The following is a 144,179-nucleotide window of genomic DNA, read 5'->3' on the forward strand; positions in this document are numbered from 1 at the left end:
AGAGAAAGCACACATGTGAAATGATAGCGAAGGAGCTATAGAAAAATAAAGGAGGGAAACGGAGAATGGCCATGTGTCCGGGTTGATGCGTGAAGGCAAGGCCTTTGCTGTAAAATGAGGGTCCTCAGTTCTTCTGTTGCTCAATAGCAATGTAGCCTGAAATTGTATTTATTGGGCTTACAGGAGACCCTTCACATATATACGAAATATGTGGGCAGGATATGAGAAAAATGATGTGCAAATGTGTTTGCGAAACAAGCACAAACTCAGTTGGGTTCTTAAGAAAAACCGTTACTAAAATGTGTTTGTGAGGGATACATGCCTGTAAAAGACCTTTCCTGGAGTCTGGGCTACTGAAATGGGTTGCCAGGGGTCCTTGGGGGGATAGAAAAGGACATAGAAGAGAAAGAGAGAGGTTAGAAATCTCTAAAAGGAGAACCAATGCTGCGTTAGTCAAACTTTAATGGACTAATTTTCTTCACAGCTTCATTTACATAGAATTTTCTTACCTTAAAGTTAACACACTCAAAGTGTACAGCTCCATGGTGTTTAGTATATTTGGGGAGTTTTACAGCCGTTACCATAGCCTTTTTTTTTTTTTTTTTTAAAGAGGTTTCTACAACCAAATACATTTAATTACACTTCAGTTAAATTTTAAGTAGTTTGGTTGAAGTGTTTTCCTTTAGGATCTGGTATAAAAATGAGCCTGTGACTCCATCCTTGGTCCTATGAGATGTTTGAAGTTAGGCAAGGCAATTCAGATGATAGTTGGTTTTATTAGGAAGTTTCCATGATGACAAATGATAGCAAACCAATATGTACAGCTCTTCAAGAAATATGACAGTGGATTTTAATGGGAAGTATATGTAATAACCACAAACAACCATATCAGTGAGAGACCTGCAAGAAACCTGATGATCTACAATGTAGACCCATGAGGCAAGGAAACATTTATTATCCTCTGGAATCTGCTCATTTAATCAGGCCATCTAGAGTCATAGCACTTGACCTTAAAAGTGCTCAAGTAGCAAGCTCCATATTTTCTTTGTTCCTTTATTTTTCTGTACAAACTCACCCCATATGTGTCTGCAATCTCTGTACTCCCGAGGGGGATGTTACATCATTACAGGTCAACGGTAGCACTTGTATTTCAAACAAGCCCGCAGATGGAGGAGTCCTGGTCTAATTCTCCAGCACTGCCAATGCTGCCAGTGAAGACCAAATATGGTTTTCCACTTACATTCTTTCTGATTTCATATTTGAGTCTCTGGGCACGGTGCTAACAACTTCCCGTGGTCTCTTTAAGGAAACCAGCGTGGTAGATTATACTTGTTTTGCATGTAGCTAGGCATACAGCCGGCAGCCATGAGAAGGCAAAGCCTAGTGAATATTCCTTCTTTATTTAATTCCTTCTGCAGGTGTCATTTCTGTGTTTTAGCCATCTGGTGTTCTGCAGAATAGAATCGCACTGGCAAAGACTTAGATACAAAAGCTCGATAAAAATCTCATTAAAAATGTATTTAAAATGGTCAACCTAACAAATAAAATGTTGTGCTTATTTTGCTTGTTGATAGAGAGATCTGGAGTAAAAGTCGTATTACTTGTGAGCAGGCGTGGCTATAAAGGGCATGTATGAAATAATGTTTACAAAAAATTGCCTTCTATATTATGCAAACTCTATAAAAAATTGTCCTTTCCAAAAATTGATAATCAAAGATACTGTTATCCCTTTTGCATTCCTCTGAAAAGGGATTGGTGGGTGGGAGTAGAGAGTTTTAAAAAGTCATTTTCAGCCTTTTGATAGGTAAGGCATTAAGGTATAAGTTGAAGTAAGTGACCAGCTTTTTCTGTCTTTTTTGAACTAAAAAATTAAGCATGAATTAGGTCTATATGGGATCATGGTAAATGAAGCAAGAAATATTTTTTCCAGTTTTATTTTATATTTAAAAATGTAATCTACTTTACATGGGAGCACCTGGGTTGCATACAGGATTCAGCACATTGTCCTTTCTTCTACTTCACTGAGCTAGAGATTAGGTTAGAAAAAGATAATTTACAGAGAATGAAAACTTTGTTATCAGTAGGGGTTCAGTGGCAGAAGATAAGCAGTTATAGGTACCTTAAACTTTCTTGCCTCTATTTCCTTATCTGTAAAATGGCTTACTTCCTAATATAGAATTGAAAGAAATTGTACATGTGGTATCTTTATCTCAATCCCTGGAAAGCAGTAAATGTCCAATAAATGCTCATTATGCTTATTACTCAATGTCAGAATTGTGCATGGAATTTTGAGAGAAAGCTAGTCTTTAAAGATTTTTTTTTTTTTTTTTTTTGGCCTCTAGTGAAAAATGGCAATTTTGCTCTGTGATGCAGTTCTATGCTTTGTTTGTTAAAATTCCTATCCATATCGCTTATCAAACCTGGGATGTGTTAGTCATGTGTTTCCCATAAATGTAAAGGTAAACTGTGGCTCAGCCCAATTTTATAATCCTTCTGTTTGGGAAATTGAGATACAAAGAAGTGCCTTGTATAGTTGCTTCATCAAATCATAAAAATGCACGTAACACCAGAGGTTATAGTCTTCTTACCAAAAGGACCCAAACTGTAGTAATCAACCAAGGACTCTCCTTCCAATGCCATTTCTTCTCTAGCATTCTTTCCTATTAAAAAAAAAGACTAAGATATAATCATGTGTGATGGATACCACTACAAGTTATATTTTCTTGTGGAAGATGAGTGGATTTGAGGGGCCATAAGGCATACATAAGAGAAATAGCTATAGAATCTAAATCCTCTCTATTCAGTTATACAGTATGTGAGATTATTTGAAAGTGAAAATTCAATAAGCTTTCTTTTTAAAAATATATTTTATTGAAGTGTAGCTGATCTACAATGCTGTTAATTTAAGCTGTACAGAAAAGTGAGTCAGTTACACATACATATATATATATATTCTTTTTCACATTTATTTTTAATAAGTTCTTTGGGAGACTATACTGTGAATTGAGTGGAGAAAAGTAGCTTTAAGGGGTACAGGAGTCTTGATCAAATCCCTAACTTAACATTCATTAGTTGCTTAGCCACTCTCATTGATTTGCCAAAAAGAAAAAAAACATCCATAGAGCTCCTGGAATAATTCTCCTCCTTGTATAATACCACTGGGCAGTCTCTTTTCACCTTGATTCTGGATTTGGCTCTATGACTTGCTTTGGCCAATGGGCAATTGCTAAATAAAAGACCAGCAGAGTCTTGAAAAGCACCCACATAGGGATTTTTCTTTTGGGCTCCTGGGACTTTGTGAATAATAAGCCCAGGCTACTTTGCTGAATAGAGACTATTGGCCAAGTCATCCTGTTAGCTCCAGATAACGCAGAGAGCTGCCAGACATATAAGTGAGGTTACAGACTACACTGTCCAACCCCAACCAAGCTAGTCCTAAAAGAACTACTCAGATGATTACAAGGTATGAATAATAATCTGTGTTTTCTTTTCAAGTCACTGAGTTTTGAGGGAGTTTGTTATGCAGCAAAAACTGATACTAGAGAACTTATCTGAGCCTCAGTTTTCTCCACTGTAATGAGTTTGTACACCTTATTGTGAATTGAATAGCCTTGCACTCCACCCTACTGCCCAAATTCTTACCTACTCAGATCCTCAGAATGCAGCCTTATTTAAAAATAGTCTTTGCAGAATTGAGATGAAGAATTGAGATGAGATTATACTAGATTAGGGCATTTAGTTTAGCCCTAAATCCAATGAGTTTCTCCTACTAGACAAAAAAAAAAACAACAAAAAACAAAAAAAACACATAAAGAGACAGGGATAAGACGGAGGCACAGATAGAACTGATGCGCCTACAAATCCAGGAATGCCAAGGATTGCAGGTCAACCACCAGAAACAAGGAAAGAAGCATGGAGCTGATCGTTTCTCAGAGCCTCCTCAGGCAATCAAACCTGTCAGCCCCTGGATTTCAGACTTTCTGGGCCCCGGAAGCTGTGAGACAGCACACTGCTCTTGTAAGCCACCACCTTTGTGGCAGTTTGTTATGGCAGCCCTAGGAAAGTAATATGCACTCCACCGAACTTATATGAGTGTAAAAGAAAGTATCACTAGCAGACAGAGTTCCGGGCATGGAAAACTCCCCAACAAACATCATTACGATTACTGTGGCTAGCATTCTATTGTGAACACCTTTAAAAACTTCTAACCCTTGTCCTCATGCCAGTACCCAGCATGGTGCCTGAAACATAGATTTTTAATACACATGTTTTAAAAATACGTAAATGGCTCTGGAAACTCCAACAAGGGATCTGTATCAACCTAGAGGAATGGGATGGGGAGGGAGGTTCAAAAGGGAGGGGATATATGTATACCTATGGCTGATGCATGTTGAAGTTTGACAGAAAACAGCAAAATTCTTTAAAGCAATTATCCCTCACTAAAAATAAATTAATTAACAAATAAATAAATGACTTATAATAAATTGACTTTTGGGGTGCAGGGGCAAGCTTCAGAGGATCCTGAAATCAAAAGGCGGGGTAGTCTCCTAAAAATGCCATGGTGCCATGGGAGCTCTACCTGGAGACAGCTCGTTTTCCTGGGAGTCTCCCAGAAGTGGTTGCTGCCGAAGTTTGGTCTCTGGCACCTGTTTATCTCCACATCCCTCATCTCTACCATGGAAAGTCAGGGAGTGGGCAGCAAGGAAGAGAAAAGGAGAGAAGTGGAGGATGGGGAAGAATGTGCCAAGAACAATGTGTAGGCAAGTCACCTTTCAAAGCAGTGCATTGGGCTTTGGCCTTGAGGACAGAGTTATTCAGGGCTGTGTGCATAGATACTTCCCAGATAGACTCACTCCCTGCCTTCCCAGGAGCGCTCCAATGTCTACCTCTCAAGCATCCATTCTTTTTAAGTTTCTAGGTTTATTTTTCGGCTGTGGTGGGTCTCTGCTGCACACAGGCTTTCTCTAGTCTCTGTGAGCTGAGCTACTCTCTGTTGTGGTGTGTGGGCTTCTCACTGCAGTGGCTTCTCCTGTTGCAGAGCAGTCTCTAGGCACACGGGCTTCAGCAGAGGCGACTCAAGGGCTCTCGAGTCCAGGCTCTGGAGTTGGAGCACATCGGCTTAGCTGCTCCACAGCATGTGGGATATTCCCAGACCAGGGACCGAACCTGTGTCTCCTGCGTTGGCAGTCAGATGCTTAACCGCTGAGCCCCCCCAGGAAGCCCTCTAAGCAATCCATTTTTAAAGCAAAACTTACCCTGGCATCTCAGCTCAGTGAACAGCTTAGGTAAATTATTGAAAATGCTGAATAATGAGTCTGCTTCCCATGCACACCAGAAACCAGAGTGGCATAGACAGGATGTAGTTTTCTGTGGGTTTGGGGCTGATGACTCCACAATTCAATCATGGTAGCTCATAGAAATTCATAAGAATTTTTAGCCACTGGTCAGAATTGCCAGTAAATAGATGCTGTATTAGAGGCTGTTGTGTGTGCATTTTATCCCATTTTTTCTTCTGCTTTGCAACCAATTGTGGAGTAGTACTTTGTGCCTGTCACCCCTTCCCTTTCTAAGTTATTAACAGCAGAGTGATAAAATGGGAAATATATTTGGATTAGCATTTATATAAGAATTTTCTATTTACTAAACACTTTAGTAAAGTTTATATTAGTTTTCTTTCCCTTAGCTTGGTGTATTAGCTTGTATTACAGTATTTGAATTTCACAACTGGGAACATTAACACATAGAAAGGTTAAATAAGTGGCCTAAGGTGACACTGAAAATTAATGACAGAATTCAGGTTAACTCTAATTGTATTTTAGGATTGGTTTACTCGGCACAATATCTTCAAATCAGCTAGCCCAAACTTGTCATTACTGGGAGGAAGGTGAGCTTATCAAATTTCTGGAAAATTTAGAAGCTAATTTTAAACAAACAGCCAGAAAGCCTAAGATGAAAAAAATTATAACCACATTTCAGAAACATCAGGTCAGTGTATTCTGGGCAAGGATTTGGTGTTAAACCTTTCTTCTGAGCTTCAGATTCATATTCCCACCAGCCTGCTAGATATCGCCAGTTGTGTATAAAAATAGGTCTCTTGAAATCAACATGTCAAAGTTGTAACTTGGCGTTTAAATCTGACCTTTCTCCTGTGTGCCCCATACAAATTAATTACTGCTGAAATTATTGTTGTTCAGTTGCTAAGTCATGTCAGACTCTTTGTGACCCCATGGACTACAGCATGCCAAGCTCCCCCGTCCTTCACAATCTCCTGGAGTTTGCTCAAACTCATGTCCATTGAGTTAGTCGTACTGTCTAACCATCTCATCCTCTGCCACCCTCTTCTCTTTCCCAGCATCAGGGTCTTTTCCAGTGAGTTGGTTCTTTGCATCAGGTGGCCAAATTATTGGAGATTCAGCTTCAGCATCAGTCCTTCCAATGAACACCCAGGACTGATTTCCTTTCGGATGGACTGTTGTCCCTTGACTTGTTGTCCAAGGGACTGCCAAGAGCCTTCTCCAGTACTACAGTTCCGAAGTATCAATTCTTTGGCTCTCAGCCTTCTTTATGGTCCAACTCTCACATCCATACAGGAATCCTGGAAAAACTGTAACTTTAACTATATGGATCTTTGTCGGCAAAGTGATGTCTCTGCTTTTTGATAGGCTGTCTACGTTTGTTGTAGCTTTCCTTCCAAGGAGCAAGCAAGCGTCTTTTAATTTCATGGCTGAAGTCACCATCTGCAGTGATTATGGAGCCCAAGAATATAATATCTGTCACTGTTTCCAAAATTTCCCCTTCTATTTGCCATGAAATGTTGGGATCAGATGTCATGATTTTCATTTTTTAAATGTTGAGTTTTAAGCCAGTTTATTCACTCCCCTCTTTCACCCTCATCAAGACGTTCTATAGTTCTGCTTTGTCTTCTGCCATAAGGGTGGTGTCATCTGCATAGCTGAGGTTTTTGATTTTTCTTCTGGTTATCTTGATTCCAGCTTGTGCTTCATCCAGTCTGGCATTTTAAAGGAGGTACTCTGCGTATAAGTCATATAAGCAAAGTGACAATATACAGTCTTATTGTACTCCTTTCCCACTTCTGAACCAATCCACTTTCCCATGTCTGGTTCTAACTGTTGCTTCTTGATCCACATACAGGCTTTTAAGGAGACAGGTAAGGTGGTTTGGTAGTCTCATGTCTTTAAGAATTTTCCACATTTTGTTATGATCCACATGGTCAAAGACTTTAGTGTAGTCAATGGAGCAGATGTTTTTCTGGAATTCCCTTGCTTTCTCTATGATCCAGTGAAGGCTGGCAATTTGATCTCTAGTTCCTGCTGAAATAGTCCAATCTTAACTAGAAGCTGGAATCATCCTCAGTCTGCCTTTTCTGTCAATCCAAAAAAACGCTTGGTGGTCGGGAGCTGGCAGTGCTGCCTCATTAACTTCTTGTATCTGACCTCTCCTCATTTGCTCTACTGATCCTGCCTTATTTCTGACCCTTCATTTGTTCCTGGATGATTGAAATACTCTTCAAACTGGTCTCTCTGCATTGAGGAATCCACATAACCTTCTCCACTTTGTCACACAATGATCCTTCTAAACATGTCACATTGTATTGTTCCTTTCTATGAAACACTTCAAAGACTGCAGAGGCCCAATTTATTGACTGTGGTATACACAACCTCCATGACCTGGTCCCCATTCACCTTTTATTTTATTTTATTTTTTTCCATTTATTTTTATTAGTTGGAGGCTAATTACTTTACAGTATTGTAGTGGTTTTTGTCATACATTGACATGAATCAGCCATGGATTTACATGTGTTCCCCATCCTGATCCCCCCTCCCACCTCCCTCTCCACCCGATTCCTTTGGGTCTTCCTGGTGCACCAGGCCCGAGCACTTGTCTCATGCATCCAACCTGGGCTGGTGATCTGTTTCACCATAGATAATATACATGTTTGGATGCTGTTCTCTCGAAACATCCCACCCTCACCTTCTCCCACAGAGTTCAAAAGTCTGTTCTGTACTTCTGTGTCTCTTTTTCTGTTTTGCATATAGGGTTATCGTTACCATCTTTCTAAATCCCATATATATGTGTTAGTATGCTGTAATGTTCTTTATCTTTCTGGCTTACTTCACTCTGTATAATGGGCTCCAGTTTCATCCATCTCATTAGAACTGATTCAAATGAATTCTTTTTAATGGCTGAGTAATATTCCATGGTGTATATGTACCACAGCTTCCTTATCCATTCATCCGCTGATGGGCATCTAGGTTGCTTCCATGTCCTGGCTATTATAAACAGTGCTGCGATGAACATTGGGGTACATGTGTCTCTTTCAATTCTGGTTTCCTCAGTGTGTATGCCCAGAAGTGGGATTGCTGGGTCATATGGTAGTTCTATTTCCAGTTTTTTAAGAAATCTCCACACTGTTCTCCATAGCGGCTGTACTAGTTTGCATTCCCACCAACAGTGTAAGAGGGTTCCCTTTTCTCCACACCCTCTCCAGCATTTATTACTTGTAGACTTTTGGATAGCAGCCATCCTGACTGGCGTGTAATGGTACCTCATTGTGGTTTTGATTTGCATTTCTCTGATAATGAGTGATGTTGAGCATCTTTTCATGTGTTTGTTAGCCATCTGTATGTCTTCTTTGGAGAAATGTCTGTTTAGTTCTTTGGCCCATTTTTTGATTGGGTCATTTATTTTTCTGGAATTGAGCTTCAAGAGTTGCTTGTATATTTTTGAGATTAATCCTTTGTCTGTTTCCTCATTTGCTATTATTTTCTCCCAATCTGAGGGCTGTCTTTTCACCGTACTTATAGTTTCCTTTGTTGTGCAAAAGCTTTTCAGTTTCATTAGGTCCCATTTGTTTATTTTTGCTTTTATTTCCAATATTCTGGGAGGTGGGTCATAGAGGATCCTGCTGTGATTCATGTCAGAGAGTGTTTTGCCTATGTTCTTCTCTAGGAGTTTTATAGTTTCTGGTCTTACATTTAGATCTTTAATCCACTTAACACACAGAAATCCCTTGCATTCCTATACACTAACAATGAGAAAACAGAAAGAAATTAAGGAAATAATACCATTCACAATTGCAACAAAAAGAATAAAATACTTAGGAGTAGATCTACCTAAAGAAACAAAAGACCTATACATAGAAAACTATAAAACACTGATGAAAGAAATCAAAGAGGACACAAACAGATGGAGAAATACACCATGTTCATGGATTGGAAGAGTAAATATTGTCAAAATGACTGTACTACCCAAAGCAATCTATAGATTCAATGCAATCCCTATCAAGCTACCAATGATATTTTTCACAGAACTAGAACAAAAAATTTCACAATTTGTATGGAAATACAAAAAGCCTTGAATAGCCAAAGTAATCTTGAGAAAGAAGAATGGAACTGGAGGAATCAACCTGCCTGACTTCAGACTCTACTACAAAGCCACAGTCATCAAGACAGTATGGTACTGGCACAAAGACAGAAATGTAGATCAGTGGAACAGAATAGAAAGCTCAGAGATAAATCCATGAACCTATGGATACCTTATCTTCGACAAAGGAGACAAGGATATACAATGGAAAAAAGACAACCTCTTTAACAAGTGGTGCTAGGAATAGTGGTCAACCACTTGTAAAAGAATGAAACTAGAACACTTTCTAACACCATACACAAAAATAAACTCAAAATGGATTAAAGATCTAAATGTAAGACCCATTCACCTTTTAAACCACCCCTGGTCCTTTTACCAAATGTGCCAAATGATTGCAATTCTCTAATGCACTGAGTTCTAAGATACTCTCATGTCTGTGCACTTGCCTCTCTTTTCATTTTATCTACTAAGTCATTACTGTAGACTCAACACAATACTTCCTCTCTGGAGTCTCCCCTCATAGTAATAATTGATGTTTCTCTCTTCTGTGATCAGGCTGTTTGTCTCTGAGTTATTCTGTGTTAGCGCTGAAACTTTTATGCTCAAACCCACAAACATGCATGCACACCATCCTCTCTTTGTATTAGACTCCAAGCTTTGCAAGGACAGTTCAGTTCAGTCGCTCAGTCATGTCTAACTCTTTGCGACCCCATGACAGCAGCATGCCAGGCCTCCCTGCCCTTTACCAACTCCTGGAGTTTACCCAAACTCATGTCCATTGAGTTGGTGATGCCACCCAACCATCTCATCCTCTGCCATCCCCTTCTCCTCCTGCCTCCAATCTTTCCTGCATCAGGGTCTTTTCAAGTGAGTCAGTTCTTCACATCAGGTGGCCAAAGTATTGGAGCTTCAGCTTCAGCATCAGTCTTTCCAGTGAACACTCAGGACTGATCTCCTTTAGGATGGACTGGTTGGATCTCCTTGCAGTCCAAGGACTCTCAAGAGTTCTTCTCCAACACCACAGTTCAAAAGCATCAATTTTTTGGCACTCAGCTGTCTTTATAGTCCAACTCTCACATTCATACATGATCCATACTGGAAAAACCATAGCCTTGACTAGACGGACCTACTAGTGGACAACTAGTGGACAATGTAATGTCTCTGCTTTTTAATATACTATATAGGTTGGTCATAATTTTCCTTCCAAGGGGTGAGCATCTTTTAATTTCATGGCTGCAGTCACCATCTGCAGTGATTTTGGAACCCCCCAAAATAAAGACTGCCACTGTTTCCCCATCTATTTGCAAGAAGTGATGGGACTGGATGCCATGATCTTAGTTTTCTGAATGTTGAGTTTTAAGCCAACTTTTTCACTCTCCTCTTTCACTTTCATCAAGAGGCTCCTTAGTACTTCTTCACTTTCTGCCATAAGGGTGGTGTCAGCTGCATATCTGCTGTTATTGATATTTCTCCCAGCAATCTTGATTCCAAGGGTTAGTTACTGAAAGGGCAGTAAATATGCATTAATAATTTCTGTTCTTTCTAAATCCCAGTACAGAAATTTATTTTAGGTTTATTCAATAAAGTGCTATCTGAAAAAGTATAGGAATAAATATTCAACAAAGGAAAATGCCACAAATCTACAATGAAAATTCTTCTAGAAAATAATGGAGGTGAATCTAAAGCTGTACCTAAGTCTATAAAAAAAAATATGTATGGAACATGGGAACTTGACTGTACTACTTCATAGCTAAATAACCAAGACTAATGCAAACTGTGTGAGCTTTAGTTTGCTCATGTATCAATTAGGAATAGTAATGAGTACCTTGTAGGATTATTGTAAAGTAGGATTTCAAAAATGCATATAAAATAGTAGCACAAAATAGGTACTCAGGAATTATTTCCAGTTTTCTTTTGAAAAGTAAGGCATAACTTAAGAAACATACTAGCTCTTCCTGACATCACCATTCTCAAGGAGCTGGAAGATGCTCATCACTGCCTCCACTACTGGGATAAACACTATTACCCTAGAATGTGTAATAATGTAATGAGCTCTGCTGTGTTCACTGTTGTCTTCAGCAACCGCAACACCAAAAGGCATGGAGGTACACGGATCCGTCACCCATTCAGGGATGACAGAGGGTTTATGCTGTTAAATGTTTATTCAGACTATTTTACTAATTAGGTCACATGTGGTTTGCAGTATTAATTTATTTTGCAAATATATATCGTACACACTGGGTAGTCCTTGTCTAATGTTATCACAAATCCAAAATTAGCACCATCCCAGTGAAACTACTTTGCCTTCAATTTAAAGAAAAATATTTTACAAGGTGAATTTGCGTATAAAAACTCCTGGCAATGCTCACAAATATTTCCTGGATATTAGTCCCTATAAATAAGAAACATTAAAAAATTTAAAAAACATAAGACTTTAATAAAGGGCATACTATTTTATGTAATAATATTTTATGTAATAATATATAGTATTTCAATGTAACAAATAAGTTGTGACACTTTAGCTGTTCCTTAAGACTGTTCTCATTATAAAAGAGAGTTCCATAACAAAATAGAAATTGTTGGCTTAATTTCTGTATACAAATAATATTGGAATTCCAGGGCCAGAGACAGGATTGTTTTTCACTTTTAGTCTCATATTGTGACTTGACTAGAATAAAAAATAGTTGGCAGAATATTATTACAAATAGTCTTATATACAGAAGTGAATATCAGTTCTAGTTTAGAGAATTAGCTAAGCACATTATCCAATTGATATATAACTTAAAAATGTATTTTTATAAGTGATTATTGATATTGTAAAGTCACTTATAGTGCAGCAAATTTTTCAGAAAATAAAACCAAGCTATAAAGAAAACCCAAGCTGTTGATTGCTTATTCCCCATAATTTGCTTTCTATTTATACCTCATACATCCAACAAGTCATTTCTTTTTTTTTTTAATTTTTTTTATTTTTTACTTTTCAGTGGGTTTTGTCATACATTGATATGAATCAGCCATAGTGTTACACGTAGTCCCCATCCTGGTCCCCCATCCCACCTCCCTCTCCACGTGATTCCTCTGGGTCTTCCCAGCCCACCAGGCCCGAGCACTTGACTCATGCATTCCACCTGGGCTGGCGATCTGTTTCACCACAGATAATATACATGCTGTTCTTTTGAAACATCCCACCCTCACCTTCTCCCACAGAGTTCAAAAGTCTGTTCTGTACTTTTGTCTCTTCTTCTGCCCTGCATATAGGGCCATCGTTACCATCTTTCTAAATTTCATATATATGTGTTAGTATACTGTAATGTTCTTTATCTTTATGGCTTACTTCACTCTGTATAATGGGCTCCAGTTTCATCCATCTCATTAGAACTGATTCAAATGAATTCTTTTTAATGGCTGAGTAATATTCCATGGTGTATATGTACCACAGCTTCCTTATCCATTCATCTGCAGATGGGCATCTAGGTTGCTTCCATGTCCTGGCTATTATAAACAGTGCTGCGATGAACATTGGGGTGCACGTGTCTCTTTCAGATCTGGTTTCCTCAGTGTGTATGCCCAGAAGTGGGATTGCTGGGTCATATGGCAGTTCTATTTCCAGTTTTTAAAGAAATCTCCACACTGTTTTCCATAGTGGCTGTACTAGTTTGCATTCCCACCAACAGTGTAAGAGGGTTCCCTTTTCTCCACACCCTCTCCAGCATTTATTGCTTGTAGACTTTTGGATAGCAGCCATCCTGATGGGCGTGTAATGGTACCTCATTGTGGTTTTGATTTGCATTTCTCTGATAATGAGTGATGTTGAGCATCTTTTCATGTGTTTGTTAGCCATCTGTATGTCTTCTTTGGAGAAATGTCTGTTTAGATCTTTGGCCCATTTTTTGATTGGGTCATTTATTTTTCTGGAATTGAGCTTCAAGAGTTGCTTGTATATTTTTGAGATTAATCCTTTGTCTGTTTCCTCATTTGCTATTATTTTCTCCCAATCTGAGGGCTGTCTTTTTGCCTTATTTGTAGTTTCCTTTGTTGTGCAAAAGCTTTTCAGTTTCATTAGGTCCCATTTGTTTATTTTTGCTTTTATTTCCAATATTCTGGGAGGTGGGTCATAGAAGATCTTGCTGTGATTTATGTCGGAGAGTGTTTTGCCTATGTTCTCCTCTTGGAGTTTTATAGTTTCTGGTCTTACATTTAGATCTTTAATCCATTTTGAGTTTATTTTTGTGTATGGTGTTAGAAAGTGTTCTAGTTTCATTCTTTTACAAGTGGTTGATCAGTTTTCCCAGCACCACTTGTTAAAGAGATTGTCTTTTTTCCATTGTATATCCTTGTCTCCTTTGTCGAAGATAAGGTGTCCATAGGTTCATGGATTTATCTCTGGGCTTTCTATTCTGTTCCATTGATCTATATTTCTGTCTTTGTGCCAGTACCATACTGTTTTGATGACTGTGGCTTTGTAGTAGAGTCTGAAGTCAGGCAGGTTGATTCCTCCAGTTCCATTCTTCTTTCTCAAGATTACTTTGACTATTCGAGGTTTTTTGTATTTCCATACAAATTGTGAAATTATTTGTTCTAGTTCTGTGAAAAATACCGTTGGTAACTTGATAGGGATTGCATTGAATCTATAGATTGCTTTGGGTAGAATAGCCATTTTGACAATATTTATTCTTCCAATCCATGAACACGGTATGTTTCTCCATCTGTTTGTGTCCTCTTTGATTTCTTTCATCAGTGTTTTATAGTTTTCTATGTATAGGTCTTTTGTTTCTTTAGGTAGATATACTCCTAAGTATTTTATTCTTTTTGTTGCAATGGTGAATGGTATTGTTTCCTTAATTTCTCTTTCTGTTTTTTCATTGTTAGTATATAGGAATGCAAGGGATTTCTGTGTGTTAATTTTATATCCTGCAACTTTGCTATATTCATTGATTAGCTCTAGTAATTTTCTGGAAGAGTCTTTAAGGTTTTCTATGTAGAGGATCATGTCATCTGCAAACAGCGAGAGTTTCAATTCTTCTTTTCCTATCCGGATTACTCTTACATCTTTTTCTGCTCTGATTGCTGTGGCCAAAACTTCCAACACTATGTTGAATAGTAGTGGTGAGAGTGGGCATCCTTATCTTGTTCCTGATTTCAGAGGAAATGCTTTCAATTTTTCACTATTGAGGGTGATGCTTGCTGTGGGTTTGTCATTTATAGCTTTTATTATGTTGAGGTATGTTCCTTCTATTCCTGCTTTCTGGAGAGTTTTAATCATAAATGAATGTTGAATTTTGTCAAAGGCTTTCTCTGCATCTATTGAGATAATCATATGTTTTTTATCTTCCAATTTGTTAATGTGGTGTATTACGTTGATTGATTTGCAGATATTAAAGAATCCTTGCATTCCTGGGATAAAGCCCACTTGGTCATGGTGTATGATTTTTTAAATATGTTGTTGAATTCTGTTTGCTAGAATTTTGTTAAGGATTTTTACATCTATGTTCATCAGTGATATTCGCCTGTAGTTTTGTTTTTTTGTGACGTCTTTGTCTGGTTTTGGAATTAGGGTGATGGTGGCCTCATAGAATGAGTTTGGAAGTTTACCTTCATCTGGAATTTTCTGGAAGAGTTTGAGTAAGATAGGTGTTCGCTCTTCTCTAAATTTTTGGTAGAATTCAGCTGTGAAGCCATCTGGTCCTGGGCTTTTGTTTGCTGGAAGATTTTTGATTACAGTTTTGATTTCCTTGCTCAACACGTCATTTCTATACTTACTTAACTTCTGTTGTGTTTAACTTATATCCATGTTAAATAAAGTAAATAATAATAAAAAACTTGAGTTTTATAAGTTTATGTAACTGAGGCATAGATGGACATTATTAATAATACTAAGTGTTAAAGAAATTTCAGCCTCAGTTAGTATACTCCATCTAAATACAAAACAAAAGCAAACAAATATTTTAAAGTGTGAAATTCTGAATATTCACAGTAAAATGGTGGCAAAATGGTGGATGATAATTTTATAATTATTTTATATAGAAACTATATCTAACTTTTCTGGATGTAGAAAGGTTCATACTATTAGAAAATCTATTGATTGGAAATTACATATTAGATTATTGCATGTTTTGAATTACACAGAATGGATTGTTAGGAGAGAGCCCCTTATTTACATAAGAGGCTTGGTGGTTATTTAATCATTGCTGCTGCTTCTGGGGGAGACCTTTAAATAAACTGACACAAGTAAACATGAAGACAATACAGAATATTAAATATCTACATAATTAGCACATATTGTTTCTATTATATAAAAACTAAGAGTCAAAATCCACATTTTGGGGAGTCCTGGCTTTTGTGATCTAAGATATCATCTACTATCAGCTTATTGATTTTCTTAGTCTAAGAAAGAAAAATGAAACAAGTGAAACAACTTTCCACATGTGTAGACAAGATATGTATGAGTATATAAAAAATGTACATTTTATACTGGGAAAGTGTTTTAGGGTTCATTCAGTAAGGTAAGTAAAAGATAAAACAGCACTAAGTATTAGCATCTTTAAAATCAACTCTAAGTCCATAGATCACACCTAGATGAATATTTAATTTTTGGTAGGACTGTTTTAGAGCCTTAGGGCATTCATTTACATACTGTTGTATGATAGCAAACAAATTTCTGCCTTCTCTTGAAAGACCAGAAGATCTGTATTGGGCATGAATTCCTTCAGGGTAAGAGCTGAGTGAAATGATAACAAGTCCTTAAGGTGGGGCATGTTCTCTACATTATCACCTGGGTCTTCCCCCTCATCCTTTTGCCTCTGAATTGGGGTGGAAATTTTTTTTTACTTCTGTTCAGTCACTCAGTCATGTCCAACTCTTTGCAACCCCATGGACTGCAGCACTCCAGGCTTCCCTGTCCATCACCAACTCCTGGAGTTTACTCAAACTCATGTCCATCGAGTTGGTGATGCCATCCAACCATCTCATCTTCTGTCATCCTTCTCCTCCCACCTTCAATCTTTCCCAGCATCAGGGTCTTTTCCAAGGAATCAGTTCTTCACATCAGGTGGCCAAAGTATTGGAGTTTCAGCTTCAGCATCAGTCCTTCAATGATTATTCAGGACTGATTTCCCTTAGGATGGACTGGTTGGATCTCCTTGCAGTCCAAGGGACTCTCAAGAGTCTTCTCCAACACCACAGTTCAAAAGCATCCTTATACTAGAGTAAATGTTTTCTTGTGATAGAGCACACTTTTCTTCAGACTTACATCTCTGTCAAAGTTATAGAACTAAACTGGGGAGACTAAGTGTCCCATGAAAAATAAGGAGTAACATCTTTACTTACTTACATATGCCTCAGTTTGATTACTTACATTACCTACCAGACCACTGTTAGATTTGGTTGTCACCCAGGCTTGATTCCAAAGCTGCTTTTAGTCCTTTCATCTTTAATCCTCAAGACCAATTAGTTTCCATATTCTGCCGGGACTCATGCAAGTTATTTGCATTTGCCTCTCTTTTCTAATCTCTTTGTCAACTCTCTTTTTAAAATACCTGAACTGGATGACTCCTCTCTGTCGCATGTTTTCTCTTGTCATTTATCCTGCATAGTTTAGTCAGATTAACCTTAAACATTGCCACTCTGATCCAGTGACTTTCTTGTACCATACTCGAAACCCTTCCTATTATAGGTCTACTCTGCCTTTCTGGCCTGATCACACCCACCCACCAGATGATTGTGATCACTTTATTTCCCCATGGAATCTTTTTTTTTTTTAATTTTGCATCTCAGTGCTCACCATATGCCCTTCTCCTTATTTGAAATCTCTTTCCTCTCTGTTCTTACTCAATTGTGAACTATTTTGTTAGTCACAAATAAAACATTGCTTCTGTGAAAACACCCCTAAGTAGTTCAGTTACTTATGATCTCTTCAACCCTTGGATGTCTTTTCTCTAACCGCGATTTGCTGTGGATCATTTAATTCATGGTTTTGTTGGTTAACTTCTGTGTTCTGTCTCACAGAAGTTACCATTATCATGCTCAAGTCAGAGATCAGGTCTTTAATTTCTGATTTTCTTCAGTGCTACTATAAGTGCTACCACGACTGAGCGACTTCACTTTCACTTTTCACTTTCATGCATTGGAGAAGGCAATGGCAGCCCACTCCAGTGTGCTCGCCTGGAGAATCCCAGGGACGGGGGAGCCTGGTGGGCTGCCGTCTATGGGGTCGTACAGAGTCGGACACGACTGAAGTGACTTAGCAGCAGCAGCAGCAATTAAGAGAGGCAGAAGTCACTCTGCTCCTCGTATGCTGCTGCTGCTGCTGCTAAGTCGCTTCACTCGTGTCCGACTCTGTGCGACCCCATAGACGGCAGCCCACCAGGCTCCTCCGCCCCTGGGATTTTCTAGGCAAGAACACTGGAGTGGGTTGCCATTGCCTTCTCCGACTCCTTGTATGATGGCTATTTGCACTGAGAGAATATTAATTACTTATGTGAATTCCATGCTCTTTTATGAAGATCCTGCTGGCTTTTGAAATGTATCCCTTGTCTGTTATGGAGCCATCTGTACTTCAAAACTCTGGAACCCAGTTAGAGTCTACGATCTTGCATGACGATTTAATTTGTTGTCTAAACTGGGACCCTTTTAGAATGTGAGGAGGCAGTGAAGAGATGAAATACTGGTTTAAGAGGTGTAAACCAGGCATTTCCTGCTTAAACATAACTACATGGTAGCGCTTGACAACACAAAGAGAACTTCATGGGTAGCTATAAGCTGACTCCTGATTCCAGGAAAAATCAATAAGTTCAAAGGACTGCCTCATCCTCTATACAGCTATAGTTGGCTGCTTCTAAAGTGACCCTCAGTGGTTTCCACCTCCTACTGTTTGTACCCCTGTGCAACCTCCTTCCTCTTGAGCAGGGATGGACCTAGGACTTGCTTCTAAGAAAGAAATTATGACAAAAGTGATCACCAGTGACTTCCAAGATTAGGTTATAAAAGATCGTGGCACAATTAGAAACAAATGACCCTGAGTGTTGTTTCTAAAGATCATTTTATTATGTTAATGAATAGTAGTTTTAGGAATGACGAATAAGTGTTGATTTTTATTTTCAAAAAGAAAGGCCTGGATATTTGTCGTGTCGTTGCTTGCACTCTGACTTTCTAACACTGTTGTTCTGGTTAATCCCAATGTGGCAAGAAACTTAGGGAGACTGCTAGCAAAGGCTAGGACCTAGGTTTTGAATCCCTTATGAGTTCTAGTAATTTGTCTGTAAATTATCTTGCTCTCTGCCTAGGCTTAATACTATTAATCATATCTACATGGCACTTTTTTGTTTTAAATTTGATAAAACACCTATAATGTTGAAAGAAACAATTATGCTTAACACTCTTACTTGAGCCATGACTTATCAGAAGATGCTGCCAATATTTTAAGGGTCAGTTCCTACAAGTTATTTTAGACTTACATTTTTAATAGGTCAAGGAAGTAGACTTTTGCTTCCTGTGGTCTATGAATTATCATCATACTGAAGTTTGATCACATGCCTCTCCTGAATCTAAGATGACCGTTCCCTTTAACAATGGGTTTTCTTTTATCTGTTGTTTTAAAGTGTAAAATATTTGTATATTCTTAAGCTCTAATGTAATAATTCAGGATATATTAAACTTTATGCACAGATTTTTCAATGGGTATCCTCAGGGAGAAATATATATCTTTTTTATTCCTGTGCATCAGTGGATTATACAGAAGCTCATCCAACAAGTTGATGTTTGAGTCATTAGAGATTTGCTTCATTACCAATATATTAGGCTTTTAAAAAGTTTCAAAACCAAGAGAGTAAGCCTTATACTCACTAGGAATTTCATAAGAAAGTATTCACTTCTCATTCCTGCAAAGTGATGAGATAGGTAAACATATTTTAATATTTTTTGAAAGTTCTCCTTCAGATTAAAGTTGACCCCAGCCTGAATCTTGTTTTCATTTGTTAAAACACACACTTTTTTTTAAACATGGGAGATTAATGCTGCTAAAAGTATTAATGTAGTTAATCCACTTATTAAAAGACAGTTCTTCAAGTTTATAAAGTAGCTTAGTTTCAACTTCTTAATTTCATTAGCAGAAAGCAAAGTCGTTTCCTCCTACGATCAACTTTTATTATTCACCCAGTGTTGCTCTAAGTAGATGCTTAGGACCTTCCTGGCAGACAGCACTCTGTCACTAACAATGCTGGGCTAGGCAATATGTAGTTGCTCCTTAGACCTGGTATCTTCCTAATCATTTTGCATAATCTTGATTTTCTCTGGTAAGAGACTGGTTATACATAGGTGGATATGCAATAACCATAAAGGTTCATAATCTCTGCTCATTATGCAACCCCAAAAATTGCCCACAGAATTTAGCAAAGAAATCTAAAAATAGAAAAGCAATTACAGAGTAAAGTCATTTGTACACTTCCTTAGTTTTACATGCTCTTTACAGTGCTAAGAAGATTGCAGCACATTTATGGATATTTGACAACTGATTTTAACAGTAGCATCATTTAAATAAAGTTCTAGGAAGGCCAGAAGTATTTGTTCTTATTATGATCCCAAACTTTCAGAAAGAAGTGAAAAGTGAATATGACTTTTTATTGAAAAATGAGTCACCCTTCTTCCTTATGAGAATACAGTTAACTATCAATATCTTTCATTTTCAGAGAGATTCATAGGGGCACTAAAATTCATGCACATGTATTGTATTTGAATAACATTTTCTTTAATTTTGTGGATAGTCATGTGGTAGTAATTTTGATACCAACCAGAGAATCCTTTGGACATGTAAGTGCTAAAGTCTCAGATAAAGCATCCACTGGATAACTAATCATAGAGAAAAAAGGCATTTTACTTACTAGATTTAGTGTCTATTTTCTACTCTCTTTCTTAGTGAGACTTTGTAAGAAAAATGTAGATGATAATATGGGGTCCTCTACCATCGTTTTAAATTCAACAAATGATTTTTAAGCACCTACCAAACGCTAAGCATCGGACTGTTCCTTTCTATTTTATGTTCAAAAAAGTTTTATAAATAGGTCACTATGGTTCTTCATGGTTCAGTAAGCATGAACTTATGGATGAAGCAAAAGGTATCCTAGAAACACACAAGTGTGAACTGCATATTTTTATTATCAGTAATTTTCTTGAAGTATGACTGGCAAAAATTGTATGTATTTAGATTGTATAATATGATTTTCCTACTTCAAGGTGTGTAATAAACTGTGGAAAATTATGAAAGAGATAGGCATACCAGACTACCTGCCCTGGCTCTTGAGAAACCTGTATGCAGGTAAGGAAGCAACAGTTAGAACTGGACATGGAACAACAGATTGGTTCCAAATAGGAAAAGGAGTACGTCAAGGCTGTATATTGTCACCCTACTTATTTAACTTATATGCAGAGTACATCATTAGAAATGCTGGGCTGGAGGAAGCACAAGCTGGAATCAAGATTGCTGGGAGAAATATCAATAACCTCAGATACGCATATGATACCACCCTTACGGCAGAGAGTGAGGAAAAACTGAAGAGCCTCTTGATGAAAGTAAAAGAGGAGAATGAAAAAGTTGGCTTAAAGCTCAACATTCAGAACACTAAGATCATGGCATCTGGTCCCATCACTTCATGGCAAATAGATGGGGACACAGTGGAAATGGTGGCTGACTTTATTTTTTGAGTTCCAAAAATCACTGCAGATGGTGATTGCAGCCATGAAATTAAAAAACACTCCTTGGAAGGAAAGTTATGACCAACCTAGACAGCATATTAAAAAGCAGGGACATTACTTTGCCAACAAAGGCCCGTCTCATCAAGGCTGTGGTTTTTCCAGTGTCATGTATGGATGTGAGAGTTGGACTATAAAGAAAGCTGAGCGCCAAAGAATTGATAGTTTTTGAACTGTGGTGTTGGAGAAGACTCTTGAGAGTCCCTTGGACTGCAAGGAGATCCAACTAGTCCATCCTAAAGGAGATCAGTCCTGGGTGTTCATTGGAGGGACTGATGTTGAATCTGAAACTCCAGTACTTTGGCCACCTGATGCGAAGAGCTGACTCATTGGAAAAGAACCTTATGCTGAGAAAGATTGAAGGTGGCAGGAGATGGGGATGACAGAGGATGAGATGGTTGGATGGTATCATTGAGTCAATGAACATGGGTTTGGGTGGACTCTGGGAGTTTGTGATGGACAGGGAGGCCTGGCGTGTTGCAGTTCATGGGATCCCAAAGAGTCAGACATGACTGAGCGACTGAACTGAAGGTGTACAATGTAGTGATTGTGTAACAGAAGGAGAAGATACTAAGAAGAGGTGGGAAGAATACACAGAAGAACTATACAAAAAAGATCTTCATGACACAGATAAAAACGATGGTGTGATCACTCACGTAGAGCCAGACATCCCGGGATGTGAAGTCAAATGGGCCTTATGAAGCATCACTACAAACAAAGCTAATGGAGGTGATGGAATTTCAGTTGAACTAATTCAAATCCTAAAAGATGATGCTGTGAAAGTGCTGCACTCAATATGTGAACAAATTTGGAAAACTTAGCAGTGGCCACAGGACTAGGAAAGGTCAGTTTTCATTCCAATCCCAAAGAAAGGCAATGCCAAAGAATGTTCACACTACCACACAGTTGCACTCATGTCACACGCTAGCAAAGTAATGCTCAAAATTCTCGAAGCCAGGCTTCAACAGTACATGAACTGTGAACTTCCAGATTTTCAAGCTGGTTTTAGAAAAGGCAGAGGAACCAGAGATCCAATTGCAACATCCATTGGATCATTGAAAAAGCAAGAGGATACCAGAAAAACATCTGCTTTATTGACTATGCCAAAGCCTTTGACTATGTGGATCACAACAAACTGTGCAAAATTCTTCGAGAGATGAGAATACCAGACCACCTGACTTGCCTCCTGAGAAATCTGTATGCAGGTCAAGAAGCAGCGGTTAGAACTGGACATGGAACAACAGACTGGTTCCAAATCAGGAAAGCAGCAGTTCCAAATCAAGGCTGTATGTTGTCACCATGCTTATTTAACTTATATGCAGAGTACATCATGAGAAACGCTGGGCTGGAGGAAGCACAAGCTGGAATCAAGATTGCTGGGAGAAATATCAATAACCTCAGATATGTAGATGATACCATCCTTATGGCAGAAAGTGAGGAAGAACTAAAGAGCCTCTTGATGAAAGTGAAAGAGGAGAGGGAAAAAGTTCGCTTAAAGCTCAACATTCAGAAAACTAAGATCATGGCATCTGGTCCCATCACTTCATGGCAAATAGATGGGGAAACAATGGAAACAATCAGAGATTTTATTTTTTTGGGGGGCTCCAAAATCACTGCAGATGGTGATTGCAGCCATGAAATTAAAAGATGCTTGTTCCTTGGAAGAATAGCTATGACCAACCTATACAGCATATTAAAAAGCAGAGACAAAGTCCATCTGGTCAGAGTTATGGTTTTTCCTGTAGTCACATATGGATGTGAGAGTTGGACTATAAAGAAAGCTGAGCACCAAAGAAATGGTGCTTTTGAACTGTGGTGTTGGAGAAGACTCTTGAGAGTCCCTTGGACTGCAAGGAGACCCAACTAGTCCATCCAAATAAAATCAGTCCTGAATATTCATTGGAAGGACTGATGCTGAGGCTGAAACTCCAATACTTTGGCCACCTGTGCGAAGAGCTGACTCATTTGAAAAGACCCTGATGCCTGGAAAGATTGAAGGCAGGAGGAGAAGGAGATGACAGAGGATGAGATGGATGGATGGTATCACCGGCTCTATGGATAGGAGTTTGATTACTCTCCGGGAGTAGTAGTGATGGACAGGGAGACCTGGCGTGCTGTCCATGGGGTTTCAAAGAGTCGGACATGACTGAACGAGTGAACTGAACTGAACTGGATGTGTTGATTTACTATATGTATACATTTTTCAGGATCTAATGCATAGCATGGTCATTTTAGTTGACAGTACTCTATTGTATCCTTGAAATTTGCTAAGAGAATACATTTGCTAAGAGTTCTAATTGCTGATAAAGGCAACGATAGCCTGGCAGGCTATTGTCCTTGGGGTCTCAAAGAGTTGGATACGACTGAGTGGCTAATACTCAATAGCTTAGCCTGTCTAAGCCTTTATCTTTACCTGAAAGATGTAAATGATAATAGCACCTATGTCATAGAATTATAAGTAATATATTAAAGTATTTGGTACACAAAGGGATTGTTCATGGTTGGCATAGCACTGGGTCTACCACATGAACCAATTATGATTTAATGGGACCCATATGATATAATTTTTCTATTCTTTTTAATTTTTTTCCTATTTTCTTGCACTACTGAGACTGGTATTAAAAACTTATTTCTCATCTTCATTGCTAATACACTATAGAAATCCACTTTATGAGATGCTGTGTTTTAAGTGGTGGGTCAGTTGCAAGGTTGGCAACACAGTTTTCAACTTAGACTCTGTGCGGTTAGTCAGTCATGTCTGACTTTGTGACCTCGTGGACTGTAGCCTTAGGCTCCTCTGTCCAGGGGATTCTCCAGGCAAGAGTACTGGAGGGGGTTGCCGTGCCCTCCTTCAGATGATCTTCCCAACCCAGGGATCGAACCCAGGTCTCCCACATTACAGGCATATTCTTTACCATCTGAACCACCAGGGAAGCCAGGAATACTGGAGTGGGTAGCCTATCCCTTCTCCAGGGAACTTCCTGACCCAGGAATCAAACCGGAGTCTCCTGCATTGCAGGCGGATTCTTTACCACCTGAGTTACTTAGACCCTAGTGCGTTATAATAGCTTTGTCTGATAGTGAATTCAGTGCCACAATTCAGTCCTGACTAAAACCACATAGTGGTTTTGCATTAATCAAATTTTTGATGTGCCAGGGTGAGAAAAACTTCAAATCTTTGAAACCTTGGAAAGAGATAAACAAGTACAAGTCAAAAGTACCCCCCCATCCACTTAATTTTTCAGGTGCTGTACCAAGAAGCATGTGGCTAGATCGAAAGCAACTCAAAGATGTCAACAGTGAAAAGCTTTCCAAACCTCCACAGTCACATTAAAGATGAAACTCTTTAAGACTTGAAAGTTAAAGCAATCAATGTTTCTTTCATGCCCAGAGTTGGGGAAAATAGCTTTTTCTTTAGCAGATTAAATGAAGGTTACATTAGCGGCTATAGCAGACAAATCCCCAAATGGGGAATGGGTCAAATGTGAGTGTTTACTCTTCATGTAGGTAAAGTGCAGAAGAGATGCTTTGATGAGAGGGTGGCTCTAGTCAAAGCTCTGATTCAGGCACTCAGACTCCTCCATCTCAAACTCCACATCTTCAGCCCGTGGGTCTCCAGGGCTGCTGTGTCTCCTCTGGTTCCTCGGGGACACTGTCATCGTCACTTAAGCTGCTTGTGTCCCTGCAGAAGTAAGGCTGACTGCTACAATTGCAAAGAAGGGCTTAAAACGTTTTATGCAACAATTTAATGTATTCTGGCAGTATGTACGTATGTTTTATCTGGAGATCTTTTAACTAATTCTCCTCTTTTTCTCCTTGGGAAAATTCTTGGGTATTTTGTGCCTTGAACAAAATTTAGTCAAGACCCCAAACATAGGGCTATATTCCCTCAACTCAACGTGATGTTGGGCTTGGAGCTATGTTTGTATCCAACGACCCAGTGGAATAAATCATTTTTGAATTGCTCATTTTGTTAAAATTATTTGCTTGGAGCTTCTAAAATGACTAGGTAATTGAAAGCTTTCCATTATTCTTTAAATTGTCTAAAGATTCTACCTAGATAAACATTTTCTCATCTATTGAGACTAGATCTTGAAGAAATGTAAGATTACATTTAAAATTTATCAGACTTAGACATCTTTAACTGGAAGGAAAACAGTCAGAAGCTGAGAAGTGTTTTCTGTAACAAAATGAAACAGATTTGTTTAGCATGCAGTGGCTAAATAATTTGTCTCTGCCATGAAGATGGTTGAAATAAATCTTATCGAAAGGTAATGTGTTGATAGTAGTAGAGGAGTCTGAGTAATACGGATGAAATGAACAAATGTATAATGCAAATACTTTTAAGCCACAGAACAGAAATTTATATACTTTTATTTTAGAGTGGTGAGATATTTGAGTTCAAAGTGTTAACTATGTAAGATAATCATGTCATATATTTATTTGAGCTACATTTCTCACTGAAGCCAATCTCAGGTTTTATGTCATATTGGCCTAATTACCTTGGAGCCATAGCAATGTATATAGACATTTTTTGTTGAATTTTAGTAATTTTGGTAGGAGTTTTTGTTATTTTCTTACTTTGCTTTGTTCTCAAAATGAGAATTTTTTAAATTAGTAGCTTTATTTATACCCCAAGGAGAAAGTGCTTACTATGATAGAGTTTGACTTACACAATTTTATTGCCTTTGAGATATTCAGTTTCCATCCTGATGAATTAGGTAAGAGATTTTCTCATGAATAGATATTGAACACCCTGAAGTATCTGATACAAGGGAAAAATGAACCCTAGTATATGCATTTGGGAACTGCTTCTGTCACCTTTAAATAAGACAATCATCCTAGTGCTGTGCTACACCTAATTTCCCAATTTTATTTTGGTTTGTAATTGTTTTCAGAAAATGTCTAATATTTGTAAAACAAGGTAAAGGCTTTCATTGCTATGTGGTGACATCTCTAAATCTTACTCTTTTCCCTTGAAATGAACATATATTATGATGGACATCTAGTGCTATAGGCCATGCTATTAAGCTGAACAAGAATTAGCAAGTGAATCAACAGTTATTTCCCAGATATTTTTTTAAGTGGGAATACAGCAGTGGAAAACCTCCTTGGAGATAAAGCAGAGAGAGCTCTCTACCAGCCTGAGCATCAGGGAAGAAACTTACCTTGTTTATGATGAATCCAATAAGGCTAGACCTCCAATTGCAAATCTTAAACCCCAAATAACTTACCTTGTATTGTTTAAATTCTTCCAGTCCATCAAGTCTCACATCCAACATTGAGTATAATCTCCACCCCACTTTCTCCCAATTATAATAGTAGCAACATATCCTCAAACAGTATTTGTCCTATAGAGCAGACTGAATTGATTTCTGAGCCTAAAATTCTATGCTTTCACAAGACTGTTTTCTCTAATAATCGCCCCTAATCTTCTTGGATATAAGATTCTTTCTTATTTTCTTTGTTTGTTTTGGGGAAAGCTTTTCCCTAAAGTAAGGTAACATGTTGAAAATTGTCAGGGAATAATTTTGTTTCTTAGGGGTAGAGGGAAACTCTTTCGGGGTACAGTGAAATTCTCCAACAGAAAGCAAAGCTGTAGATGGGGAGAAGCTAGGTGACCAGTGAGACTAGTATTTCTATGTCATATGGACAGTAATGAGCTTCACAGGCTGGCTGGGGAAGGCCGGGAGGCCAGTGTCGTTGTGACAAGTTTTAGAACATGGGAAACAAGGGGCACAGAAAATCTAAGTGAGTTGCTCCCAAACTGTAGGTGTGTCTGGGGTCACAGTTGCCATTAGGAATAATTTCTTAAGCCAACCTCTGAATACCGTCTCTTAGGAAAATACAGAAGGAGAATTGAATAAGAAGCAACTAAGGAAATCAAGGAAATGACAATAGATATGTTAAGACAGAGGTAAGGAATTAGGAGTTAGCGACGAGGGAGAACTGAGAAATATGTGATTAGCAGCGGAGTATTTTTGGATCTGAAAGGGAGGATAAGCGTCATGTAGCACTAAAAGTCTTACTGATACCATATTGTACTTTTGTTTAATTACAACACACAAAACGGGTAATATCTATATGCTACCACAAATGTTGCAGAACTCCGTAGTTAGCATTTTCATATATATGCATTAGTATACGATATTTGTTTTCCTCTTTGTGACTGACTTCACTCTGCATAACAGCTCTTTCAAAAAACCCCTCCACATGTTCACAAGCACTGAGCCTCTTCTGTGTGTCTGTCTCTGTGTAAGTATTGAGAGTGGAGGGGGGTTGGCGAGAGTGGGCGCCGTGGTCTTCTTTCTGATCTCAGAGGAAAGGTTTTCAGTTTTTTCACCACTGAGAATAATGTTTGCTGTGGGTTTGTCATATATGGCCTTTGTTAGGTTGAGGTAGGTCCCTTCTATGTCCATTTCTAGAGTGTTTTTTCACCAAATATTCTTACTAGGAGAATTACACCAATTGACCCTCTCATAGTTGTATAATTAAGTCATTGAGAACATTTATAATTTTTCCACTTGGTCAAATATTGAATATATTACCCAAACCTGGTACTGAAAAGCAAATAAATAAATAAATAAAAATGACTCTTCTAATTATAAATATTCTCAATGAATTAATCTTTAATTTCTCTTCTTAGCCTCATTATGAAAAATTCATCTTCAGAAGTTTTCCCTCCTTTGAATGTATGTGTATTAGGGAAACCTACTCCTGATGATTTTTATAACACTGTGATCACTATTCTCAACATCTCAACAGGGCTAAAGAAGTAGGAGTCCTCATTCTCATTAGCTCATCAACCTGGAAGGATGGATTTAAGTCTAATTGTCCAAGCTAAAGGCTCTGATACTATTTTTTGTTTGTTTACGTCTCCCTTCCCTATGACTTGTTTATCTATCATAAGACCATCATTGGTCTTATGTCCTATCTTCAAAAACTGTTGAAAATCATACCTTTAATTGGCTTTTATTTCCCAAGTTTCAGTTGAAAGAAGATATTTTACTATGGACATGGGTATTAGCTAGTGTTGAGATAGGGAATTTATATTGGCTCAAAATTCACTTTACATACAAAAAGAATTTCATATAAGTTATCAGCATTCAGCCTGGAAAATGTTCTTATGTATTAACCTTCTCTTTTTATATAAGGTAAAATAATTAATAATAGACCTTTATTTTTTAGGAAGAATGCACTAAAATTATGTTAGATTTAATTGGTTGGTTTATTCATGACATAGATCAGGACAAAGAATAAAGCTTTCCTTTTATTTCCTTTGCTAATAAGGTTGGTAACTACAGAAGATGTGGAATTATGGAACTTGTTTTACCCTGTAAGTTTTTAACATTTTTTCTTTTCTTTGCTGTCTTCCATTGGTAGCTAGTCAATGAGCTTGGTGAGATGCAGACAAAGACGGTTTAGGTTGTTGTTACATTATTACATTTTATTATTATCACATATTTAAGAATAAAATTTTTAATCAGAATATTTATGGAGCACTTCTGCATACAACATTACTTATTTCATCTGAAAAGGATTAAATGAAAAATCCTGTTTTCAGGGAAAAACAGTGGATACCTTTATATTTTTACTTAATATAATCTGTTTTATAATTATTGAATCAGTTGTATAAATATTTTCCTTTTCAAATTGTTGAAGATCTTCTATTTCATTTCTCAAAAACTGGATTCAAACTACTTTGCCCTTCTGAGGCATGAAATCTGTTTCAATCACAACAAGTTGTCATATTTTTAGAATATTAATTCAGTATAAAAGATAAGTCTGGCATTTTATAAATCTTAAGATGTGAATAATCTCTAGTATCAGTATAAAAGATAGTAAGGAAGCCAAAGTTAATGCAGCATAAACTATAAACAATATAAACAGAAGATTTTGTTGGGAAGTACTTGTATGCTGTGAGAATGTATGAGTTAGAAAGTTATCAAAATCAAAAGTTAAAATAATGTTACTATGGAAACCGATTGGCATTATCATTGGACAGCCAGTTCCAATTTTGTTTCCTGCTTATCATACTGTACTTGATAATATCTTTGCAGTAGAATCAACCTTATGAATCTATCTATCTTCTTGGTAGTAATATTTTCACTAGATCTTGAGGATGATTCCTAACATTTTCAAAGAGTCAGGTACAGTGACTTGTACTATAAATGTAAATAAATGTTTTTGTAAATAAATGTTTATATTGTAAATAAATGTTTTTATTTACAATAAATGTAAATAAATGTTTTTGAGGAGAAAATCTGTAATTTATTTTGGACCCTGTGATAGGGTCCTTATGGTGATTTACAAAGAAGGCAGTTAAGTAGTTCATTCCCACTTGTCTCAAAATGATCATTTTATCAATAACACATCTTTGGTGGTTTAGTTGCTAAGTCGTGTCCAACTCTTCCGACCCCGTGGACTGTAGCCTGGCAGACTCCTCTGTCCATGGGATTCTCCAGGCAAGAATAATGGAGTGGGTTGCCATTTTCTCCTCCAGGGGATCATCGCGTTCCAAGGATCGAGCCCACATCTCCTGTATCTCCTGCTTTGTAGATGGATTCATTACCCACTGAGCCGCCTGAGGGGAAAGCCCTGCTCCTGACCTTGGATGGTACTGCTTAGTTCATTTACTGTGCCCTGCTCAGGACCCCAGGGTACACATCCTGCAGTGGCTGTGGTCCCTGAAAGAGTCAAAATGCCACCTTAACTTGCTTCTGGAGTCCCAGGAATTAGTGTGATTCCAGGCTGAGATCATAACAAAGGCTGAAATGAATTCTGATTTGTTAGGTAATTTTTCTTTGACTCTCAACTAGTTATTATGCTATTGTTTTTTTTTTTTTTTAGATTGTCTTTACACACCTATCTTTAAAAAATAGAATTATTTGAGCTTTAAGTAGGTGATGAAAGCTGAAGTACCTAAAATAAAAGGTTGTTTTATTTACCTTCACAGCAGTCCTGTATGGTAGGTAGGTTATCATCCTCACTTTACAGATGATAGTACAGAGGCTCAGATCAAAGGAGTGTGCCTCAGGTTTTCTGATGAGTACATGTTACAACTATCAGTTCAGTTCAGTTGCTCAGTCATGTCTGACTCTTTGAGACCTCAGGGCCTTCAGCATGCCAGGCCTCCCTGTCCATCACCAATTCCTGGAGTTTACTCAAACTCATGTCCATTGAGTCGGTGATGCCATCCAACCATCTCATCCTCTGTCGTCCCCTTCTCCTCCTGCCTCCAATCTTTCCTGCATCAGGGTCTTTTCCAGTGAGTCAGTTCTTCACATCAGGTGGCCATATTGGAGCTTCAGCTTCAGCATCAGTCCTTCCAATGAATACTCAGGACTGATTTCCTTTAGGATTGACTGGTTGGATCTCCTTGCAGTCCAAGGGACTCTCAACAGTCTTCTCCAACACCACAGTTCAAAAGCATCAATTCTTCAGTGCTCAGCTTTCTTTATAGTCCAACTCTAACATCCACAGATGACTCCTGGAAAAACCATAGCCTTGACTAGATGGACCTTTGTTGACAAAGTAATGTCTCTGTTTTTTAACATGCTGTCTAGGTTGGTCATAACTTTTCTTCCAAGGAGTAAGCGTCTTTTAATTTCATGGTTACAGCCACCATCTGCAGTGATTTTGGAGCCCAAGAAAATAAAGTCTGCCACTGTTTCCACTGTTTCTACATCTATTTGCCATGAAGTGATGGGACCAGATGCCATGATCTTAGTTTTCTGAATGTTGAGCTTAAAGCCAACTTTTTCATTCTCCTCCTTCACTTTCATCAAGAGGTTCTTTAGTTCTTCACTTTCAGCCATAAGGGTGGTGTCATCTGCATATCTGAGGTTATTGACATTTCTCCCAGCAATCTTGATTCCAGTTTGTGCTTCATCCAGCCCAGCGTTTCTCATGATGTACTCTGCATATAATTTAAATAAGCTGGGTGACAATATACAGCCTTGACCTACTCATTCCTATTTGGAACCAGTCTGTTGTTCCATGTTCAGTTCTAACTGTTGCTATCTGACCTGTATATAGAGGCAGGTCTGGTGGTCCAGTATTTCCATCTCTTTCAGAATTTTCCACAGTTTATTGTGATCCACACAGTGAAAGGCTTTGGCATAGTCAATAAAGAAGAAATAGATGTTTTTCTGGAACTCTCTTGCTTTTTTGATGATCCAGAAGATGTTGGCAATTTGATCTCTTGTTCCTCTCCCTTTTGTAAAACCAGCTTGAACATCTGGAAGTTCATGGTTCACGTATTGTTGAAGCCTGGCTTAGAGAATTTTGAGCATTACTTTGCTAGTTTGTGAGATGCATGCAATTATGTGGTAGTTTGAGCATTCTTTGGCATTGCCTTTCTTAGCAATTGGCATGAAAACTGACCTTTTCCAGTCTTGTGGCCACTGCTGAGTTTTCCAAATGTGCTAGAATGTTGAGTGCAGCATTTTCACAGCATCATCTTTTAGGATTTGAAATAGCTCAACTGGAATTCCATCACATCCACTAACTTTGTTCATAGTGATGCGTCCCTAAGGCCCACTTGACTTCACATTCCAGGATGTCTGGCTCTAGGTGAGTGCTCACATCATTGTGATTATCTGTGTCGTGAAGATCTTTTTTATATAGTTCTTCTGTGTGTTCTTGCCACCTCTTCTTAATATCTTCTGCTTCTGTTTGGTTGATACCATTTCTGTCCTTTATTGTGCCTATCTTTGCATGAAATGTTCTCTTGGTATCTCTAATTTTCTTGAAGAGATCTCTAGTCTTTCCCACTCTATTGCTTTCCTCTATTTCTTTGCAGTGATCACTGAGAAAGACTTTCTTACCTCTCCTTGCTATTCTTTGGAACTCTGCATTCATATGAGTCTATCTTTCCTTTTTTCCTTTGCTTTTGGCTTCTCTTCTTTTCACAGCTATTTGTAAGGCCTCCTTGACAATCATTTTCTTTTTTGCATTTCTTTTTTTTGGGGGGATGATCTTGCTCCCTGTCTTCTGTACAATGTCACAAACCTCTATTCTGTAATTAAATTCAGAGTCTGCTTACAGTGAAACCTCTGGTCTTAACCACTGTAATTTTCAGTCTCCTTATTATTCTGCCTAGGATATGAAGTGAGTTTTGTACAAAAGGCAATTTATTCATAAGCATAACACTATTCTTTTTGTTGATGAAGCATTTTGACTCTTAAAGGTGAATTGTATGTTGTGATGGGAAACTTACCTGGTCAGCAATTGTTCCTGGGATAGAGGGGTGGAAGTTAGTGTGATTTCTAGTGCAAAAGGCCTTGCCAGCTGGCTCCTGGGATGAGGACTATGGCATTGGTCATACTTTTAGAGAAACTGGGACAAAGGGCTTCAACAAGTAAATATTTTCCTCAGTCTGTCTGTTTTAATCCACTGTCTTCCTTTGCAAGGCTTTCCTTTAAGACATCTTTCAATATGCTAAAATATCTAAAAATATTTTAGTTTTGTCAAGGCAATAATACTGTATACGATGTTTGGGTTGTGAAATATATTGACAAATTTTAATTGCAAAATATTGCTTAGAGAGGAATATATGTTATATAATGAGAAGAAAACTCATCAAAGAACTTGCTTATAAAAATGAAGGAAAACTATGCAACTCAAGCTCTGCAGGTCAGCCAGGATGTAAGGAGCTGCTGCTGCTGCGGCTAATTCACTTTAGTCGTGTCCGACTCCTAGCGACCCCATGGACTGCAGCCCACCAGGCTCCTCCACCCATGGGATTTTCCAGGCATGAGTAATGGAGTGGGGTGCCATTGCCTTTTCCGATGTAAGGAGCTAGAGTGAGAATTTGTGGAGATAAACATGGAGTGTGAAAAGATAAGAAGAAAACTAGGCAAAGCAAATCAGAAAAGTAGTGATATTTCCATTCTGTTGAGTGAGGAGTGAAGGCAGTGGAGAATCCTGAAATAAGATAATGAAAAAAAGTTAGTCTTAAAGCTTGACTCACTACAATTGTCTTGTAGAAAGAAACCCTACCTATGGTAATGATAGGATAAGTAATAGAACCATCTTCAAAAGAAGGAAATGCAGTAAAAGATAGGCCTTCAATCATCTGATTGGTAATTTGCTTCCATGAGGCTGTGGGGAGATCTGGGATGGAATTTGAGAAGTTTTGAGTAGAGGAATATGCATAAAAGGGAGGAACTTGAACTTACATGCTTGAGAGTCTAAGGTTTACTTGGCTGCTTGTTTCTCCTGCTGATTTGAATGCAGCCAGTATCATCAATATATTGAGTAAATGTGTGTGTGAGATAACTTAGATAATTACATCTCTGTTATATTGTTTAGGCTCCCCTGGTGGCTCAGAAGGTAAAGTGTCAGCCTGCAATGCGGGAGACCTGGATTTGATCCCTGGGTTGGGAAGATCCCCTGGAGAAGGACATGGCAACCCACTCCAGTACTCTTGCCTGGAGAATCCCATGTATTGAGGAGCCTGGTTACAGTCCACGGGGTCGCAAAGAGACATGACTGAGTGACTTCACTTTTTTTCTTTCTTTCTTTCTTTATCTTGTTGGGCCAACGGGTCACCATCATGGCTTGGAAAGAAATGAAAAATTTCCTGGAGTGGAAAAGAGTCATTTTTCTTATACCTGTATAAAGATTGCAAACAATCTAAGTAGCAGCTGTTACCCAACCATGAGAGGTTCGCATTTTCTTATTAATAGTAAGATGCCTTCTGTTTGTGACTTGTGCCCTTCTACTCAATCAGAGCAAACCCTTTGTATTCTTTTAATAGCTTATATTATGAAACTGATGCTGCTGGATATTATTTAAGAGGAATAAACTGTGACAAAATTGTGCCCTCGGTCGCTCAGTCGTGTCTGACTCTGTGCAACCCCATGAACTGTAGCCCACCAGGCTCCTCTGTCCATGGGGTTTTCCAGGCAAGAATCCTGGAGCAGGTTACCATTTCCTTCTCCAGGTGACAAAACTAGAAAGTACATTAAATTCTCATGTAGAGACGTGGATTGTACACATGTGCAGCCCTGCTCAGGGACCCTGCGAGCCCATTTGACATGCTTGTCTTTAACAGGGAAGCCCTCCTTCCCTGTAAGACTGGAGACGCATCTCCATTTCCACTTTGTGACTGTGGCTCCTGGCTTCTCCCCTGTTCTTATGACTATAGTGCACACCAGCTCTCAGGGCAGATTAATTCTCTTCCTCAGTGTAGAACAGGACAGTTTAAAGCAAGGTCATTTTATTTACAAAATAAATTGCAATATTGGTTGAAGCTTGGGAGGGGAAAAAAAAAGCAACTCTCAACAAGATTGTTCAGTATTGCGGCTGATGAGAGCTTGTAAGCTTGACCTTGGTATTCTCAGAGACAGCCATATATCCACCAAAAGCTGAACAAATAATGGTGCTTCATTTGATCTTCTGTAAGGCAAGAAACTGTGGTGTGTGTTGATAGGAAGTTGGCCTCCTGTTGGTCCTTTTACCTGGGAAGGAAAACAGAAGGCTCTTTACTCATCTTGACTTTGGCAGTAGACTTGTCCCCTCTGCTATCAGCAAGGTGATTTTTATGTACATAAGGGCTGTTAATCAAAGTGTAAAAAACTCTGCTGGCAAAAAAGAAGAGGGAGAAAGAAATAGGGGGAGGTGGGGAAACTTGGGGGAGAGAGTGAGAAGAGGGAGGGAGGGAATAGAGGGAAACAATGTAAGAAAGAGTGTCGGCCGAATGAAAAAAGAAATGCCTAGTCAGGCAGAAAGTTGAAATGGAAGTAAATAAATATAGGGGAAAGAAGCGAAACACCAGTTTTCTAGGGCCCCGTGCGCTTGTGGTAATTACCGCAGTTCACAGTAGACTGAAAAGATAAAAGGAAGAGTCTGTCAAAAAGTTGAGGTCCTCTGGATTGCAGATGAAAAATGGCCTTCAGGGAGTACATAAAGTTCTTCAAAGGCTGCTCTGTTCTGAATACCAAGCAGGCTCGCAGGACACATCCCCTTCAGAAGTGCTCGGAAAAGGTGATGTGGGCAGCGGCCCACGCAGACGTCCGGGAAGAGGGCGCCTCGTGATGAATGATTCATCTCCACTGATGCTGCCCGTCATATTTCTCGGCCCTGAGTTGGGCTTGAGAGGGGAGGAGATACCAAAATTCAAATACATACAGGGCAAAAAATGAGCCTTTGCCTTGCTGTTCTGTAGGCTTGTGTTCAAAACCAAGGACTATTCGTGATTCCTTGTGACCTGTGCTTTGGCATTGCTATCTTCTGTTTTTTAAAATTCTTTGCTCACATAAAACTCGTAGAGCTTTATTTTATTTTATTTTTTTACCATAAATGGATTGAATTCTCTAGGCCATAAACTGCTTTAAATGGAGTCACTTGGGGTTGGAGAATAAATTACTTGTTATTAGAATGCATTTTCCTATAGTGTTTTATTTTCAAAGGTCGTCACATTTTACTTTATACTTATTTCACAAGTAGCTGTTGCACAGCGTGCCTTTTGCCTGAGGAGACACTTCCATTTAAACACATTTCTAGGTCAATTAATATTAATTAAAATTCCTAAACCACAGAATAAACAGCCTAACTACTCAAGTTGTTGAAGGGCTTCATGGGAAATGGAGATAGTAAAGTTTTTGCTCTTATCTGCCTCTTTAGTTGTTACAGTTATTACTTTAATTGTTTGAGATATTTAGCAATAGCTCCTACTATCACTTTACTAATGCTGCAGAAATTGGTAATTCTTTCTTCTGCTTCTGTCTCTGTTTGTGAGTGAGAATAATATTTTGATAAAATTGTCCTGAAAGTAAGCATCAATTAGACGAGAAGACATTGTGTCCTTATTTCTTAGTAAACTGTGAATCACGAATATGTGGTTTAAGGCTAGAAATAAATCAATCTTTGTAGGTGGGTGCTGGGTCATTTGGATTTAATAGATAAAAATCTTCAGTTGATAAGGAACCAAATTCCCCTCAGGTCTTATGTATTTATGTTTAATCCAATTTGAGTTGATTTTTGTGTCTGATATAAGAAAAGGTTTTAATTCATACTTCTGAGTATTATACAGTGTTCCCAGCATCAGTTGTTGAAATAACTGTCCTTCCCTCATTGTGTATTCTTGGCATCATTATCAAAGAGGAGTTTACCAAATATGGGTGGATTGTTTTCCAGGCACCCTTTTCTGTTCCGCTGGTCTTTATGCTGTTGTTTTTGTCTGTTTCATACTGTTTTAATTACTGTAGCTTCATTGTTTTCTTGTACTATTGTACAAACACCATAGCTGTGACTTCGCACAAAAGTGTCAAAATAGTTCAGAAGGAATGATTGAAGCACAAAAGTACTGATGACAAAAATATTGTAAATACTACAACTCAGGAAAAAAATACTACAACTCAGAATAACAGTTACACTGAAAATAATGAACAGAGTCCTTTGCATGTGAAGATGTGAGTCTTTCTTCTTGGGGATTCAAATGCAGTGTGAATTTGTTGGTGTTATTTCTATACAAACAGCCAAAAAGGAAAGATATCAAGTAGTTAATCAAATAATACATTTTTTGGATATTAGATTTTGTTAGCTTGCTCCTCTTGTCCTAAGTCTGGAGAACACTGTACAAAATATTGTTTTTTAAACAGTCTTATGGCTCATTAAAATTTTGCATAATAAAAAGCACAGTAAGTTTTATGATCAGTTTAGTTCAGTTCAGTAGCTCAGTCATGTCTGACTCTTTGCGACCCAATGAACTGCAACACGCCAGGCCTCCCTGTCCATCACCAACTCCTGGAGTCCACCCAAACCCATGTTCATCGAGTTGGTGATGCCATCCAGCCATCTCATCCTCTGCCGTCCCCTTCTCCTCCTGCCCTCAATCTTTCCCAGCATCAGGGTCTTTTCAAATGAGTCAGTTCTTCACATGAGGTGGCCAAGGTATTGGAGTTTCAGCTTCAATATCAGTCCTTCCAATGAACACCCAGGACTGATCTTTAGGATGGACTGGTTGTATCTCCTTGCAGTCCAAGGGACTCTCAACAGTATTCACAAACACCACAGTTCAAAAGCATCAATTTTTTGGTGCTCAGCTTTCTTCACAGTCCAACTCTCACATCCATACATGACCACTGGAAAAACCATAGCCTCGACTAGATGGACCTTTGTTAGCCAAGTAATGTCTCTGCTTTTTAATATGCTGTCTAGGTTGGTCATAACTTTCCTTCCAAGGAGCAAGCGTCTTTTAATTTCATGGCTGCAGTCACCATCTGCAGTGATTTTGGAGCCCCCAAACATAAAGTCTGCCACTGTTTCCCTATCTATCTGCCATGAAGTGATGAGACCAGATGCCATGATCTTAGTTTTCTGAATGTTGAGCTTTAAGCCAACTTTTTCACTCTTCTCTTTCACTTTCAACAAGAGGCTTTTTAGTTCTTCTTCACTTTCTGCCATAAGGGTGGTGTCATCTGCATATCTGAGGTTGTTGATATTTCTCCCAGCAATCCTGATTTCAGCTTGTGCTTCATCCAGCCGAGCGTTTCTCATGATGTACTCTGCATATAAGTTAAATAAGCAGGGTGACAATACACAGCCTTGACGTACTCCTTTTCCTATTTGGAACCAGTCTGTTGTTCCATGACCAGTTCTAACTGTTGCTTCCTGACCTGCATACAGGTTTCTCAAGAGGCAGGTCAGGGGGTCTGGTATTCTCATCTCTTTCAGAATTTTCCAGTTTTATGATAAACACATTAATATTTCATCTAAAATAAGTACAAAATATTGCTTTCCTGCTTTAGAACTAAGGTGTCCATATAAGTTTCGCTCTGTGTAAATACAGTCACAGGTTATAGTATTTTCAAGGAGATTGTAAACATAGCTGCCAGTAATGACAAACATTTTGTTCAGAGACCAAGCAGAATGTTCTGGTTAATAAGACAGCATATATTTATGTAACTATCACCTGTCTCCTAGTTAGATATTTCACATTTAAGTTGAACACAATTGGCAGTGTACAGTATGTGATTTTGTTCTTAGTATCTAACGCTAAAGAGCTTGTGACCCTACTAAGTGCTCTTTGCATATTAAAGGAAAAGAGTACAATGAATTTTGAATAAGCTTGAAGAAATACTATTGAGATTAGTCTTAATGCAGTCCAGCTACATAGTAGGAAAGTGCAGTGCCACAAAAATCAGGTTGTCAAATAATACTTTTAGTTTATTGAATGTAGTCACGAGGTACGAGGGCTATAGACAGTTTTGGAGACTGTATTTCTAGCCCACCAACCTGACAAACAGACACGGTCAACTTTGGTAATCCAAACGTCTGGAGGTCTTTTCTCACGTGTGTGCAAGTATGCTCGGTCGGTTTGGTCTTGTCTGACTCTCCCCGCCAGGCTCTGTCCGTGGGATTCTCCAGGCCAGAATCCTGGAGGCCCTCCTCCAGCAGATACTCCTGACCCAGGGATCAAACCCGCACGTCCTGCGTCTCCTGCGTTGTAGGCGGATTCTTTAACCACTGAGCCACCTGGGAAGCCCACCTTTTCTCACAAACTTCCATTCTTTCTCCACTATTATAAAATACAGAAAAATGATGTGATCAAAATGATGTACTTCATGAACACTGTTTGTAGGCCAGTTTGTATTCACCCAGGGATAAAAGGATACCATGAGTCTTTTCTTTCACCTTACTTGTATTTTAGAGTTTGCATCAAAGTTCGGGGTCAGGCAGTGGGTCAGAAGGCGGTTGTTAAGGTGGATAGTTCTGGCTTCAAAATGGGGCTACATGGCTTCTAAAAGCCATACATGGTAGAATAGCTGTCATTGACAACATGTCTCTTGCTGATGATTGATTTTGGAAACAGATCGTGAAATTTGGGTGTATGATTTGAGTACATATGCATTCAATATTTGTGGATGAGTGAGAAACATTTTCCCATTTGAAAGAGTACAGACAACGGACAGGTGTTTATAGGAGTTAATGAATTGGCAGATGATGTCTGATTTGCCAAACCTGAAAGCCATATTTGCCAACCACTGTGCATTGGTGTAATAGCAATAAAACAAACACAAAAGGAGCAAGAGAATAACTGTCATCTTGCCAAAGATGTCAGAATTTAATTTTGGAAAAAACAGAGGTAATAATTTTTTAAAAAATTTGTAAAGTTGTAAGATGAAGTCTGCATCCAGCCTGGAATTGTTACGATGGATACAATAGATAGATAAGATAGATAAGACAAAGAAGAGCATTCCTTCAAGTCCTGCTATAGGAAGAAAAGTGGTTATACCACTTTCCTTCCAATCCATCACTTATATTCCCTTCAATACATTTTTAAACAAAAGATATTGACATTTTCTGAGTTGCTTATGAGTTTTATCAATTGAATATGAATATAATTAACATGCAGCATTATGTTGAACTATTAAATCAGTAACATTTAAATTACAATGTTCTTTCAAGCAATGATAAATATCACTTTGATTTTTTTCTTTTTTCATTAAATAAACTTTTTGGCAATACTTAAGACAGTGAATTCTGTTCATCGGTATTAAATCAGGAAGTTGTTGATTTAATCAGAACTTTAATCGATACTGCACATCTCAACCTTGCCATTCCCACCCTGGGAATCCCGATTTGGTAGGTTTCGGGTAGGGTGCAAGCTGTTGTACATAGAAAAAAATTCACTTGGATCTGCTTGCAGTTGTGAATGAGTAGACAAGATGATTCCAAAATTTCATTATTGCTATAGTACTGTAATTCTCTCATTTTCAGACCATTTCAGAGGATACAGTTGTACAACTGCTCATCTTTTTCTGTTGGTAACATATGTTCAAATGTATTCTTGCTTCCTTATGCGTCCTCCAGTGTTTTCATCTATTTACCTAATACTTCTGTTTCTAATTGAATCATTTATTTATAGCCATGCCCACATATTTGAGGTTTTATAACAAGTATGTGTATATATCAACATATATATATATATATCAGTATGAGTATAATACACATGTATATACACACGTACACACACACATATCTGTAAAAGAAATCTTGCTTCGATCATCCACATTATTATATCACTTATGTTTTGTACTTTCAGACAAAAAAGCAAGGGGAAATGCTTGTATGTTATGCTAAAACTGCTGTGGAATATGCCAAAGTATTCCAGGTTACCATTTGGGTAAACATAACAATTTAAGCACAGTATTCCAAACTGAAAGTTATCAATGTCGAGGCTAAATAGTGTGTACCTGAATTGAAATATACCATCTTTATTAGCATCATTATTAAATATTTTTTCAACTGCCACACATAATAATATAGCAATTTCCTATTTTAAGGATGCATTGTAAAAATTCCTCCTACATCACCACTTTTTAATATTTGCTCTATTATTGATGTACTCTTTGAGTTAGGCATTGTATCAATATTCTAATGTTATTAGAATAATCTAGAATTCTAATAATATTCCAAAAGCATACTCCTTTAATTCTATAATTTACTGTTGGTAGCTTAGTTCTTTACCCATCAAATTTAAATGCAAATCTATTGTTTTAGTGCTGTAGTAAAGCAAATTTATAATGGCATAACTGGATGTTTCTCATACAAAGCACTTGGGATCCTTAAGGTAAGTCTACATTTTCCACCTTCTTCCTTGTGTATGTTCATATACCTCCAGCAGTGCTAAATGGCTTCAAACAATTCTCTTATACAATTTTCCTCCAACCTCTTAAATAAAGATCTTATAGAAGAGTAAGGTATAAGGCAATTTTATCAGACATCTTAATGACACCACCATCACTAATAACCTTTTTTATTAATTAACTTATTTTAATTGGAGGCTAATTACTTTACAGTATTGTGGTGGTTTTTGCCATATATCAACATGAATCGGCCATGGGTGTACATGTGTCCCACTGTCCTGAGCCCTCCTCACACCATCCCTCTGGGTTGTCCCAGAGCACCAGCTTCGGGTGACCTGCTTCAGGAGTCGAATTTACACTGATTATCTGTTTTAAATATGGTAATATACATGTTTCAGTGCTATTCTCTCATATTGTCCCACCCTTGCCTTCTCCCACAGAGTCCAAAAGTCTGTTCTTTACATCTGTATCTCTTTGCTGAATAACCTTTGCCTCTTATATTCCTCTTGGAATCCCAAAAGAACTTTGAATAATCAAAACCACCCTATTTTCATAGCATTAAACAACGTGGAGTCTCCATGAAATCTTGGATGATAATGCTAGAATGGGAGGAAGACAATTACATGGTATTTACAGACTATAAAATGAACTTGAATTTATATTATGTCTTTCAGATGAGTTCAAAGACATATCTAGCAGTGTTTAAAGATGAATAAAATGCTGCATTTTAAAGTAGTATTAAAAAGCTTAAATCATTTTGCTGAAATAATACAATGTGAACAATATTTTTGGGTGATACTCTTTTTATTTGATAATGAGTGCAGAAAGCTTTTATTTGATCTCCACTCCTCTCTCTCAGATTTCTGTTCAAGGATAGTCAAACATCATTAGGCATCTCCAACTCACTTCTGTTCCCTATCTAGTTTAAATGATCACTTCTAGAAATACTGTCAGAGGTTGCTTCCAATTTGCTGACTCACTCTCAGTGATGGATGATGCTGGAGTTGTTGCTGTTTTTATTCACTCTTTCACCTCTGTGCATCACTATGTAAAACCTTATCACTGGTAGCTGAAACCCTGAAATCAATGATGTGTTTCTACCATCTCTTTTCCATTCTCTTACTATTAGTAACAGCTTTGTTGTCCAATGGGCTCAAAATGGTGTGTGTCGGATCATGTCCAAGAAGTCTTTTTCACTCTCTTGTGTTTTTACCTTAATATGTGGCCGTGTAAAATGAGTACAATCTGCCTGGATTTGATCCTGGTTCTCCCAGTTGGTTTCTGTGAGATGGACAGGCATTTCTACCTCATTATTTATTTACTTAGGAAATGTTCATTGAAATATAGTTGATTTGCAATATTGTGTTAGTGTCTAGTATACACAAAGACATTCACATATATATTTTATATATGTGTATATATATATATATATAAAATATCCTTTTTTACATTGTTTTTCCTTCTAGGTTCCTACAGGGTATTGAGTATAGTTCCCTGTGTTACACAGAAGGTCCTTGTTAGTTATCTGTTTTATGTAGAGTAGTACATATATTTTAATCCCAAACTCCTAATTTATCTTCCCTCTTCCTGTTACTCCCTTTGGTAATCACAAATTTGTTTTCTATGTCTGTGGGCCTACTTCTGTTTTGTGTATAAGTTCATTTGTATCATTTCTTTTTTAGACTCCACATAGAAGCAAGGTTGTATGATATTTGTCTTCTCTGGCTTGCTTAGTATGATAATCACTGGGTCCATCTATTTTACTGCAAATGACATTATTTCATTCTTATGGCTGAGTATAGTCCATTGTGTATATCTGCCATATCTTCTTTATCCATTCAACTACTGATGGACATTTAGGTTGCTTCTATGTCTTGGGTATTGTAAATAAAGCTGCTATGAACACTGGGGTACATGTATCTTTTCAAATTATGTCATGTAGATTAATGGGAACATTAGTGATACTAATCTCAAGGTGGGATTGTGAGAATTATTATATTCAAAGTTCTTAGAATAGTGCCTGACATAGCTCTTATGGCATATGACTTTAAAATGATTTACAAAGACCAACTTTCTTTTTCCTTATTCAACAACATTTATGAAGCACCAAACGTGAGTGTTTCACAAGCAGTGGCTAGAGCTGAGAGTGCAACTGGGATGCATCACACATGACCTTTGCAATATTATTATTTAGAGTCTATTGAGAGGGTACAAACAGTATACAACCACCCAGCAGTGTGGTAGGTCTTCTAAGAGGGGAGACTGAAGTGCTAACTGCAGGAAATGGGACAGTTGAAGACTCCTCAATATTTTTTGTTACAAATGATCCAGTGATAATATTTTTGAAAAACTGTTAATATATTCAGTAACATTTTTCCTCACATTTTTTGGGTGACAAATATCATCCGGATTCCTGGAAAATGCAGTTTTTATTCTTAGGTCATCAGATTAAATTACCTCCAACCCATTATTTATATAGTTATCTGCCAACGCCTGGGGCACGCTCCAGTTTCTCAAAGATTGTGACTCATAATTCACTCTTTGTATTAATATATCTAATTCTATTTCTGTTATGTCTAATTGATCTTAATATCCCCCTATTCTATCCTGGGCTTCCCTTGTGGCTCAGCTGGTAAAGAATCCACCTGCAACATGGGAGACCTGGGTTCGATCCCTGGGTCGGGAAGATCCCCTGGAGAAGGGAAAGAATACCCACTCCAGGATTCTGGCCTGGAGAATTCCACGGGCTGTATAGTCCATGGGGTCGGACACGACTGAGCGACTTTCACACTCATCCCGGTGTCTCAGTCCCTGGGTGTGCACCCCTTTAATGATCTTGCCTTTCACCATATTCCAGCAACTACCTGTCATGGTCAAAAAAAATGTCTTGTCATTACCCGTGCAAGCCCTAAGCAATCTCATCCTGTTGTTCAGCCACCCAGCCGTGTCCAAGTCTTTGTGACCCCGTGGCCTGTAGCACGCCAGGCCTCATACTGTGAAACGCAAGGAACATCAAGGATGCTGTTGACTGTGATGGTCAGACGCCTGCGATCCCGATAGACTGGAGGCGTCTGGCTAGAAGGCCCTCACAACGGTGCAGACGGGGCCTCGGCCAGGGCTGCAGTCTCCTGAGCTTTCCACGGGGAGGGTCTATTTCTCAGCCCACTGTGACTGTCCCAGGCCCCAGTCTCCGCTGGCTGCTGATGAGGCATGGTGGGGTCCCTTGCCGTGTGGACCCTTCAGAGGCAGCGGAAAGCGTGGCAGCTGGTTTCTCCCAGAGTGCGGGCTGAGAGAGATTAAAATCACAGTCTGCTTAGAACCTCGTTTCAGAAGTGCCACCTTTCACTTTGGCCTCGCGTGCCGCCTCAGCCGTGTCTAGCTCTCTGCGGCCCCCTGGACTGCCGTCCACCAGCTCCTCTGTCTGCAGAGCTCTCCAGGCAAGAATATGGGAGTGAGTTGCTATTTCCTTCTCCAGGGGATCTTTATGACCCGGGATCGAACCCTCGTCTCCTGCATTGGCAGGTGGGTTAGTTATCACTAGTGCCACCGGGGAAGCATGCATTCTTCATTAGCGTTAACTCGGTCCAGCACACCTAGTTAATGTAAAATGGGATTAAACAAACACAGGAATAATAGGAAGCAGAGGTCTTGGGCAGTTACCTTAGAGGCTGTCTCCCACATGATTCTTCTCCCCTCAAATTTTGAAACTTTCCTTTTTCCACTCTCTATTTAATCCGACGAGCTTCAAGACTTCCATAGGTTGCCGCCACTTTATCCACCTACCTTTACGTCCTATTTTCTTTCTTCCTGTCACTGTGAACAAGGTGTCCTTCCACACCTAACCTAAGGACAGCCTCCCTGCTTGTGTTCCAGAGCCTAGAGTGTTTTGCATAGTCAAGTATATTGCTCCAAAAATTCCCCCTCTTTTTTCTGCATCATCAAATTTTCCTTCTCAGTTGGATTTCACGTCATTATGTAATTTCTTCTGTCTTCAAAACTCTCTTGATTTCACATCCCTTTATAGCTCTTGCCCCATTTCTGTGCTTCCCTACTTGAGCAGTACTTTGAAAAATGTGTTTCTATTCTTTATCCCAATCCATCTTCCTGTACCTTCTACAATACTTGTATTACACTAGGAATTTTCTCCTCGTGGTATCCTTAATAGCAGAAATTGTTATAATTCTTTATACAGTATAGAGAAAGCAGATGGATATGGGCAGGGTAAATAATTTTGAAGTACATAATCAAGGGATCAGAGATATATAATCTTCTCCTTGATTGTTATGGCTTCTATAGAACAGTTTAGTCCCTGAATTGGAACATTTTTGATTTACCAGTGACAGAATATTCTTTGGGTAGCAAATCAACCCTGCCTACTGGTAAATGCAGTGATTGTGTCCCATGATGTAACAACAATTTCCTTTTTGAAAATTTCCTTATTGTCTTATTTCCAGAAAATATTTTAAAATTCCAGCTGAAATTAGTTGTGAAAAAGACCCCTTTCTACCCTGAGGTGATGAATATGTTCATTCTTAAATAAAACTCTCTTACCTGTGATGCTGCAGAATAACTCATACATAAAGCATCTACAGCCTGTTCTTTTTCATGTTGTATTTACCAGGGATTGCCTGGAGGTTAGTTGACACTGGGAATTGGTCTGCTATGTTTTGAAGATCTTCAGGTGGTTTCAGTCCTCACAAGACCAAAGCATTCTCTCTATGGGTCAGACTGATGCTATTTAGTCAATACATATAACCTGGAATTTAAATGCCCCAAATGGCCTTATAAATTGTCATTTAAATATGGTTCCAAGGCAACAAAGACAACTGCCATTACTGCCATAGCTTCTAAATCAGGATATTAACAACATAACTTTTGATTTATTACCCACTATAAAATTATAGAGTTCTTATTATTAAACTTGCCAAAACATTCGTTACTTCAAAACACACCTGGGTGAAATGGACAACTGAAAAGGCGTGTTACTAACTCATCATTCACAATGATCCCCACTAGATAGCATTCCCCCATGCCAAATAATATCTCTCCAGACTTCTGATTCCTCACTGCAGCACTTTCAGTCTTGACCCATATGCTATGGGTTGTGCTGCAGAACTTCTCTAGACTGCTGAGCTTTCAGTATTAAGAGTTAAATCATTTTTAAAGGCTCTGGAGAATCTGTTCTCCACAGAGAGAAATACACACTTGAAGGAAAATCAAAATGCACGAAACATGGCAAGTAGATATTAAAAAAAAAAAAAGGCAGTAAAAAATGTAGAATTTACTGCCCTTTACAATGCCTCTGCAACTAATCACTCTGGATCAGTAATACTATCCACACCTTGAAAGAATATTCTTTGTTTTCAGTGGAATTCCTCAAACATGAGGATTTGTTTACTGTGCAATGACTCCAGATGCGTGTGCTTGTCCTGGTGCTTTTTGAGAATATTGATCTGCTCAGCTATGGCTTTTAACTCAACTGCCCTATTATATCCATTACTTGATTACTTAATGGCCAGTCACTTTTAGTATTTGCCAGTGGAAACATTAATGGTAGAAAAACAAAAAATGGCTGAGACAGGGCTGAATTAAAATCTTGTGTAGTTAATGCTTTGGTTAAGATTCCAATTAAGCATTCAGCAGGATTAATTTGAATCTTTTTAAGAAAAGGGAGTTAATGCGTTTTTCCATTTGGTATTTGTGTTCCATACTATTAAAGCAATAGGGCATTCCATAATTATGATGGTCAGAAGTGAATTGTCTGTGTTATCTGTATCAGACTGGTTTAACATGACTAGTTTTGTAGCAGGGTAAGGTTGAAAATATTGACTTAATATACATTTGTTAAAAAGTTGTATTTTGGTGAAGATATATGTGAAGCACCATGGGGCATACACAAATAATCATCATGGGTCTTTCCTCAAAATGGTACAGACTTAAAAAAGCTGATTAGAAATGTAAATTGATTTTTTAAAACTTACACTGAGCAGGAAATGATGTGTCTTACTGCAGAGAAAAGGCTCTTTCCTAAAGTGGCTCTCAGTGCAGGTTGAAAGAAGAAGAGTAGTTGATTCTGAGCAGAGCTAGATTTCTTCTCAACATGTGGGTAGGAAGATGGGGAAGTGTGGAAAGACATTTCGGACATGGAGAAATACCAGGGATAAAGCATAGGAGGATACTAGGATGTAAAGAAGGTGTGTTACAATATTTATCCAGTTAGACTGTAAGGTGAGAAAAACTGATTCATAGAAGATAATTTTGAAAAGATGAACTGAAGCCACATGTGGCCAGGCCCTGAATGCTAGACCATGGGCTTAGGTTTTAGTCTTTAAACATGAAGACTTGGTAACACATAATAATACCTTCAACTCTGAGACCCTTGCCTTCCCCAACTTCTTCCCCAACTTCCCAAGGCAATATCAGTGAAAGTGAAAGTTGCTCTGTTGTGTCAAACTCTTTGCCACCCCATGGACTATGCAGTCCATGGAATTCTCCAGGCCAGAATACTGGAGTGGGTAGCCTTTCCACAATGCAGGCGGATTCTTTACCAGCTGAGTCACCTTGACAGTATTGACGAGTGGACCTAATTCTGATCCCGACTCCACCCATGGTATGATAGCACTTGGACCATACCGTGTGGCCAACCAGATCTGGCTATCTTTCTCTGCTGGTCTTGTCGAAATGAGGAGACAGAGGTGTAGGACAAAGCCTTAAGCCTCATCTGGAAGTCTTTCCCACTATCTGGCAAGCATTTCACTTTTCAGTCAGTGCTGACTTTCCCTTTTTGCATTGCACTGAACTTTTCGGGTGTCCTCAAGCCCTCCTGACCGCTGAAAAGTCCCCTCCTTTGGCAGGGTGTGTTACCTCCTCCTGAATTTCTGGTAACAGCCTGGAGACCTGCTGTAAAGGCACAGATTGCTAGCATCTGTCTCCACATGGTCACTTCATTCTCCTCCAGTCAGATTGTATTGCTGTCCACCCCAGCCTCTCGCATCCACCTTAACCTTGCTAGAGATGGCCACTCTCTGTGATTCTACCAGGTCCTTCCGGGTACCCACCCTTCAGGCAGTTCCTGCAACTGCCCCTCCCAAGGCCAGCCTCGGTGCTCTCCTAGGTCCTGTGGCCCCAACATGCGCCATGCTGAAGGGGGTGGGCATCCCCAATCTCTATACCTGACGGCGCCACGGTATCTGTACATGAGTTTAAGTAAGAATGTTTGAAAGACTACTGTCGAGAAATTTTAAGTATTTATAGACTGCAAAGATACACATACATAAATAAATAAGGGAAACACAAACCTGAGAAAAGGGGATGGTTCTGGGCAGTGAGTAGCACCTGAAAACTGTCAACTGCAACACGTCGTACACAACGTTCTAGGATTTATTTATGCCGGTAAGAAATCATTAAAAAAAAAAATCATATGCAAGTTAGAATTAGCAAGAGATAGTTCAGCAGGTTTTATGAGGAATAGTTTGCACTGTGTGACAGGTTTTCTGACATATGTGAATCTATTGTGTGTATCTCGCTGAGTTTTAATTATTTAGAAGGTGCTGCGTTAAATTCCCGTAATACTGCCATTTTACTTTTTGATCAAGTAGGAATATTCATATATCAGAATTCATTGCCTAATGAGATGGCCATTGGAGGTGGGATCTTTGGGAGATGATTAGGTCATGAGGTAGAGCCCTGGTGAATGGGATCAGTGCCCTTGTAAGATACAGCCCCAGAGAGCTGCCTTGATCTTCCTACCAGGCCTGTAAGAAATAAATTCCGGTTGTTTATAAGCCTGGCCGTTGATGGAAGGTAGTTTGTTATAACAGCCCAAATGGACTAAGACACTTCGTGTTGCAGTCTGTCATCATCTTTTTTTTTTTTTAATCACAGTTTGAGATGGCAATTTGCTAATTAGGCTTTTAATGTGATTGCTATAGTCATCCAGCCAATATAATTTAGAGCCCGTGGAGGATTTGTTGGCATAATTTATTTGTTCTGGCCATCCTCGTAGGACAAATTCAATATTTATTTTGATTACTAATCTAATGCGATATTGTCATGAGGGCATTTCAGCTTTTTGCACAAAATGAACAATGTTTCCTCAGTGCTTAAATTTTTAAATTACTTCTATGAAAATAAGTGAACACAGTAAAATTTTTAAGTAGCGCAAACAAAAATGAGTCTGTCTCATTCTCAAAACATCCATCCTACTCCTGAGGAGTAATTTTGTGCATCCTTCCAGAATGTTTTCGGGCATATACACAACCATATGGATCCACCTTGTTTTATACCAGTGGGATAATATGTACAAACTGTTCTGTTATTTGCTTTATATCTGGTGGACTTTTCCACATTATCATAGCAAATCTACTTTATCTTTAACAGATGTATATAGTCACCCTTTTTATGAATGTTCTTATTTTATTTAACCAGTTGCCTCTGAGAAACATTAAAGTTGTTTACAGTTCTACCTCACACCCCTTATACAAATAATGCTTAAAAATAATCTTGTGTTTGTATGTATGAGTTATGCACAAATATGTTTGTAGGGTAAATACCTCGGAGTAGAATTAACTGAGTCAAACTGTTTGCACATTTTACCTTTGGGTAAATTCCTATCCATAATGTTGTACCAATAAATACTCTCAGTAATAGCATATGGAAGTACATTTTTCTTCATACTCTTGATAATACTGTCTACTCTCAGACTCCTTCATTTATTCAACAAATATTTATTACTACCTTTTTTTCCCCCTGTGCTTTATTTTCTTTCATAGGCTTATTACCACCTGTCATCTTCTGGTCACTTATTTATCTATTTCTACTCATTGAGAAGCTACCTGGGGCAGAAGATTTTGTCTAATTTGTTCGCTGCTGTGGTCCTTCTGCTAGAAAAGTACTTGAAACAGTGTGTGTGCTTCTTGCATACTTATTCAATGAATGAATGAACGATCTGTTTCTAAGACTTAAACCCATGTAAGATGACATTTTGCTGAAATAAATGTATCAGACCTTTATTCTGTGAATGAAATTTGTGCCTTCTTAGAAGGTCAGTTGAACTCAGAATTATCTTTTGCAACGATATATTTTTTATTTAGTTACTTTCACATTACACTATAAACATCACACTTTTATGTTTATCTTTAAAATATTTTAAAATAAGAAATGAATTGGAGATCTAGTTTTATTTCTCTTTGGAGTTCTAGATACTAATTTTTAAGGTATCTATTTTTCATTGTTGAATTGCTACCTTTATCATATACTGAATTTCTACGTGTCCTGAATCTATTTGGGCCTTCTCCTTTGGCCCATTGACCAGCTCCATGTTACGTCATATTCTACTTACTTGTACTCAAGGATGCATTTTATTTCTGCTTAAATCTGTTTCTTTTTAAATGGTGTACTTTCTTTAGGCCTATGTTGACTAAATTTGCTGATTTCTATCAGAAAGAAATAACGTGAAGTTGCTCAGTCGTGTCTGACTCTTTGCAACCCCATGAACTGTAGCCTACCAGGCTCCTCCATCCACGGAATTCTCCAGGCAAGAGTACTGGAGTGGGTTGCCATTTCCTTCTCCAGGGGATCTTCCCGACCCAGGGATAGAACCCGGGTCTTTCGCATCGGAGGCAGACGCTTTACCCTCTGAGCCACCCGGGAGGTCGATTTCTATCAGATTGAGTATCAAATTTCTTACAGTGTTTTGACAAAAAATGATATTTTGACTGGGCTTGTAATCTGTGAGATAATTTTCTAGAAATACAAACATGATAAACAGCACTGAGTCTTTCTAGCCAACAAAACTTCCCACTTATTAAAATATTTTTAAACTTTTAAGATTTTCACGTATTTCTGAACTTTATTAGGAGGGACTCAGTGAGCTTTGGTGTATGAAGTTTGTAATCACTGTATTTCCTGACAGCTGAATAGTCCTTTTTCAGAACTCTCCCAGTTTCTTAGGTGGTTCTTTTAGATTGGTCATATATAAAATCACTTCATCTGAAAATAGTGACTTTATCCTCTCTGCAATTATTTTATTTCTTTTAGAAAGTATTTTATTGTAGTGTATAGAAGTACTTTAAAAAACTGAGTCAGAAATCATATGAAAATCAAATTATCAACTTTATCTGGGTTCTAAGGCAGGTAATATTTGTGAAAAATCAGAATTGATAGCATATCTTTAACACTAAACCTATTCAAATATTTTCTAAAGCATAGATAAAATTTCTGAATTTTCAGTATTTGAGAAAAATGGGAATGATTAAAACTCTTCAAAGAAAATATTTGTAATTCTTGTAAAACACTAGGAGAAATAATCTCTAATAGAGATAGGATTTACAGAAGCATATCTTAAATTTAATAGCCAGGTGACTAAAATATCTACAAGTAAAAAACTTCAAAAGACACAATACACAATTATCTAAAAATCAAGTGCTAGTTGCTATGTTCGTCTTTAGTATTTTCTGCAAAGAGACTCTTTGGTATGAAGGTCAGATCAATGATGAATACAAACCATATGTAAATTCTGCTATTGGATCAATAAATGGAACCATTTTTGATTATACCTACTATAGAGATCCATCTGTTTGCAACATGCCTTCTTTCACATTTGCTGCTAAAATAACATATGAAATGGACATTGCAGTATTCTCACTCTAAGTTGGTAAAATGGCCTATAATCAAACAATTTTAACTCCTCATGGGCCTTCAATTACCTGTTTGATTTGTGTTGATGTAATGTAAAAACTTCAATTTGGCTAGCATTATAGTTTATACAGTTCGTACCTTCATATACATATCACACTTTTAAATGTCTCATCAAAATGTTACTTGAACTTAATATCCTAACCCTGAAAACGATAAAATTCAGATGCAGAACAATCAAATGACCTGTGTTAAACTATTGTAAGCAATAATATTCAAGACTGCTATAACTAAATGTTTCATGCAGAAATGCTTTAACCTCCTTACTTTTTTTTTTAAATTTTAATTTTTTTTTATTTTTCAGTGGGTTTTGTCATACATTGATATGAATCAGCCATAGAGTTACACATATTCCCCATCCCGATCCCCCCTCCCACCTCCCTCTCTACCCGATTCCTCTGGGTCTTCCCAGCCCATTTAACCTCCTTACTTTTATAACAATTTTTATAAAAATAAATTATGATTGCAAAATTATTAGAATCTGAGTTATTTTCCCAATTCCAAACTGAACTTTCATAATTTACTTGTGGTTTGTTATATTTAAATAAAAAACAATTTCTTAAGCAGCGATGGTAGAATGCAATCAAAGCGTTGTTAAATGGACTCTAAGAATTGTAGACATATTGGATTAGAGTATGTTGAAAAGGCAAGTTATTCTGTAGTTGTCAAATGCCTTTAGTTTAAAGCATTTCTTCTATACTCATGGAAAGGAAGACTACTCTGTGTAGGATATAGAATTCCAAATGGATTTTAGTCGGCTAAAATCAATGTTTAGTGTAGATACAGGATTTACTAAAATGATGTTTCATGCTAGAAATTATAAAGCTTAACATTCTTCTAGTTAACCTCAGCAAAACTGCAGATGATTTAAATGCTCAGTACACTGCATTACGCTTATTCTGCCCCCTGAGCATTGACTTTGGATATAAATTGAGTATGTTTGATCTTGAAGTCACTTAATTTGTCTGTCAAGAAATGGCCCTTTAGGTAAGGTTTCATTTGGTATCTGTTCTATAAAGAAGCGTCACTAAGGAATTGGTGACATGGATTTTTGAACCAAAGTTCTACCTCTCACTTCCTGAAAAATTTTAGTTTTTAAACTCAAATGGGAACCTTGAATAGATTCTTGCCTGTGCTTTAGTGTTGGTTAACAATTCCAATTGTGCTGGGTATAACAGCTCATGTTCTATCTCATCAGAAGTGTTATAAGTTAAATGATATAAGAGGTAAGTAATGCTTCAATAAATAAAATATTCCCACATTTAAAATATAGATTGATAATACTACTTTGATCTCTTGTGTATTTACAATAACCATTTTTTTGTCATTTCCTAGTTCCTGAGAAATTTACAAATAATTTTCATCATATATATTTGGTCGTTCTTTTGTTTAATGATTTAAAAAGTTTAAATTTTCTTTACAAGTTCCTACATAGTAGAAAAAAATCATATTTTTTAATGAATCTGTGATTGCTTTTTAATTTTATTTTTTATTGGAATAGATTTGATTTACAATGTTGTATTACTTTGCTCTTTTGCAGAAGTAAGAGAAATTGATTATGTCATACATACATGAGTGTGTGTGTGTGTGTGTGTGTGTGTGTGTGTATACACATATTCTTTGTTTTATATTCATTTCCATTATGGCTTCTAATAGGATACTGAATGTAGTTCTCTATGCTATATAGTAGGACCTTGTTGTTTACCCATTCGTGTATAATAGCTTATATCTACCAACCCTAACCTCCCACTTCATCTTGGTTCTCTATGTCTATGAGTCTATTTCTTTTACGTAAATAGGTTCATTTTGCCATATTTCAAATCCTACGTATTAGTGATATCGTGCGGTATTTGTCTTTCTCTCTCTGACTTACTTCACTTATAAGATAATCTCTAGTTACATCCATGTTGCTGCAGATGGCGTTAGTATTACTTTTTTATGATGGAGTGGTACTTCATTGTATATATGTACCATATCTTCTTTTTTTTTTTTTTTTAATACCATATCTTCTTTAGCCATTCATCTGTCAGTGGATGGTTATGTTTCCATGTCTTGGCTCTTGTGAACAGTGCTGCTATGAACATAGGGGTGCATGTATCTTTTTGGATTAGAGTTTTGTCTGAATATATGCCCAGGAGTAGAATTCCTGGATCATATGATAATTTTTAGTTTCCTGAGGAACCTTCATGCTGTTTTCCACAGTGGCTGTACCAACTCACATTCTCTCCACTTTCTCCATGTCTGCTCCAGCACTGTTATTTATTTGTAGGCCACTTTAATGATGGCCATTGTGACTGGTGTGAGGTGGTACCTTTTTGTAGTTTTGATTTGCATTTCTCTAATAATTAGTGATTTGAACATCTTTTCATGTGCCTATTGACCATCTGTATTTCTTCTTTGGAGACATGTCTATTTAGGTCTTCTGCTAATTTTTCAATTGTTTTTTTGTTTTTATTTATTTATTTATTTATTTGAGCTGTTTGCATACTTTGGAAATTAAGCTTTTATTGGTTGAATCGTTTGAAATATTTTCTCCTATTCCATATGTTGTCCTTCTGTTTATGGTTTCCTTTGCTGTGCAAAATCTTGTAAGATTGATTAAGTCTCATTTGTTTATTTTTGTTTTTATTTCTGTTGCCTTGGGAGACTAACCTAAGAGAACAATGGTAGAGAGTGTTTTGCCTATGATCTCTTCTAGAAGTTTTATGGTGTTATATCTTATGTTTAAATATTTCAGCTGTGTGAGTTTCAAATAAAAGAAAAATGGGAAAAAATGGAAACAAATCCTAGTAATCTGATGTCTCTCATGGTTTGGTCAAATTTGCTGAACGCAGGTTTTAGTCAGAACCTTTGTTTCAAATGACCGTAGTATTCTGTGGGACTAAGCAGACAAAAGATATTTAAGAATGAAGCGGCATTTAATAACTAGAAATGAAATGATGTGCCAGGACTGCTTCTTGTCCTTGGCTCTGTGCATGTGTGGCTTGTCTGGGGAGCAACTGATGCTCTGGTGACTGGTGTTCGTGTCCACTCTCTGCTGTACCACATCTCAGATACGGTGTGTCTACAGGGACATGGGAACTTCCAAATGGTCAATTAGAACAAAACTGAGTTGCCCAACATCCTAAGGAATTTTGATATACCAGACCACCTCACCTGCCTCCTGAGAAATCTGTATTCAGGTCAAGAAGCAACTGTTAGAACCGGACATGGAACAGCAGACTGGTTCTAGATATGTCAAGGCTGCATATTGTCACCCTGCTTATTTAACTTATATGCAGAGTACATCATGTTAAGTGCCAGGCTGGATGAAGCACAAGCTGGAATCAAGATTCCTGGGAGAAACATCAATAACCTCAGATATGCAGATGATACCACCATTATGGTAGAAAGTGAAGAGGAACAGAAGAGCCTCTTAATGAAAGTGAAAGAGGAGAGTGAGAAAGTTGGCCTGAAACTCAACATTCAAAAAATGAAGATCATGGCATCTGGTTCCATCACTTCATGGCAAATAGATGGGGAAACAGTGGAAACAGTGACAGGCTTTATTTTCTTGGGATATAAAATCACTGCAGATGGGGACTGCAGTCATGAAATTATGACATTTGCTCCTTGGAAGAAAAGCTATGACCAATCTAGATAGCATATTAAAAAGTGGAGACATTAGTTTGCCAACAAAGGTCCATCCAGTCAAAGCTATGGTTTTTCCAGTAAGTCATGTATGTATGTGAGAGTCGGACCATAAAGAAAGTTGAGTGCTGAAGAACTGATGCTTTTGAACTGTGGTGTTGGACAAGACTCTTGAGAGTCCCTTGGACTGCAAGGAGATCCAATCAGTCCATCCTAAAGGAAATCAGTCCTGAATGTTCATTGGAAGGACTGATGCTGAAGCTGAAACTCCAATATTTTGGCCACCTGATGCTAAGAACTGACTCCGTGGAAAAGACCCTGATGATGGGAAAGTTTGAGGGCAGGAGGAAAAGGGGACGACAGAGGATGAGATGGTTGGATGGAATCCCTGACTCAATGGATATGAGTTTGAGTAGGCTCTAGGAGTTGGTGATGGACAGGGAAGCCTGGCGTGCTGCAGTTCATTGGGTCACAAAGACACGACTGAGTGACTGAACTGTACATGACATTATATCCAATTCCCACAAAAGTTATAGGGAAATTTTTAGGACCTGTGATTATGAAAATTTAGATAGGAATTTTCAAAAAATCTAACAGAAGTTGTCATAGAAGTTGGGAAAGGGAAGATGAAGGGAAATGCAGGAAAGATGAAAAAATCTGTTGTTTTCTTGCCATAAATTTCCCTGTATACTTTTGGACTTTATTACAAGGTTATTGGAGGTAAAGTACTCTTGGAAATTGAATCTGATTTCCAAAAAATTCAATCTTATTCATACCATTCATATTCTAAAAAATTATTAGTTAAATATTTTCAAATGTTTAGTATTTAGTATATGCTGGGTATTAAACTGTTTTACATGTATTTTCTCATTCAATCCTTTTAAAAGTACAACAATATTGACCCCATTTTGTATATTAGTAAGCCAGCAAAGATTGATGTTTTGGCCAAGAATATCCAGCTAGTAAATAATAGAACAGAAGTTTTAACTTTGATATGCCTAACTCTAGTCATACATAGATGTATGAAATTTATTATGCAATTAATATTTACATTAAACCTAACCTTTGAAAATGTTTCTCTTTTATTCAGTTCCACAGCCATGACTGATATTACTATTCACTTGAGGGCTCTATATGTTTTCTAGAAGTTTAATTGTTGATAATCATAGGAAAGAAAGCTGCCAAATATCTAATTCAAAGCACTTGTCTATCCGACATAATTCTTCTTTTATTTTTCATGTATCATTAAATATGGGGTACTAGTATGTGGAACATTTTAAGTCTTTACCAAACAATGTAAAAAGTGTCAGACACAGTAAGCTGCCATTTTTTTCCCCCCTCACATGACTATAGCTTCTTTCACCTGAACTTTAGCCCACTAATAATTGTATTATTTTCTGCTGTCAAAAGCTGCTATGCTTCCTTTCCTAAAGTGCCAAGGTCACTTTCTCAATTATTTTTGTTTCTCAGTAGGTCATGATTTAGCAAATTCTATTCATATCATATGCAACTAAAGTAATAGAAGGCCTAAATCCCCCTATGATGTAATTATATAAAATCTGGCTAACTATCATGCTAAGTGTGCCCTTTGACCTGAAGAAAACATTTCTGAGGTGTTCTGTTCAGCTGGAACTGTGAATGAGATGCATCAGAACTTCCTTAACTAATTGAGAAATGCTTGAATAATCTTTTCTGTTTGACTTCTTCCTCCTGGGACACATTTTACTGATGGCTTGAAAGAGACTGTAGACTCTAATCAGTAAGGTGGAGTGTTTTTAGCAAAGGATTTTAAGATTAAAGAATAGTGTCATTGAAATGAACTTCAAAAAGAAAAAAAACACAACATGATCAAAGATTTAAGCAGAAGATATTTTTAAAGCAGAGAGGTAAAATTTATTTAATTAGACCATGCTATTGAAGGAGACAAGATCTCTAGTCTGAAGCCAGAAGAAGGTAGGCTATTACTTTAAGTAATAAAGCATACATACTGTAGATAATGGATGTTCCTTTGCCTGGTGACAGGGTAGAAAGAGGACTCTGATTCCATGAAATACACGTGGTACAAATTTACAAGTCAGTTCATGGCTGCCATGTCCATGAAAAACACTCTCACAAGAATTCATGTGATCACTTCCTTCTGGGGACTCAGTGAAGATGCAGAAGATCTACATTTTAATAGGATGGATGGTTAGCTTAAGTGATTGCTCTATGTTCTGAATAATGTCCACATCCATTTAGCTTTTAATAGAGAACTCTGGTCCAAGGAAAGAAATGGACCCCTGACATTGGCTAGCCCTCTTACAGTGTTGGGTCATAAATATAGTTGGGCCCTTGAGTAAAAACAACTCCAGAAGCAGTGACAGCTCGCAGTTCTCATTAGTATCATCAAATGTGGTAGAACTTTATATTGACTAATTTTGTATGCCAAAGGGGGCACAGATTTGAGGACACTCAATTTTTGTTTTCTACAAAAGCCTTGAGACTGAATTTTTCTCACTGAGTAAGTCCTGAGCCAGACTAAACTAAGACAAGCCCCAAACTTGCCAGGCATGGGAATAATAGTCACACAAAGAATATTTGTGAATGTAAAATAAAAATGCAACAGATAGCTAAAATTAACAAATAATCTCAATCATTTTATGCTCAAATCTTTCAGTGACTCCTTATGAAGGAGAAAAGTGCTATGAGAAAAGGGGGGTTGGAAGGGTGACCCATCCAATCATGTCAAGTGAGGGATGGCTCCAAGAGAAATGTTCTTAGGGGCACAGATAGCCAGCAGAACCTTGTTCTTCTGTTAGATTGCTGAGCTTGAATCTGTGGGTTCTCTTGCTGCCATCCTTGGAGTGTAACAAAGTGAGAAGTCCCTGGGATGAACTTGAACTGTGTGCCTGTGATTCTGGAGGCATGATTGGGGACGGCAGATCCAAATGCAGAGGACCACAGATGGAGCATATGGGATGGCAAGGAGAAAGGGCAGGTTTTGCACTACCCTGCCAAGTTAAGTTAGGAGATCATCAGGAAAATCACCCATAGAAATAAGGAGTGTTCCAAGAAGAGATTGGCATCTTGTTTCTGGGTTGAATATTGATTTATGGGTCAGACTGTTGATATACTCTGTACTGATATGAGCTGGCAGGAAGGTAATGGAAAGTGATAACAGGGCAGAAAAAAAAAATACTGTTGCATGCTGCATTTTTCAGAAAGTGAAAGTGAAAGTCGCTTAGTAGTGTCTGACACTTTTCAACCCCATGGACTTTATAGTCCATGAAGTAGCCTTTCCCTTCTCCAGGGGATCTTTCCAACCCAGGGATCAAACCCAGGTCTCTTGCATTGCAGGCAGATTCTTTACCGGCTGAGCCACAGGAAAGCCTTTCAGAAGAGGAATCTAAGATGCAGGTTAGTATGTTGGTCACTCAGTAGGGATTGCTTTTGGGAGTAACACCTATGGGAGGAAGAGGGAAGGAGACAGGATTGGACATTGCAAGTCTGACAAAGACCATCTCTGAAGCTGGAGAGATCATCAAAGTTGTTCTGAGTTGAAATGAAGGGGCTGAGTCTTTATACACCTGCACTGACCCATTATTGGGCAGGCTGTTTCTGAAAGAGGTGAGAATTTGGGCAAGATCATTTTTTTTCTCAGATGAGTTAATCCCAAAATGCAGCTGGCAGCTGAGGTCTTTCTTCTGGCTTCATGAAATTGTTGATTTGAAAAACTGGGGTCTGGACAGCACATTTTGGTGTTCACCATAAAAGCTTTTCTTCTTACAGCTTGGTAGCTCAGAGTTAAGCAGAGGGTATTAGTCAGGGTCCTCCAGAGGAACAGAGCAAACAGGATGTATATATATGTGTGTGTATGTGTATATATGTACACCTATATATACATGTACACAATAGGATGTAATTTATATTATATGTAATATATATTACATAAGTGTATGCATATAATTATATAAATTATATTTGTATAATATGTATAGCATATTTTATATCTTATACATATATATATATTGAGAGGGGAGCAGGGAAAGACTGATTTTAAGGAATTAGCTTTATGCAATTATTTAAGATCCATGGACAGAACATCTGATCTACGAGGAAGTGCAGAAGAGGGAGACATTAGGAGTTTGGGATTAATTGAGATAAAATAGATATATGATATAGATACTCAGCAAGGACATACTGTATAGCACAGGAAACTATACTCAATATCTTGTAATAACCTATAGTGGAAAAGAATCTAGGAGAATATATACATTATATATATATATATGTAGTGTATATATATGTACACACATATACATATAGGTTTATAAATAATGTATATTTGACCGCTTTGCTGGCCACATCCTTATAAATTAACTGTACTTCAATTAAAAATTAACCCCCATTCAAGGCAGAAAATGCCAAGAAATAAAACTCTCCATCTTTCAGCAATTACACATAGATCAGTCATTCAACTAAAAATAAAACCCTTATCTGCTCCTCTCTCCAAACAAAAAAAAAAAAAAATGAAAGAGAGGAAATATGGAAAGAACACCATACTGCTTTAACCTTTAAAAGCTGTTTGTAATGGCCCATTAGTCACTGTACAGGTACTAACGCTTTCTCTCTGTGGCAGGTGCTTAGGCCGTCACTGTGGATTGAATCCAGTATGAGAGCTTTAAAAAGAACAAGGTTCAGGGCTTCTAGCCAGAGACTCAGAGAGATTACTAGTATACATGCTGTCTGTACCATCCACACCCTTTTGGCTGGGATTCCATGCATATGCGAATCACACACCCCTAATACGTCCTCATTAGGAACTCTCTTGAGTAGACACTAACAAGGTACTATTGCCAGAAGTGAGATCTTGATTCCTAATATACACACAAATGAGGAGACACATAGTAATGTATACATGTGCAAAAATAGCACAGGTGAAAGGGAACCAAGTTTGAGCCATCTTAGTAATTTTGAGCCATTTTGAGACATGCTTAAAAAGACTGTTTGCTGGCAAGTGTATTCTCATGGCAAAAGGCAGAAGTTGTGAATGGGGATTAAAAAAATACGCATCTTTCAGAACCTGGCATGTATTTCCTAAGACAATATCTTATTTCCTAAATGCTATGAAAATATTAAGAAATGTGGTAGGGAATAAACTCATAATAGCTTGATCCAGGTCGAAACCCAAATCAGAGGGATTAATGAAGGTTATCTTTAGGAAGAAAGGTTATAGATAATGTTTGGTATGATCAAGAGGATACATAATTTTAGTGTTCTGGTAAAGTCTTCACCAGTAAAAGTTTTTAAAAGGGGGAAAAAAAATCCCAGTCTTTACAAGGAAATTATGGTGAAAGTATAAAACAAAACTGCAGGATGGTTTTGACTTAGGCTTCTATTTCTCTCTGTGTTAAATTATACTAAACTGCTATATGGAGAAAAAAAAATATAACCATAACTAAAGTCACTGTGAAATTTTTAAAATGAAGTAAAACTACTGAAAGTACAGGTGTTTTCATGAATGTCATGAAAATATTATAAGATGGTGTTTTTTTTTTTCAATGACAGAGATGTTGCAGGTAACAGAATTTTATGATGGCTATAGAAGAGGAAAACCTGGAGAGAAATATAGGGGAGTTTATTTCTTAAAATGAATTTGTAGAAAGTCAAGATACATAATTTTGATAAAGTAAGAAACAGATTCAAGTATTATATTGAATCATTATCCTTGAAAGATAAAGCAGAGAATAGAATGCTAGTGTATCTAGTTACTGTGAAATAATACTAAGTAGCTGTCTTGTATGAGACATGTTGTTCAGCTTGTCCTTCCATTCTATTTTTTCAGCTGCTCGTTCCCCAGTCTGATAAGGAGTTTAACTTATCTTGATTGTCCTTTGAGTCATTCATCTGCATCATTGAATCTGAGAGATCCCATGAGTTAGATCTTTACAAATAGAGGTATTGAACTAATCCTAAATTACATATTCTCTAGCAAAATGACCCCTTTCAGTTCTAATACTGAGTCCTTGGTTTCATCAGGGAAGTGACTTTCAAAGTTATTGAGGACATCATTTTGTTTCCTGACTAGCTTGAATGAGAGAAAAATATTGAAGATCATACATCCTTTCATTTTGGTACTGGTGGATACCTAGTGGAATGTTCACAGTGTTTCCTATTTTTGAGTGAAACAGTTGAAAGGGTGAAACTGTAATGTGTTGAGTCTTCAAACTTCAAATATTTATAGAGAGGAATGGATTTTGTAAAAAAAGATGTATGATTACTTCTCCATATTGGTGACCAAGGCCATAGCCCTTGATTGCCTGGTCACTTGCCAAAGGACTCTGGCATATTACCAGGTCCCAAAGACAGACAGCAGTACGTTCCTCAGGCCAAGGAATTTTAGATAGGGATTTTAGGTTTTAGCAGGGGAAAACAGTAGAATAATGGAAATAAATAGGAGCTTGAGGGATTCATCTATCAACTCATTATCTTGAAAAACTTATTGTGCAGTGGCTGCAAATATTTCCCACACAATTAGGCGTTAGCAAAAAGGTTTTGTTTACTTTGGGTAATGCTAATCACATTTTCTTTGTGGCTTAATATTAGCCAGTGAAGTTATTATTTTTTTTTTTTCAAATAAAGACTGTGTAAAACAAAAAAAGTTAAAATGTCTTTATTTTTCAATTAAATAATACATGATTGATAACTTGAATCAACATTGGAATCAAAGTATAAAGTGTCAAATAGCACTGAAAGCATGAAAATTTATGGGTACTATTCTAAATAACTATCAGGGCGGATTGCCAGTCTCCATTATGGAAGTAAATTAGCAGGGATGTTTTGGCTGAAACACTGAAGAGGAATGTTGAGTTCTGTTGTGCAAAAAATATCCCTTTTAGTTCCAGTTGGATGTGTTTGGCAACTTCTCCCAAGTGTGTTGGTTTAATACACAATACCTCACATAGCCATCTGGTCTTTACCATGAGAGAGAAAATTACCTACATTTTAAATAGGTTCAGGCAGATATCTTTGTCAGGCAGTGATCTTTCTGGATCTGATGAATAAAAATCCCTTTCCCCTTTTTTTACCCTAAATCTCACATCCCCTGTCATAATTCAAGCTGTATAAATATGTATATGTGTATGTTTATATACACATGCACATGTGCTGTTTTATGTGTCTCTGAAGGACACTTGGTCTTATCTTTTTTTAAGAAATGGAAATTTTATTTTAAAAGTCATAGATTTTTTTCAATATTGTCACACTGTGTATGTGCAGAATGTTTCAATGCATTTTGTTTTTAACTGAATGAGTTTCAGACACTTTCATTTCCTCTTAAAATCCATCTTGTTTCAAAAAGAGAAATATTTCTGTAAAGTTTTTTTTCATATTATATCATTTGGTTTATTAGAATTTCATCCTTCTTTCCTTCAGAATCAGAATTTGAGGGTTGGTTACAGAATTTTAGATTTTACAAATGAGTAAAATCAAAGACTTTGATGTTTTTTGAAATGTTGCCAGTTGAAGTTTTGACTCAATGGTTTTAGGACAAATTGTGAAGGGCAACTTAAGATGCAAGAAGATACCACAGCTCTAGAACTGTCTAATCATTAGAAAAGTAGGGCCTCACATGATTAACTGAATTGTCTTTATACTTTATACTCCATATTAGTAGTGTGGTAGTCATGGGTCATGCAGGTCACATTGAAAACTAAGGGTGATCTTTCCTAAGAAAAACAGTTTGGTAAAGTAATTGTATGTGTGATCTTGCAAATATGATTTATTTATTTATTAAATATTTTAGTTTTATTGGAGTATAACTGATTTATAATGTGTTAGTTTCTGCAGTACAGCAAAGTGATTCATGTATTTATATATATTCATTCTTTTTTAGGTTCTTTTTTCATACAGATATCATGCTACACAGTAGGTCCTTTTGGTTGTCTTATATACTGTATCTTGAATACAATAGTGTATGTGGGTATTTATTCCCAAGCTCCTGATTTATCCCTCCTCCCCACACTTTCCCTTTGGAAGCTCTAAGTTTGTTTTCACTGTCTGTAAGTCTATTTTGTAAAATAAGATCATCTTTTTTTGTAAAATTAGATTTCACACAAGTGGCATCATAAGATATTTATCTTTATCTGTCTGGTTGACTTCCCTTAGTTTGATAGATCCATCCACGTTGCTGCACATGGAACTCTTTCCTGCCCATCAGCAGACGAATGGATAAGGAAGCTGTGGTACATATACACCATGGAATATTACTCAGCCATTAAAAAGAATTCATTTGAATCCGTTCTAATGAGATGGATGAAACTGGAGCCCATTATACAGGGTGAAGTAAGCCAGAAAGATAAAGACCAGTACAGTATACTAACGCATATATATGGAATTTAAAAAGATGGTAACGATAACCCTATATGCAAAACAGAAAAAGAGACACAGATGTATAGAACAGACTTTTGGACTCTGTGGGAGAAGGTGAGGGTGGGCTGTTCTGAGAGAACAGCATTGAAACAAGCATACTATCAAGGGTGAAACAGATCACCAGCCCAGGTTGGATGCATGAGACAAGTGCTCAGGGCTGGTGCGCTGGGAAGACCCAGAGGGATGGGATGGGGGGGGAGGCGGGAGGGGGGATTGGGATGGGGAATACATGTGAATCCATGGCTGATTCATGTCAATGTCTGGCAAAAACCACTACAATATTGTAAAGTAATTAGCCTCCAACTAATACAAATAAATAAAAAAGAAAAAAAAAGTTGTTAAGGGAACAAATCCCAAGAGCTCTCATAAGAAAAGAAAAAAAAAAAAAAAATAGCCTCCATATTGTTCTCCACCAATTTACATCCAAATTGTTCTCCACAATTTACAATCCCACCAATAGTGTAGGAAGCTTCCTTTGTTTCCACACCTTCTGAAGCATTTATTGTTTGCAGATTTTTTCACAATGGTCCTTCACACTGGTGTGAGGTGATACCTCATTGTAGGTTTGATTTGCATTTCTCTGATAATTAGTGATATTGAACATCTTTCCATGTACTTTGGACTATCTGTATGTCTTCTTTGGAGAAATGTCTGTTTAGATCTTCTGCCCATTTTGTGATTGGATAATCCCTTGTTGGTTACTCTGTTTGTAAATATTTTCTCCAATTCTCTGGGTTGTCTTTTCATTTTGCCTATGATTTCTTTTGCTGTGATAAGCTTTAAAGTTTAAACAGGTTCCATTTGTTTTTGTTTTATTTTCATGACTTTATGAGGTGGATCTAAAAAGATCTTTCTGATACTAACATCCTCTTAACAAAGTTATTTATTGTAAGAAGTCTGTCTCTGAGACGGCATAAGTACAACTAAAACACTCAATAAATGTTAGCTGTTGTTATTTTTTTTAAAAGAAGATCTTTCTGTGACTTATATTGAAGAGAGCTTTGCTTATATTTTCCTCTAGGAGTTTTATAGTGTCTAGCCTTACATTTACATCTTTGATCCATTCCGAGTTTATTTTTTGTTGGTGTTATAGAATGTTCCCAAATCATTCTTTTATGTAGCTGTTCAGTTTTCCCAGCACCACTTACTGAAGAGACTGCTTTTTCTCCAATGCATATGCCTGCCTTTTATGTCATAGCTTAATTGACCATAGGTATGTGGGTTTATTTCTGGGCTTTCTATTCTTACTCTGTTGATATTTATTTCTGGTTTTGTGCCAGAGCCGTTCTGTTTTGGTGAATGTAGGCTTGTAGCATAGTCTGAAATCAAGGAGGCTGATTCCTTCAGCTTCATTTTTCTTTCTCAGGATTGCTTTAGCTATTTGGGTCTTTTGTGTTTCCATATAAATTTTAGGATTTTTTGTTCTAGTTCTGTGAAAAATGCCATTGGTAATTTGATAGGGATTTCATGGAATCTGTAGATATATTAGGGTAGTATAGTCATTTTGGCAACGTTGACTTTTCCAATCCAAGAACACAATATATCTTCCTATCTGTTTGTGTCTTTCATCAGTGTTTTAATGTTTTCAGAGTAGAGGTCTTTTGTCTCCTTAGGTAGGTTTATTTCTAGATATTTTATTCCTTTTGATATGATGGTAAATGGCATTGTTTCCTTAATTTCTCTTTCTGATGTTTTGCTCTTAGTGTATAGGAATGCAAGGGATTGCTCTGTATTAATTTTGTGTCCAGCAACTTTACTGAATTCACTGAGCTCTAGTAGTTTTCTAGTAGCATCTTTAGGATTTTCTATGAATAGATCATCTGCAAAAAGTCACAATTTTACTTCTCTTCCAATTTGGATTCCTTTTATTTCTTCTTTTTTCTTTGTCATGGCTAGGGATTCCAAAACCGCGAATAGAAGTGGGGACAATGGACATCCGTGCCTTGTTTCTGATCTTAGAGGAAATGCTTTCCACTTTTCACCGTTGAGAATGATGCTAGCTGTGATTTGTCATACTTGGCCTTTATTATGTTGAGGTAGGGTCTTCCCTGGTGGCTCTGGCAGTAAAGCGTCTGCCTGCAATGCAGGAGACCTGGGTTCAATCCCTGGGTTGGGAAGATCCCCTGGAGAAAGGTATTGCAACCCACTCCAGTGTTCTTGCCTAGAGAATACCATGGACAGAGGCTCATGGTACAGTTACAGTGAGCTACAGTCCATGGGGTTGCAAGAGTCAGACAGGACTGAGTAACTAACATGTGCGTACACACACACACACACACACACACACACACACACGTTGAGATAATTTCCTTCTATTCCCACTTTCTGGAGAACTTTTATCATAAATGGGTGTTGAATTTTGTCAAAAGCTTTTTTTGCATCTACTGAAATGATCATATGATTTTTATTCTTCAGTTAATGTGCTGTATCACATTGAATGATTTTTTAATGTAAAAGAATCCTTGCATCCCTAGAATAAATCCCTCTTGACCATGGTATATGATAATTTTAATGTATTGTTGGATATGATTTGCTAGTATGTTGTTGAGTATTTTGCATTTACATTTGGTAAACTTTTAAACTTAAAAATAAGTTTTTCATGATATATGTCTAATGCATAATGAAAAAATGTTACTTTTTTTGATGGAGTAACATCATTTTGTATATTTTTGGTTTTATATATTCAAAGTGAATTCTTGAGTTTAATGAGAAAAAATGAAAGGACGAATCCTTCATATTAACCCACAAAATTACCTTTACTGACACTTTTCATTCCTTTGTGTAGATCCGAGTTATATCATGTATTGTTTTCCTTCTATGTGAAGAACTTCCTTTAACATTTTCTATATTGCAGATCTGATGGATACCAGCTAATCTGAATATATCATTGTTAATCTTATTTTTTTCAATTACTTAGAAATATGTTTATTATTTAATAAAAATTTATATACAACATATATTTCCATTTTCTTATTAAACCTATAAAGTCGCAGAAAAATATTTTTATGTCAAAATGTCATAATTTTATGTCAAAGATGTGACTGTAGGTATCTTGAGATGAGGGGATTATAACTTACTTTTGACTACATTTTATTCATGAAAATTGTTTCATTTTGTCATATTCTTCCTTTTATTATTGTGGTAAAATATAGGTAATGTAATAGTTATCATTTTTGCTATTTGCATGTATACAGTTCAGTGGCATTAAATACATTCGCAGTGTTATGTAACCACCAGCACTGTTTACATCCAAACGATTTTCACCATCCCTAACAAAAACTCGGTGCTTAACAGACAATAACTCCTTTCTTGCTTTCTGTTCTGCTTTCTGTATTTATGAATTGCATATGCTAGGTAATTCATATAAATGGAATCATATGGTATTTGTCCTTTGGCATTTGGCTTATTTCACTAAGAATAATGTTCTCAAGGTCCGTCTATATTATAGCATATATCAAAGTTTCATTCTGCTTCATGACTGAGAAAAATATTTTTACATTTTAATTTTTGAAACTTATGTGTTCATGGACACTGCAGTAATAACTGAAGGGTAAAGTACCTAAAAAATATTTTATTAGTAAAGACTTTGCCTCTCAACCCTATCAATCATCATTCAGTTTAACGTGGACACTCATATCCTTATGATTTAGTAAATATTGTCCTCATATGTGGCTTTGTGCAAAACAGACTCCGTCCTGTGTTCTCCACCTTGAATACACACAGTCTGAAACACCCATACGCTGGGTAATAGCTTTCTAAAATGCTGCAGTGTCCTTACTAAATTAGCTAAAAATCGTATTGTGTTTTAACAAAAGGTTATTCTATGGCTGCTACATACTGACAGTGAAAAATATTCTAAGGTTCACTGCATACTCTCCACATGCTCACCATTTAGTAGAGAAGGGTAAATAAGCAGTGCTAACGCTAAGGAAAGTCAGGGCTACCGTGGGTTCACAAAGTACCATGGAAGGAGACAGAGTGTACTTTCTACTGATTAAGGAGAAGGAACTATATTCGAGAGAAGTAACCCGCAACATGTATCAGGAAGGATAAACAGTATTTCTGCAGTTAGAGGAGACAGCAGGGCTATTCTAAGCAGAGAATCACACATGTAAAACTATTAGGCTTAGCTTGAAAGAATGGTCAGATATTTAACATATCAGGAGATAGAAGTGTGTAGAGGAAAGAAATAATAGAGGTGAGGCACCAATTTTCAAATTAAAATGTCAAAGATAATCATAAACAATGACAAAATTAATTTTTCCTCAAAAAATTAAGCACCATTCAGTAATTTGAATTTAAATAGTGATGCTATAACATTAGCTGTGCTTGACCCTTGTAAAAATCGATCTTTGCATTTTTTTTAAATTTTGTTGAAAGCAATGTGCTGTGATTGAAAGATTTTAAGCTTTTGAGTTTTTAATTAATTATATTACTTTAGTTATATTACTAATTAGCTTGGTGTCTTAGGCAGATAACTGAAAACTTAGCAAGATGACAAGTGTATCTGAAGATTACCCACATTCACAAAGATTTACTCCTGTTTTCTTCTAATATTTTTGTAATTTGAACTTTTATAATATATTTAAATCTATGAGCCATTCTTAGTTTATATATGCTCTGAATAGAGGTCCACCTTCATTCTTGTATATGTGAATATTCCCTTGTCCCAACATCAGTTATTTAAAAAGTCTATTCTCTCCTTTTTTTTTAACTGGTTTGACAATCTTTTTGAGAATCAGTTGATCATAAATGTAAGGGTTCTGGAGTCTCAATTCTATCCCATTGGTCTGTGTATCTATTTATAAGCCAACATTATACTGTCTTGATGATTATACTTTGTGGTAAGTTTTGACATAAAATGGAGTTGTTCACTTTTAGTTTCATTGATTATCTCCCTTGATTTTCCTGTTTTTTTTTTTAATTTTAATTATTTCTGTTCTAATATCAATTATTCCCTTTTTTCTACTTTTAAAGTTTTCTAAAATGAAAAATTATGGATTTGAGATCTTTTTTAATAAAGCATTTACACCTATATCCAGCAGGTTTTAATAAATAAATAAGTAAATAGTAAGATTTATATGTATCCAATAGATTTTGATATATTCATTTTAATTAATCTCAAAATATTTTCTAATTTATTTTCTGCTTATTCTTTGACTCATTGTTTTTTTTGGAATGCATTCTTTAATTTCCACCATGGGATTTTCCAGTCAAGAAAGCTAGAGTGGGTTGCCATTTCCTTCTCCAGGGGATCTTCCCAACCCAGGGATCGAACCCAGGTCTCCTGTGTTGATGGCAGACGCTTTACCATCTGAGCCGCCAGGGAAGCCCGTCAGTTCAGTTCAGTTGCTGCTCAGTCGTGTCCGACTCTGCGACCCCATGAATGGCAGCATGCCAGCCCATACATTGATGGAATTTCTCAAACTTCTTCTATTGATTTTAATTATGTTGTGGTTTGGAGAATATACTGTTTATGATTTATGTCTTTAAATTGTTTTTCTTTTTAATGACCTAATTTGGAGGACCTTCCATGTGCACTGGAGAAAAAGGTATATTCTCTTTTTTTTGTTTTTGTTTTTGTTAGGTGGCATGTTCTGTAGATGTCTGTTAGGTCTAATCGGTCCTTAATGTTGTTCAAGTGTTCTGTTTTCATGTTGATCTTCTGTCTAGTTCTTCTTAGTATTGTAGGTAGAATTTTGAAGCCTCCATTATTAATTTTCTATTTCTCACTTAAAACTGTCAGATTTTGCTTCATGTATTTTGGCGTTCTATTATCAAAAGGTACTGCTATATTTTATAAAAATATAAAAGCAAAATTTTGTAATTGTTCCTGATGAAGCATCTGTCATTATGAAATGTTTTTTTTATTGCAAGAAAACTTTTTGTCTTCAGGTCTATTTTAGCATAAGGTTAGTATTAAGCTCTTTTTTGACTACTGTTTACAGAGAGTATCTTTCTTCTAGCCTTTCAGTTTCAACCTATTTTGTGTCTTTAAACAGGTGCTAATACTACTGAGAACCTCTTGTATGTGTGGAGTAGTATCTCTTGATGTTTTCGAGATTCTCTTTTTTCTTTTTTGTCTGTTTCTGATCGTTTAACTACCATATGTGTAGTTTTGGATCTCTCTAAAATTATCCTAATTGGAGTGCATTGACCTTTAAGTGTGTGGATTAATGTAAATCATATTTGGGAAATTTTGGTCATTACTTCTTAAATAATTCTTTCTGTCCTTTTCTTCCTCCCCTCTCATTCTGGAGTTCCCACTATGCATGTGTGTGTTTGGTAATAGACAGGGAGGCCTGGCGTGCTGCGGTTCATGCGGCCGCAAAGAGTCGGACACGACTGAGCGACTGAACTGAACTGAACTGACTGTTGTCTCAGGCTCTGGTAATTTCCCTTTATTTATTGTCTTTTAGACTGGATAATCTCAACTGACTTATTAAATTCATTCATTTTTTCCCCCTGCAACTCAAGCTTCTTTACTAAATCTCTTACATTAACTGTATTTTTCATCACCAGAATTTTATTTTGTTCTTTTATATACTTCCTATCTCTTAATTGATGCTACTTCATAATATTTTTTCACACTTTTCTTAATTGTTCATATATTTTCTTTTAGTTTTGGGTATGTGTAAAATATGTTTAATTTTGAATCTATTTATGATGTCTGATTTAAAGTTTTTGCCTATCTAGTCCACATCTAGGCTTCCTCAGGAAAACTTTCTATTGATTGCATTTCTTCTATGTATGAGCCATATTTTCCTATTTTTGTATGTGTCTTATAACTTGTTGAAAACTGGACTTTTAAAATGACAAAACTCCAGAGTTTTCTCATAACTGCCATTCATTATTTTGCTTCTTGCTTAGTGAATTGCTTGGACTAATTTCCTAAAGTTTCTGTTCTTTGTCATATGTGTGGACACCATTTTCTCTGCTGAGTTAACTTTGGGTTTCCTAGTGATTAGGCAGAGGTTTACTTAAATGGATTGAATTGCTGAGCGTTTGCTTCTTTGCTGAAAGGCCTTGTGGGTGTGCTGGTATGTTCTCAGATGCCACGAGAGCTGCTTGTGGCAGCTTCTCAGCTGAGACACAGGATGAGTAGGTCATCTGGTCAAAGTAGATGCGGAAGTAGAGTGCCAGATTGGTCTGGAACCTTTTAACATCCACATTGAGGACGCTGTCAAAACTCAGGGAGGCAGTGAAGGAGCACACAGCCTGGCCAGTGAGCCGGTTGAAGCTTGTGCAGGTAGGAAGCTCAGTGTCCAGGCTGCAGTGGCAGATGTCAGAGGCAGCCTCCTCATCTACCATGGAGTCATAATCGAGTGCTTCAGGATGGTGTGGATGATCAAGATGAAGTTATACAATGTTCTACCACTGCCGTAGACAGGGGGCTGAATAGACAGCAGACCTCAACTTGCCTTTCTTGACACAGTCGAAAGAAAGCTGCTCTGCGCCATCGCCAGTGAGGTGAAGTCTGAGCCAGTCCCTTCTGCCAAAGCCATGGAAGATCCAGAAACCCTGAAGCCAGGTGCACTAGTCAACTCTGCCTTTGCTTGCAGTTTCTGCTGGCACAGGCCCCCAGTGTCAGCCAGTGTCAGAGATTGCAGCCTTTTCTGGTGTTTCTTATGTATGAGCACTGCCTGCATATTTGTGTGACCTTCTGGTTTTTTTCTTGGGGGGTAGGAAGTGGGGAGGAGTTGGGGAGCTACGTCTTGTTTGCCCCACTGCTGCCTCATTAGCTGTGGGATGAAATAATTTTTATTGATTGTTGTCCAAAAATGCCTTGAGGCTGGACTTTGCTCACTGAGGAAGTTTTGAGTCAGGTCAAATGAAGACAAGCCTTCTGAATGGAGCTCTTCCAAAATATTTTCAGCCAGGCCAAAAGCTTAATTCTCTCTGGATAACATTTTGAGGGCAAGAACTTTCAACCCCTTCTGTCCCCTTCATATGTTTCTAGAATGCTGTTTATCACACCTACTGTGATCCCAAGGCTGCTGCTGCTTTTTGAGGCTCCTGGGGCGGGGGAGAGAGGGAAACAGACATTTACAACTCTATACAACGTGTTCTTACTGAGATTCAGACAGTTTTTCTAGAATAAGCACTCTTGGGGATGTTGGTTAGTTTCCATACCTCTGAAAAAGTCAGTTGTGACTTTTTTTCTGCCAGTTTTCTCACTGCTTTTATAGATCACTGATTTTTGGAGGTCCTTACTCCATCATTCTATAAGTCCTCCTTTTAACATAGTCTTTAAACGTTTACTATGTACCAAGAGCTTCACTATACGTTGGGGATGCAATGATTAAATCCCTGTCCTTACATTAAAATCGAATCAAATTTACTTTGTACTCTGAAAACAAGTATTTAACTCATTTATTCTTCTTGATTCTGCAGGAGAATTAGACATGTTCTGAAGAAAACAACCAATACATCAGTTTAACCAAACTGCATCTTACTTTTTCTAGATTGATTCCCTCCCAAAGGTATATGATTTGGTTTCCCACCATGGGCAGGTGAAGCTGTGCTACATTCATTTAAAGTCTGTTTAATGTCAGGAGTATAAGAGCTTGGTTTACAATTTATCCCTGACGTCTATCACAGTGCCTGGCACATAGAAGAAAGTAAGTACCTCTAATGATGCAAAACTATATATTTTTTTTAGGAAAAGAAGAGCTGTGTTACTCTTTCCATACATCTCACCCAATCAGGAAACTCCAACAGGGGTTCTGTATCAACCTAGAGGAGTGGGAGGGAGGTTCAAAAGGGAGGGGCTATATGTATACCTACAGCTGATTCATGTTGAGGTTTGACAGAAAACAACAAATTTCTGTAAAGCAATTATCCTTCAATAAAAATAAATTTAAAAAATATATATAAAAAGAACAACTGTGGAACTTGTAATGACTCCTAGTAGAACAATCCAAAGATGTTGAGACAGCATTATGCTTCATTATGGTTTATCTCCACATAATGTCTTGAAGTGCTTGCTATCCTGTCAGCAAGGGTCGTCCTTTTTCCTTGAAGATCCCTTGAGTGGTAGCAGGTGCAGCAGAACCAAAGGGACACCACGTTGTCTCTTCCCGGTCATAGCTTGATTGAGAAGTTAATTTGAGACTACAAATTAATTAGACGATTTTCCTCTGCCATGAAGGAGGAAACCACTGAACATGACCAAATATAGTTCTATTTCCTTTTATGTCACACAGATTAGAAGTGTATTCTATCGTGTCATTTTCCTAAATGTGTTAAATGAGTCATCTAACTCTTGTCTAACTTTATTTAGCTCGATGAGAAGTCTCACATCTCTTTTCATTTGCATGCACTTTTCAGAGGAATGAGAAGTACACTTGCAAAATGCCAGGTTTAATAACATTCCATATCAGTTATGCATATAATTAACAGTTTTGTAGCTGTTCCTCAGTTGGTGGGGACAAAGTGAGTGAAGTGCATGGCTTAATGCCGTATTATACTATCATTCCCGAGTTATTTTCTTTTACTTCTGAGAGATCATAAAAATATCAATTTCCTTTCCTCCTCCATATCTTATCTTTTAAAGGTAGCATATCTTTATAACTTCTCTTCTGAAAGAACCATTTCCCTCCTGGGACTCTTGTATCTGCTGTCCATAAAGGCACTGCTAAGTGATGAATAGATTCATGACATGCAAGGAGGAGCATGTATTTAGGTCAGACATTTCCACAGAAGTTGAGTCCAAGTGCATTCTTGACTTCAATGAAATTGCCCTTTGATTTTCTTTGAATAAATAATCAGCTACAATTAAGATGTATTGCCAGCTAAAATTAGTCATGCTTTAATGAAGCATAACTCTAAATATGCTAAAATATTTGATTTTCACTCTGCTACGTATAAGATATGATCCTGTACACTGGGTCAAAGAGAAAGGGAGGAAAAGATGTAAAAGACACAGTTTTTACCCTGAGGTGATTATAGCAGAGCCATTTTGATTATTGGAAAGAACCATAATTGGGAGTTGGGAAATTCTAGCCTTGGATTACACAATCAAATTGGTATGGTTTCTAAACCATAGCTGGTCACTTAATTTGAGTTTCAATGACTTGTAAAATGTCAGGATTTGACCAAGGGATTAGTTAAGACCATTTGGTTCTCTTAGGTCTATTTTATTCTTATTTGGAGCCTTGGTTTATAAATTTTAAGTTTATATTTAAATGATAAATCAGGTTGAATTTTTATTTAATTAGTAGTCTGGAAACCATAATACAAAAGTTTTGTACTTGTATGTTTCACCTGTGAATGGATTGCAATTACCGGCATGAGCACTGCTAGAATTAAAATTATAATGATGAGCAATAATCATGAGGTTGAACAAAAACAAAACAACCAAGTTATAGAAATACAATTTCATACATGTAAAACTGAAAAGTATAAGAAAACATCCAAAATCACATAAAATTTAGGTATGTGCTTATATGTCGTATGAGAATAAAAGGAATGATAAATAAACAAATCAAGATAGTGATTAGCTTTGCCAAAAGAGAAGCGCGGAAAAGAAGGGTGGCTTCAGAATAGGGACACATTGGTCTCTAAAGTATTTTGATGTTCTGTTTGTTAAACCAAATTCAGAATACATGTGTTAATTGCTATTGACATCTTCTATCTGCAGATGGGGGATTCCCTGGTGACTCAGATGGAAAAGAGTCTACCTACAGTGTGGGAGACCCTAGTTCGATCCCTGGGTCAGGAAGATCCTCTGGAGGAGGAAATGGCAACCCACTCCAGTACTGTTGCCTGGAAAATCCCATGGATGGAGGAGCCTGGTGGGCTATAGTCCATGAGATCGCAAAGAGTTGGACACGACTGAGTGACTTCACCTCTTCTATCTGCATTATAGCTATTATTTTTACGTTAGAAATAGTTCATAATAAAAATCTAGGAGTGGATCATCTACTGACTGCAAAGCAAAATGGTACAATTATAGGGCAATTAGAAAATATTTAGCGAAGTTGAAGATAAGTGGAGTCTGTAAAACAGCAGTTACACTGAAATGTGTACACTTTAGAGGAGTGTTGTTTTTTTTTTAATTTTAATCCAAGGATGATTTTGTCTCCCAGGGGACATTTGACAACATCTGGAGACATTTTTGTTGATCATATAATAGGGATTACCATTGACTTGTAGTGGACAGAGACCAGGGATGCTACTAAATATCCTGCAAATAATGCAAAATATCCTGCAATGCACTTCTGACTTCAGCAACAAAGAATTATCCTGCCCAAGGTGTCAAGGTTGAGAAACCCTATCCTAGAGAATTGCACATCCATGTATACAAAAAAATATATTTAAGAATGCTCATTACAATGCTTATAGCAATGAATGTATTGAGATAATAGAAATATCTATCAATCTGCTGCTGCTGCTCAGTCACTCCAGTCGTGTCTGACTCTGTGCGGCCCCATAGACGGCAGCCCACCAGGGTCCTCTGTCCCTGGGATTCCCCAGGCGAGGATACTGGAGTGGGTTGCCATTGCCTTCTCCAATAGAGAATGCCTCAATACATTTTGCTATAGTCAATCAATGGAACTGGATAATAATGAAAATAATAAACATGTTGAATAAAAACATGTAGAGGAATATATATGGTATATTTTCTATAAAGTGCAAAAACGTTCAACAGAAATGTAGTTATAAAATACGCACAGAAGGCTTCTGTTGGCTTTTTGCTTGGAGGAGGCAAAGGTGCAGCCTTCTTAGGTCGTCTCGAATCCAGGTTCATCTGACACCAGCTGCCTCCACCATGCCGCCTAAATTCGACCCCAGCAAGATCAAATCCATGTACCCGAGGTGCACCAGTGGGGAAGTTGGTGCCACGTCTTCTCTGGCCCCCAAGATCAGCCTCCTGAGTCTGTCTCCAAAAATGGTTGGTGATGACATTGAGACAGAAAGAGGCAGAAAAACATTAAGCACAATGAAAATATCACTTTTGATGAGATTGTCCACATTGCCTGGCAGATGCGGCATCAGTCTCTAGCTAGAGAACTCTCTGGAACCGTTAAAGCAATCCTGAGGACTGCCCAGTCTGTGGGCGGCCATGCTGACGGCTGCCACCCTCACAACATCATAGATGGTATCAACAGTGGTGCGGTGCGGTGACCGGCTAGCTAAGGATTGCAAAGGAAAAAGAAACAAAGGATTATTTGACAACCAAAAAAAATATACATAGGAGCAATAAATATTGAATTATATTAATGGTTAATTCTTGGGAGGACGGGAGGGAGAGGCATAGTAAAAGAAAAGGGAAATAGATTAGGGAATATTACGTACTTAATCTAAATTCTACCTGTAACTTGATAATTCTAAAAAGTTGATGCAAATATTGCAAAATATTGTTCAGTTTCTAGTGGAAGTTTGTATTATCTTCAAAAAGTATCATGGTAATCTAAGCTATGTGCATTACTGAAAAGTTTTTCATGAAGAAAGCTTCCACATTTTTATAAATGCCAATTTTTATTAACATCATTTTCTTCTAGCTTATATCAGGATATATGAAATCTGCTCCTTAGAAATAATACTCAGTCTTTTTTCGGGCAGAAATCTGAAAATAGTCTTAAGAAATTGAGGTTTACGGCTGTTTACTGATCTAAATGATTTTGATTCTCTATTTGCTGGATAGAAAAGAACCATCTCCCTTTAATACAACCATTTCTATTATTTCTTCACTATCTGTCCAAATTTATTTCCTTCTAGATTGTTCTGAGCCACCCCCTTGATCTGCTAGTCTTTGATTGAAGAAATAATTTTTCAGAAAGAACAGAAACCCAGTCATGCCAATTCATATCTTTTAGTTTTCCAGTTCTTGAATTAGAAGTCTCAAGACTGTGAACCTTTCCATTCTCTCAATTGCTTTAATGGAGGTCCAGACAAAATTCCAAATGGCTATTTTTGGAATGTTTTAAGTTGCATCTGTTTGTGTGATGACCCAATACAAGTATCTTTACAAGATTTTGATGTGGAATAAGTCAGTGGATTACATAATTTATGCTAAAATTATCGGTAAGACTTTTTCTTCAAAGCCATTTTGTGTGTTTTTCAAGTATATTCTTGTCTGATACTCATATAAATATCAAATATGTTATGAAAACAGCAACATCCTCTGTGCTCCTTTTTCAGAAGACCCTGGGGAGGGAAGCTGTGTTCCCATCAGAGTCCCTGTCTCAGGAGGGCTCTAAGAGGAGGAACTGCCCAGCCTCCGTGCAGAAAGGCAGATCCCTGAAGTTCTTTTTTCCTCTAGTTTTTAAAACTGAAGCATAGTTGATTTATTTACAGGGATTTAATTTTTGCTGTAAAACATAGTGACTCAGTTATACACACACATATATATTATTTTTTAATCATCCTTTCCATTACGATTTATTCCAGGGGTAGGCTATAGTTCCTTGTGCTATACAGTGGACCTTTTTTATCTATTCTGAATGTAATAGTTTGCATCTTCTAACCGTGAATTTGCAGTCTATGCTTCTCCCTCTCCCCCTTGGCAAACACAAGTCTCTAAGTCTGTTTCTGTTTGTGCCATATTTTACATTCCACATATAAGTGATATCATAATTGTATTTATCTTTCTGACTTAATTCACTTAGTATTATAATCCCTAGTTGCATCCATGTTGCTGCAAATGGCATCATTTTGTTCTTCTTTATGGCCGAGTAATATTCCATTATTTATATATGTGTGTGTGTGTGTGTGTGTGTGTGTGTGTGTGTGTGTATGTATGTACACATAACACATCTTTTTTCATTCATTCATCTGTTGATGGACATTTAGGTTGTTTCTTTGTCTTGGCTATTGTGAACAGTGCTACTGTGAACATAGGGGTGCATATATCTTTTTGAATTAGTTTTGTCTTGGGTGTATGCCCAGGAAGGGGATTGATGGATCATATCGTAGTTCTATTTTTAGTTTTCTGAGGAAGTTCCATACTGTTTCCCACAGTGGCGGTACCAATTTATATTCCCACCAACAGTGTAGGAGGCTTCTCTTTTTTCCACACTCTTTACAGCATTTGTTATTATTAGACATTTTAATGATGGCCATTCTGGTTTGTGTGAGGTGGTACCTCATTGTAACATTCATTTGCTTATCTCTAATAGTTATTGATGATGAGCATCTTTTATGTACCTTCGGACTTCTATTAAAGTGTCCTGCCAATTTTTCAATTGTGTTTTTGTTGTTGTTGAGTTGTATGAGCTGTTTGTATATTTTGGAGATTAAGCCCTTGTCTGTCACAACATTCACAAATAATTTCTCCCATTGCCTAGGTTGTCCTGAAGTACTGATGGGGGAAGGGAGAGGCTACCCAGCAACTCTCCGCCTCTCTCCAGGCTTCACTGGACTTTTCCCCCTTCAGGTCCACTCCCTCAACCACCACAACTTTGCCTGTGAGACTAGAACATTCCAAATTTATTTATAGCTTTATATCCCTTTTTTATTGTATATATTTTGGTGATGTACTACCTCATTTAATAGGCAACTAGTACTTTGGGTTAATGTTGAGTTTAAGATCAAAGAAATTTCGAGATCAGAAACAGATGAATTAGTTTGAAGTCAAGCATTTCTCACTAGTTTTGATGTGATTTGATGTGTTGAATGATAATTAAATGCAGTACCACTAGATTTTAAATATGAAAGTAGCCTACCTTTAAAATATTCTTATTTTAGGAACTATCAAGATTTCTGATTAAACATGATAGAAGTGAAAAATAAAGAGATAAATGGGTAAAAACTCATAAGGTTAAAGTAGCTTATAAAAAGGAGTCTTCTCTTTTTTTGGTGTTTATAAATGTGGGGAAAGTGTTCCTATTAGCCCTTTCAGCATGGCTAAATCATGCTCACTAGTAGTCTGTTGGAGAAGGGGTAAAGAACCTGGATCCCAGAGCCCACTGACTGAGATTCTAATTCAGGGTTTGCATTTACTAGCATTGTGAACTTGTGCAATTCAGTTAACCTTTTCTTTGTATTAGTTTCTTCATCTGTAAAATGCCTATCCCATAGAATTTTTCCAGGTACAGTATAATTCAGTACTTGCAAAATACTTATAACTATGTCTGGATCAAATTAACTGCTATTCATTAAAAAAAAAATAGAAAAGGTGGATCTGGTGAGAAGCAACATCAATAATGTTAGACACTGGAAAGAAGATTAAAAAGGCAACCAAATTGACAAAATTAAGATGGCTGAAGATAGTTTATACATCAGAATACTCAACAGGCTCAAAACCTGGGAGAACCAAGTATCAATGAGAGCAACTGTAAAGGTTGTCTTATAGTCAGAAGAGTCAGCAGAAAGTCTCTATGAGAAGACTCACCAATTTTCTCCACAACCATCATCGTCAGATACCTCCTCTTCTCCACCCCCAAAGAAGAAATGAAGATTAATCACTAGAGAGTCTGAATCAGATGGACTCTGACTCCTGAACGTCAAGCACAGTTGAGGGCTTGGGTGCCATAGGAATATGGGAATTAACTCCATATACAAAGCAAGGAGAAAGACATGTGCCTTCTTTGACTGTTCCCAATGCGATAGCAGCCAGTTTCATAGCTCCTGGGCAGGAGAGTACAAGTTTTATCTCTGAGGAAGTGGACTTGAAAAGAGAAAGGGTGAATGAGAGCTGTTGGTGCCCTAATAGAACAGGGAACTCACTCCTCCTTCAGCCATCCTACCTTGAAGCCCGTACCTAAGACACTGGGGGCTCACACTCAACCTCACGCTTAGCTGTTAATGAATAACCAAGGATTACCAAAAAACTGAAATGCTTATACAATGAAAGATACACTCAGAGAGAAATAGAAAAATACCCTGGAAGAATAGACAATATAAATGTAGGAGAAAGCAAAGAAATTAGCTGTAAAATTAATGTCACCTGTAAGTAAAAGATAGTAACCTTGAAAAGTAAAAGAATAGATAACAAATCAGAATAAAGTTATGGAAATCTCCCAGAAAATAGAATTAAAAAGAGAAAGAAATAGTGGGGAAAAAAGATGGAGAATTAGTTCAGAAATTCCAATATCTGCAAAATTTTCAGGAATTCCAAGGAAGCAAAGTAGAGAGGGGGTAAAATTAACAAAGATAAAAAGTTATTAACCAGAATTAAGGGCATATTGTTCCACATTGCAGGAGTCAAGTGAGTGTTCCTCATGATGGACAAAGGACACATTAATAGAAACATTTCAAAATATTGGTAATGAAAAGGTTCTTAGATGTCCCATATGGATAAAAAAATCACATAGGAAATAAAAGAGCAATTAATATTTATATCAACAGCAATATGGGAAGCTCAAAGACAATGGGCCAGTGCCTTCACAGTTATGAGAAAAAAGTGATTTCCATGTGACTGAATGCTTTAGTAACCTATCAGTCAAGTGCAAGGATAGAACAAACATGTTTTCAGACATATAATAATTAAAACATATATATAGATACTATATACGGAGAAGGCAATGGCACTCCACTCCAGTACTCTTGCCTGGAAAGTCCCATGGACGTAGGCTGCAGTCCGTGGGGTCGCTAAGACTAGGACATGACTGAGCGACTTCACTTTCACTTTTCACTCTCATGCATTGGAGAAGGAAATGGCAACCCACTCCCGTGTTCTTGCCTGGAGAATCCCAGGGACGGGGGAGCCTGGTGGGCTGCCGTCTATGGGGTCGCACAGAGTTGGACACAACTGAAGCGACTTGGCAGCAGCAGCAGCATATATTATATATTCTTTCTTCAGAAAAACACTTGCGGTGTTCTTCCCAAATAATGGGGTAAATCAAGGGATTAAACGCAAAAGGTCAGAAGTTCAAAGCTTAGTTATAGGATAGGTAAGTTCTGGAGTTGGGGGATGTAATGTAAAGCATGGTTGCCCTACTGGTCCAGGAGTGAGCGGTGAGAATGAAGACAGAACGTGAAACCTGGGGCAATGGTCAGGGCTTCTGCAGCCTCTGTTGGACGGAGGTGCAGAGTCCACTCTGAGTCCAGCTTCTATTCCTAATTGCTAGGGAGACTTTCAGGATTACTTTCAAGACTTTCAAAGACTACAGTACTTTCTCAGATCTTATCTTTCTGAAGACACGTGCTGTGTTAATCACGTACTCCTAAATGTCACGGATGACACTGCCATGGTCCAGATCTTGCGTTTACCCCCAGGCCCTTCCCTTCTGGGCTAGCTCAGGAACAACTAGCAAGTGTGTAGGCAGCGTTCATGCCTGGCACCGACCCCGTCTTCCAAGGTCCATGCTTCCATGATCTCAGTCATACTCCCTCCTGGGTCTGGCCTTGGGGTTTGTAACAGGGAGATTATTTTTAAGAAAAACTTGAAAGATAATCATTAACATAGTTTCTTAATATATGCTGTTTTTCCCGGTGCTATTTCTGTTGAAATTTCCCAAGGCCGTGAAAGTACATTATTAGGAATTCCCACTACACATGGTGACTGTAGTTGACAATTGATAAGAAGATACATACTAAAAGTTATCACAAAGATTATATTAATAACTGGGTGAGGTAATGAATGTTAACTAATTTTGGTTGTAACCATATTGCAATATGTGCCAGATATCAAATTATCATGTTCTACACCTAAAACCAATCAAATGTTGTCAATTATATCTCAGTAAGCTGGAAAAAAGTGCAGAAACATAGAAATCAGTAAAGAGACAAAATTCCCAAGACGCTGATAAAGTAATTTCTACAGAAACAGTTATGGTTTAATGGTTACACTATTGTCTAATATATTAGAAAGCCTCTGATCTCTTTTAGAGATTGAGATCCATGGACTCAAAAATGGTTATTCCCAAGAGAAAATGTAGCTTGCTTGATGAATTTGCATGAATTCAAATGAGTTCACTTCTGCCAGAAATTTTGAGGAACAATTAATCCTATGATCATAGAAGATAAAGCAAAGGACAAGAAAGATGCGAACAAATATTTTCAACTGCCACAGAACATGCATGGAATGCCCTGATTTTTATGGTCTCTTTAAGTTCAAGCAACATCTTTGCTATGTTTGTTTGAATCTGCTATAATATTTATCTCTAAGACTCTCAGTTCAGTTCAGTCAGTCATGTCTGACTCTTTGCGACCCCATGAGCTGCAGCATGCCAGGCCTTTCTGTCCATCACCAACTCCCAGAGTCCACCCAAACCCATGTCCATTGAGTCGGTGATGCCATCCAGCCTTCTTATCCTCTGTCGGCCCCTTCTCCTCCTGCCCTCAATCTTTCCCAGCATCAGGGTTTTTTCCAATGAGTTAGCTCTTCGTATCAGGTAGCCAAAATATTGAAGTTTCTGCTTCAATATCAGTCCTTCCAATGACCACCCAGGACTGATCTCCTTTAGGATGGACTGGATGGATCTCCTTGCAGTCCAAGGGACTCTCAAGAGTCTTCTCCAATACCACAGTTCAAAAGCATCAATTCTGTATTCTTTATAGTCCAGTTCTCTTTATAACTTTCTTTATAGTCCAACTCTCACATCCATATATGACTACTGGAAAAACCATAGCCTTAACTAGATGGACCTTTGTTGACAAAATAATGTCTCTGCTTTTTAATATTCTGTCTAGGTTGGTCATAACTTTCCTTCCAAGGAGTGTCTTTTAATTTCATGACTGCAATCACCATCTGCAGTGATTTTGGAGCCCCCAAAAATAAAGTCAGCCACTGTTTCCCCATCTATTTGCTATGAAGTGATGGGACCAGATGCCATGATTTTAGTTTTCTGAATTTGAGCTTTAAGCCAACTTTTTCACTCTCCTTTTTCACTTTCATCAGGAGGCTCTTTAGTTCCTCTTCACTTTCTGCCATAAGGATGGTGTTATCTGCATATCTGAGGTTATTGATATTTCTCCCAGCAATCTTGATTCCAGCTTGTGCTTCTTCCAGCCCAGCGTTTCTCATGATTTACTCTGCATATAAGTTAAATAAGCAGGGTGACAATATACAGCCTTGACGTACTCCTTTTCCTATTTGGAACCAGTCTGTTGTTCCATGTCCTGTTCTAACTGTTGCTTCCTGACCTGCAAACAGGTTTCTCAAGAGGCAGGTCAGGTGGTCTGATATTTCCATCTCCTTCAGAACTTTCCACAGTTCTCCAAGTCAGGCTTCGGCAATACGTGAACCGTGAATTTCCAGATGTTCAAACTGGTTTTAGAAAAGGCAGAGGACCCAGTGATCAAATTACCAACATCTGCTGGATCATCGAAAAAGCAAGAAAGTTCCAGAAAACATCTATTTCTGCTTTATTGACTCTGCCAAAGTCTTTGACTGTGTGGATCACAATAAACTGTGGAAACTCTAAGACTGTAAAAACCATAAAATGGAGAATTTTCAATATTTATGGCTTCAATAAGTATGACTCCCAAGTTCATGGCAAGAGAATAAACTTAGTTTCCACTTGTTTTGGGTCTTTCTTCTTAGATAAGCGTGCTCATTAAGTTGAATAAAGACCCATTATCCTTAATTTTTCATTCTATAAATAATACATTATTGCCTTAAATTAATTCATCCTATAGTTTTACAGCTTTTGCTCCATCCAGAAAGTTCTTTAGGAGGTATAGCAATCTTATATGGAATCTCCTAATCAGTCTTTCTTACTGGCTTATCTTTTGATGTTGACTTTAGATATTTAATTTCTCAGTATTCTATCCTAGAATCTTTTTCTCTTCATGTTTATCATGTTGTTTGCCATCTATGTGCCAGTGATCCTGGTTTGTATCTATAGCTCACACTTATCTCCGAAGTTTCAGATTTATGTATTTAAATATATCTCCTCTTTGATGTCTCAAAGAAACAGAGTTTGATCAATATGATAAAAAATTGAGCTTATTATGTTTCAAGACTGGTTTCTGCTCTCATATTTTTTTAAACTTCAGCAAATGGCACCACATCTATCTAGTTGCACAAGACAAAGACCTGTTTCTCCTAAAAATTCTAATCCATCCTTTACTAAATTCTGTCTACATTACTTCTCAACTATTTCTTAAGTTTGTCTATGTTTCTCCAAGTTACAGTTGCACTAAAGTTGAAGCTACAATCCATTCTCCTGGACTAGTATGATAATTTAAAAATTAATTTTTCTACTTTGATTCAATTTCCATCCGTTCTCCTTGTTAGCACCAGGATGGTGTTAACATGGATATGTGCTCATGTATACCCTAATTAAAACAGTTTCATCATTTTCTAGTGTCTTTAGGCTGGAATACAAAATCAATAGCTTGTTATAATATATTCTCCATTATTTGCTTTCTGCCTATATTTTCATCCTCATGTTTCACAATTTTCTCCAGTCACTTGTCATCATCTTTCATGGCCACACTTCCCATTTGGGTCTCTTCCTATAGTGCTCTCCTTCCGACTTTTAGCCCACCATGTAGCTCCCAAGCATCTTTCAGAATTTGATCAGGTAATAACCTCCTCAGGGAGATCTTTTCTGATCTTCCAGACTACATTAGGGTCTCTTGGGACATGTTCTCAAAGCACATTTAATTTTTATTCATGGCACTAAATATATTTCTGATTCAGTAATTCCTCTGTATTTTCCCTTAAACAGAAAGACTAAATCAGAGCCCACTAATATGAACTCCATTGTGTCTACTAACATGTTTTAACATATCGAGTGGGATTTCACCTGACTCCAGGTTCTACTGTCATAAGAAACTGAAGTAGTTCTCTATGAAAGGCTTTATTACTTTTATACTCTGTGGGAGAAGGTGAGGGTGGGATGATCTGAGAGAACAGCATTGAAACAAGTATACTATCAAGGGTGAAACACATCACCAACCCAGGTTGGATGCATGAGACAAGTGCTCAGGGCTGGTGCACTGGGAAGACCCAGAGGGATGGGATGGGGAGGGAGGCGGGAGGGGGGATCGGGATGGGTAACACATGTAAATCCATGGCTGATCCATGTCAATATATGACAAAAACCAATACAATATAAAAAAAAATGAATAAATAAAATTCAAATAAAATAAAATAAGAAAAAAAATGAATGGCTTATGCAATGGGACTTAAGACAATGTTATGCCTCATTATTATTTTATTTTTTTAATTAATTTTTTTAATTGAAGGATAATTGCTTTACAGAATTTTGCTGTTTTCTGTCAAACCTCAATAAGAATCAGCCATAGGGATACATACACCCTCTCCTTTTGAACCTCCCTCCCAGCTCCCTCCCCATCCTACCCCTCTAGGTTGATACGGAGCTCCTGTTTGAGTTTCCTGAGCCAAACAGCAAATCCTGTTGGCTATCTATTTTACATATGGTAATGTCAGTTTCCACTTATGCAATGGGACTTAAGACAGTGTTATACCTCACTATTATTTTAGAGGAAACCTAGAGAATAGGGTGGAATCGAATAATATGGCAGTGATTAAAACACTTTAGAGATTGTCATTAAAAGACACACACAGGAAGTTTGAAAGAGAAAACTGCTTTCCATTAAAATCTCTTCCGTCTCTCCCACTCACCCTATTACCACTTCAGGGACACATCGAGTGCAGGCAGGCCAGTTTAAATTAAGCACATCAATCATCCTAAGGGTCAAGAATTACCTAATGCTATGATGAACGACTCCTGTGACTTAGCTTTTAGGCTTTGCTCTTTGAAGATTTTCTATCCATGTGCATTTATTTTCTGGACGGAGGCAATCAGTCTGCTGCAAAGTTGAAAAAGCAGTTGCTTATGCTTCAGAATATCTACAGAGTAGCCTGCTATGTAGTACTTGGCATTCCTACCATCAGGATTATTTCTCTGAATGAAGACTTTGTGAACAAAAGGTTCCTGTTTGGATTTAAATACATTTTCTTAGAGGGGTGCTAAGATAAACAGCCAATCATAATTAATAAATAAATCTAAGGAACTGAGATTTATTTAATTAATTTATTTAATTTATTTAATTAATTTATTTAATAAATAAATCTGAGTGCCTTTCAAGGGAGAAGTTTTGAAAAATTAAAGCCAAAGGCAGGCGTATTTTGATGGTGGGCTGGATAAGAACCTTCTGAAGCATGAGGTTATGGCTTCTGATTACTAGCATCCTGAGAGTAAAGAGGAAATTGGAGGTCACGAAGAACCTAAGGGTGGGTGGGTATAGAAAATACTGTAGAAAGTGGGTTTTAAGTAGAGGTCAGGGAGATCTTAGGCAAATGCCTTCTCCTTAAGCCTGGTTTTATCTTAGTACACTAAACTACTGCAAAAATATTAAACAACCTTTTTTTTTTCCCCAGTCAAATTACAGGTAATACTTTTTTTTAAAGTGGGAGGATCTGAGACTAAATAAACAGAATATTGCTTTTTGAGATAATTTTACTTGCAAAAGGGACTTACAGGGAGTTTTAGAATCAGAATAGACATGGTAATTGTATGTTTTCTGAAATCTGACTGGTTAAGCTTTCGTGCATAGCAGAACAAAGGGTGAAGTGAGCTCATTTAAATGATTGGCTTGGAATGTATACCCCAAACCTCAGTGGAAGCATGGAGCATCTGAACATGTCTTCTTTTATTTATTTTTGGTGATGGAAAATTAATATGTAGTTTCCTTTTTCAGTGTCCATCATGCTTTGTCTGGAATAAGAAATAAAAGCATTGAAACGCTACCTGGGAAAATTGTGGGCTGCTTTAATACAGCTGAAAGGATGGAAAGCCCATGAAAGAAGCTTGGGATGGGCTGTAGGTGCTGAATATAGTTATTCTGTAAACATTTGGACTCCTTCCCAGTTTGGTTAATGAGGTAGCCATTTGCTTGACTGAATGGTCTTTGAAAAACCTTCTGTTTAATGAAAGATATTTCTTGTTGCTGCCAGGTAATTCCTATCACCAGTGTGTTTGGAAACAGCAGACTCAGTATGCATGGCAGGCTGGAAGGAGAGTGTTTCTTTAATCATCTAAATTGACTTTCTTTTCTCTTCTCATCAATCTATATAAAAGATGGACACAAAAGAGGACCAGAGACTGGTCTTGAAGTATTCACTTTTTTCTTCTATAAACAGTTTCCAATCAGCCTTTTAGCATCACGTGGACTTTTATCAATTATACTCTTAACCAAGCATATAAACTGCCAAGCCTCAGAGCCAGCCTCGTCCACCTGGCCTGGTTTTATATCTTTTCACTTGCAGACTTCAGTCCTGCCTGACTCCAGCAATTTCTTAGAACTGCTATTAAATCAATTTGACCTCTGCTTTAACCTTGCCACCTGCTTCCTTTGCGCCATATAGTGACTTTCCAAATGTCCTTCAAATTTGGACCAAGATTCTACTTTAAATCTCTTTAAACAGATCTGTGATTCTTCTGATCTTTTTGTTGTTTGCTTTTAATTATCTCAGTCAAATTTCTTGCTTTCCTCCTGGACCACTGCTTGTAGAACTTGCCAAACCCTTTGCCTTCCATCATTTAAACAGCTACTGTCCCAGTTTCAAGAAAGTTTTCTCCAACCAGTTAAAGGTATAATAGTCATTTCCTGAGACATAAGTTCCAAGATTTGATCAAGGGTGCATGTATGCATGTAGTAAGCGTTATTCTAATTATATTTGCATATATCAGGTTAAGATTCCTATGATTGTGAATTCAGTTAACCAAGTATTGTATCTTTATTTCTTTCTATACTTTAAGCACTATTTTACCTTTCTATTGTCAACTAAAAAAAAGAAAACCCACACAGGTATAAAAGCCATGAGTCATTTTATTCAGTGTCTTAGACTAGAGTCCAGGAGACAGCCTCTCAGAGGGCTCTGAGAGCTTCTTTGAAGAAGTTGTGGGGGGAGGCAGTTAGTGTGCATGTGGTTTGGGTGAAGAGAATGGGTGCAATCAAACATAGATCTCAGTAGATGGTTGCAGCTAGTCAGGAGGAAGACATCTTCAGTTCAGTTCAGTCACTCAGTTGTGTCCAACTCTTTGCGACCCCATGGACTGCAGCATGCCAGGCTTCCCTGCACATCAACAACTCCTGGAGTTTACTCAAACTCATGTCCATTGAGTCAATGATGCCATCCAACCATCTTATCCTTTGTCGCCCCCTTCTCCTCCTGCCTTCAATATTTCCGAGCATCAGGGTCTTTTCCAGTGATTCAGTTCTTTGCATCAGGTGGTCAAAGTATTAGAGTTTCAGCTTCAGCATCAGTCCTTCCAATGAACACCCAGGACTGATCTCCTTTAGGATAGACTGGTTGGATCTCCTTGCAGTCCAAGGGACTCTCAAGTGTCTTCTCCAACATCACAGTTCAAAGGCATCAATTCTCCAGTGCTCAACTTTCTTTATGGTACAACTCTCACATCTACACGTGACCACTGGAAAAACCATAACTTTGGCTAGATGAACCTTTGTTGGCAAAGTAATGTCTCTGCTTTTTAATATGCTATCTAGGTTGGTTATACCTTTTTTTTCCAAGGAGCAAGTGTCTTTTAATTTCATGGCTGCAGTCACCATCTGCAGTGATTTTGGAGCCAAAGAAAATAAATTGTTACTGTTTCCCTTGTTTCCCCATCTATTTGCCTTGGAGTGATGGGACCGGATGCCATGATCTTAATTTTCTGAATATTTTAAGCCAACTTCCTTGCTCTCCTCTTTTACTTTCATCAAGATGCTCTTTAGTTCCTCTTCGCCTTCTGCCATAAGGGTGGTTTCAACTGCATATCTGAGGTTATTGATATTTCTCCCAGCAATCTTGTGCTTCATCCAGCCTGGCATTTCACATAATATATTCTGGATATAAGTTAAATTAGCAGGGTGACAATATACACCCTTGACATTCTCTTTTCCCGATTTGGAACCAGTCCATTGTTCTATGTCCAGTTCTAACTGTTGTTTCTTGACCTGCATACAGATTTCTCAAGAGGCAGGTCAGGTGGTCTGGTATTCCCATCTCTTTCAGAATTTTCCAAAGTTTGTTGTGATCCACACAGTCAAAGGCCTTGGCATAGTCATAGAAGTAGAAGTAGATGATATATGTTTTTCTGGAATTCTCTTGCTTTTTCTGTGATCCAATGAATGTTGTCAATTTGATCTCCAGTTCCTCTGCATTTTCTAAATCAAGCTTGAACATTTTGAAGTTCTCAGTTCACATACTGTTGAAGCCTTGCTTGGAGAATTTTGAGTATTACTTTGCTGGCGTGTGAGATGAGTACATTTGTGCAGTAGTTTGAACATTCTTTGGCATTGCCTTTCTTAGGGATTGGTATGAAAAGTGACCTTTTCTAGCCCTGTGGCCACTGCTGAGTTTTCCAAATTTGCTGGCATATTGAATCCAATACTTTCACAGCATCATATTTTAGGATTTGAAATAGCTCAGCTGGAATTCCATCACCTCCACTATCTTTGTTCATAGAGCTGCTTCCTAAGGTCCAGTTGACTTCTCATTCTGGGATGTTGGGCTCTAGGTAAGTGATCACACCATTGTGGTTGTCTGGGTCATGAAGATCTTTTCGGCATAGACATTCTGTGTATTCTTGTCACCACTTCGTAATATCTTCTGCTTCTGTTATGTCCATACCTTCTCTGTCCTTTACTTTGCTCTTCTTTGCAGGAAATGTTCCCTTGGCATCTCTAATTTTCTTGAATAGATCTCTAGTCTTTCCCATTCTATTGTTTTCCTCTTTTCTTTGCATTGATCCCTGAGGAAGGCTCTCTTATCTCCTTGCTATTCTTTGGAACTCTTCATTTGCTATTCGTTTGGAACAGACATCTTAGTTGATAGTTTTAGTGCTTTTCTAAGTATGCAAAGATGCAGGAATTTGAGTTTGTAAAATTTTCTCCTTAAAATAACTAGCTATCTAAAAGTCAGTGCTGCCAAATTTCCTAGAAGACAGAATGCCTCATTCTGCTCTGTGTTCATTTCAGGGTATATTGATGGTGAACAAATGCAGTGACTACTGACTTAATTCTTGTAGCAATGGGTGGCAAATGACAGTCTTTATTTTGTGCCATACTATGACTTCCCTCCAATTCCATGGACTCTAGGAGCCACCTTAAGAAGGAAGGGTAGAAGACAGTCTTCTACTGATTGTAAGTGCAATTGTTAGATTGCAGAGAAATGAAGTAAATTACATTAAACTGAGAAAAGTACATGGTACTTTTAGCCATTGTAAAAAGGAGTTTGGTAGTTCCTCTTCTCTGGTAGCTCAGTTGGTAAAGAATCCACCTGCAACGCGGGATATCAGGGTTTGATCCCTGGGTCCGGACAATCCTCTAGAGCAGGAAACTGCAACCCACTCCAGTGTTCTTGCCTGGAGAATCCCATGGACAGAGGAGCCTTGCCGGCTACAGTCCAAGGGGTCTCGAGAGTCGGACACGACTGAGCAACTAAACCAAACCAGAATGTTAGAATTATGTTATGGTCTAGCAATTCCCTTCCTAGGTATAACTTCAAAAAAAAAAAAAAAGAAAAAGAAAAAGAAAAGAAAATTTATATCCACACAAAAGCTTACACATGAATGTTCATAGTGGCACTACTAATAGTAGACAACAGTGTGGAAACAACACAAATGTCCATTAACAGATGAATAGTTGGACAAAATGTTACATTTACACAATGCAATACTATTGAGTTATAAAAGGAAGAAGGTATTGATGCCTCTGAGTGTGGATGAACCTTGAAAACATCATGCTAAGGAAAGAAGCCAGACACAAAAGGCCACATATTATGTGATTCCATTTATAGAATGTCCAGAATAGGCAAATTCATAGATACAGAAAGTAGATTACTAGTTACCTAGGGTTAGGACTGGCTGCTATTGGGTTGGGGAAGTGTTCTATAATCAGATTTTGATGATGGTTGCAATTCTGTGAATATACTAATGACCATTGTATTATGTACTTCTAGTGGCTAAATTTTATGGTATGTAAATTATATCTCAATGAAACAAAAAAAAAAATGAGAGACAGAGGTTGAAGATGCAGAAAGTTAAGAAATAATTCTTGACAAAGTCGGGGGATGAAGTCAAAGCTCATGTAGGAGTGCTGTCTGACATTTTACTGTTGAAGTGAAATTCTCAGAATATAAAATTAATCATAGTGAACACTTCAGAGGTCTTTTATATATTCATGGAGTTGTGCAACTATCACCTCTATTGAGTTTCAAAACTGTTCTTCACCCAAAAAGGAAATATATCACATCATACAGTTATTCCCCATTCCTTTCTCCCCACAAAGTCCCTGAAAGCCATTAATCTACTTTCTGACTTTACTTATTCTGGATCATTGATATATGTAAAATATATTTTGTATGCCACAAAATATATTTATAGAATAATATATGACCTCTTGTGATTGGTTTCTGTCTGTGCATTCATCCATTGATCAACATTTGGGCTATTTCCTGCTTTTGGCTATTTTGAACCTTGTTTCTATAGACACTTAGATGTATACAAGCTGTTTTGAATGCTTCTTTTCAGTTCTTTTGGGTATATGCCTAGGAGTGGAATTACATATTCAATATTCAAGCTTTTTAAGGAACTGCCAAACTTTTCCCATATGGCTGAATCATTTCACATTCCCAATAACAGTTCGAGTTAGGATTTCTCCACTTCTTAACCAACATGTTACTTTTCATTTTCTAAGTTATATCCACCGTAACAAATATGAAGTAGTATTTCATTGTGGTTTGATTTTTGTTTACCTAATTAATAGTGGTGCTGAACATTTTTCATGCTTTATTGGTCATTAGTATTAATACATGTTTTTTGGAGAAATGCCTGTTGAACTCTTTTCCTATTTTTTGTTTCTTTCTGTTAGATTCTAAGAATTGTTTTCTATTCTAGATACTAATCCCTTATCTGATACATGGTTTGCAAATATTTTCTCTGCTGTTTGTCTTTTGATAGAGAAGGCATGCTTTATCTGTTTTAGTGAGAAGGGTGATAAAGGAAGCATTAGAGAAAATTTTTATTTGAAAGCCACATTATTCTTTGTTTTCCAGATATAGACATGTATTGGGTAGGTATAACTACATTATTTATGCAGACTCTCATGTGTCCTATGGGGTTAGGGATTTGTTCCATAAACATGAAAAGATGCTAAGTACCCCACCTTTTTTTCATGGTATTAAAGCATATTTATATATTTTTAGGTGTCAGTGCCCCATCTTAAGATGGAAATTGTGGTTCACTCTTCCTCATTCGAACCAATGAAATTATTTATGAAACCATGTTACATTTCAGTGAGTCATTTTCATTATCAGCAATCAGGAACTTTGAGATCAACTTACATTTAACAGCTACCATTAGATTATAGCTGTGACATGTACTAAAATAGTGAATTCATTCCCAAGGTGTTCAGCTCTTCTCCATCAACCTTGGATCTCCATTAGTTTTCTGAATATGAATTCCTAATGTCATTGTAGTATGATAATTCTGAAATACTGTGTGGAGAAAAGATTAAAAAATAATCAGATTGCAGACATTGTACAAAGTGCCATTTTTTTCCATTTTTTAAAAGGCAGAGAATCTATAATTTATGACTGCATATCTGTTTCTCCTTGAGGAATTTATGAGAGAAAGGCAACTTTTATTTATTTATTTTTGGTTTAGAACTAGAGTTTTTGATCAGTGAAGGGTGGAAGGTCAACAGGATGAGGACATCAGTGAATCCCTGAAGCACCCCACTGACATTCCAAGGCAGAACTAGTAAAGGTCTCCTTTTCTGATGTCTCTTTCAAAAGAATGTATTATCAAAATGCCACCTATTTGGAATATGCATCTCTGCTCTTTGTCCATCCATCTATAGGTCTCATGGGGCTCTGTGGAGATTGGTAACTGGGTTTTCATATTTCTAGTGGCTGTTTCCCTCTGAGGTCAGTGAGATGCACTGCAAACTGTCAGTGACTGAGTTTAATAACAGGCACCTGCTGCTCAAATTTCTTTAAGGAGTATTTGCCACAACACACACACACACACACACACACACACACACATGCATACATACATACATACATACATACATACATACATACAGGACATACACACTCTAAGTTGATTTTCCAGGTTAAGCTGATCCTGGTCAAGTATGTGGTCTAGAGGCTTTGAATTTACTTAATGCTTTCCTTGGTCAAATAAATAGTGTAGCATTTTTTCTGTCTTTAACACGAAGATAATAAAAATCTCAAACTCCTAGAGTTTTAATAAGTTGTACAAATATGGGATTTGATCACTTTATCTTCTAACTGATTCTTATTTGTGAGAAAACTCATTACATCCTGGGAGAAATAAATGTTTTAGCCACTACATTTGCATCCTTAGACACTCCAAATGCATTCACACACACACACACACACACACACACACACACACACCTCTTAATTATTTTATGATGTGAGTAATACTATTGTTATTATTGCTGTTATTCATTGTTGTGTTTCAGAGGAAGGCGCTCAGACTTAGATTAAGTAATTTGCTCAAGAAAAGGGATTCAGTCCTGGGCATTCCAGTTTCAGAATCCACTTTCTTAACTACTTTCATAAGCTGCTTGTCAGTGATGTGAATCAAGCATTTATAAACCCACTTATACACACTCAATCATTTACCCTTTTTTTTTTGAGACCCACATAATCGTTAAATTCATAAACAAAACCAAATACCTCCCTCCCCAAAAGACTCCCTCCATATAGAAGTCAAAGAGATGGAAGCACTTCTTTTAAAACCATTTTTCTTACTTCTTTCTTTTTTCTTATGAGAGACTTAGAGTTTTCAAATGAAATGACCTTCCATAATTATTCTGCTGCTGATGGTATTGTGTGGGATGATTTACATACTAATTCTGAAAACAGGATCACTATTCAAACAGCATCCTTAAGGAATAACACTTCCATATCCAAACACTTCCAAGTTTTGCATTAAATATAAAAACTATTTTTTAAACCTGTGTCAGGGGACTTCAGTTATTCTTACACAACAAATCATTGGGATCTATGCTATTGTAGGGGCTTTCCTGGCTGCTCAGTGCTAAAGAATCCACCTGCCACGCAGGAGACACGAGTTTGATCCCTGGTTTGGGAAGATCACCTGGAGAAGGGAATAGCAACCCACTCCAGCACTCTTGTCTGGAGAATTCCATGGACAGAGGAGCCTGGTGGGCTACAGTCCATGGTGTTGCAGAGTCAGACATGGCTTAGCAACTAAACAACACCGTCCTAATGCAACATGTCGGTTATCCTCTCACTTATTTCAGTGCTCTGAATTTTTCAGCTCTGAAACAGGAGTTAAAGAGACAAAGATTAGTAAAAAGACTAGTCTTTTCTTCTCAGTGATACATCCTTGTGTGTGGATTGCTGTCACTCTCTAGCTCTGAGGCCTCTATCACTGTCTATTTCTCCCTCTCTTTCTTTATCTCCCTCCCTTGTTCGTAGCTTGCTTTACCACATAAATATGTTCATCTTGATCTCACCTTAAGAGAAATATCTCCCTCAACCCAGTAATTGCTTTAGCTCTTGCCTTGCATCATTTCTTGCCTATACAATCCTTTAGCAAGAGTTTGGCCTGTACTTGCTGTTTCGTTTTCCCTTCCACCTTTTCATTTCTCATCTCATTATATACAGGCTGTTACCCCTACTTTACTGAGTGTCCTCCATTGCTGCTTCCCAATTGCTTTTTTATTACCAAATACCAAACTGATTCTTTTCAGTTCTATCTTAATTAACTTATCCCAACTGTATACACTTTAAAAATCCTAGTGTCTTCAAAAATCCATTTTTCTAGTTCTTCTACGTTTCAGACTGCCTTCTTAGTTTTCCTGAAAGTCACCTCTTTCTCCATTTGTTCTACAGATATTGTTGTCCTGCAGAATTTTGTCCTTGGTTATCCTAATTCTACAAACTTGTAATCATCAAGCCATCTAGAAGAGTGGAATTACCTTTTACACAAAGTACTTAAGGAAGAATTTAAGTATTGTATCTATATTTTACCTAAGATACCATGTTTTCCTTTACCTCCTATTTAATATCCATCTTCCTCACCCAGGAATTGAACCTAGGTCTCCTGCATTGCAGGCAGATTCTTTACCAACTGAGCTGTGAGGGAAGCCCGATCTTCTCCTTTACCTCCTGTTTAATATCCATTTACCTCCAGGCTGCATTTTTATCCTGTCTGACTTTGGGAAGCTCATACCTCCAAGCTATACTGTTGTTGCTGTTCAGTTGCTATGTCATTGTCTCACTCTTTGCATTCCCATGGATTGCAGCACACCAGTCTTCCTTGTCCTTCACTATCTCCCAGAGGTTGCTCAAACTCATGTCCATTGAGTTGGTGATGTCATCCAACCGTCTCATCCTCTGTCATCCCCTTCTCCTTTTGCCCTCAATCTTTCCCAGCATCAGGGTCTTTTCCAGTGAGTCGGCTCTTTGCATCAGGTGACCAAAGTATTGGAGCTTCAGCATCAGTCCTTCCAGTGAATATTCAGAGTTAATTTAGGATTGAATGGTTTGATCTCCTTGCTCTTTAAGAAACTCTCAAAAGGCTTCTCCAGCACCATAGTTCGAAAGCTTCAGTTCCTTGTTGGTCTGCCTTCTCTATGGTCCAGCTCTCACATCCATACATGACTCCTGGAGAAATCATAGCTTTGACTATACTGACTAATAAATATCCTCAAAGGAACCTTAAGTTGGTACTTATGCTTTGTTGACTTTGGCTACCACGTCGCTGCTTCTGCATTTCATAGCTGTGCTCATCAGATCCCTTCCCCCGACCCCTGACATTTATCCTGCTTTTCCCTCGCACCCTCTTACTGGCTGCTCCTCTACTCAGGTCTCATCAGCCACCATCTTGCTGGGACCCACTCATCCTCTTAAAATTCTTGCCTTATTGACCCTGAGGAAAGGCTAAAAAAAATCTCCTGGTGTCAAAATATCTCTTTAGGACAAATGTCTTCTCTCCAATGTATGATAAATTCTTTTGCTTTATTATTGAAAGCATTTCTCCCCCCTTTTTCCTCCACCTGTACATTCTGGCCCAGGTCCTGAGCCTTAGACTCATCTTGCAAAAATAAAATACCATTAAAGTGCTCCCATTCAAAAGAACATTCTCCACCAAAGAGACATGCTGCCTCTGTATCTTAAAGTGTGTAAAGAATTACGGACTTTTGAATTGTGCTGTTTCCTGACTTCACTGAGGGACGATGCTTAGGTTGTGTGGACCCTCTTAACATACCAGAGCTAAAATCTTGAAATACTTCTGTACTAGTTAACTAGTCACTGCCTGCACCCTGCGGCCACAGTCCTTCCCCGCAATGCCTTGTCCCACATCTTCTGCCTTTGAGCATCTGCAGGCTTGACGCAACAGGGTGGTTCCAGGACTCTGCATCGGCACCTCCTCCCAGCTGGCCTCACTTGGCCCCCCGTTCAGCTGTTTGTTAAATATATTGAAAACCATCCCCATAGTACACATTTCTGATAGCTTGTTGGACATCAGTAAACTTACCGTTTTCCCTCCGTTTTCATTCTCTGAACAAACAAAAATAACCAGCATAAGTAAGAACAACAAAAGTAATCCACTTTGGTTTTCCTTCTTCTTATTCTGCAGGACTCTGAAACCACCCTCAATAAGCCAAACAGTTTTCTTACCTTACCTTGAAGACTCAAATCCAAGTGTCTCTAAGTTCAGTTTAATTTACTTCTCCGGCTTCTTCAGACCTACTGCATTCTCTTTACCTTGTCAATCTTCTTAAGACACTATGTAGATTGATTGATTGATCCATGTGCTGTATCATAACTCATGCCCCTGTCTCCAGTCTTGTCCCTTTAAAACTCATCTTCCACAGACCTACCAAGGGACTCTACCAAAAACCCAGATATACCTCCGACTCGTTTAAATACGACCGTGATGCCCTATTTCCTACATACCTGGTTGACTTGAAATTAAAACGCTCCATAATCTGGCCAGCTGTGTCTTTGTGTTTCTCTGGTACTTTCACTCTGCCCTACCTTTGCTAAGCTGCTTGTGACAAAACCTTTGGCCTCAAAATCCCTTTCTTCGTTTCTCTTTTCTGTGCTCTGTTGCTCATCCTTCAAGAATCAGCTTAAGCATTACCTTTTCTATGTAGCCTTCCTCTTTTTTTTAATTTTTTTTTCACCTATTTCTTTATGTTTTTCATACTGCAGTTACAAATGTAATAGTCACTTTTGTACCTCTTTATTCATTTTTCTCTCTTCTACTTGGTCTACAATCTTTGAGGACAGTGCTTTTATGTTAGTCTTGATTTCCATGGTACCTAGCATGTTGCCTGACACTTTAATTACTGACAGACTGAATAAATGAAATTACACATATCTTTCATTCTGGAATTTGAACACAAAGGACAGTGCTTATGAATTAAGTTTCTAGAACTTGAAAGTAATTTGGCTTTCTCCCCACTAAGTATTCTGGATAATCACCTTAATCTTGTTTCCCTTGCATAGTTTATAGCACTTGGGAAGATGAAACTGCCCAAGGTGAGATAGATGGGTGCTCATAGATAAGTATGTAAGTGATTCTCTCTTGTGTTTGGAATTTTCTAAGTTAATTTTGCTACACAGACATAGTCTTATACTAAAATGAAATGAAAAAAATGATTGTCTTTTTGAAATGTAAGCTGTTAACACAAGGATATACATTTAGATAAGTGGAAGGATTTCCTTTTGTGTGTTGGAGCTAAAGTAAAAATTGATGGCAAAATAATGCCTGATCACATTCACAATTATTTCTTCTATTAGTGTCCACCAAATAACCTATTTCTCTGCTCTTTGTGGTGGTGGTGGTTTAGTTGATAAGCCGTGTCTGACTCTTGTGACCCCATGGACTATAGCCCTCCAGGCTCCTCTGTCCATGAGGGATTCTCCAGGCAAGAACACTGGAGTGCGTTGCCATGTCCCTCTCCAGGGGATCTTCCCAGCCCAGGGATTGAACCTGGATCTCCTGCATTGCAGGCAGATTCTTTACCGACTGAGCTATATAACAGTTTCTAGAAATTAGAGTAGGAATTATTTTTCTAGACATGACTATATTGTTTATATAGACCCTGGACTAGTTTTTGCAATGATTTTGTATTTCCATCAGATTATGTATTTCAATATTTAGTCTTTGGCTTTCCTGTTGTAACTTTACAGCAAAGATATGTGAAATGGGAGGGAAAAGCAAACTAAAATAAAGTGTGCAACAGTATTTTATTCAATATGAGGCAAAAGATGACAATACAATGGATTTTAAATTATAATTAGAATATATTTGTCATATTAAAATGACTTTGAATTATTCCTTTAATATATGAATAATATTTCCTTACAGTAATTGAGATCTTTAATAAATATTTTCTTTTGAGACAATGTTCGTTGTTAAACATACTTCATAGTAGACTCTTGAACAGTGTGGGTTTGAACTGCATGGGTCCACTTATATTTTTCAACAAATAAGTACAGTACTACACAGTCGTGAGGAGGGCACAGCAACCCACTCCAATATTCATGCCTAGAGAATCCCATGGACAGAGGAACCTGGAGGGCTACAGTCCATAGGGTGACAAAGAGTCAGACACTGACTAAAACAGTTGAGCTTGCATGCATGCACTATACAGTCCTATCGCTGGTTGAATTCATGGGTGCAGAAACACAGGTATAGTGGGTTGACTATAAATTATTCCTAGATTTTTGGATTTTTTGATTGCATGATCCGTCAGCATCTCTAACCCCTGTGTTCAAGGGTCAATTGTATATTCAATGCTATTAGTTCCTAAGATATTATTCAATACTATTAATAGTGAATTTTAGATCAAGCTTCCTGGTGGAATAATAAGAGAAAAAGGTTTATGGCATGAACCAAAGTGATCCTTTTAAACTGGACTTCTATTTGATTATATTTTGCCTAGTGATAATCTTCTCTTCAGATTTTGCAACCCATGATATATGAGATAGCTTTATAATGCTAAAATAACATTGTTATCTTAAGAAATAAAAATGAAAGTCTACTGGGAATTTGATCCCAATTTCTTCTTCCTTCTCCATCCTTTGGAGTGTGTTTGCTTATCACCTTGTGATGGCAAGAGGACTCTGAAACAAAGAGTAGAAGAACAGAGGATAAAGGGCTTTCTCCTTTTGAGATTACTTCTTTTTATTTTGATAAAGTCACCTTTCTATGGAACACTTATCCTGTCACAGCCAGAACTGTACCATATGTATATGTTGAACCTTATGCTAAGGAGAAGGAGATGACTTAGATCATTGGTCAAAGGTAATAACAGAACCATGACTGGAGTAGACATACATCATCCAGTATCTTCACTCATCCAAACAAAACTCTAATTCGAAAAGGTATATGGACCTCTATTTTCATCACAGACCCATCCACAATAACCAAGACAGGCAAAGAACATAAAAGTTCATTGGCAGATGAATGAATTAAGAGATGTGATATACTACACAATGGAATGTATCCATAAAAAAGAGTGAAACAATGCCATTTGTAGCAGCATGGATGGAACTAGAAATTTTCATACTTAGTGAAGAGAGTCAGAAAGACAAATACTGTGTGATATCAGTTATATGTGAAATCTAAAATGGGACACAAATGAACTTACCTACTTAACAGGAACAAACTCATGGGCATAGAAAACAGACTTGTGGTTGTCAAGATGAGGTAAGTGAGAGCAGGACTAGGAGTTTGTAATTAGCAGGTGCAAACTATTATATATAGGGTGGGTAGACGATAGGTCCTTCCTCAATATCTTGTGATAAACCACATGGAAAAGAATATGAAATTACATATGTGTGTGTGTGTGTGTATAAACTGAGTCACTTTGCTGTACAGCAGAAATTAACACATTGTAAATCAACTGTTCTTCAATAAAATTTAAAAATCTCCACTCACAACCTGAATAACTGGAGTTTCTGTCAGAATGACTGAGGTGGAAGGTGGCCTTTGTTGGAAAGGCAAAAAACAGATTTTCCTTGGAAGTGAGAATGTTATGTGCAAATGGGGCTGAAGCTCCAGGGAAAGTTTGGGAAGACTTTGGTATTTCTCATAGATAAAGTCATTAGCATCTGTCCTATTTAAACAAGATGCTTGTGTTTGATAGTTATGAAAAGAGCTTGAGTGGGCAAACAAAATGATAAGATCTGAATTTAGAAAATCATTCTGATAGCTGCATTGTGAAGAATGGATTTAGGTGGCATGAGACTATAGCAATAAATCCAATTAGGAAGCTCCCTAAGTAGCTTAGCTGAGGAATGATGAAGGCTAGAAATAAATCAGAAGTGGAGGATATAGCCATTGAGGGATAGATTCTCAAGATTGATAAGGCAAACTTAGAACCCTTGAAGATTGATTGGATGTGGCATATGAGGGAGAAAGAAATGTTAGGTTTTGAGTTAGACAAACAGAAAAGCCCAGCAATAAAATTAATGCTAAGAGAGGGAGAATAAGCTTGGTGACAGAAAGATGTTAGGTCCTTTGAGGGATGCTGAGTCTGAGATTCTGCCATAAATTTGATGAACGTGTGTGCTATAAGACTCAATGGAACATATAAGGAGAAAGGTTTTATGAACTGGACACTGTAGTAAGTTAAAATTTTTAGCATTCTTGGCAACTTTAATCCAAAGCTATTTCCCAGTTATCTTTGTTTCTTTCAGTAAGGATGAAAATTGGCAACTATTAAGAGAGGTCCACAGTGTATCTAGGAGCCTGATGGCACCATCTGAGAGACATGTGCTTAAGTGACCCTAGTTCTAGTTCCAGAGGTCTCAATTCAAGAGAATGCCTAGACCACGATGTGTTGTCCTGGGAGGGCTGTGGGCAATAGGACTATTTGAGGTGAATTAATTCTCTTATTTATGTGTTCTGTAATCAGGCTACTGTTGTGATTATGCAACTCCAAGATTGATAAAGTAAACCCAGCTCAATGAGGTAGTCCCTAGTATGTTTCCAGACTAGACTGTCTGCAGAATTGTGGCATTCTTGTGTACATAAAGCTGGGGTGGAGGGTATAGCTAAACTTCCAGATGGTCTAATGTGACATTATTAGACTAATTATCTACAGTTGTGTAGTTCTAAGAATGGCCATATTTAGGCAGATCTTTTAAGCTTATACCTTGTCCAAATTTTAGATGAAGTTATTGATCTTGCATCAACAGAAAATTGGATTAAAGATTTACTGAACATGGCCCCACCCATCAGAACAAGACCCTGTTTCCCCCTCAGTCAGTCTCTCCCATCAGGAAGCTTCCATGAGCCTCTTACCTTTTCCATCAGAGGGCAGCAGAATGAAAGCCACAGTCACAGAAAACTAACCCAACTGATCACATGGACCACAGCTTTGTCTAGCTCAATGAAACTATGAGCTAAGCCATGTAGGACCACCCAAGATGGACGGTTCATGGCAGAGAGTTCTGACCAAACGCGGTCCACTGGAAAAGGAAATGGCAAACCACTTCAATATTCTTGCCTTGGAAACTCCATGAACAGTATGAAAAGGCAAAAAGGTAGGACACTGAAAGATGAACTCCCCAGGTCGGTAGGTGCCCAGTATGCTACTGGAGATCAGTGGAGAAATAACTCCAGAAAGAATGAAGAGATGGAGTCAAAGCAAAAACAACACCCAGTGGTGGATGTGACTGGTGATGGAAATAAAGTCCGATGCTGTAAAGAGCAATACTGCATAGGAACCTGGAATGTTAGGTCCATGAATCAAGGCAAGTTGGAAGTGGTCAAATAGGATATGGCAAGAAGTGAACATTGACATTTTAGCAATCAGTGAACTAAAATGGACTGGATAGGGTATATTTAACTCAGATGACTGTTATATATACTACTCTGGGCAAGAATCCCTTAGAAGAAATTGAGCAGCCATCATAGTCAACAAAAGAGTCTGAAATGCATCGCTTGGATGCAATCTCAAAAAGGACAGAATGATCTCTGTTTATTTCCAAAGCAAACCATTCAATATAACAGTAATCCAAGTTTATGTCCCATTGAGTAATGCTGAAGAAGCTGAAGTTGAACAGTTCTGTGAAGATGTACAAGACCTTCCAGAACTAACACCCAAAAAAGATATCCTTTTCATTATAGGGGACTGGAATGCAAAAGTAGGAAGTATAGATATACCTGGAGTAACAGGCAAATTTGGCCTTGGAGTACAGAATGAAGCAGGGCAAAGGCTAACAGAGCTTTGCCAAGAGAATGCAGTGGTCATAGCAAACAGCCTCTTCGAACAAGAGAAAACTCTACACATGGACATCACCAGATGGTCAATACCAAAATCAGATTGATTATATTCTTTACAGCCAAAGATGGAGAAGTTCTAAAAGTCAGCAAAAACAAGACTGGGAGCTGACTGTAGCTCAGACCATGCACTCCATATTGCTAAATTCAGATGTAAATTTAAGAAAGTGGGAAAAACCACTAAACCATACAGGTATGATCTAAATCAAATCCCTTACAATTATACAGTGGAAGTGACAAATATATTCAAGGGATTAGATCTGATAGACAGAGTGCCTGAAGAACTATGGCTGGAGGTTTGTGACATTGTACAGGAGGCAGTGATCAAGACTCTCCCCAAGAAAAAGAAACACAAAAAGGCAAAATGGCTGTCTGAGGGAGCCTTAAAAAAGCTGTGAAAAGAAGAGAAGTGAAAGGCAAAGGAGAAAAGGAATGATATACCATTTGAATGCAGAGTTCCAAAGAATAGCAAGGAGAAATAAGAAAGCCTTCGTCAGCTATCAATGCAAAGAAATAGAGCAAAAAATTAGAGTGGGAAATACTGGAAATCTCTTCATGAAAATTAGAGATACCAAGGGAACATTTCATGGAAAGCTGAGCACAATAAAGGACAGAAATGGTCTGGACCTAACAGAAGCACGAGATATTAAGCAGAGGTGGCAAGAATACACAGGAGAACTGTACATAAAAAGATCTTTATGACCCAGAATACCACGATGGTGTAATCACTCACCTAGAGTCAGACATCTGGAATGGGAAGCTAGTGCAGGTGATGGAATTCCAGTTGAGCTATTTCAAATCCTAAAAGATGATGGTGTGAAAGTGCTGCACTCAATATGCCAGCAAATTCGGAAAACTCAGCACTGGTCACAGGACTGGAAAAGGTCAGTTTTCATTCTAATTCAAAAGAAAGGCAAAGTTCAAACTACTGCACAATTGCACTGATCTCACACACTAGCAAAGTAATGCTCAAAATTCAATAAGCCAAGTTTCAACAGTACATGAACCATGAACTTCCAGATGTTCAAGCTGGATTTAGAACAGGCAGAGGAACCAGATATCAAATTGACAACATCTGTTGGATCATCAAAAAAGCAAGAGATTTCCAGAAAAGCATATACTTCTGCTTTATTGACTATGCCAAAGCCTTTGATTGTGTGGATCACAACAAACTGTGGAAAATCCTTCAAGAGATGGGGATACCAGACCACCTAACCTGCCTCCTGAGAAATCTGTATTCAGGTCAAGAAGCAACAGTTGGAACTGGACGTGAAACAACAGACTGGTTCCAAATCGGGAAAGGAGTACGTCAAGGCTGTATATTGTCACCCTGCTTATTTAACTTATATGCAGAGTACATCATGCAAAACACAGCACTGGACGAAGCCCAAGCTGGAATCAAGATTGCTGGGAGAAATATCAATAACCTCAGATATGCAGATGACACCACCCTTATGGTAGGAAGTGAAGAAGAACTAAACAGCCTCTTGATGAAAGTGAAAGAGGAGAGTGAAAAGGTTGGCTTAAAGCTCAACATTCGGAAAACTAAGATCATGGCATCTGGTCTCATCACTTCATGGCAAATAGATTTGAAAACAATGGAAACAGTGGCAGGCTATATTTTGGGGGGCTCCAAAATCACTTCAGATGGTGAATGCAGTCATGAAATTAAAAGACGCCTGTTCCTTGGAAGGAAAGCTATGACCAACCTAGACAGCATATTAAAAAGCAGAGACGTTAACAACAAAGATCCATCTATTCAAAGCTATGTTTTTTTCCAGTAGTCATGTGTGGATGTGAGAGTTGGAGAATAAAGAAAGTTGAGCACCAAAGAATTGATGCTTTTGAACTGTGGTATTGGAGAGACACTTGAGAGTCCCTTGGGCTGCAAGGAGATCCAACCAGTCCATCCTAAAGGAAATCAGTGCTGAATGTTCATTGGAAGGACTGATGCTGAAGCTGAAACTCCAATACTTTGGCTATCTGATGCTTAGAACTGACTTGCTGGAAAAGATATAAGGCAGGAGGAAAATGGGATGACAGAGGATGAGATGGTTGGATGACATCACCTACTCAATGGACATGAGTTTGAGTAGGTTCCGTTAGTCGGTGATGGACAGGGAGGCCTGGTGTGTTGCAGGTCATGGGGTCGTAAAGAGTTGGACATGACTGAGCTGAGCTGAACTGATTGACCCCTCTGCTATATATAGTGACTATGTTTGCTTATTTCTGGACTATTAATATCTGTCAGCGTTGTTAGATCTCCCGTGTGGGATCTGTGTCTCAGTCTGCATTTTTTAAGCATGGCAGTCATGCTGCCATCAGCCAATTACTAAGAGGATATTGAGAGATAAATACTGTAGTTTCCCTGCTCCCCTGTTTGACATTTCTGAGAAATGTTTCTTCACTGTCTCCTAGGGTTCTCTTGTAGTACTGAATTCTAATGACCCACTGTAGTCATATATTTTGTTGATTTTGTTCTTGTCTCATTTCCCCATTCTCTCTGGCTGTTTATTTCTGGAATTACCTTACAAAGAAACTATTTGCTCTTAAATCTTTGCATGAGTTTCCTTCTAGAAGATGTCAAAATATGACCACCAAAACTACTTTTTTTTTTCTTTTTTGGATGCTGTAATTAGGATGTACTAAAATAGCTAGTGGAAAAGCTTGGGACACTCCATCAAGTTTTCGTGTATTCAGGAAATTTGTGGGATGATGAGATTTAGCAATAAAGTAAAAATAATTTAAAAAATCACGACCTTTCATAAGAGAGGTGCCAGACCTATTTACGGACTTCAAGGATGTCTTGGGGAATTTTCTCAAATTCCCACAAATAGATCCCAAGAGCAAAATGACCAAATGATCACACCTTAGGGCAGCAATCCCCAACCATTTGGCACCAGGAATGGGTTTTGTGGAAGACAATTTCTCTATAGACTGGGTGGTTGGGGGAGGGTTGGTTTGGAATGATTGAAGGTGCATTACATTTATTGTGCACTTTATTTCTATTATTATTATATCAGCTTCACCTCAGAGCATCAGGCATTAGATCATGGAGGTTGAGGTCCCCTGCCTTAGAGGAGGTATGGAACTTATTTCTTCTGTCTTTAAATTGTGGGAAATATAACTGTTTTTTAAAATGTATATAGTAATTGTACAATAAATGCAAAATTAAACATCAACAGCTCTCTTTTCTGATCCTGGACATATTTGACTCTTGTACCAGGGTCCCACAAGCTTCCTGATTTCCCTGAAGATGACTGCAACTGTTTATCAAAATACCTAGACTAGCCATTGATCCTCAAGCTATTATCACTAAGGGCTTAGTTTTCAAGTCACAGCTTAGAGTCTGCAGGTACTATATTCAAGTCCAGAACAAGTTCTAGAGTCTAGTTCTAGTTCCGTGAAGAGTCAAAAATCTTTGTCTATCAGAAGACATTGAATACATGCTTACATTTGACATATATGAGCTCTATTTTAACTTGTAGGTTAATATCTGGATTATGTTTATTCTTATTTTTTAAACCATGCTTATTTCAGCAGCCCAGAAGAGGTAGTACTTGACCTCATTGTTTTATTACAAGTTTTCAAACATCCCTGCCAATACTGGTTTTATAGGTGAAATTTGTTCCCTTAAAAATGGAGCGCTACGACTGTAAAAACTGGAATATTTTATACATCAGTTATAGCAGGAGTCATACAAATGATTTTTAAATTATATGAATTCATTAAAATGTTTCTAACTGAATTTTCTGGAGAATGTTAAAAATACAAATTTCTGACACATTTTTATGGCTGCTTTAAAAAATGTTGTTACAGTTTATTTGGTGTATTTTTTGTTATGTTTCCTAAGTTTCATTTGAAACTTTGAATTCATATAAAATAAGATAATAAATATCTGTGCTTATCCAAAAGCCTCTTAAAAACTGAAGCTTTATTCTAGATTAGTTAGTAAGAAACATGCCCACTATGTCAATCAGAACTCTCTTGGCTGCAGGTGACAAATCCCAACTCAAAACAATTTAGACAGAAAAAGGGAGCATATAGAAAACAAACTTCCGAGTCCCAAAGAGGCAAGGGGGAAGGGATAAATTAGGAATATAGAATTACCAAATAAATCACATTGTGGGCTTCCCCGGTGGCTCAGAGGTTAAAGCGTCTGCTTGCAATGCAGGAGACCTGCGTTCGATCCTTGGGTTGGGAAGATCCCCTGAAGAAGGAAATGACAACCCACTCCAGTATTCATGCCTGGAGAATCCCATGGACGGAGGAGCCTGGTGGGCTACAGTCCATGGGGTTGCAAAGAGTCGAACATGACTGAGTGACTTCCCTTCCCTTCACTTCACTTCACATAAACAACAAGGACCTACTCTATAGCACAGGGAAATATATTTATTGTTTTGTAATAACCTATAATGAAAATGAATCTGGAAAAAATATGTATACTTGAATCACTTTCCTGTAACTAGCACAATATTGTCCATCAACCATACTACAATAAAAAGACCTAGAAAAAAAGAGGCATTGGTGATAGGAAATAAAGTCTGAATTCTGTTGATGAGTCAAAAGACTTCATGCACATATCAAATGCCTGTACTTACTGGTAATCTAATGGAAATCTAAGACTGTTCATGTATTTTTATTACTCCAGGAAATTTAATTCTACAACTATTACTGAAAGAATATTTGGATTTATATGTGGTAAGTTTTGATTTAGCACTATTTAACATGCTATATTATGTTGTTAAGATAGTTCAGTCACTCAGTCGTGTCCGACTCTTTGCGACTCCATGGACCGCAGCACTCCAGGCCTCCCTGTCCATCACCAATTCCCGGAGTTCACCCAAACTCATGTCCATTGAGTCGGTGATGCCATCCAGCCATCTCATCCTCTGTCATCCCCTTCTTCTCCTGCCCTCAGTCTTTCCCAGCATCAGGGTCTTTTCCAATGAGTCAGTTCTTTGCATCAGGTGGCCAAAGTATTGGAGTTTCAGCTTTAGCATCAGTTCTTCCAGTGAATACCCAGGACTGATCTCCTTTAGGATAGACTGGTTGGATCTCCTTGCAGTCCAAGGGACTCTTCAGTCTCCTCCAACACCTCAGTTCAAAAGCATCAGTTCTTCTGCACTCAGCTTTCTTTATAGTCCAACTCTCACATCCATACATGACTACTGGAAAAACCATAGCCTTGACTAGATGGACCTTTGTTGACAAGGTAATGTCTCTGCTTTTTAATATGCTGTCTAGGTTGGTCATAACTTTCCTTACGAGGAGTAAGCATCTTTTAATTTCATGGCTGCAGTCACCATCTGCAGTGATTTTGGAGCCCCCCAAAATAAAGTTAGCCACTGTTTCTACTGTTTACCCATCTATTTGCCATGAAAAGATATTTGCCATGGTAAGAGAGTATTGATTATAAAATGTATACCTTAGGAAAAAAGATAAAAAATAAAAAGCAAGTAGATATTATGCATGTTAATCTTGCAGCTGTAATTATCTAGGAAGTTGTCATGCTTGGAGCAGGTAATGAAATGAAATAATCAAAAACATTTTGGAGACTAAGTTGATCAGTTTTAATCATGACAAAGAAGAAAAGACTCTCTTTTCTCCAGGAAATGTTTCACCTACTAAGAAAAGTCTCGTTGTTGGAAGCCTTCATATTCTAGGAGCTTAGAAGAGTGCCAAAACTTCAAGAATTGAAAGTGACCTGAAAAAAAAAAAAATGGGACCAATTGTCCATCAAATAATACTTATATAACCACATAGAATGAGAGATTAAAAGCAGTTCCATAACAAAGAAATCTGATCGAATATCATTTGTGAGCTACATTCTAAGAATAAAGAAAACAGTGTAGAAAAATTTTGAACTTCAGTTACTTTATGTTTGTGATAATGTATAATTTATTTTCTTGGATATGCAGATAAAACATAGATAATGACCTTTAATTTAATAGACATAATAATCTTTCAGTGTTAGACTTGAGCAGATATAAATACAGTGTAGGATTAAAATTTTTAATGGGGACTATTTGCTATTGGAACCATCAGTATGAATGCATGTCTTTGTAAGAAAAAGAACATGTCTTTTCTGACTTTGTTCACTGAAATGATTCACCTTAGTGTCCAGATTCTCATTGTTAATTGTATTTTTCTGCTCAAGTGAACCAGGCTTCCTTGAAGATAAGGTTGTTAGGAGCAGGGAGGTATAAATGAGACTGGGAAATCATGTTGTGCCTAAAAGCACGGAGGCTTTTAAATATGAATGACATCATGTCAAAGGGTCACAGAAGCGAATGTTAATGGGACTCTCTCAGGCCAAAGTTGTGAAAATGAGCATCAAAAGAAGAAAAATAGCTGTGGTCTATTGAAACACATTAAATCCTAAAAACTGTGAATCACCACAGAGCATTCTAAATCAAAGTCATTTATTCATCTGGTCTATTTTAATGCATCAAAGAAGGAAATAGAACTATAACTATTAACTCAATTAAATGGTATTTTCTAAATCATAAGAAATAACAGTTAAAATGCATACACAGCCTCCCTCTCCACACCCATATGTGTTATGTGGAGGCAGACAGAAATAAGCAAAATGTAGAGAATTCACTTTGATAAAGTATTAAGTATCCTTAAGAGAGATACAGTCCTAAGACCATAAAAGAATGACAGTACATCCATTCAGAAGGTGGTGTTGTTAGAACTCTAAAGATCCCAATGGTGATGTAAATAACCAATTTAGACTTTGATTTTTGAACTGAAAACTTACTGAATTTTTTCTTAGTATTGAAACATCTAAGATAACTTTAAATTCAAAGTGTAAGTGCAATATATTAACTTTATAAGAATTATTTTCTAATCAGGGAGGTTGTATCTGTTAAACCATGCAATATTAGTCCTGAGAAAGGCTATATTTGAGGTGATCCAGCTAAATCCATTTCATATACAAACTGTTAACCACTAACACTGGCATCTCTGGGCTTCTCTCATAGCTCAGTCGGTAAAGAATCTGCCTGCAATGCAGGAGACCTGGGTTCGATCCCTGGGTTGGGAAGATCCCCTAGAGAAGGAAATGGCATCCCATTCCAGTATTCTTGTCTGGAGAATCCCGTGGACAGAGGAGCTTGGCAGGCTACTTCCATGGGGTCGTAAGAGTTGGACATGACTTAGTGACTAAACCACTACCATTGATATCTCTCTGTTCCATTCCCTAACCAGTAACTGCTTGATCTACAAAAGGCCAACATCTTCAGTCTCCTTCCCCACTGTATTTACTCTGCAACCACACGTAGAAGGCATTCTTGGATCTCCTAAATCCCGTTTTCCTGGACTAATCCAGGTAGGCAAAAGGGAGATGATGGAACACATGCTTCGTTATACTCCGTTTCATACTTTGGCGGTTTCCCACTGTGGGCGCTGTTTGCCTTGTGATGCCCACGATGCAGAGAAGATCTGAGTCCCAAACACCAGGACAACATCAAGACTTTAGGGTCTCTCATCCTCCTACAAAATGACATTCTACGTTGATTTTGTACTGCAATATGTTAATAGAATATACTTATTCTATAGATTTTCTCCTGCAGGGTAGAAAATGCCCTTCCAACATTTCTTTTGAGATACACATTTTATAATATATATGTGAAGTGTTAAACAACTTCAACTGTATACTTCATATTCCATCTAAAGAAAATGCTCTAGCATTAACCTATGCTCACCAGGAACACCCCTCTTTCCTGTCTCTCCTGTCAAGGATGCCTTTCCATCACTGGTAAGGTGTGTCTATAGTGGGAATATCAGACTTCCCAGCTGGTGCTAATGGTAAAGAACCTGCCTGCCAATGCAGGAGATATAAGAGATGGGAGTTCGATCCCTTGGTCAGGAAGATCCCCTGGAGAAGGGGGCATGGTGACTCACTCCAGTGTTCTTGCCTGGAGAGTCCCCGTGGACAGGGGAGCCTGGTGAGCTGCAGTTTATAGAGTTGGAAAGAGTCTAACAAGACTGAAGCAGCTGAGTGTGCATAGCGTGTGTGTATATATATATTTATATAAAAATATAAATTCTATAGATTCTATAAATATATATAAACACACATGAAAGTGAAAGTGAAGTCACTCAGTCGTGTCTGACTCTTTGCGACCCCATGGACTGTAGCCTACCAGGCTCCTCTGTCCATGGGATTTTCCAGGCAAGAGTACTGGAGTGGATTGCCATTTCCTTCTCCAGGGGATCTTCCTGACCCAGGAATTGAACTCGGGTCTCCTGTGTTGTAGGCAGATGCTTTACTTTATATATATATAAATCATTCCATAAACCACAGTGATTCATGTCACACATCCTAAAAGTTGAATGTTTGACTTACAAAGAGATTGTGGATGTTTTTCTACAGTGGACAAGCACAGGTCCCACTTTATAGATCTCCAATGTAGCCTCTCTTGCAGATGCTGAATATTTTCCTGGACAATGGAATGATGTCTTTAAATATATGTTATCAGCACACCTTTCAGCGGGCCTTTTTAATGTTTGCTAACATATGTTTACCTTTCTGTCCTTAACTAAGTGTCCTGAAGCTTTTTCTCCCCTGTGTGGTTCTTAGAGGGGTGGAAATCTGCATAACCGACCTAGAGAACATTTGTCTAACAATGTTAGCTTGTGAATTCTCCCCGGCCCTGCAACTTTCCTCTGAGGTATGTGTCCGAGATGTGTTGCATATGTAACAGGCAACACAAGTGTGCTTGTGCTGTTAATATTAACTAAAGGCTTGGAATAACACGAAGCCCATTGAAAGAAAACTGGATCATTATATGACAGTAAAAGTCAATCTACTACAGTTTATGTCAAAATAAAATAACTGTCAGGAACATAACGTTGAATCAAAAACTCAAGTATTATAGAATGACATACTTATATAACATCATGCAAGACTAAATGATACACTGTTTAGTGATACAGTTACCTTTATAAAATTAAAAGGCAACAAAATGCTAAATTTTAAAATATGATTTCCTGGAGAGGAACACACAAAGCCTTCTTTATCTAAAAATGGGTGATGTGTATATTTATGTTCCATTTTTTTTTTCCTGAAAGTTTGTACCGTTTGATCGCCTTTATCCCATTCTCCTACCTAGTACCTCCCACCTCTCATAACCACAAATGTGATCATTTTTTTTGTATGAGTTTTTTAGTTGTTGGTTTGTTTTTTAGATTCCGCATATAAGTGAGCTCATACACCTTTTATCTTTTTCTGTCTGGCATTTAATTTAGCTTAATACTCTCAAAGTCCCTACTTGTTGTCACAAATGATAGGACTTCCTTCTTTTGATGGCTGGATAATATTCCACTGCGATGTTTGGTAACTTCTTTATCCATTCATTTGTCAGTGAACATTTAGGTGATCTCCATATCTTGGGCTTCTGCAGTGGTTCAGTGGTAAAGAATCTGTCTGCCAAGCAGGAGAGGTGGTTTTGAATAATGGATTGGGAAGATCCCCTGGAGAAGGAAATGGCAACCCACTCCTGTATTCTTGCCGGGAAAATTCCATGGACAGAGGAGTCTGGCGGGCTACAGTTCATGGGGTTACAAAAGAGTCAGACACCACTTCACAACTAAACAACAGCAGTAGTATATTTTAGCTGTTATAGATAATGCTGGTCTGAATATGAGGCTACAGATTTTCCTTTAACATAGTGTTGCATTTCTTTTGAGTATATTTCCAGAAATATAATGACTGAATCACATGGTAACTCTATTTTCAGCTTTTGATGCTCCTCCATGCTGTTTTCCGTAGCAGCTGTACCAATTTACAACCCCGCCAACAATTCACAAGGTCTGTCTTTTCTCTACACCTTTGACACATGGTGCCTCTTGTCTTCTCCATGGTAACTATTCTAACAAGTGCAAGTTGATACATCATTGTAGTCTTGATTTGTATTTCCGTAACCGTTAGTGATGTTGGAAAAAACAACTTTTCATGTAACTGTTGATCATTTATTTTCTTCTTTGGAAAAATGTCTATTGAGATGCTTTTCCTACATTGGGATTTTATTTTAGAGGGGGTTAGTGAGCTATAAGAGTTCTTTGTATATTTTGGATATTAACCCTAATCAGATATATTGTTTGTGCATATTTCTTCCACTCCATAGTTTGTCTTTTCATTTTGCCTATTGTTTCTTTTGCTATGTGAAAACTTGTTAGTTCTGTGTAGTCCCACTTATTTGCCTTTGTCTTTGCTGCCTATACTTTTGGTGTTGTATCCAAAAAGTCATTGCTAGGATCCATGTCAAGGAGGGCTTTTCCCCCCCTGTTTTCTTCTAGGAGTTTTAGGGTTTCCAGTCTTACATTTAAATCTTTAACTCATTTAAAGTTAATTTTTATGAGTAATGTCATACATGAGTCTAGTTTCTTTTTTTTTTTTTTTTTTTTTTACATTTGAGTATCCAATTTCCCAAGCACAATTTATTGAAGAGACTGTCTTTATTGAGTATTCTTAGCTCCCTTGTTAAATATTAGTTGACAGTATATGTATATGGGTTTATTTCTGGGCTCTCAATTCTTCTTATGTTTCCATTGTTATTTTTAAACACTTGGCATTTGTTATGATTTTTGTGTGTGTGCAACTTAGATATATAAGAAAAACAAAACCCCCAAAAGATAGAAAGGAAACTATGTTTTAAAAATTAAGAGTATGCAAAGAAAAAGCAACCAAAACATTTAGAGGCTTCACAGAATTTTGGCAAAAGTAATTGTCTCAAAGGAAAGGAAATAACAATGTACAAGAATAATAAAGGGAGAGTATGTTGTTGAAAGAGAAATGGACATTTAAGAGGGAATTGTCATTTGTGAGGGTAGAGTAGGATCCCAGAAAAGAAACTTGATGTATTTCATAGTTTCTCTAAGATATTTTTCCACTCTCTGTATATTTTAGCATGAAATTTAACTTGTGAAAGCACTCCTTTCCATTCATTCAATGGCATCGTGTAATTCTTTTGCGTATATTTGGGATATAGGATTATATTTGTAAAAAATAATTAACAGAAATCACCAAAATATTATTAATAGTCATAGGAAGCTTAATTATATGGCAGTGGCCAAACGGGGTGCTTCTCAAATTGTAGTGTGAATATAAATCACTTGGGGATTTTTGTCAGAATTCATATTTTGACTCAGTAGATCGGGATGGGGGGTGAAGTTCTCAATTCTGTGTGTCTAACAGGATCCAAATGCCATCCCTGTGCTGCTTGCCCATGCCTCCCACTGTGACTACCAGAGGTTCAAAGGTCTTACCATGGGTGATACTTAAAATTTATAATGATTGAAGTTGCGGAATTTTTAGGGATAGATAAACCTAAATAATAAATATTTGCACTGTAATGCTAAAAGTAGAAAGGCACTCAATGAGGATAAATTTCCAAGTACTGTTGATAGTGAACTTAACAATTCCAGAGGGCTATATTCCATTTCTTGATAAAAATATTGTCTACTTCTTGACTAATATTCTGCTTGTAATGCCAGAAAACAGTGATATTTTTTTAAGAAATGAAATAACAAGGTGATTTCAATTGCTCCTTACATTTTAATATTTCTCGGCTAATATTCAGTGTTTGCTGTCTTTAAAAAAGTACATTAAATTATTTTCAGAGTCTAATTAGGAACATATGGGGTTTGGGTTTATTAATGTCTATTTAATGAACAAGATATTTAACTTGAAACAGTCCTCTTCTGAGTGTTATTTTTTATTACCAGATCTGCTTTGAAGATATGAATGTTGCTTCTTGTCCCATCTTGTTTGATAGGATATAGATAATTCTGTTTAATCTAGGCTTTTTAACTTTTGTCCTTGGGTAAGGTAGACAAATTGAGTTTCACTTTGAGTTTGTTTATTCTGTCACAGATTCCAAATCAAGAGTTTAAAGTCACTGTATGGCAGGAAAAAGTCAACATCTGTTGAGCTGATTTATTATTTATGTATTAGATTTTATGGCACTTCTGTGAAGAGCTGCAAGGTCCCTACAAATAATCTTTGCACTTTTCAAATACCTTTCAAGAAAAACACAAGTATCCCAACATGAAAAGTGACAGAAAATGAAGCAAATGAGGAGGACAGGAGGAGGACCCCTGGGCAGATAATCACAGCCTCAAACAGAAGGTGTGTTTCACAACCTAAGGATGCACTCTGAGGCCACTGGGCACGCATGCGTCTCTGCCGAAGCTTTCCTCCCGCCTGTCTGCCATCAGTGCTTCCTTTCTGGCTCCCAAATGCTTCTGTTTTCTGTGGTCCCTCACCTGTGCTGTGAGCTTCCAACATCCTGCCGGGTAGGGTTTCCTAGGAATTTACTGTGGTGATGAGACCTCAGGCCCCCCTAATGGTCCTCACTCGATTCCTGCAGATACTGGAATCTCCTGGAAGGTGCATTCATGGTGGGCAGGAAAGTACAGGTTCTTAAAATACATTGTGTACTAGTTCATCAGACTTATTACATGTGGAATTGCTAATTATTTAGTTAAATAACAAAATTTTTATTGCTTTAAATGAATGAGATAAGATTGAATAAACTTATTAAGGAATTTTCTGAAGGCTATTTAGAGATATGACAGCATATTTTGCATTGTTTTATATTTCATTTATAGTTAAAATCATTGCCCCCAAATTAGAAAATAATATGTTCAAATTAGATTATCACATATATATATATATATATATATATATATGATTTTATGTAGTATCTAAATGCTTTGCTTTTCAGTATTTTTAATAAGAACAATTATAATACTATTGATGAGATCTCCTTTTAAAAAATTCTTTCTTTATTGGGAAATGTGTACACTTGGTTTAATAGCTGAGGCAAAGAAAGATAACTTCTCTTTAATTCTTTTAGAAATTTGTAGTCTGAAATATCTTAAGGACTAAATATTTCCTTGGAAATCATGTAAAAACCTGCTGAGTTAATAAGTAGATAATTTGAATATTAAGATTTCATAATACTTTATTCTTGACTCATGTTAACTCTGTCTGCATTCATTTACCTAACAGAAAATAGAACCACAAATAAAAGCAGGTATTAGGCAAAAAGCAGGAAAATATGGCATGGTGTTTTATTTTAAAAATGAAAGTCACTAAAGTAGTTCAATATTTGTTACTTTCTTAAATGTATCTGATAAATCAAGCATTCCTAGAGCTTTGACCAGAGCTTCCCAGATGACGCAGTGGTAGAGAGTTTGCCTGCCAGTGCAGGAGATGCAAGAGACGCGGGCTCAATTCCTGGGTCAAGAAGATCCTCTGGAGAAGGAAATGGCAACCCACTCTAGTATTCTTGCCTGGAAAATTACATAGACAGAGGAGCCTGGCGCACTGTAGTTCACATGGTCACAAAGAGTTGGACATGACTGAGTGTGTCCTCATGTGCCTGCGCGCGCGCACACACACACACACACACACACACACACACACACACACACACACACACACACACACACACACACACACACACACACACACACACACACCCTCCACATCCCCCACATCCTCCACACCCACCCAGAGCCATAATCAACCCTCACCAACTATTTACATTGAAATTCATTGCTGGAATCAATGAGGCAAAGGATAACAGCTTGTCTACAAACACAAAAGTGAGTGTTTTCCCATGGATGATGAAAAAAGGGTTAAGTTTTATTGTTTTATTAATGAGTGAAAATAAAAATACATTTGCTCTGACTTTCTAAGCTCATGACACAGAGAGAAGCAGAGACTAGATATCATTGTTCTTAGTTTTGTCTTTACCTCTGATGGAACTGGATTTCCAAAAGCCACCGTATGAATTATTTGTCCCTGATATATTGTGGACAGATAATATATTGTGTCTTTTTGCTGAGGTATATATCAAAGTAGTGACTAAAATGAGCAAGGATTAGAGATACAAGAATTTCTTAGATAGAGTATCTATCATCTTTCATCTCCCATGGTCTCCTCAAGCTAAACATGTGGAGAAAGACACTTAAAGTATCTATTATTTTCATTAATTCTTATTACAAAAAGGCCACTCATACCAGTTTAGTGCTTTGCAATATATTTCTTTTTTACCATGTAAACCCTGATCTTTTATGTAGCTTGCTGAAACCATTTTTCAGCCTCCCCATTTGTTAAAAGGGATTAATAAAATCCTCTTCCTATATCTTGACATGGAGCAATACCCTGTTCAGTTCCTTAGTCTTCTCTGAGAAACATTATTGTCTCTAGTGTCTAGGAAGTTTCCATGCTGGTGAGGGCTTAGGGAAGCTGGGGGGTGAACTAGGCTATTAGGAACAGACAAGACTTACGGGAACACAGAGGTGTAAGATGCGTGGAAGGCGAGAAACCAGTCTTCAGCTGGAATGAAGGAAGCAGGTAGTAGCTTTTGAAACCAAAAAGTTGACTAAAATAGGTGGGGCATAAAACCTGGGCAGAGGGTCGCTGGGCATTTGGGAGTATTGGTGGTTGAAAGGCATAGGAATGGCACAGTGAAGGCAGTGCTTTCACAGAATTTTGAGGACTGCACATGAAATATGTCTGGTCCAAACCTGAGGCCAGCTTGAGAAGGACATGAAATGGAGTGGTGCCATTTAAGCTAGAAAGTCAGGGAGACTTGTGGCAACTATTTCAGAGGAAGCCTCTGTAAGGATCACAAAGAGACTGATAGGAGTGTAAGGAATAAAGTCATTCCTCTAAAGTTGTCCCAAGGGTTTTGCCTAAAACATTAGGAAAAGGCACATTCATAGGGAGAAGACAGGTGACGACATTGGTTTTCAAAATGTTAATTTAGGGTTTAGACATGTTGAATTTGAGAAGAGGAAATTTCCAGAAGGGAATAAGAGATTCTTTGAGGAGATGAAAGGACAATATAGAAATGGAAACTAATTTTTGTGATATTTTAACCAAAAGCCTTAAGAGAAAAATTGACTAGACTTGGGATAAAGTAAGTAGTGAGCTTTAACAAATTTAAGTTTTTGAGAAGCAACATTACATTTAATTAAAATTGGTCTGAGTAAATATAATTTGAAGGAATTGGACCAATTACTGCACATTGTTTGCCTGATTATAAAAAGTAAGGTATGACACCTAACCCATTTTTTTAAACAAGGAAAATGTAAACTAAGAAAAAAAGCAGCCTTAAAATCACCACCCACAGCAACAACTATTAATATTTTAACAAATTTATGTCTCCTTTTATATTTTATTTCATAGTTGATTCTGTAGTCCTATGTTAAATTTAGTATCTTTCTTGGCTTTGCAGAAACTTTTGTCATATCATTAGTACTTTTGAACATCATGAATTAATGCTTCCTTCATGAAATTTGAAAACAGTGATTTATGCTCAGCTTGGGAGTCAGTTCTGTTTTAAATTCTGAAATCACTGTGAGTTTGTTGCATGTTCCCAAAAACATGGGAATAAAATTACGGCCTAATCCATAAATTTATTAGGAAGATTAAAAATATAATGTATATTGAATATTAAAGATATAATGTCTATTAAGCACATAACATAATGTCTGTAAATACTGTAAGCCTAGTGTTTATAAATTTAATAGGTTCATCTGGAATTAAGTATTTCTCTTTTGAGAAGAAGAGGTGGCAAGAATATACAGAAGAACTATACAAAAAAGATTTTCACAACCCAGATAACCACGGTGGTGTGATCACTCACCTAGAGCCAGATGTCTGGAATGTGAAGTCAAATGGGCCTTAAGAAGCATCACTACAAACAAAGCTAGTGGAGACAATGAAATTCCAGTTGAGCTATTTCAAATCCTAAAAGATGATGCTCTGAAAGTGCTGCACTCAATATGTCAGTAAATCTGAAAAACTCAGCAGTGGCCACAGGACTGGAAAAGGTCAGTTTTCATTCCAATCCCAAAGAAAGGCAATGCCAAAGAATGCTCAAACTACCACACAATTGCACTCATCTCACACGCTAGCAAAGTAGTGCTTAAAATTCTCCAAGCCAGACTTCAGTGTATGTGAACCATGAACTTCCAGATGGTTAAGCTGGATTTAGAAAAAGCAGAGGAACCAGAGATCAAATTGTCAACGTTCACTGGATCATCAAAAAAGTAAAAGAGTTCCAGAAAAACAGCTACTTTTGCTTTATTGACTAAGCCAAAAACTTTGATTGTGTGGATCACAATATAGTGTGGAAAATTCTGAAAGAGATGGGCATACCAGACCACCTGACCTGCCTCTTGAGAAACCTGAATGAGGTCAGGGAGCAACAGTTAGAACTGGACATGGAACAACAGACTGGTTCCAAATAGGAAAAGGAGTCCATCAAGGCTGTATATTGTCACTGTGCTTATTTAATTTATATTCAGTGTACGTCATGGAAAAAGCTGGGCTGGATGAAGCACAAGCTGGAATCAAGATCACTGGGAGAAATATCAATAACCTCAGATATGCAGATGACACCACCCTTATAGCAGGAAACGAGAAAGAACTAAAGAGCCTCTTGTTAAAAGCAAAAGAGGAAAGTGAAAAAGCTGGCTTAAAACTCAACATTCAAAAAATGAAGATCATGGCATCTGGTCCCATCGCTTCATGGCAAATAGACTGATAAACAATGGAAACAGTAACAGATTTTATTTTCTTGGGCTCCAAAATCACTGCAGAAGGTGGCTGCAGCCATGAAATTAAAAGCCATGAAATTCCACTTGCTTCTTGGAAGGAAAGTATGACCAACCTAGACAGCATATTAAAAAGCAGAGACATTGCTTTGCCAACAAAGGTCCATCTGGTCAAAGCTATGGTTTTCCCAGTGGTCATGTATGGATGTGAGAGTTGGACTATAAAGAAAGCTGAGTGCCGAAGAATTGATGCTTTTGAACTGTGGTGTTGGAGAAGACTCTTGAGAGTCCCTTGGACTGCAAGGAGGTCCAACTAGTCCATCCTAAGTGAATTCAGTCCTGATTATTCACTGGAAGGATTGATGCTGAAGCTGAAACTCCAATACTTTGGACACCTGATGTGAATTAGTGACTCACTGGAAAAGACCCTGATGCTGGGAAAGATTGAAGGTGACAGGAGAAGGGGATGACAGACGATGAGATGGTTGGATGGCATCACCGACTCAATGGACATGAGTTTGAGCAAGCTCCAGGAGTTGTTTATGGACAGGAAAGCCTGGCGTGCTGCAGTCCATGAGGTCACAAAGAGTTGGACACAACTGAGCTACTGAACTGAACTGAATTTGGGGTATAGTTGGTTATAACCCAACTTTTAATTTGACTCCTAGCCTGCTGTGCTCAGAACATTTTGGGCCAGCACAGATCTTTCTCTACTTCTTACTCCTTCCTGTTCTTTCCCATAGGCTGACAAAATACTCCTAAAAATAGCCTAACCCATTTCTCTACTGTGAAAGTTAACAGCAACAGTTTGTTACAGTAAAAACCTATGTGAAGAGTGCAAAGAGGCAGAAAACAAAGAATGCTCAAAAATTCAGATTCTCCGAGAATTAGCAAACCAACATACCATTACTTCTACACGGCTCAATTCCCAAGTGATTTTGGCAGTATAAATGGAATAAGTACCACCATGATTTTTTGCTATTATTATTTCAATTATTAAAAAAAAAACCTTAGAAGGGCGACTCTTTTGTTCTTGGAGGATGGAGTAGGATGTGTGTATGTGTGGCTTGCATGAAATTAGAAAGATACTCGTTTAAAACAAAATTTGTGACTGTCTATTAAAGTGATAGATGGGAGATGCAGAATATTGTGCTGCCTCAGGTCATTTGAGGGAGGGACAGGGAGATATTTTTGGCATTTCTGCCAATAATGTGTGGAATTAACTGACCAAGCACCTTTTACATCTATAATTATGATGAGCCCCTGTGAAAATGTCACAAGGTGAACCCCAACCTGCCTTGCTGTTGACCCCATGCCCATAAAAAGTTTATTCCTGACAGTTCCAGTCCCTCTAAACAGGATCCAGGGTTATTCTTCTCCAGAGCTGGTACAGTGAATTAGCTTTAAAGTGTATGTTGTAGTTAAAGACGCATTCAGTACCTTTTCTCCTATAAGAGTAAAGCTTAAAAAAATGTCATGCCACATGTAGAGGTAAATCTCAGAAATACAAGTAGGTACTTTATAAAATAATATAGCTTATTGATTGTTTATTTTTACATGAAGTAAAGCAAAACTCTGAAGTTTCGGTAATTTTAAAGTAAACTTGCAGTGTTTAAAATTTTTATTATAAAATTATAATTGGACTTGAGACTTTAATGCTGAATCTTGTCATAAGTGATTGTATCAAATGTGCTTAAGTTTCCATGCTTCTGTTTTTCGATTAATGTAGCAGGTAATGTAGACATTTTACTTAACCAGCAGAAGTATATCATTTTATGTTAGATGCTAAAGGATTTAGTGAACTCTGGTTAAGTTGTAAAGGGAGCCAGCATCAGCTAGTAACCTGCCAGATAAACCCTCTATGAAAACAATGTCTCCTTTTATATGTGCTTTTCAGGGAAGTTCTGGACTGATAACTTTATAGAGCTAACTATACCAACATTAATTTTTCTCTTAGCAAATTTTCAAACATGTATAAAATTAGACATACTGGTATATTGAGCTCTCTTTTGCCCATTGCTCAATTTAAATAATTACCAACTCTCATCTAATCTTATTTATTGACTCTCCTTCCCACTTTCTCTCACCCTCTGTTTTATTTCAAAGAAAATACTCATTACTCTTATATGAAAGTCAAAAATTATTAATTAAATTGCCAACAATACTATCATCACATTTAAAAATTAGAATTCTTTAGTGCTATTAAATATACAGTGTTCAAATTCTTCTGCCTCATTCTTTTCACTTCGAATTATGATTGAAGTAGTCCAATAATTGGTTGATGTAATAGTTCTACTTTAACCTAAAGTTCCCTTCCTTCTCCTTTTAAAACTTTTATTTTTGCAATTCAACTCTTGAAAGAACAGGATTGTCTGGTAGAATTTTCCACAATCTGAGTGCATCCTTCTTGTGTTGTTTAAAGCATTACACTGTCCCTGTTTTACAGAGCGGTTGTTCAAAACTTGAGGCTTAATTAGGTAGAAGTCTATATTTGCAAAGATTTCTTCATAGGTTGTATCAAATACTTATATATATATATATATATATAAGGACCTGTGGTGTGATTTTTCTCTTTTCATAGCTATAAATTATTTCCCTAAGGGTTACAAAATCATGATATTCTAATTCTGCTCATCTTTCTTTACTTATTGACTACAACACTTTTGTGAAGAGAAAATTTTCCTCATGAACTATTTTGTTACTCTGAGGTACAGTTCATATACAAAATCCAGATTAATGCTTAGCATTTTTCTTTTATCCTGTTTTAAAAATACTGAGTTAATTTTATAACATGTTCTATATGTGATCAAAGAGATTCTTTTAAATTTTTTCTAAATTTATAGATTAAAAAATATCGATTAGTTAGTTTTTCATTTTCAAAACAAGTGGATTATAACAATACTAGCTTTAGATAAATGATAATACTTTCATTGCTTATTTACTTAGGAACATATACCAGGGATCACTCCATAGCTCCACATATTAGTTACTACTTTTACAAAACCGTATATTTAATTGTATGGTTATGAAATATTTTTTTTTTTTAGTTCTTTTCATGATTATTTCCAGTCTTTTATTTTTTAAACTGTAATGGCCTTACTGAAAGACAGTTGCATAGATCTTTATCATTTTTCCATGTTATTTTAGGATGGCTTTCTAGCAGAGAGATCGCTACACTGAAGGTTAGAGCATTTCTGGGTTTTCTAGACACTGGCTAATTCCCTTCCATAAGGGTTGTAGTGTTCTGCACCCGCCCAAGCAATGCACAAATGCCCCTTTGTCCTCAGCCTCTTCAAGAAATGCTGCCTGAATTTTGGCTGTTGGCCAATTGCAGCATGGCCATACTCAAGACAGTCCAAATGAAGCGCCAATGCCAACGTACATGGTCTTCTCTTACACCTAATTTGTATCATTTATAGCATACTATTAATACTGTGAAAACTAGTGTATGCATCTACACTATTCCCAGACACTACGGCAGTCTATGCCAGAGCAAGCACATAGATACTGAGCTTTTTCATGTGTTTCAAACTTGTACCTGAATATGTGAGTTCAGCTATTCCAAAGGCCATGTTGGGGTCTCTCTAATCAGCTCAGGCTGTCTCTGAGGCGTGTAACTGATATCCTTAAATCCTGAGTTCCCATGTAGACGATATGGTCTGATCAATGTGACAGAATTGTGACTAAATTGCTTTTCAGGGTTAATTCACTTTTCTGTTAAGTTTACAACACTGCGTCAGACAAAGCTTAGATGAAAGCTTAGATGACTCTATAAAATGCATCCATAACACTTAAAAAAAAAAACAAAGGCAAGACTGAAACAGTGTGGGATTTCTCAGCTCTCTGAGTCACTAAAACAATTTCAGAACATGACATAGACTGCTTTCATTTATTGTCCTGAATTTTAATGTTTTGCCTAAAACTAGTTATTTTTCCTTAAAGTGAACCATTGATTTCTCTCCCTTAAGCTGAATTTCAGACTCGCGGCCACCTGCAGTGACATGCTTGTTTTGACTACAGAATCAGTCGGGGAGGACGGCGGTTTTGAAATGTCCATGCAACAGTGGCTTGTCTTCTCTGTTTCCAGTCAAGAGAAATAGCCCAAATACCCCTTGAGAGAGGGCAAACAAAAGCAATAGTTCATGAAAATGCTTATGAATTGGGGTGTACAAACCGAACATGGTGGCAACCACTTCGGCCTTTTAGATACAAGTGCATTCATTTTTAGTAGAAATAAATTAAGCCCAGCTTAAACCAAAGTACTTCAGGTTCTGCCTGAAATTTCATGAGTGTGTGTGTGTGTGTGTGTGTGTGTGTCTGTGCGCGTGCGCACAGAGGAAGATGCTTTCATATGGCCTTCCCTGGTAGCTCAGCTGGTAAAGAGTCCGCCTGCAGTGCAGGAGACCCTGGTTCGATTCCTGGGTTGGAAAGATCCCCTGGAGAAGGAATAGGCAACCCACTCCAGTATTCTTGGGCTTCCCTGGTGTCTCACATGGTAAAAAATCCACCCGCAATGCAGGAGGCCTGGGTTCGATCCCTGGGTTGGGAAGATCCCCTGGAGGAGGAAATGGCAATCCACTCCAGCATTCTTGCCTGGAGAATCCCCGTGGACAGAGGAGCCTGGTGGGCTACAGTCCATGGGGTCACAAAGAGACAGATGTAACTAAGTTCAGCACACATAGCACATGCTTTTATATTATCAAGGAAACGTGAATGATCTTAATTTCTACCTATTCGGTATGAAGCTGAGCATGACAGATCAATTTCATTAGCTTCAGTTCAAGAAATATTGTTGCTACAATGTAAGAGGAGCTATATGAGGTATTACATAGAATACAGAGATAACCAAGACAGGATCTCTGAGTTCAGGGCACTCTCCCCTACTCCCAGGTTAATTCAACACTTCCTTTTGATCTTTCAGAGTCCTTTTAGATTGGACATACCCTTTTACAGCTTGGAGAGATTCATCCTGAGGCTTGTACTGGAATCAAGTACCACTTTATTTGTTTGTATATCTCTGAAGTGGGGCTACAGTACTTTTAACTATTGGAAACTTTGTTTTTAGATCCTATGGCCAAATTATTTTCTGCTGCTGCTAGCAGAATCTTAAGAAGGGAACACAGCTTGCAAAATCAATTTCTGGCTCAAAAGTCATGTTAAATATTTTTCACACACGCACACACACACATGAGTCAGAGCAGTATCTTGAGTTAATCACAGATGCTGGACTGTGGTTGAACCAATGAGGTAGGCCCTCAGGAAGGAAAAGAAGATTTGGATGCAATTTACGACATCCCCTTTTCTAAAGAAAACAAGGAGCCTCAAGATTTTTTAATAGTTTCAGGGAATGTTGTAAAGGCAATTGCATGATTGAACTATCTTGAAAAATGAAAGAGATGTAATAGGTCGAACTGTTAAAACGCCTTTATTGGTAAGCCAGTTTCTCTGCTGCCATTGGCTTCTCTGTGTAAAAGAAACTAAGAAAGGACAAATATAGCAGGTGAAATCACTGTTAAGGAAGGAGGGGAAGGAAGATAAAAATCCGCTTCTCCTGGCTCGAGGGATTTAGGGGAACAAAAAGGAGCAGATATAAGAGAGATACCCAGTTGAGACGGGTGAGTCCCAGTGAAATCCCAGAACAGAAGGTATTTCAGATGTCGGAGGGGGCCACTGAAGCAGAAGCCACTTTTTCTCCTCTTCCCGTATGGGATTCTTTAAGGGACAGCCGGCAGCATGCCGTGGTCTGGAGCCCCGGCCGTCCTGGAGAGGCTGGACTGCTGCAGTCAGCAATGACCTCCTCCGCACTCTTGAGTGACCCTGGGTCCTCTTTAGTCATGAGGCACCAGGGTTTCCTCCTTGTCCCCTCCCAGGGGATGCTGAAGGCACCTGAGCCTTTGTGTGCATGTCATGCACCAGAGCCTAGATGTGCTCACCGCAGACTGTCTCACAGACCCAGTCTAGGACCTCGTGATGAACAGCGGGGAGGAAAATCGGAGTCTGTGTACATTGCCAGCTGGAGCCCCAGTCAGACGGCAGGTCTCACCGAGGCCCGGTCAGGTTGAGAGAGACAAAAACTCCAAGCTACTCCAGGCAGCAGTTGAGCAGCAGGAGCCATCCCGATGCCCAAGGATGGGAACTCAGACAAGGATGCCTCAGAAACCCCAGCCAGCACAGCGTGAGCGTGTTTGCTTTCTGCGGATGCTGTGATGCCAAATAAACTACCTTTAACAAACCTAGAGGCCTTCTCAGAATGGAGTGAATGTAGAGTACGAAGTGTCATTTAGACAAGAGGCTGCTTATTAAAAGAGATTGTTAGAAGCATTTTATTATGTTGGCAGGTTTATTAATTTTTTAAAATTGTAGGACAGTTGATTTACAATGTTGTGTTAATTTATACCTTACTGCAAGAGTGTGTGTGTGTTTATATATATGCTGCTGCTGCTAAGTCGCTTCAGTCGTGTCCGACTCTGTGCGACCCCATAGACGGCAGCCCACCAGGCTCCCCGTCCCTGGGATTCTCCAGGCAAGAACACTGGAGTGGGTTGCCATTGCCTTCTCCAAGTTTATATACCTATACATATATATATACACATTATTTTTCTGTGCTTATATACATATACATACACAAATTCTTTTTAAAAATACTCTTTGCCATTTTGGTTTATCATAGGGTAAAGAATATAGTTCTCTGAGCTATACAATAGGAACTATGGTACAGGAATTATCCATTTCTAGGAATTATCCAATCTACATATAAAAGCTTACCTCCGCTAACCCCAACCTCCCACTCCCACTCCACTCTCCCACTCCACTACCCCACTCCACTCCCCCTTGGCAACCAATCATTTTTTCTCTGCTTCTGTGATTCTGGTTTGTCAGTTGATTCATTTGTATCATATTTTAGGTCACAGACATAAGCGACATCTTATGGTATTTATCTTTCTCTTTCTGACTTATGTCACTTAGTATGATAATCTCTAGTTGCATCCATGTTTGTTGCAAATGGCTCTTGTTCATTCTTTTTTATGACTGAATAGTATTCCATTATGTATATGTATCACATCTTCTTTATCCATTTATCTGTCAAAGGTCATTTATGTTGTTTATAACTGCAGCATTTATAGTATCATTTATGTTGTTTCCATGTCTTAGCTATTGTGAATAGGGCTGTGTGAACACAGGGGTGTATGTATGATTTTGAGTTATAGTTCTGTCTGGATATATGCTGAGGACTGGAATTGCTGGGTCATATAGTAATTCCATTTTTAATTTTCTGAGGAACCTCCAAACTGCTTTTCCACAGGGGCTATTCCAACTTAATATTCCCACCCAACAGTTCTTTTCTCCACATCTTCTCCAGCATTTATTTGTAGACTTTTTAATGATGACGATTCTGACTGGTGTGAGATGGTACTCATTGTAGTTTCATTTTACATTTCTGAAATAATTAGTGATGTTGAGCATCTTTTCATGTGTCTATTTGCCATGTATATTTCTTCTTTGGAAAAAAATGTTTATTTTGGTATTTGGCCAATTTTTCAATTGGGTTGTTTGCCTTTTTTTGTTATTGAGTTGTATGAGTTTGTATATTTTGGAAATTAAGCCCTTGTTGGTTGCATCACTTGTAAATATTTTCTCCTAGTCTGTAGGTTGTCTTTTCATCTCATTTATAGTTTCCTTTGCTGTGCAAAAGCTTGTAAGTTTGATTAGGTCCCATTTGTTTATTTTTGTTTTTATCTCTATTGCCTTGGGAGACTGACCCAAGAAAACATTGCTATGATTTATGTCAGAGAATGTTTTGCCTATGATCTCTTCTAGGAGTTTTATGGTGTTATGTCTTATGTTTAAGTCTTTAAGCCATTTTGAGTTTATATTTGTGTATAGTAAAAGGGCATATTGTTGGACATACAACATAATGTTGGGCAAACATTTAATATTTATGTTTATCCCACTGCTTAGAAAGTAGGGTCAGTAATCGATAAAAGAAGATACATCTTCTGTGCACGTTTAAGTGCAGTGTAAATAAATTTGTAACCCCATTAGAATTACTTTCTAGTTCTAGGTCATCAATTCTATATATACTAATGGGATGTAAGTGACTTGGAGGCAGAGAGTTGTCTTACTCTTTGGTATCTGTTGTGAAGAGCATAATGCTTGGCATAGAGAAAATGCTAAAGCAATGTTTGTTGGATTGAGATAAATTTTTTCACCAAGAGCATTTGCTTTGAAATCAAGGTTCGTTTGTGCTTGAGCTTAATAACCAAGAGGCTAGAATTCTGTTATTTTCCCAGTGATTCTGAATCTTGAAGGGTTGGCTCAAAGGCAATCTAAGCAGAGGTATTAGTATAACCAAGACATAGAGATTAGAAACGCAAGTGCCTTTGCAGAATGGTGGGTTCTCCAATTGGGCCAATTAGGAATTATTGTCAGGATTAAATTCCATCAATAATACTAACATTTACAGTCTTCTGAGCACTTTCGCCGTTAGCATGTTTCCGGGCTTTGTGATTATCATCTTTAATTTCAATTAACAATTCCTATGGCAATGAACTATATATACTGTTGTGTTAGTGAAGTTCCACTTAAGAGACAGAAATCACACAATAATATAAACAGGGAAAGTTAAATATGAAGAGTTGCTGACTATATCGTGGGATTGGCCAGAAAGGGGAAAAGAAAACTAAAGAAGTTTTAGAATAGCAGCTTCAGGAAGAAGCTGCTACTCTTAGCTGGGAAAAGACATATTTGGATAATTTCTTCCCAAGCAACTGAGGTCCAAATGCCGTTGGAAAGTGCGCACCCAAAGGTGCAGTGGATGACGAAGTTGGCTGAGGTGTTGCAAGCAGGACTCACTGGGAACCCTCCTTATGAATAATACTGAAGCTGTGCCCGGGCAAAGACTGAACCTCAGAACTCCAGGTAAAGCCAGGAAGAAAGCGATTCCTGGGGATGTGCAGATGATCCCAGCCCCTGCAAAAGCTGCTGCAGTGCCGGCCCAAGGAGGCTGCTCATGGAGAGACGCAGAGTGCTGCTTGCCAAAAACGGGCTTTCCACGAGTGGGAGCTGGGCATCCAAGCCTTGAGTGCTGCAGGAACATGCAGAAGAGGCATGCAGAACCAGGAAGAGAAACAACTTGAACGTCTAGTGTCCCTCTAACGCCCTCCATCCGCAAAGTTTAGCTTCATTCCCACAGGGAAAGGAGAAACAGTTAGGATCTGCTAGCAGGCAAAGAGTGGGACTCAACTGGAAGATTAAACAGCAACAAAGCGGGCAACATAAAGTCAGTTTCAAGCTGAACGATGGTAAATTAAAAAATGGAAGAACGGTCGTGTTTGCAATTCATATTCAGAAATTGTTAGATTTTTGTGGTGTGGCTAGTCACACAAGTGATCAAAAAAGCTTGAAATTCAAATTCGTGTGCTTTTGTTTTCATGATATGTTGCTTTTCTAGAAGACTCATCTGACAACAGCCTTTAGGCTAGATTGTAGTGGGAGTGAAACTGGAACAGGAATAACTGGTAAATGTTAGCGTAAGCCAGGTAGAAGAAAATGAGGGTTCGGAAATTTCTAGCTACATGGACATTTCTTGTGTAAACTCTGAAGTTTCTTATCCCACTTAAGCTGGTGATTGTTGTTTAGTCGCCAAGTCGGTTCTGACTCTTCGTGACCCCGTGGACTGTGGCCTGCCAGGTTCCTCTGTCCATGGGATTTCCCAGGCAAGAATATCAGAGTGGGTTGCCTTTTCCTTCTCCAGTGAAGCTGGTAAACATGTATAAAAACTCACAGTTCAGTGTTACATGGTGAAAGGGGTTGACTGAAAAATGTCAATATACTCATTTAAAAGACAGAATACTTGGCTATGTATCCAAAGAATACATCTTACTGTGTTTAGAGCTTGTGAAATACAGACTTAAGAACAATCTCCATTAGAGGAACAAGTTCCTCTTGACTTTTAAAACCCCGGGAGACCATTTGTTACAGATATTAACCATCTAATGGGGTGAAGATCCCAACAGGCTGTTTTCAACACCCGTTTGCCTTTAGGGATTTTTAGGAATTTTTCCCAGTTGCTTGGGAGTCTCTGGCTCTGGCTCCCCCCCTCCCCCCTCCCCCCTCCCTCCCCCTCCTCCCTCCCCTCCCCCCTCCCTCCCCCTCCTCCCTCCCCTCCCCCTCCTGTTCCTCCTCCCCTCCCCCTCCTGTTCCTCCTCCCCTCCCCTCCCCCCCCCCTCCTCTTCCTCCTCCTCCCCTCCCCTCCTGTGCCTGACTTCTTGCCAGACACAGTAACTCTGGCTCCCAAGCACTGCCGGACAGCCTAGGGGGCAGGTCCTAGAATGAATTTCTCAGCTGTGTCACACTCCCCGAGAGCCCATGTTTCAGATCTGTCTGGGATATATCCAGCAACTGGATATTACCATTGTTCATAAGTTATACAGACTCACAAAGAGAAGTCATGTAGAATCCCATTTCTCACTTGGAAAAATGTGTAAGGATTTAAGAAATCCGTGTTACCCAGGATCTACTGCCTTACGACATCCTCTTCGCTACATTCAATTTTAAAACAGCCAGGGACTGCTCTTTCTGGCTCTCCCCCTACGTCCCCCCGCCCTGCTTTAGACTGAGCGGCGATGTCGAGCCTGCTCTGTGTGCTGGTGGTCCTGAGCGAACGCCACGCAGTCCTGCAGCTACCGGGAGCGCAGCTGACCGAGACCGCTGATGCTGTGAGCTGAAGCCCAGAGCTGCGCTTGCTCCGAGGCACACGCCCTGCGGGCTGCTCCTGGTCCATGGCTGAGCACATCAGGGAGACGGACGGGGACCCGGTCTGCGGAGATGGGAGATCCTCAGATGGTAGCTTTGGCCTGAGGACTCTGACAGCCCTGGCAAACCTTCCTTGGACTCTCCTGTGTCTGAGTCGTTTCCATCTGACCCTCTTCCTCTTCTCCAGGGAGGGACCTGTGTAGTGGTCTGACAGCTCTCCCATCCTTTCCTGGCTTTTTCCTCCATTCCCCATTGGCATTTCCCCAAAATGACATCTTTGCACTTTTAATCCTGTTTTGGTGTGTGCTTCTGGGAACACTTGAACTGACTCAGCTGTGGGTTCAAACAAGCTGGTTCAAACCTGGGCTTGGCATCTACGGACTGCGCGGCCCATATCAGTGACTTAACCTCTGTGTTTTTCAGTTTAGCATATGTGATACAGGAATAGTAATGGTCATCTACTACATGGGGTTGTAAGGAATAACAAAATTGTAAATAAAAATACCTGACTGTTATCATTCTCTCATGTTCATAACACAGTTTACTGTATTAAAGTCTAGGTAAGAAAATCCTGTATGAACTGTCAAAGATGTTGTTCAGAGTGTTTTTTTAGGTACTTCTTGAATTCATACTTTTTGCAAAAAAATTACTGTATCTAAGGAAGTCGAGGAATGAAAGCAGAACACAGGAGCAATATTTAACTTTTTCGTACATTGTCAGCACATTAACATAGTGATATTCATGTTTTCCATATATGTCAGTAATTACTGTAGCAAACATTTCCACATGCACAATTTAAAAGACTTGCTTTACTGTATTTAATCCCCTTATATGAGTAACGAGAGGCTGTAAATTACAGAAATCAGTGGGACATCATTGAAGGCTGAGGATACCCTGCATGTAAGTGAGATGCGTGAAGGGTAAGAGGAAGCAATAGGCAGTTATCTAATAGAGTAACCAGCTTCTTGTGCAGAATCACCTTTGTAAGTGATCGCAAACATATTTGCAAATTTATTTTTTAAATTGCTTTCTCAATGGGATATTAGTATGCACACAGTATCTTGGAATAGCTTTTCTAAAATACAATCACATGATCCCATTCTATATTATACTTCATACTTAGTAAAAACATTTTTATACAAATCTTAAATAATTCTCATAACCACATGAGAGGTAGCAGAACAAATATTAATAATCCTATTTTTTATTGGAGTTAACAGATAAATGAGCCTGTTATGACCCTGTAGGGGATACTTTGCTCATTGCTCATTTATAATTTCGTGGTGTTGTTGATCTGGTTAGGAATTGGATGAATTCAGTCTCTTTCAGAATTTCTAGATCCATTCACATCTCTTCCATATTGCATCAATTAGATCTTACATGGAACCTCTGAGATGTTTGAACTTGTGTAGAACAGAAATCACCCTGGGCTTCGACAAAATTGGCCTCTGTAAGTTGGGTGTTTTCTGGGTCATTTGTCCAAAGATACTTGATGCAGTGACAAATATGACTTTCAAACAATTATTGAGATCTTATTCAGCCAAGCTTTCTAAAATGTATAGCTGTTTGATCTCTCATGTTCCCACCAGGAATCTGTCCAAAAACAAGCAGGAAGTGAACCACATGAATTTTAGCCCACCCCACCCCCACGTCAGCAAAGATGTGTTTGATTCCACAGCTGAAGGTTTCTAGAGAGGAAAGCCAGCACATGTGTAATGGGTGTGAGTTCCTGCTGAATCCTGCTATACATCTGCCTTCAAAGTGGGCTGTCATTGAAAGCATTAGGAATCATTTCCAGGGCTCCAAAGAGCTATGCCACCATAGCCCTTTATGTCTCAATGCGGAAGGGAATTCAGCGAGAGGCAGTGATAGGTAAGAAGTGATTTATTAGAATAGGATGCTTGTAAGGTTCACAAGAGGGCAGGCAGGCATTGCACTGCCCAGGTACTCAGCGGTTTACATTTTTATAGTCAGAGGAAGAGAGGGGATGAGGAGATGATCTTTGTCTTTCTTGAGTTCTTGAATAGACGTCACATTTTCATCATCATTTCCTCCCCCAGGTAGGGCCAGGAAGTTTATCTGTCCCTCTCTATACGGTCAGGCCAGAGCAGTCATAGCACTTCAGAAAAAGTATTTTCAGGTCTCAATACAATGAGGATCTTTCATTTTGAAAAGTCAGCTTCCCATAAATGATCATTTTTTGTGTGTGTGCAACAGAGCCTATTTTGGGAGTCATTAACTTGATGATACCACTGAGCAGGTTGTAGGCCTTATTTTCTAGTATTGTTTGGGGGTATGGGTACAAAGAACATATCTTAGAGGCCAAAGAACATATTTTGGAGGTTAGTAACTCACTGAGCTTACTGGAAAGATGTAGGTCTCTTGCCACCTTTGTTTGATTGTTTGGGGGCATGTCTCCTGTTTCTGTTGCATGGTTTTTTTGCTAAGCAAGTTAGCTGGACTTGATCGTTAAACAAGCCAATCTGACTTTGGTGCTAAATGACTTGTTTTGCTTTGTGAATCAAGCAGGCCCTCATTGTTGCAGAATTTTCCCTTTACTTTCTTGAGTGATCATTAGTCTTAGGGTGGTCTCCCCAGTCTCCCTAAAGTTGCCTCTGTATCTACAATTCTCTATTTTGTCTCTATCACCATGTATTTTCTTAAGTCCCTGGTCGTTGTCACTCTAAAGCAAAATTTCTCTAAGCCTTATGGAATAAACTCATGCTCCTATTTTAATCTTCCTAGTCTCTGAGTTTGGGTGTAATAAAGACACGAAGTAAGATAAGGAATGAACACTTGAGAAAGAAGCAAACCTTGTAGAATTATAGGCATTTGTTACTTTAAAATTTTATTGTTTAATTTTCTGTTAAACTTAAAGATTCTCATCTTCTACTTTAGTCAACCAGTTGTGGAAGGAAGTTAAAAAGGGATAGTGACTCAGAACAGACCAGTGTTTTCTTGAACTCACCCTGAGATGATCAGGCCTAGAAGAGAACTGTTATTTTTCTCTTTCTGAAAGATACTCGTCTAGTAAGCAATAAAAGTAAGCACCACTTTAGATGACTAACCTGGCCTGCCTCTTAACTCTTTTTCCTAGCAGAAGCAGCATTATTGCATATCAAAAAAGACAAGATTCTTAGTAAATTGCAATTTCCTGGGTCCCACCTTCAGAAATTCTGATTTAGTGTATTCTCACAGCATTCAAGAATCTGCATTTAGGTGATTTTGATGCTAGAGACTTGGGTCACACTTTGAGAAAAACTGCTCTAATATATATATATATATATATATATATATATATATATATATATATATATATATATATATTTCTTTTTTTAATTACAATTTTGCAGTTGAATCATCTTTCCCCAAAGACTGCATTGACTGTACATTTATAGCTAGTTGTAGGTTTGATAAGAACAGCTGAGGAGTCCTGAATAGTGTTTAATTGTAGGACAGCTAATTAGCATCTCAAAGGACAGATAATACATTGAGTTATAACTTACTTTAATAGCCACAGATTAAATGGACAGCATGATGAGGTGTAAGCATTCAGTTTGATGAATATCCTTCAGAACACATTGAATCTATCATTTTCTTTTCCACTCCTTCCTCTTTGATCTTCATTTCCTCTTTTTACATAGGTTTTTAAATCTTCTTTCAACAGATTATCTGTGTATGTTTCTTCCTCATCTTTTCTCTTGATTTACATTGAATTCCCCAACCCTTTTTTCTTCCACTCCATCAGGTTATCTTTATACCCCACTCAAACCTACTCCTATTTCTTTTCTATTTCCTCCTCTTTCCTCTCCAGTAGGGGTCTTTCTACCCTACAGCCACACTGTGTACTGAAGCACCCTCTTCCTGGTAACATTCCAAGTGAGTAATAATGTTCAGAATAACATTATTGATGACCAAATGAGATCATTTCTATGGAAGCGCTTTGACAATTAGTGAAGATTTATTAAGCTAAAACAAAGACTTGTTTTGGGTTGAAAAATTGCAAAATGATATTTGAGAACAAGTTCATTGCTTTCACAAAGAGTGAGAAGAATACACATGTGATAAGGCTACAACAAATTGGGACTCTCCATTCTCTTCCTTGAGAAATATCAAGGTTAGAGAGTGTGCTCACGTGGAGGAAGGAAGCAGCGAACCAGAGGAGCTCAGAGCACTTATCTGTTGGGAGGAGCGTGGGGGAAAACACATAAGCACCTAGGAAAAATTAGGAATAGTCTTAATCTCTAGAGAATTTAAGAAAATTTTGCCTAAGAGATTTCAGGAAATTTCTATTTTTACATCTTTACATACTATGTAGTTCTATTTATTGCTGTCCTATCTTATACTCTTTGCTTACCCTAAATGTAATTCATGAACTGAATGCTCAATTATTCCCTCCACCAGTTTTCAGAACAGTGAGTGGATATCCTGATTACCTCCAATTATAAGCTATATGTTTTAAAATACCGTTATGAACTTATGAAACCTTATTTATTTGACAAAGCTCTGTACATTGCAGTTACTATTATTACCATTATTATATTTTGCTAAAACAGCTCCATCTTTGGACAGCAAGAGCCTGTCTTTTGGTTGACTCCTGTATCTTTTAATACAGTGATCTTTGTTTTCTGTCAAAATAGAATATCTCAGACATTTCTGATCTTCCCAGGTGGTACTAGTGTAAAGAACCCACCTGCCAAAGCAAGAGACATAAGAGACGGGGGTTCGATCCCTAGGTTGGGAAGATCTCCTGGAGAAGGAAATGGTAGCCCACTCCAGTATTCTTGCCTGGAGAATCCCATGGACAGAGGAGCCTGGCAGGCTACAGTCTATGGGGTTGCAAAGAGTCAGACCAGAATGAGTGACTTAGCACAGTACAGACATCTCTGATATATTATCTGATCTGGCTGAAATTATTTGTCTAAGAAGCCTTTGTTCCTTTCAGTAAGGAAAGTATAGTTATAAATTCCATAATCCAAAAGTTCTGTGGTATCTTAGCATTTATTAGAAGTCAAAATAATAACTGAGAAGAAAGGACATTATGATCAGAGGAAGAGGACAGTAGTTTGTGTAAATACTTTAAGAAAACAGCAACACTTGAGACCTCAATAATTTAAAAACATTTATCTGTAAATTAAACTTAAACTTTTATTCTAGCTTTACTTTTTCCTTGTATTTGACATTTGTCCTCATTTTGCAGATATCTGTTCATTATCTCTTTTTCTTGTTATATCTCCTAGGTATTAACTTTCTTAACTAAAAATTAAAATAGCCACCATATGTGAATTGAACAAGCACACGGATTCCCTATGTGTGTTTCTTTCCTGGGTGGTTTATATTTTGCTGAGCAACTTGGGAATGCATGTTTGGGCTGAAGATCTGGCTCATTAATCATCTACTACTGTAGCCTCCCTTCTAAGTATTAAAGCTCTTGTTAATGAAACTGATGAGTAGTGAAAAAGATCGAATGAGTCCTTGAATTGCATTAGCAAAGAAGCATGTAGAGAACAAGGTGTCTTTGAGCTGTAAGACCTGAAAGAAGTTCCTATTTTCTATCTTAAAGATAGAACTCCAAAGAGATCAGGTAACTTCCTCAATGTCACATAGGTGATATAAGAAAAAAATATTAATTAAAAATCTAACCTTTAATGAAATGCATTTTCATCCTCATATATCAAACTTCACTTTACTTGGGGAAAAACAGATGAGCATTCAATTTTATTTTAAAGTATGCTTAAATGGTAATAAAATAAGACTGTAAATATTTAGTTGAAATAAGTAATTATATTAACAGGGCAACAAAGCATATTTTATATAGTATTCTCATCATGGAATTCCCTCATAGAGGGCAAGGTCAATATGGTTGAAAAAATGTTCAATTGATAATCAAAAATATATCCATTCTCAAATGAGAGTGTTTAAGTCATTGTCTCACTTTTTGGAAGGTTTATTTACACTAGGTGTCCTTTCTGAAGGTGATTTTATAAGTTTCCTTATACTGCAATTCCATTCAGTGTACAAAATCCAAATTAGAAAAGGAAAAAAAAATCTAAACAATTGTTTTAAAAGATATTTTGCTTTTTTCCCCAAGGACACGTACGTAGCTCACACTTCTGTTAGCAGAAGTCAGACTGAGCATATTAGAAAGGCTGGTAATTTTCATGAGTGCTTAATAACCACTAAGTGTTTCCCCAATTTTAAAAACATGTTGTTGTCTTAAACATTTGCATAGACATATGACTAAGACGTAATGCCACGGTGACCCTTAAATTTTGTAGAGTTAATATTAAGTAAAGATAAATAACAAGCAGTGCCAAAAAATACAGGAGCTACCCTGGTAATAGAGCCCCTAACCTAGAGGACTGGTGAGAAGAAGGGTATCTAATAAGAGGTGCACGGTAGAAATGTGGCCTCACATTCTCTGCATCAATGGAGTCTGTTTCTTTGCTCTTTGAATGGGAACCGACCCTATCAGTTTCTCTGAGCAATAGAACGAGATGGAAGTGACATTGTGCAGCTTCTCCCTTGTTCTCTTGGAATGCTGCCCCGAGACCATCATGTCAAAAAGCTGTCACTGCTGACTGAAGAATGAGGGGCCCCATGGCAAGCAACCACGGCGCCCCAGCTGGTGGGAAACACAACCTGCCAGACCTGAGCTGGAAGCCTGTCCTGCAGTAACAAACCCTAAACGGGTTTAATATTTGGGCCCGAGTGACAGAGGCAGGGAGGCTGAAGGCAGGTAAAGGCTAGGAAAGTGGAGAAGGCGCTGTGGGAAGCCACGGCGTCTGGCTGAAGAGTAGTTAAACTGTTCACTTACTGTAATTCAAAAGATAGGTGTTGCACCAAATACCCATGGGTCTGAGTGAGAAGGTCTCTAGACAGAGACTAATGGTGCCCGTGTGCTTTTCCTGACTGTGCATGATTTAGTATGGGGAGCTAGAGATGCACTAAAGTAGGAAATGTCTGATTAGAAAGCAAATGTTAGAAGAAGATAGAAGGCCATGTGATTTCTAGATAAAGAATATTTGGTAGTGAACTGGTGAAAAGGGTACCAACTTGGACTTGCCCTTTAGGGACAGAAGTACTTAGGAAAGAGACCTCTGGATAGAGAGTGTGTCACGAGAACCACTTAAGCATGTGCAAAAGTGTCTTGGAGAGCAGAGCCATGAATGGAGAGAAAGTCCCAAGAATTTACAAGAATGGATTGGGGAACCATTCTTCGGGAGCATATATGGGTTATGATCAAGGATTATCCTGTACCTTCGGTGTTAGGATAACTGGCCATAAGTGGTGGGCTGCATTTCAGACTCAGCCTGAGCCTGTAAATTCTGTGTGTTCCCATTCTCCCCACTGAGTTAATGTATTCACATTATTTCTATTGAAAGTATTTTGTCCAATGTTACCAATATATGTTACATGAATGGATGGGAGTGTGTCTGTGTGTGTGTGTATGGGTGTGTGTGCGTGTGTGTGTGTCTATGTGTGTGTATGTGTGTGTGTGTCTATGTCTGTGTGTGTATGAATGTGTGTGTGTGTGTGTTTTGTTACATCAGTATTTTGAGCTTACAAATCTCTGGACAAGATACAGATAATCAGATGCTGGAGTTTTAATCCAGGGCTACTTGTGGTGGAGAAGGCAATGGCACCCCACTCCAGTACGCCTGCCTGGAAAATCCCATGGATGGAGGAGCCTGGGAGGCTGCAGTCCCTGGGGTCGTGGAGAGTCAGACACGACTGAGCAACTTCACTTTCACTTTTCACTTTCCTGCATTGGAGAAGGAAATGGAAACTCACTCCAGCGGTCTTGCCTAGAGAATCCCAAGGACGGCGGAGCCTGGTGGGCTGCTGTCTATGGGGTCGCACAGAGTCGGACATGACTGAAGCGACTTAAGCAGCAGCAGCGGCAGCAGCAGCTGCTGCTGCTTATGGGGTAAGACTCGCAGGATCCTTTAGGAAAGGTAAATGTATTTTACATACAGGAGGATGTAAATAATTATGGCCAGATGATGAATGGTGGTAGATTTAATATGGCCATAAATTCTTCATAGCTTCTTCCAACAAGAAGTAGAGTGTCCTCTACCACTTGTGATGTGACCTTGAGTCACATCTGGCTTTGACTCACTGACCCTAATAAAGTAGATGAAATGATGTGGGATCTCCAAAGTCTAGGACTCACGAGATCTTGCAGCTTCCTCCTTTGCCCTCTTAGAATTCTGCTCTGAGACCATGATATCCCTGAATCGGTCTTGCTAGCGCAGGATGAAAGGACATGTTGAAGATAACAGAGGCACACCCGCTGGTAGCAGCCTGCCCTGCCACACATGGGGGCAGGGAGGGGGGGGTTTGGAACTTTCCCGCCAAGTGCAGACACTTAACTGAGAACAGGCAAAATCAGCAGAGAACCCCCACGCCAGTACTCAGAAACATAAGAAATAATAAATGTGGTCATTGTCATTCTCTAAGGTTTTGAGGGGAGTTTGTCACAAGCCACTCTTTACTGGGAACAAGTTGCAACATTCCATAAAAGAGCAGAAAAGATATTTTAGATAGGGAAGGACCACAGTCAGTTATAGAGAAATGAATGTGCTATCTGAGATTTGTGCTAAAAGATGTGTCTGAATGAAGAGCTGAGGATGTGTTGTAGAAGACGTGGGGTGTGATATTTTACACTCTGAAGGCAATGGGGAGCTGGCCTCGTTTGCTTAGAGAAGAGTCACACAAAACCACTGCATTGTTCATAACCAAGAGAGGAGCAAGAACATTGAAGGCACCTCTTGAGTGACCACTGAATGTATGACTAGAATTGCTATTTTTTTTTTTTTCTAAACCATATATTAGAATCCAATGCAATCCAGTGTAGTGCAACTCAATCCAATGTGAGAAAGGGCCAGATAAAAAACACTTCAATGCTCATCAAAAGGCATGATAATAGAAGTAATAAAATGTCTTCATGTATTCTTGAGTATATTGGCATGCTGCTGACCTACATGGGTATCTACGTGTATGTTTTGGGCAGATAAGGCTTGGGAAAAAGGCTGCAGTCAACAAGATGACCTCTCTGTCAAAGTGACTGACACTTTTTTACGCATGGTCACAAGGTCCTTTATGGCATACAGCGTTTGTGTCAGAAACATTTGCACTCCTTGGTCATTTGGATTAATGTGTACCATAAGTGCCACTTTTACCATTCTGTTCCCAGATTCCTGGGACTGATACCGTGGCACTGTGTAGGTCTTTATTTTTTTTCCCTTTAAATTGGCCTGAGGGAGAGTCCCCCTGTGGCCAGGCTGATTGATGACCCCCTTGCAGTGACCCACCTCACAGAGTATGGTGGACGGCTTTATGGCTGCTGGAGCTCTGGGAACTTTGCCAACTAGTTTCATTTTGTTCCCCTTGTTCTTTGCTCTCTTTCAAAGAGAGGTTTGCACTCACTTTCTTCCTTGATTTCACCCTGATAGAGAGCTACGCTTGCGTCTTGATTTCGGCTGCAACCTCCTAGTCTTGACTGTCTGACCGAGGCAGTCGGGGAGCACTTGGCCTGAGCTCATTTCTGCTGCCCTCTGTCATTGACTGCCCTCCCGCCTCTGCCTGTGGGTCGTGTCTGCACCGCGCCAGGCAGAGCTGTGTGTCAGAGAGGCTCCGTACATGCTGGGTATTACTGATGATACTCTGTTGTATTGATGTCTCAGTACATTCAGTTTTCTCTGTATTATAATTTGTCGCACACAAGGCATGTGCTGTGTGAATTTGCTGAAATGTCAGTGATGATTTTTAGCATTTAGATTATTCAGTTTCTTGTGCTTGATTCTATTTTCTAAACTCCTGCTTACTAGAACTGCCCTTCTCTTGTCATGTGTCCTGCTAATTCAAGATACAGTAGGTGTTTTTCCAGTTATTAGGCTAAGAAACAGAACAGATCAGTTATGGTTAACCTAGAGTAAAGAGCAAAAGCTTTTGGCTTGAAATTCAAGGTTCTCTCACCCTTTGCTTCCACCTACCTATCTTCCCTCCCCCCTCCCTCCTTCTCTTTCTTTTCTTCTTCCTTGTTTTCCCCTAAGATAATAGTGTTTAATTTCTGTTTGTTTAAGTTATATGAGTCCACTGATAAAATTTTGGCTCAGCGGTAAAGAATCCGCCTGCAATGCAGGAGACTTGCAGGAGATGTGAGTTCAATTGCTGGGTCGCGAAGATCCCTTGGAGGAGGAAATGGCAACCCACTCCAATATACTTGCCTGGGAAATTCCAAGCACAGAAGAGCCTGGTGGGCTACAGTCCATGGGGTTGCAAAGAGTTGGACACAAATGAGCGACTAAACAACAGCAACAGCAACAATGCAAAAAACCTCCTGGGTTGTTTTCATTCCCTGAAGGTCCATCAAAGTCTGCTTCTCTTGCACACTTCTTCTTCCTGGAACCAAGTGAGACATATTCTCTCTTATATAGTCAGTGTTGCCAGCAGTTGTTTCTGCCTTGTAAAGGTAATGATAGTGATGATGACATTAATAATAGTAATGCCAATATTCACTGTACACTCATCATGCATAATCTCATTTTAATCCTTATTTCCAGTTAGGCCGGGTAATTGCCTAGTCACCACCTGTTTGCAAGGTCCTCTCTGCCATGCAGAAAGGCCAAAGCCAAGGCTTTCGTTTTTTAGAATTCCTCTCGCTGTAGGTTGCAGTTGGCCTATGCTGAGCAGAAGCATTTCTGTTTGATAGAAAGGCAGAAGGAAGGGGTAGGTCACTGTTGTCTGCAAACAGTCTAGCCAAACGCTGTGCAGATGAGTGGACACACTGGCTTCCTGGCCAGCTCCTGAGAACCACCCCCTCCATCACTGCAGACAGACTCTATGGGGGCAGAGTCAACTGCAGAGTCCGTGGGAGCTTCTGTGTGTTTGCAGGGACTGCAGCAGCTTCATGTGAGCTCTTGAAAACAAAACAAAGCTTTAGCACTGCTTCAGGCTGAGGCGGTCAGCTGTGACTTCTCCGCACTTCACTGCCCAGCCCTTTCAATGGCTGGGTAATTCTCTACTTCTTGGGTTAATCCCTTCACAGTTAGAACACATGAAGTGGCTTCTGTTTTCCTGACCAACACTGATAACGTGTTGGTATTGATATTCTCCTCTTCTATTAAAGGGACGGGTTTACTGAGTCATGAACTTGAACAAGTATGCAAAGCCAGCAAGAGCATTAGTCTACAAGCCTGTCTCAGTGCAGCTATTTCTACCACCTTCTGGAGGCTTCTTGCGCTCACTTCCAGCAGTGCCGCCCCCTTGTCCCCTCCTGTTCTGTGGCTGCAGTGACTCCCAGTACCCAGCTCAGCCACTGATGCTCTGAAATATGAACCCCCTTTTTACTCTTAGGGTTCTGCCCTGGGTCCTGAAATTTGAGTGTATCTCTTTTTACTGCTTTATGACGATAAAGATGCTTCTCTCCCTTACTCTGCCCCCGAAGGTTTCACTGCCTGTGAAGACTCCATCTATATGTTCTGGTTGCAAGGGAGCTGCCTTTCATCTTAAATCTCATGACTGATGGTTGGGAGCAGGGTCACTAGTTTCATTTCTACCATCATCCAGATTCCCCTGTCTGCGAGATTCCTTGTGTTGGTAATCAGTATGTAGATTTTTATCCTCCTGTGTTTTTTTCCTTTTAAACAAAGGATCAAAGAAGTATGAAAAAAGTTAGTTGTTTAGTGTGTCTGACTCTTGCGACCCCATGGATTGTAGCCCACCAGGCTCCTCTGTCCATGGGATTCTCCAGCAAGAATGCTAGAGTGGATAGCCATCCCCTTCTCCAGGGGATCTTCCCAACCCAGAGCTAGAACCTCGGTTTCCTGCTTTGCAAGCAGAGTCTTTACCATCTGAGCCACCAGGAAAGCAGATCTGAGGTCAATTTGTTTCTTATTTCACAGTGTTTCATTATCTTCTACATCTCTCTACTAAAGCTCATTGAACTTTAGTTTCTTCTGAACTAATGAAATACCTTTTTAATTTTTTTACATCTACATTTGTGACCACAACCCCCAAATCTAAGGTTGCTGTTTTGGAATTCTGTCTTGGAGCTCTCTGTGTTACTATTAAGAGTTATTCATGGTAAAGAGTTTGTATATTTACAGTGAACATTGTAACTATCACGTAAATCTAGCATTGTTTGTTAATTTTAGAAGTAAAATGTCAAAGTTATCTAATTTTTTGGTCAAAGATTGAGATTGTGTGACAGTTAACTAAAAACTAATTGCTAAATACATCAGTAACTTCATTTTTCTTTAGAGATAAGTGATTCATGGAAACTGTCGAATAGGATTTCAGTATGTCCTGCTTTATTTCATGAAGTTTTCCAGTTAAATGAATGCTTCTGCTATCAGTTATCATGGGAAGATAAGTTAAATCCACTCAATTAAATACTCATTTTTTAAGATTCTGAATCTAACTTTGACCTATCCCAATATTAATTTCGTCTCCTTTCAAAAGGAAGTCAATGATTTACCTAAGGATTTCTGTTCATTGTTACAAATAAGTGAACCCATTTGACTCATGTCCAGAAGAGATAAGAGATAATTTGATGGATTATGATAATCTTAAGCTTGTCCCTTCTCTCTTTCCAGTGCTATGGAAAGATACAAATGCTTTTCCCTCTTGAACTTTATTAAACTGTTTTTATACCTGCTACTGTAGTAAATTATATATGGACTATAAGGAAATATAGCACTTAATTTTATGATGTGGTTGTACTGACTTTTAGTCATCACAGTTCAATATTTTATGTCTTCTCACCTTGTTTATGCAGTAATTCCAGATCTTTATTGAGTCTCTGTTCGAGGTACTCAGTATATCCTATGCATCAAAAATAAATATATATGGTCCTTTATGTAAGGGACTCCAAATTTCAAGGGTAGAACAAATGTGTAAAGTAATAACTATAATGCAAACTAGGAATATTGAAAGAGGAATACAGTTGCATTGGGTATCATAGAAGAGGAGTGGATAGGATGTGTTTAAATTGTCTAGGAAAGCCACACCTAAAGACTGAGAACTGGGATCCAAGCAGTATAAACAGGAACTCTTTAGGCAAAAAAGTGGATTGGAGGATGGGTTGAGAATAAAGAATCCCAAAAGGAGGAACAGCGTAGGGATTTCTTTGGGGGTATAAGAATAATAACAAGAATATGATAGTCATCATTTCTGTATTTAATATTTATAACTAGGTTTAATTTAAAGTTCCATTTTGTATTTCCTCTCTTATAACAACTACATTTACAACAATAGTTTGCCATGTACTTGAGGACATATATGTACAGTTTTGGCATTTTTCTTAGTTGTTACACAATTCCAGTTGCTGTAATTTAAGCTAAAGTAGGTATGGAATGCATTAAGAACTTAGTATTTGTATAGCTATGGTGAGTTAAATGTGGGTATAATGGTTTCTCCAAAGAGATGTTATCAATGATTCCTTCCAGGAGTTAGCAAGAACTCAAAAAACACTAGCTCAAAGTGATTCTAGTTGTTTCTCATAAAAGATAACCATATTCCCTCAAAGGTTGGGCAATTAGATTATTTAATTTGGGTGGGGATTTATTAATTTAGACGGAAGTGCTATTAGCACATTAGCAAATTTTTCATGTGCCTTTGTCTCTCTGACCAGTCTTTTTGATATATGAAACCTTAATGGGGTCCTGGACCAAGAGAACTTTCTAATCAAATAACAAACCCACAAGGACTGAGAAAATGTAGGTTATGGTACTGATTTTGGTACTTTGTAGCAGAATTCTCCTATAATTTACTTCTTATAGGTGCAGCAGTTTCCCTACCTGTTAGATTCTGTCCTATGGAGAGGTGAAAATGAAATAATGTAGAGAGGAAAGAGCTATGTAAATTATAAACTACTTTATCAACTCCCTAAACAACACCAGATATTCTTGACTCAAAAGTATGCACAGTGTGGAAGGCACCCTTCCAGGACAGATGAGGGGCCCATATGATGCATGGAGTCATTCAAGGGCGGGATAGAATCTTATCTGATGTCTCTTTAGGGTTCTTTCTGCTACAGGATGTTGAGTTTCTCTGTGGTTGGGAAAATGGACTTAGAATATTGCTGTGTTAGCAGTTCTGCTACTAAAAATGACCACTTGGCAAAAAGCATATTTGTGGCCCATCTGCTTTCATTGTGGGAGCTGTAAATGTAGAAGGAGAAACACTACTTGCCATTAATCTGTGCCTAAGAGTGCTTTTCTTTTAAAATTTCTTGGAGCATCTGTCATTTCATACTTAATGCTATAGTAATTCACACTAAAGACTCGAGTATTCCCAAGAGATAACTAAAGTTTGCAAATGAGTAGCAATGAATGTTAAAAGACAACATTATAAAATTAGGAATGTGGAATCCTGAGATGTACTTGCTTTATTTATTTTGACAAGGGTAGTTTACTATTGGTAATTCATAATAAAGTGCTACTATAAAATAGTAAATGTACTAAAATTGTTTTATTAAAGTAATAAAGCCTGAGTGGGAGTCTTCATCAATGCCCACTACCATAAAATTGTTACTAAATATTGAATTTAAAGTGTCAGGTTATTGAGTTTTTTATTTTCTGTGTAAAGTTCTATTTAGTATTGTAGAACTTCCAAAAAGAAAAAAAAAAAAATAAGGGATTTGGTGGCTATTCTTCTTTTCCATACTTGTTTTTGGAAAGAAAACATTTTTCTGATTATCTGAATGAGTCGAAGCATTCCTTTCCAGTTGCCTAGAATACTTGACTAATAAGATCAGATCATGAGCAGGTTCATGGAAAAGTTCGATGCTGAAAGAATTATGCTGAAATCTTACTCTTATGGCACTTGCAAGCACCAAGCAGAGGCACAGGTAATGATGTGGTCAATGAGTGGCTTCAAGTAGGCACACCTAGACAGTGGGCCCGCTCTGGCCCCTGAAATCCTTCAGCTCAGTCTTGCCCACCTGTGGTGTCCATGGCCATTCACTCAGCCTCAGTGAGGTCACTGGTTTCTCAAAGTTCGACACCATTCCTTCGTCTCTTCTGGTTTCTCTTAGGATTCGTGATTTATACAGATACCAAATGCATGTTGTTGATCATAAGAAGCTTTTTCAGTTTTGCTTGTCATGCTAAGGAGAAGGGGAACTATATTTTATTTCATGTATAATTTTTTTGCATACCAAATTCATGTTGTCGATCATAAGAAACTTTGT

At 38.0% G+C, this 144,179-nt stretch overlaps 1 pseudogene; it reads left to right on the top strand.

The window, feature by feature from the left end:
* The first annotated feature begins 75,168 nt into the window (after positions 1-75,168).
* LOC136169123 (large ribosomal subunit protein uL11 pseudogene) lies at positions 75,169-75,599 on the top strand (annotated as a pseudogene).
* Positions 75,600-144,179: the final 68,580 nt, after the last annotated feature.

This window comes from Muntiacus reevesi, chromosome 1, assembly GCF_963930625.1.
Source record: "Muntiacus reevesi chromosome 1, mMunRee1.1, whole genome shotgun sequence".
Taxonomy (NCBI): Eukaryota; Metazoa; Chordata; class Mammalia; order Artiodactyla; family Cervidae; genus Muntiacus; species Muntiacus reevesi.